We start from the raw sequence: 144,179 nt of genomic DNA on the forward strand, positions 1-144,179 counted from the left end.
GCTTGTCTGAGAAGGTTTTATGCCTCCTTCTAGTCTGAATGACAGAGTAGCAGGATATAATATTCTTGGTTGAAAGCCTTTCTCATTGAGCACTCGATAGATATCTTGCCATTATCTTCTGGCCTGTAGTGTTTGTGTGGAGGAGTCTGCTGCTAATCTTATGGGTTTTCCTCTGTAGGTGACTCTTTGTTTTTCTCTTGCAGCCTTCAGGATCCTTTCTTTATCCTTATTCCTTTCCATTCTAAATATGATGTGTCTTGGTGTCTTTAAGTCTGGGTTAATTCTGTTCGGGACCCTCTGGGCTTCTTGAATCTTTATGTCTTTGATGTTGTCTAGACTAGAGAAGTTTTAAGCTGTTATGGCCTGAAGAATGTTTTCTTCCCCCCCCCTCTTTCTTCCTCTGGTAAGCCAATAATGCATATATTATTTCTTTTGAAGTCATCCCATAGGTATCTGTTGTTGTTTTCAGTATATCTTAATCTGTTTTTGAGATCTCTTACTTCTTTTTTAGTTGTCTCTAATTCCTCCTCAATCTTGCTAATTCTGTCTTTAGCCTCATTGATTCTATTTTCTCTGCCCTCTACTCTTTTCTGGAGTTCATCTATTTTGTTACCTTGTTCTGATACTGTTTTAGCTTATTCAGCCAGTTGTGTTCTTAGCTCACCTATTTCAGCTTTCAGCTCTTTGATAACCTTGAGATAGTTAGTGTTTTCCTACAGAGTCTTATAGGTTGTTTTTGCATTTCTGATGACAATTCTTTCAAACTCTTTACTCATTCCTGTGATTATTTCCTTAGCTAATGTTTGGATGTTGAAATCATTATTTTGTGCTTCACCCTTTGGGGGGCTTTTAGCTGGACTGTTGTCCTGGCTCAGTTCTCCAATATCTCTTCTTGTTGCTTTACCCACTTTATATATTGTGTTATGTGTTTCCTCTCTTAGTACTTTTCAATTTGCTGTTCACTATTTCCTGGATTGACTTGTGTCTAAGTAACACAATTAAAGGGTTCGCAGTTGTGGAAATTAACAGTTATTTCAATAGTATTTTAATCCCTGAGTTGGAGCTCAGTTATTTAAAAGCCTCTTTTTTTTTCTTCTCTGTAGGCTATGGGAGCCTGAGGGCTTCTAAACTATAAGTAGGCTTCTTAGCTTAATCACTGACTCCTGACCAAGAGATAAGACAGGGTGTGGCTGAGATAGTCCAGTGGTTATGCAAAGAGACTTTCACAGCCCCACAGTTATGCCACCGAGGTATAGTTCTTCTCCTGAGTTTCCTGGTTAGATCTCTGTCTCCCGGTGTCCCTCCCTGCCGCTGCTCCAGATTCTGAGGGCAGTACCAATGGAGACTCAGAGTTGCACTTGGTGAGTCTCCAGGGAGTCCTCTCCTCCCTTCAGCTGTCCCCTTGTTGGTGGAACAGATGGAAGTGGTGTCTCAACTGATAAACCGCTGGACTGTTACCAGCCACTTAGTCTCTCCATAGGCTCCTCTCTGTCACCAGCAACATGTGTTTGCACTCACCGGTGTTTGCACTCATTCATGTGTTTGCACTCAACATGTGTTTGCACTCATTCTAGTCCTGTCTTGTTGTGGTCCCATGTGGTCCCCTTTGGTATTCTTAGTTGATACTGAAGAGAGGAGAAGAGAGGAGAAGAGAGGAGAGGAGAGGGGAGGAGAGGAGAGGAGAGGAGAAGAGAGAAACACATCTGCTGCTGCTCTCATAGCCCCACCTCCCTTCTCAGTACTTTTCAAATTACTGATCACTCTTGTCTAGATTGACTTGTGTTTAAGTAAGGTAATTAGTTCATAGTTGTGGAAATTGACACTTTTTTCAATATTATTTTAATCCTTGATTTGGAGCACAGTGGCTTAAAAGACTCTATTGTTCTTTTTCTTCCCTGTAGGCTATGGGAGCCTTCAGACTTTTAAACTCTAAGTAGGCTTCTTAGCTTAATCCCTCACTCCTGATCAAGAGATAAAGCAGGGTAGGGCAGAGATAATACAGTGGTTATGCAAAGAGACTCTCACAGCCCCACCACTAGACCACTGAGGTATAGATCTTCTCCTGAATTTCCTTGTTAGTTCTCTGTCCCCTGGTGTCAGCACAGGGCCTCCCCCCTGTTGCTCCAGATTCTGAGGGAAGTAGCAATGGAGACTCACAGTTGCATTTGGTGAGTCTTAGGGGAGTCCTCTCCTCCCTTCAGTGGTTTTTTTGTTGGTGAAACAGATTGGAGGTGGTGTCTCAACTGGTAAACTGCCAGACTGTTACCAGCCACTTAATCTCTCCCTAGGCTCCTCTCTCTGGAGCACAAGTATTTGTAATCATTGGTGATTTTGTTGGTTCCTGCAGTCATTCTAGTCCTGTCTTGTTGTGTTCTCAGATGATCTCCTTTGATATTCCTAGTTTACCAGGGAGAGGAGAGGAGAGAAACACTGCTGCTGCTTCTCCATAGCCCTGCCTCCGGAATTCCCCCAGCTTCCATTTTAAACAGATAAATAACTATCTTTAATGTCACTAGAGAATCAAAGCTGATCTAGATTCCAAGGAATTTCTTACCTAAAGTTTAGAAAATATTTCCTGAATTAGAACGACACAAACTGTATTCATTCAGACTACTTCTCTGGAATAATTTGTATCTGTAGCAAGACATTGAACAGTTATATGCTAAAAATAGTGCTCAAGTGGAAAACATTTGTAAAAGGAATACAAGCAAATAGTGTGTTTGGCAATGACATCTTGGAGAACCAGTGGGTATTAAAAGAAGGAAAACAAAGAGGCCTGATATTATAAAATGCCTTTCTTTCAAGCACACATATAACCAAAATGAGGAAAGCCCCCTTCAGGAGGAGTATTTCTCCCAGAAATAATTACTCTATACTTATTGCTGCTGGAATTGTGGTCCAACAGGGAAATATAAGCTACAAGGCAAAGAAGCAGAGCTGTGACAGAGGACCAACAACCATTCATCTATTTACAAAGGACTCAGTTTGCTCTACCTGGATAGAGGAGTGTATATTTTAAAATACCACATTTAATTAGCACTTGAAGAGAGGAACCCAATGGCTCACACCAGTGAGTCTAGGCAGCATTTGTATGTAACAGATGAAGAGAAAAAAGCCTGATTAAGCACTGGTCTTAAGCACAGTTTTTCTGGATCCCCTTTTTCCTCTTTACCAAAAACCAACATGACTGAAAATGAGTTCTGACAGCTAATCAGGGTGTGTGGCCTTTTCTTTTCTTGAAGTGGATAACAAGTCATATGCATTGTGCCAACATATCTGAATAGATGTAAGAAGGAGAAAATTGATTAGTTATTTTCAAAAGCCCTGTACCTCCTCTCAGCTGAATCAGTATGATCTCATGGTACTAGGCTGTGTTAAGTATTTGAGGACAGTCTGAGAATATCAGGATGTAACTCTTCCAGTATGATGGCTTATTTTCCTCTGTAGTGTTTCTTGTATGCCCCATCTCTACCCACTCCATATCATCTACTCTTCTATTGATAATGTGTTGGGAATCTGTACTATACAGATGAAATGTAGAACTAATTTTAAACTGTCAGATGATCAGGCAAAATGCAACTTAAGACCAAAGAACAAATTAAAATCAGGCTCTCTTTAAAACAAGTCTGTGAGAGCTAGGAGTTCAGCTTAGAGGAGCACAAGTATTTATGTACAAAGGGAAGGTATGAGGTAAGGACATCCAAATGTGAATAGGCATTTGCTTTTCTCTTCAAATATTGTCCTCTTCTTGTCAGAAGGGGATTTGTTTCATCATGAAACTTTTATTTATTTATTTATTTTGCCTCCAAGATTATTGCTGGGGCTCAGTGCCTGCACTATGAATTCACTGCTCCTGGGGACCATTTTTTTTCTATTTTTGTTGCACTTGTTATTATTGTCATTGTTGCTAATGCTGTTGTTGTTGTTGAATAGGGTTGAGAGAAATCGAGAGAGGATGAGAACATAAAGAGGGAGAGAGAAAAATAGACACTTGCAGACCGACTTCAATGCTTAGGAAGAGACACCCCCCCACACAGCAGGTGGGCACCCAGGGATTTGAACTGGGATTCTTTTTTTTTTAATTTATTTTTTATTTAAGAAAGGGTAAATTAACAAAACCATAGGGTAGGAGGGGTACAACTCCACACAATTCCCACCACCCAATCTCCATATCACACCCACACCCCTGATAGCTTTCCCATTCTCTATCCCTCTGGGAGCATGGACCAAGGGTCATTGTGCGTTGCAGAAGGTAGAAGGTCTCGCTTCTGTATTTGCTTCCCCACTGAACATGGGTGTTGACTGGTCAGTCCATATTTCCAGTCTGCCTCTCTCTTTCCCTAGTAGGGTGGTTCTTTGGGAAGTGGAGCTCCAGGACACATTGGTGGGGTCTTCAGTCCAGGGAAGCCTGGCCAGCATCCTGATGGCATCTGGAATCTGGTGGCTGAAAAGAGTTAACATACAAAGCCAAACAAATTGTTGAGCAATCATGGACCCAAAGCTTGGACTAGTGGAGAGGAAGTGTTAGGGGGGTACTCACTGCAAACTCTAGTGTACTTTTTCAGGTATATATTTTCCACTAGTTTATGGATACGTGTGAACATATGCTCTCTCTCACAGAACCTGGTCTATATCTAGGTTTTGGGACTTTGTTAGAAAGTGAACCACCTGGGATGGAATTAGAGAATGCTATGAAAGGAAAGGTCTCACCCGAGTAATGAAGCTGAAGGGTTGTCATTCCACACCTGAAGTCTCTGGACACAGTCTGAGCTGAAGCATGTTGAGGTGGCAATTGTTGCATTGATTAGGTTTTGATCGGCAGATGCAATATTATTTGATATGGATTGGGAGAGGCATACGGGAAAGTGGGCCCTATCCTAAGGTTCCAGGACTGGGGAAAATATAGGCTCTATAGTGGAGATGTGGGGTTCCTGCTGTCTTAGGGTTCAAAAGACAATGGATAGTTATTGTTATCATCACATTATTTGGTAATTGGGTTAACTTTGAAAAGTCCTTTTGTTAGTGTTTGCTGTATAGTACCCAGTATCTTGTATGTAGCTGTGCCATTAGTTGCTTCTATTTGGTCTAGGCTTTTGAGAGAGTCCGCATATCAAATACACAGCCTATAAATTAAAAAGACTCAGTCTGTGTTTTAAAAACTTCGAGACAATTAATTTTCACCCTCTCATATTAATTAACTAGTGATTTATATGATTACACTTTACTAGGAGTGTACACAGACACCATTCCCACCAACATAAGACTGTGTCCCATCCCACCCACCTACACCCAGCCCCCACTGGCCCAGGAAGCTACATGTCTACACCTCACCACAGGGTTTTTACTTTGGTGCCCTACTACAAATTTAGTCAGATCCTGCTTTGAGTTTCCCTTTCAGATCTTCTTTCTCAACTTCTGTTGATGAGTGGTATCATAACATACTCATCTTTATCTTTCTGACTTAGCTCACTTAACATAATTCCTTCTAGCTCTGTCCAAGATGGGTCAGGGAAGGTGGGTTCATTGCTCTTGATAGCTGCATAGTATCTCACTGTGTATATATACGACAGCTTCCTAAGCCACTCATCTGTTGTTGGACACCTGGGTTGCTTCCAGGTTTTAGCTATTATGAATTGTGCTGCTATGAACATAGGAGTCCACACCTCTTTTTGGTTGGGTGTTATGGAGTCCTTGGGGCACAACCCCTGGAGACAAATTACTGGATCATATGAAAGGTCCATGTCTAGCCTTGTGAGACTTTTCCAGACTGCTCTCCACAGAGGCTGTACCAATTTACATTCCCACCAGCAATGCAAAAGGGTTCCTCTGTCCCCACAGCCTCTCCAGAATTTGTTGCTGCTGTCCTTTTTGATGTATGCAATTCTTACAGGAGTGAGATGGTATCTTAGTGTTGTCTTAATTTGCATTTCTCTGACAATCACTGATCTAGAGCAGTTTTTCATATGTTTGTTAGCCTTTTGGATCTCCTCTGAGGTGAATGTTTTGTTCATATTCTCTGCCCATTTTTGAACGGGGTCATTTGCTTTTTCTGTTGCTAAGTTTGCTGAGCTCTTTATATATTTTGGTGATTAGTTTCTTGTCTGATGTCTGGCAGGTGAAGATATTCTCCCATTCTGTGAGGGGTCTCTTTGTTTGTTTAATAGTTTCTTTGGATGTGCAGAAGCTTTTCAATTTGATGTAGTCCCATTGGTTTGTTTCTGCTTTAGTCTTCCTTGCAATTGGGTTTATTTCGTCAAAGATGATGAAATAAGGTGTAGGTGGGAAAGTGTTTTACCAGTGTTTTCCTCTAAGTATTTGATTGTTTCTGGGCTAACATCCATGTCTTTGATCCATTTTGAGTTGATTTTTGTTTCTGGTGAGATAAAGTGGTTCAATTTCATTCTTCTGCATGTTACAACCCAGTTATCCCAGTACCATTTATTGAAGAGAGCCTCCATCTTCCATTTCATGCTTTGGGCCCCCTTATCAAAGATTAGATGTCCATAGGTGTGGGAATTTATTTCTGGGCTTTCAATTATGTTCCACTGGTCTCTGTGCCTATTTTTGTTCCAGTACCATGCTGTTTTGATGATGGTGGCTTTATAATATAGTTTGAGATCTGGGGGTGTGATGCCTCCATTTGTGTTTCTTTTCCTCAAGATGGTTTTGGCAATTATAACTGTTTTCAGGTTCCAGATAAATGATTGTAGTGTTTGTTCTATTTTCTTAAAGAAGCTTGGTGGAACTTTGATGGGTATTGCATTTAATTTGTATATGGCTCTGGGGAGAATATTCATTTTGATGATATTTATTCTTCCAATCCATGAGCATGGGATATCTTTCCATTTCTTGGTATCAGTTTCTATTTCCTTGAGTAGCGACTCATAGTTTTCAGTATACAAGTCTTTCACTTCTTTGGACAACTTTATTCCTAGGTATTTGATTGATTTTGCTGAAACAGTAAATGGGAGTGATTTCTGGATGTCTTCTTTTTCAGATTTAGTGTTTGCATAAAGAAACGCCACTGATTTTTGTACATTGATTTTGTAGCCTGACACCTTGCTATATTGCCTAATAACTTCCAGAAGTTTTCTGCTGGATTCTTTAGGTTTTTCTATGTATACTATCATTTCATCTGCAAATAGTGTGAGCTTGACTTCTTCTTTTCCAATCTGTATTCCTTTAATTTCTTTCTCTTGCCTGATTGCTATGGCAAGAACTTCTAGTACTATGTTGAAGAGTAATGGTGACGGTGGAGAGCCCTGTGTAGTCCCCGATCAGAGGGGGAATGGTTTCAGCTTCTGTCCATTGAGTATGATGTTGGCTGTAGGTTTGCTATCTATAGATTCCACTATCTTGAGGAATTTCCCATCTATTCCTATTTTTTGTAGAGTTTTGAGCATGAACGGGTGTTGGATTTTGTCAAAGGCTTTCTCTGCATCTATTGAGATAATCATGTGGTTTTTGGCTTTGCTTTTATTGATGTGGTGAATGACATTGATTGACTTATGGATGTTGAACCAGCCTTGCATTCCTGTGATGAATCCCACTTGGTCGTGATGAACAATCTTTTTGATATGTTGCTGTATCCGGTTGGCCAAGATCTTGTTTAATATTTTGGCATCTATGTTCATCAGAGATATTGGTCTGTAGTTTTCCTTTTTTGTTCTGTCCCTATCAGCTATTGGTATCAGGGTGACGTTGGCTTCATAGAAGGTGGAAGGGAGTATTCCTGTTTCTTCAATCTTATGGAAAAGCTTAAGGAGTATGGGTCCTAACTGTTTCCTGAAAGTTTTGTAGAATTCGATTGTGAAGCCATCTGGTCCAGGACTTTTGTTGTTGGGGAGATTCTTGATAATGGCTTCAATTTCTTTGTCCGTGATTGGTGCATTTAGGTTCTGAAGTTCTTCTTGGTTCAGTTTTGGAAGGACATATGTTTCTAGGAATTGTTCCATTTCTTCCAGATTCTCTAGCTTGGTGGCGTATAGTTCTTCATAGAAGTTTCGCAGGATTCTCTGGATTTTTGTGGTGTCAGTTGTGATATCTCCTCCATCGTTTACAATTCTATTAATTTGAGTCTTCTCTCTTTTTTGTTTGGTGGGTCTGGTTAGGGGGTTGTCAATTTTGTTTACTCTTTCAAAGAACCAACATTTGGCTTCATTGATCTTTGTATGGTTCTCTTATTTTCAATGTTGTTTATTTCTGCGCGAATTTTAGTGATTTCTGTTCTTCTGGTTGCCTTGGGGTTCCTTTGTTCCTCTTCCTCTAAGTGCTTGAGGTGTGCAGTAAGGTCGTTCATTTGAGCTTCTTCTTGGTGTTTAATATGTGATTGTATGGCTATAAGTTTCCCTCTCAGTACTGTTTTAGCTGTGTCCCAAATATTTTAATAGGTTGTGTCGTCATTTTCATTTGTTTCCAGGAATATTTGAATTTCCTGCTTGAGTGACTCTCTGACCCAGTGGTTCTTAAGGAGTATGTTGTTTAGTTTCCAAATTCTGTGACTTTTAATAATTATCTGTTTGTTGTTAAATGTTAGTTTTACTCTGCTGTGGTCTGAGAATATACTTGAGATGATTTCAATGCTCTTGAATTTATTGATGCTGTCTTTGTGGCCTAACATGTCGTCTATTCTTGAGTATGTGTTATGTGGATTTGAAAAGAAGGTGTATTCCAGCTTTTTTGGGGTGAAGGACTCTGAAAATGTCTAAGAGGTCTAGTCGGTCAGTCTCTTCATTTAATTCTCTTGCATCTTTGTTGATTCTCTGCTTTGTTGATCTGTCTAAGTGTGAGAGTGGGGTATTAAAGTCTCACACTATTATTGTGTTACTATTAATGTATTTTTGAAACTCTTTCAGTAGGTGCTTGATGTATTTAGATGGTCCCTGATTGGGTGCATAGATGTTAATAATTGTTAAGTCTTCTTGGCTGATTGATCCTCTAATCATTATGTAATGTCCTTGCCTATCTTTTATTACTTTATTTAATTTAAAATCTATTGTGTCTGAGATGAGAATGGCTGTTCCTGTTTTTTTTGTGGTCCGTTAGCTTGTATGATAGTTTTCCATCCTTTCACTTTAAGTCTGTGTTTATCTTGTTCTGACAGATGGGATTCTTGCAAGCAGCATATGGTTGGATTATGTTTTCTGATCCATCTCCCACTCTGTACCTTTTGATGGGTGAGTTTAAGCCATTGACATGTATTGATATTATAGATTTAATGTATTGTAGTGCAATTGTTCAACAAATTTTTGTTTGCTCTAATATATTGCAAGTATTACAGTGATGTTCTTGTTTATAGGAGGCCTTTTAGAGCCTCTTTCAGGGCTGGTTTGGTGATGGTTGCCTCCTTTAACTGTTGTTTGTCTAAGAAGGTTTTGATCCCTCCATCTAGTTTGAATGAAAGTGTAGCAGGATACATTATCCTTGGTTGCAACCCTTTTTCATTCAGGGCTCGACAGATATCTTGCCATTCTCTTCTTGCTTTTAGAGTTTGAGGGGAGAAATCTGCTGATAGTCTTATTTGTTTTCCCCTGTTTGTGACTTTTTGTTTCTCTCTTGCAGCCTTTAGGATCCTTTCTTTATCCTTACTTCTTCTCATTGTGACTATGATGTGTGTTGGTGTCTTCAGGTCTGGGTGGACTCTGTTTGGAAGTCTCTGGGCCTCTTGAATCTTGATTTCCTATCTGTTATTCATCATTTAGAAGTTTTCTTCTATTATTTCCTCTAGAATGTTTCCTTCCCTTTCCTTTTTTTCTTCCTCTGGCAAGCCAATTATATGAATGTTACTTCTTTTGAGATCATCCCATATGTCTCTGTTGTTGTTTTCAGTGTCTCTCAATCTCTTTTTGATCTCTTTCACCTCTTTCTTAGTTTTCTCTAATTCATCCTCTGACTAATTCTGTTTTCTGCTTCTGTTAGTCTGCTTTCTCTTCCCTCAGCTTCTTTCCTCAGTTCAGCTATTTCAGCTTTCAGTTCTCTAATTGCCTCGAGATAATCAGTATTTTCCTTGGTGGTCTCAACTGTTGTTTCCCTAATACTTCCATTCCTTTCCTCCAATGTTGTTTTCATTTCTGTGATTTATAAGTTTATTATTGCTTGCATACTTTTCTTATCTATGGTTACTTCTGACTGATTTGTAGTTTCTTCTGGGCTCTTGTCTTCATTCATTGGAGTAGTGGTTTTATTTGTTTTTGATCTACCCATTTTTTTGATTTATGTGTTTCTTATTTTTATGTTCTGTTGTTCCTCAGTTGTTGTGTTTTGAGTACAAGCAACACTGTACTAAATACTTTTATGACAAATGCACTCACCAACCTCAGGAATTACAATAGCAACTGAAGCAAGTATTGAAACAGTTTAATCACTACCAGTTAGCCAAACAATGTCTCCAGTCCATGGAAAAATAGCAACCAAGTCCAAGTGAAGAAGAAAGAGAAAGGAAAGAAGGGATAGCAAGAATAGACAATTATGCAAATCTACTATCCACTGTATTATTCTAGGGGTAGCAAGAGGAGAAAGGGAAGTAGAGCAGAGATACACACATAGAGGTACCACTCTGAGTCAGGAAGAAATGGAAGACAAGATAAAAAAAAAAGAGAGAAACAAGAGAGAGAAAAGAAAAAAGATAAGAAAAAGAGCTGTAATAAAAGAGCAGTGAAAGGAAAGTTTTTTAATTGATTAATTTATATTTTATTTTATTTTATTTTTTAAATTAGCTAGAAGGAGGGAGAAGGGGAGAGTCTGTAGAGGAGGTAGGAGTACTGAGACAAGTTACTCTCACAATGGATAAGATGCCAGTCCCCTAGCAATGAAAGATACCCTAAGAGTTAATTCTGGTCAACCTAAAGGAAGGGGGAAGATACACACCTTTATATAATATTAATAATAAAATAGAGCAGGGTAAAAAACCTGTCCCAGATTGCCTCAAGCCTCCTGAGCAGAGGTAGCTGACTGTTAATAAAGAAAAAAAAAAAAACCTCAGGACTAGACAAGAATAGCAGGAATAGACAGTTATGCAAATCTACTACCCACCTTATATTCTAGGGGTAGCTAAAGGAGAAAGGGAAGTAGAGCAGAGATACATGCAGAGAGAGTCCACTCTGAGTCACATTTCTTCCCCAAAATAATTCCCATATTTGTATCAGTGAATTCAGAAAGCTGAAGGAGGAAGGAAGAAAGGATGACAAGAATGAGAAAAAAAGAAAGAGAGAGAAAGAAAGAAAAAGATAAGAAAAAGAACAGTAGTAAAAGAGCAGTGAAATGAAAGAGTTATTTATTTATTTATTATTATTTAATTAGCTATGTGGGGGGTGGGAGAGAATGGGTAGGAAAAGTGAAGTAAGTTATTTTAGCAGTGAATAAGACACCCAGTCCCCTAGCAATGGAAAATACACTAAGAGTTAATTCTGGTCAACCTGAAGGAGAGGGGGAAAGGGGTATGTGTTTATCTTGTATTTATGATAAAATAGAACAGAGTAAAAAAATCTGTCCTGTCTTCAGCTTGTATGGCTCCAGATTGCCTCAGGCCCCCTGAGCAGAGGCAGCTGATTGGCTACTTAGAAAGAAAAAGGCCCAAGGTTCAGAAGGGAATAGAATTAGAAGGAATGACACCCCCTGGTGGGACAGGAATCTTAGTAAAGAAAGAAGCTCAGCAGAGGAGTCTTCTAGGAGCAGATCTCTGGTTCCCAGAGACAGGTTATGGGGGAGGGGTGCGCTTTGGGAAAAATATTTTAAAAGAAAAGATTTTTTTCCCTTTCTTTTTACTCTATTTTCTACCCCAAATTGAGTTACAGTCACCTCCTTGGTGTCACCGCTAGGACCCCTTGTTGACTGGCATACTAAAGGCAAAAAAATCCTACCATTTCCAGTAGATGTGGTCGGAGCTCAAGCCACTAGCAGCTTCTCATTCCGCCATCTTCAGGAATCCCATCGTTTACAATTCTATTAATTTGAGTCTTCTCTCTTTTTTGTTTGGTGAGTCTGGCTAGGGGTTTGTCAACTGTGTTTAATCTTTCAAAGAACCAACATTTGGCTTCATTGATCTTTTGTATTGTTCTCTTATTTTGATGTTGTCTATTTCTGCTCTAATTTTAGTGTTTTCTGCCCTAGCCACGAGCTCCCATCAACTGGGATTCTTATGCAGGTCTGTGGACTTAGCGCCATGTGCGCTTAACCCACTGTACTACCACCCAACCCTCAAACTTTTATTTTTATTTTTTTTATTTAGTCTCTCCTAAAGGTTATTATTGCACTGCCAATTTATAGCAACAGCAAAAGTGATCATTGGTATTGCTATCTAGGTCAAATGTATTCTGAGGATTCCAAGGTTTTATTTAAAATCCCAAGGAGCATCCCTGTAACTTCAGTTTCTGAGAAGTTCCCTTCTTATGGAAGAGCTATAGGCAAAGGGTTCTGGATTTAATAGGAAACTACGTAAAACTTAAACTTCAACCTCTCATTAAATTGGAAGTAGACATGTTCAGTTCAATGACTTGGGGTGATTATTCATGGTTCAATAGAATCCTGCATGGGATCCTGGAAAATATCCTTTTAATCTGTTTTTTGAAAGAGAGAGAGAGAGGCCAGCATTCATGTTCTCAAGAATAATTGGTTGACTGGGTTTTGGTGGCTTTTGTCTGTTTTTGCCTGAGAATAGAGATGAGTCCCTAACACAAGAATGAGAGTTTCCTGAGGTGTGAAGCTATACTCTTGAAAGTGTAACAATGGCATTTCAATCAAAATTAAATTTAAAAAAATGCAAAACTATTAAAAAATTAAAAAGATGCTTAGGCTATACTTTGACTAGATGAACACTCATTCTTTGTGTGTGTGTGTGTGTGTGTGTGTGTGTATGGTAAATAACAAAAACCTTCCATTTAATCATGTTAAAGTGCACAATTCAGTGACAGCAAGCACATTCCCAACATGCAATCATTGCTACTAATTAGTTTCAAAACTTTATTTCACTACCCTAAAAGGGAAACTGGGTGAGGGTAGATAGCATAATGGTTATGCAAACAGACTCTCATGCCTGAGGCTCCAAAGTCTCAGGTTCAGTCCCTCACAGCAACACCGTAAGCCAGAGCTGAGTAGTTCCCTGGTATTAAAAAATTAATAGTAATAAAATAAAAAAGGACTGGTACCCATTGGCAGTCACTTTCCTATCCCTTGGACTTCCTCAACACTTGGAAACTAGCAAACTAGCAAATTGCTTTTTTTTTTTTAATTTATTTTTTATTTAAGAAAGGATAAATTAACAAAACCATAGGACAGGAGGGGTACAACTCCACACAATTCTCACCACCCAATCTCCATATCCTATCCCCTCCCCTGATAGCTTTCCCATTCTCTATCCCTCTGGGAGCATGGACCCAGGGTCATTGTGGGTTGCAGAAGGTGGAAGGTCTGACTTCTGTAATTGCTTCCCCACTGAACATGGGTGTTGACTGGTTGGTCCATACTCCCAGTCTGCCTCTCTCTTTCCCTAGTAGGGTGGGTCTCTGGGGAAGCTGAGCTCCAGGACACATTGGTGGGGTCTTCAGTCCAGGGAAGCCTGGCCAGCATCCTGGTGGCATCTGGAACCTGGTGGCTGAAAAGAGAGTTAACATACAAAGCCAAACAAATTGTTGAGCAATCATGGACCCAAAGCTTGGAATAGTGGAGAGGAAGTGTTAGGGGGGTACTCACTGCAAATTCTAGTGTACTTCTGCTTTTAGGTATATATTTTCCACTAGTTTATGGATACGTGTGAACATATGCTCTCTCTCACAGAACCTGGTCTATATCTAGGTTTTGGGACTTTGTTAGAAAGTGAACCACCTGGGATGGAATTAGAGAATGCTAAGAAAGGAAAAGTCTCACCCGAGTAATGAAGCTGAAGGGTTGTCATTCCACACCTGAAGTCTCTGGACACAGTCTGAGCTGAAGCATGTTGAGGTGGCAATTGTTGCTTTGTTTAGGTTTTGATCGGCAGATGCAATATTATTTGATATGGATTGGGAGAGGCATGTGGGAAACTGGGCCCTATCCTAAGGTTCCAGGACTGGGGGAAATATAGGCTCTATAGTGGAGATGTGAGGTTCCTGCTGTCTTAGGGTTCAAAAAGACAGTGGATAGTTATTGTTATCATCACATTATTTGGTAATTGGGTTAACTTTGAAAAGTCCTTTTGTTAGGGTTTGCTATATAGTACCCAGTATCTTGTATGTAGCTGTGCCACCGGTTGCTTCTGATCTACTTGGTCTAGGATTTGACTGTATTTGATATGCAGACTCTCTCAAAAGCAAATCGCTTTCTTTATCTATGGATTTGCTTCTTATGGATGTTTCATGTAAATAGAACATACTGTATTGGATTTTTATATCTGAATAAACCTATTATAATATTTACAAGGCTCATGTATGTTATAACATGTATCATTACTTCATTGTTTCTACAGATACATCATAGTTTTCTCTCAGCAGCTGAAAAAGATTTAGATAGTTCTACCTCCTAGATGTGATTAGTTTTGCTCTTTGAATGTCCCCCCTCAAAATTTTTCTTTATATATATGTAGAATTAGAATTGTTGGGCAATATGGCAAAGCTATATGTAATGTATAAAAGACTGTTAACCTGTTTTACATAATAGAGGCATCAATTTATGTTGTCACCAGTACTGGTCAGAGTTTTGATTTTTCTTTTTCTTTTTTTTTAAAATTTCTTTATTGGAGAATTAATGTTTTACATTCAAGAGTAAATATAATAGTTTGTACATGCATAGCATTTCCCAGTTTTCCATACAACAATACAACCCCTACTAGGTCCTCTGGCATCATTTTTGGATCTGTATTCTCCCCCACTAACCCCAGTGTCTTTTACTTTGCTGTACTACGCCAACTCCAGTTCAGGTGCTACTTGTGTTTTCTCTTCTGATCTTGTTTTTCAATTTCTGCATGAGAGTGAGATCATCCCATATTCATCCTTCTGTTTCTGAATTATTTCACTTAATATGAATTCTTCAAGGTTCATCCAAGATTGGCCGAAAACGGTAAAGTCACCAGTTTTTATAGCTGAGTAGTATTCCATTGTATATATATATATACCACAACTGGCTCAGCCACTCATCTGTTGTTGGACACCTGAGTTGCTTCTAGGTTTTGGCTATTACAAATTTGCTGCTAAGAACATATGTGTACACAGATTTTTTTTTTTTTTGGATGGGTGTGTTAGTTTCCTCAGGATATATCCCCAGGAGAGGAATGCAGGATCATAGGGTAGGTCCATTTCTAGCCTTCTGAGAGTTCTCCAGACTGTTCTCCACAGGGGTTGGTCCAATTTACATTCCCACCAGCAGTATAGGAGGGTTCCTTTGACCCCACACCCTCTGCAGCATTTGCTGCTGTTACCTTTTCTGATGTATGACATTCTCACAGGAGTGAAGTGGTCTCTTGTTGTTGTCTTGATTTGTATTTCTCTGACAATCAAAAACTTGGAGCATTTTTCATGTGTTTATTGGCCGGAGAGTTTTGATTTTTCTACATACTCTTCAACATTTCTTATTTTCTCTATTATTATTGTCATTCTAGTGGATTTGAAATAAAACTTCTGTGGTGTTGTTTGGAATTCCCCTAGCGACTAGCAACATTGAGGTTTTTTTTTTTTTTTTTTTTTTTTAATGATTATTGTAGTTATTTACTTGGAGAAATAACTACACAAATCCCTTGCCTAATTTTAAATTGGCATGTTTTAGTATCTGTGCTGTTAGATTATGGGAATCATTTTTCCTTTCTTCTGACTTTATGAATCTGTTCACAATTCTTCTGTTTTGAGAAAATTCTCCCCCCCTTCTCTTTTCAATATCAGAGACAGAGAAAAAAAGGAGATACAACATAGCACCACTCCACAAGTTGTGAACTTTTTCTTGTGCTTAGTGCTCCTGTGTGGTGCTGTGGTCTCCAACCTCAGCCCTGGCATATGGTAGAAAGTGTTCTCCTGGGTGAAGTATATTCCAACTCAATTTGTGGCTATTTTTTATAGCCTGAATATTAGACTTTTATCAGATGTATGACTAACAAAGATTTTCTCATTCAGTGAGTTGTCAATTTATTCTTGATTGTACTTGTACTGTTCTAGGAATACTGATGAGGTTGTCTGCCCAGGGAAGTCAGGATGGAGTCATAGTAGCATTTACCACTTGGTAGCTGAAAGAAATTCAGACCTTTTACTACTCAGCCATGAATCTGTTAAATTTCATTCTGGAGACTGCACATGGGAACATCTGGGGTCTTTCTAGCCTTTTATAAATAGTCAGTGTCCCTCCAATCAGAACAGCACTGACTTTTCTTTCTTTATTCTTTTCTTCCTTCCTTTTTTCCTTCCTCTTTCTTTCTTTCTTTCTTTCTTTCTTTCTCCCTCTCTCTTTCTTTCTTTCTTTCTTTCTTTCTTTCTTTCTCCCTCTCTCTCTCTTTCTTTCTTTCTTTCTTTTGTTTTTGTTTTTGCCTCCAAGGTTATCACTAGGATTCTGTGCCAGCACTACGAATCCACTACTCCTGGAGGCTAGTTTTTCCATTTCGTTTTTTCTTTATAGGATAAGATAGAGAGAAATTGAGAGGGGAGGGGGAAGATAGATAGATAGATAGATAGATAGATAGATAGACAGATACCTGCAGACCTGTTTCCCTGCTTGAGAAGCGACACCCTGCAAGTGGGGAGCCATGCATTCCAACTGAGATTTGCATGAGTCCTTGCACTTATTATGTGCGCTTAACCCAGTGCACTACTGCCAACCCTCCTGACCTTTTATTTTTAATTACCTGGGCCTCAAGTGTAAGACTTTGGAAACAAAAGATACTTCCATTGTTTAAAGAAATGTTTTTTGATGACTGGTGCTAGGTCTACTATTTCTTGAAAGAAAATCCCGAAGATCTTGTAAAAGAGAGATTTAATTCAAGAAAATCAGTTATAAACAGTGAGTTGTTCAGGAGGCATGGAGGTTCAGTTTTGCTAAGTGATTACATTCTAGAGATCTGCTTTACAACACAGTGCCTGTAAGTCAACAATATGACATTATGCACTTATCAAGTTATAAGGAAATTAACTCTCAGGAGCTGGATTGGAGTATATGTCTGGTTGAGCACACATACTACTGTGTACAAGGATGCAGTATCAAACCCCTAGTCCCCATCTGCAGAGAGGAAACTTTATGAGTGGTAAGTGCTTGCAGGTCTCTTTCTCCCTCTCTGTCTCCCTCCTCTTCAAATTCTTTCTGTCCTATTAAATTAAAAAAGAACTTAACTCATGATAAGTGCTTGTACTACAAACAAGTGTAAACAATAGAAAAAGTCTAAGAAATACAAGGAAACTGTGAGGTGCTAGGTATGTCTGTTAATATGATGTGATTGCACATGTCCTACCTCATCAACTTCTATATATTCAATAAGTGCAGTTATGTGTTGCTTATATCTCAACAAAGCAATTTTTAAGGAAAATGCAGGCCTGGATTTTACTGTTGTGTTTTCACACACCCAACTGCACATCCTTACATCCTCTTCCTGAGCCTCCAATTCCTGCATATTTCTACTCCAGGTGGAGGATGCCAGTTCTGTAGGGAGTTGCCTCTAAACTCCCACTCACACACACAAAAAAAGGCCTTTTGCCAGAGACTGTTTCCACACCTGACATTTAGCATGTCACCACTTCTATGTCAGGTGTCTTAACACTATTTTAACAGACTCCTCATAGTCAGTGAGCCTAAGAGAACCTCCAGACCAGAACTGTGAGTTATCACCAACCTTCCATGGAAACCGTAACTCTTCTCAATTCCAGGTCACAGTGGTGATTGTTTTCAGGAAGAAAGCTTGTTTAGAATAAAGCTTACAAGACTTGTAGGTAAGTGTTCTCCCAGTCTGACATTTGGCTTGAATGCAAAAGTGACTGTGTTTTGGGAGGAGATAACAAGTCAACTTATTCCATTCCACATTTCTGGTCTTGTAGTTAGAGTGAGTCTCAGCAGGGATGCTCTGGGCCCAGAAATCCTCTATGAACAGAAAAGTGGACTTACTGTTGAGCTCTCTGCATTTCTCTTCTCAAAATATATATAGACAGTTGTGGGTTCCACCTGTGTTGAAGTCAGTATGTAAAGTTTAACACTTAGTGAAAATGAATGTTGCAGAGAGGATGAAGGGTCTTTTAGTGGGAAGAGCAGAGAATTGGATTTGTATAGATTTTTGTACTTTTTTTGTATTTTGCATTTATGAACATTTGTCCTGTCTGCCAATTTACTGTTGCCAGGTACTGTTGCTATAGTGTTAATGAAAAATCTCATGAAGAGGCTTAATGCAAGCTGTTGCTTTGGTCAGCAAAAGGAAAAGATGATTGGGGGGGGGTCTACTTGCCACCAGATAAGAGCAGAATGTCTTTGTATCTCCCACTTCTAGTGTTTTCTGATTTACACTTTATGGTGGTCACCCTATATCCCTTCAATCTTCACCTTGGATGGAGACTGAAGGAATCATGTTAAGTGCAATAAGTCAGAAAGAGAAGCATGAATATGGCATGATCACACTTACAGACAGAAATTGAAAAGTAAGAACAGAAGGAAAAACACAAAGCAAAATTTAGATTGGAGTTGGTATACTGTATTCATGTGAAAGACTCTGGGTCTGTTCCTGGAACATGATGGCAGAGGAGGACCTAGGGGAAGTTGAATTGTTATGTGGAATACTGAGAAATGTTACACATGTACAAACTACTGTATTTTACTGTCAACTGTAAAACATTAGTCCCCAAATCAAGAAAAATAAATAAATAAATAAGACAAGACTTGTATCATCCAAAAAATAAATAAATAAAAGCTACCTAACTAACCATAGTATATGTTATGAAACTCCTGTCCCCTTAGATACTGCCTGTGATAGCTTATGCCATCACAACCTGTTGGTATAAACTACAGAACAGGTTGTTGTCAGCAATGGGTTTTCCAGAGCCCTTAAAGGCCCTTCTCACTCCTAACCCTCCCCAAATTATTTGTGTAGGTTGATACTTTCTTCTCTAATCTGACCTGACTGTCCCAAACTTTTTATTTTTTAAAATATTTTATTTATTATTCTATTTTAATTTATTGCTTAATTTATTTATTTTTGGATAGGGACAAAGAGAAGTTGAGAGGAAAGGGGCAGTCAGAGAAGGAAAGAGAGAGAACGAGAGAGAGAGAGAGACTTTCTATACTGCTTTATGATTTGTGAAGATCTGCACTCTGTAGGTGATTTGTACCCTGGTCCTTGTACACTGTCATATGCATGTTCTACACGATATGCCACCACCTAGTACCTTTCCTCTAAACTAGTGATTTCATTAGTAGGTTAACCAGCCAAGTGGGCTGTTGCTGCCAGAAGGCCCCTGGTAAAATATGCAGGGTATTGCAGGCTTAGCTGCACAGATAAGGACAAGCTCAGACTTATGCCCTCACTTGCTGTTTGGGCTGTGCTATCCAGATTAGTAGCAAGAGAGCCTCAGGGGCTAGTCATTTGCATGCAGAGCAATATATACCCGGAATACTGAATGTCCTGATATAGAGAAAATGCTGCCCTTGTCCATATATTTTTTTCTTTCAAAACCTAGGAATCCAGCTGCAATGTTTTTTTTTTAATTATTTTAAAATTTATTTTATTTACTTATTTATTGGGTAGACACAGAGATAGGAGATAGGAGAGGGAAATAAAGAAGGAGGGAAATAGAGAGAGAGAAAGCCCTCCTTCACTGTTCACAAAACTTCTCCTAATCCCTCAGCTGCAAAATATTATCTTATTTGTAATCAAGAAGTTTCTTCTCTCTGCCCTCTAAGAAAAAAAAAGACTAGAACAGGCCATCCTGTATTGTTTCCCAGTATGCTAAAAAGCTACAGGTTGCAGTACTTAGTCTATTGGTTACAAAAGACCCACGTAGAAATGGCAGGGGAGCACTGTAATATACTACAAAAAGATTGGAACACTGCTAGCCACAATGCTGTGCCAAATCAAGGCTACCAGCTTACTGCTACACCCTAACACAGATCTTTTGACTGTCCATTTACCAGGGATAAAATTAGCTGATGAGTATTTGAGAAACACTGAAATCAATCCTGGCGCCACAGAAGAGAATGTAGATGAGTTTTGGACCACGGTAGTCCTAGAAAAAAAAGGAGTAGAATGTAAACGTCCGCTGCTATAGAGGATTTGATTGTTGTTAGGGCTTCACAAGGAACCAAACTATCCATAGAAAGGCTCATGGATCTTCAATCAGAAATTCTATGGATTTTATTTGAAATAATTTCCAGAATACTTTTCTCTCAGTCAGCTGGAAATATTTTAGTACATGCCAAACAATGTTTATGCTTGAGACTGTGCATTCTGTGAAATCAAGAGATAAGAAACCCTTCTTCTCATACCAAAAGAGTCACCCTAGACCCTCTGGTAACTGTAAAATATCATAATATAGACTATAGACAGTATTTATTTATTTATTTATTTATTTATTTATTTATTTATAAAATGGAAACACTGAAAAGACCATAGGATAAGAGGGGTATAATTCCCATCATCAGAGCTCCATATCCCATCCCTTCTCCTGATAGCTTTCCTATTCTTTTTTCTTTCCTCCAGGGTTATTGCTGGGCTCGGTGCCTGCACCATGAATCCACCGCTCCTGGAGGCCATTTTTCCCCCTTTTTGTTGCCCTAGTTGTTGCAGCCTCGTTGCGGTTATTATTGCCATTGTTGACGTTGCTTTGTTGTTGGATAGGACAGAGAGAAATGGAGAGAGGAGGGGAAGACAGAGAGAGAGGGGAGAGAAAGATAGACACCTGCAGACCTGCTTCACCACCCGTGAAGCGACTCCCCTGCAGGTGGGGAGCCGGGGGCTCGAATTGGGATCCTTACCGGTCCCTGCGCTTTGCGCCACGTGCAGCTTTCCTATTCTTTAACCCTCTGGGAGTATGGACCCAGGATCATTGTGGGGATGCAGAAGGTGGAAGGTCTGGCTTCTGTAATTGCTTCTCCAATGAACATGGGCACTGACAGGTTGATCCATACTCCCAGCCTATAGACAGCATTTTAAAGTGATCACAGGGCATGGCTATATGCAAACTGTTTGATATATAAAACATGGTTTAGTGAAAACACACTTACTAAACTAATGACTTGCCAAATTAATTCCTAAAAGAAAGAGAAGAGGATTCAATTTTATAACTGTATTAATTGGTTTTGCTTTCAGACAGAGGAAAGAAAAGTGTGAATGTTTAAAAATTGGGACTGGACTTTATATAGAATATGAATTTGAAATAATATTTTACTTCTCTTTCATCAGTCACTACCTTTTTCTTTATCAAGAGTTTATCTAGGGTTCTGCATTCAGAAATGTGTGCTTTGTTCATGCTGGAATTCAGATGGTTCTAGTATGTTTAGAATCTGGAGTACAGGCTAACCTATTTAGCGTCTCTGCTGGAGCTTAAGAGCTTTTTAGGGAATAAAAAATATGCCATTCCTTTCCCCAGTCTATAGCTCATCTGTAATGTAAAAATGTAAATTAAGTTAGATGATGATACTTATTATTTTTTTTTCTGATGCCCCATTAATATGTTTATCTTGGGATCAAGACTCACATTTAACATGAATCTCATTGTTAAACGTGAAAGGGTGGTGAGGAGCATGACACTGTTGTTAATGAGAAAAAATTTACAAACCATCTTTGGAAATACACAATTTAAAATGTATACATTATAAAGTTTTATTTAACTTTTTATGAACAAGAGTGCAAAAATGAAATCATTGGAGTCCTTGCTGTATCTATTTCATTTTTTCAGACCTCAGTTGTTGTAATCAGTTTGAAAAAAATAAGTTATGTAATGGCACTAGTATATGGCCATACCTGACCTCCTCAAAAGATATTTGAATTTTAATAGACTAGTGTTTAACCTAGAGTAATACATCCTTAGTTAAATTTCATACTCTTTTTGGCAGGTAAAGGGTATATTGGGTTAGAGAAGCCTTTGAATGGAGAAGCATACTTGATAAGTACCTTCTGTGTCCTTAGCATACCTTCTACTGGGAACAGGAATTCAAGGTAGTTACAACTTTTCAATGAAATCTTCAGTTACCTTTCGTTTACAATAACATAAAAAAATATAACCAAGTAGGTTACTGGTAGTCTATACAGGTAGTTTGAAAATTAAATCTTGCTTATGTTTTCTTTCTTTTTGAAAAATTTTAAGTCTTTATTTATTATTGGATAGAGAGAGAAGTTGAGAAGGAGAGAGAGGGGGAGAGAGGCAGATGGGGATCAGTGGCTTGAACTTAGGTCCTTGCACACTGTAATGTATGCAGTTAACCATGTGTGCCACCGTCTGGCCCCTTTGTTGTGTTTTTTAAATTGTTTTCTTCAAAGTTTTAGATAGACTAGTTCAGTTATAATGACCAAATTAGTTGACTCATAAATTAACTCATTTTAAAATTTAGTTTGTTTATTTATTTATTTATTTAAATTGGGAATAAAAACTCTTGTTATTCCCTCTGAATTTCTCGTCATTTTTACTATATACTATTTCTGGCACATGTAAAATCTCACATAAAAATACCACATATATTTAACAATGAGATCCACGTTAGAGTGATCAATGGTATTGTCAAGCTTTCATAATGAAAGTCCTGTATCCCTGGTTGGGGATGCAGAAGACTTTCATACCTGAGGCTCTGAGGTCCCAGGTTCAGTTCCCAGCACCACTACATATTCTGGTCTTTCTTAGTGTATGTATAGTAGTAGCACACTTGGGTGAATGTACACATAACCATGTACAAGGACCTGGGTCTGATCTCCAGATTTCTACCTGCAGGAGGAAGCTTCATGAGTGATGAAGCAGATCTTCAGGTGCCTATCTTTCTCTTTCCCTTTCAGTTTCCTCCCTCACTTCTCAATTTCTCTTTGTCCTATTAAAGAAAAATAAGGGTAGGAGGGTGCCCACTGGGAGAAGTGAATTCACAGTGCTGGTACTGAGCCCCAGTGATAAACCTTTTGGTAATTAGGAAGGAAGGAAGGAAGGAAGGAAGGAAGGAAGGAAGGAAGGAAGGAAGGAAGGTAGAAAGGAAGGAAGGAAAGAAGAAAGGAAGGAAGGGAAGAAGAAAGGAAGAGAGAGAGAGAGAGAAATATGAAGGGAAGGAGAGGAAAGAAAGAAAGAAACAAACAAAGAAAGAAAGGCAGGAGTGGGAGGGAAGGAGGAAGGAAAGAAAAAGGAAGAAAGAGAAAAAGAAAAAGGAAGGAAGGAAAAAAGGGGGTGGGAGGGAGGAAGGAAGGAAAGAAAAAAAGAAAGGAAGAAAGAGAGAAAGAAAAGGAAAGAAAAAGAAAGAAAGAAAGAAGGGAGGGAGGGAGGAAGGAAGGAAAGAAGGAAGGAAGGGAGGAAGGAAGGGAGGAAGGAAGAAAGAAATTCCTATATTCTAGAACACTATTTAGTACTGGACAAATCAGAAGGTTGGTTGGTTATCTAGGAACTATACTGCCCAACATAGTAGTCACTAGTTAACACTTTATAAATTAAAACAGATAAAAATAAAAATTCAGTTCTTCAATTGCAGTAGTTTTATGTTAGTAACTCTAAATATATATGGGTAGTGGATACCTTATTGGACAGTACAGGCACAAATAATCTCCATCAATGCAGAAAGCTTTGTTGTATGGTGCTATGCTAGAGAGTATTCTCTGCAATTACCTATAGCTAACAACTTTTAAAACCATACTCAAGTCAAGTGTCACTAGTTGGTTGAGCAAACTCATGTTTACTAGCTCAGCAAAGCTGCAGTGAAAACTTGTTTTTCAAAGTTCACATTTCCCAACGCATTAGGCTTCTGGAATTAAGCCCTCAATTTTTCTAGATTCCAGGAATTACAGATACCCACATTTGATGAAAATGGGAGCATGACATAAGAAATATTTAACAGGACAGAAAAAAAAAGAGACTTTGACCCCTTTTAAATTGTGTCTATAAAGCATATGGCTCAAACTAATTGTGTTGCTATTTGGAAGTTTTCCCTTGACCTGCAATGTGGCATAGATAGCTGCATCTAATTGAGTAAGACTAAAGGAAGACACAGGCAAAGAAAACTATCTTTGCAATGTGTTACTTTATATGGAATGCATCCCTACCAAGACAACAGCTAGACAGAATGGCAGTATTTCTCTTACAAGATGGCAACAATCATAGAAAGAATAGCACTTGTCAACATCCTCTTCTTCCAGGACAAAGGTGAATTAGAAACAAAAGCAAATTGTCTGTTTGAAGATGCATTATTGAAAGGTCTAATAGTGAGCTCAGTAGCTTAAGCTTTTTTTTTTTTAAGACTTATTTTGTTTGTTATATTTGAGAGGTTCTTCTGAGATAGAGATAAAGAGAACGAAACAACATTACTCTGGCACATATGGTGTTGGAGATTGAAAGTCTGATTCTTTATTCCCCCAGAGACAAAGTTTTTATGTTCTGTAAACTACCATGGAGCACATAGTACAGTCCCTACTTCTGATTGTTTGACAGTCCAGTAGAGGAGTCCAATATTATCTCTGAATTAATAAGTATAAAGCTAATGATTATTTGTGAAGACAGTGAAAACAAGTTGATGATGATTATCAATTACAGAGAATTTTCCAGGCGGCAACTCTTTTGTAAAAGTTTTATAAAAAGCACAAGGCAAGGGAGTCGAAAGGTAGTGCAGCGGGTTAAAGTGCAGGTGGCGCGAAGTGCAAGGACCTGTTTAAGGATCTTGGTTCGAGCCCCTGGCTCCTCACCTGCAGGGGAATCACTTCACAAGCGGTAAAGCAGGTCTGCAGGTGTCTGTGTTTCTCTCCCCCTCTCTGTCTGCCCTTCTTCTCTCCAATTCTCTCTGTCCTATCTAAAAAAAAAACACTAGACATTATTTTGAGAATGTGAGAATGTAATGTAGATTCTGGAAGATTCTTCTATATGTGAATAAAACTCAGGATTCATCAATGAGGAACATTTGTGTATGGCCAGTCTTTCAGGTCTGTGAAAAAAAAAAATTAACAATTGGCAAAGTGTGGAAAGGGGTAAAGGTAATGCACCAGCCAGAGAGGCACAATGGACACAAGGCAGAAAAAAGTCAAACTGTGAATGCACTGACTAGAGAGATGCAGCAGAGAGAAGGTAGAGAGTAGTTGGCTATAAAAAGGCAGAGAAGGGAGCCAGGTGGTGGCACAGCTGGTTAAGCACACATGGCTGAAAGCACATGGACTGGCATCAGGATCTCAGTTCGAGCCCCCAGCTCTTCACCTGCAGGGGAGTCACTTCACATGTGGTGAAGCAGGGCTGCAGGTGTTTATCTTTCTCTCGCTCTCTCTGTCTTCCCCTTCTCTCTCCATTTCTCTCTATCCTATCCAACAACATCAATAACAACAACAATAACTCCATGCTATGATATAGCTGCTGAAGACTCCCATCTCTAACATGTGTGCTCTTTTTTACTTAATTTTTTAAAAATTATCTTCATATATTAGATAAAAACAGCCAGAAATGGAGAGGAAAGGGTATAGTAGAGAGGGATAGAAACATAGAGACACCTGCAGCACTGCTTCACTACTTGAAAAGCTATACCCCTACAGGTGAGCCACCACCCGACCCCTAAGACTCCCATCTCTAAATGCTGTCAAACAAGGGAGTCAGGTTTCAATATGTGGGTTGTAGTTTTAGAAGGATAAAATTTTTTTGGTCTATAGTACCAACCAGGATGGAAAGTTGAGATTTTCTGCTCTGTTCAAGGTGGGCTCATGGAGATGTTTGATAAGAGTACCCCATTAGCAGAAATGGGTATAGATACAGGGACTCTCTTCTGTGAAGATGGTGAATGGCCCCCTGTCAACTTCCCATATCTCTGATGAACTGGGAATGGTGATGGAAGGGCAGAGAAACATATTCCCTTTTAATCTTTCTCTTTCTTCTTTGAAGTACTAAGATCTGACTCCATTTCTCAAGAATTATAACCCATGAATCCACACGCCTCTGTGTGGTTCATAAAGGTTATGCACATTTCCCTCCATTACTTATAGTCACTAAGCTGCTATCTAACTTATGTAAAAGAAAACACTTTCAACTATTTCATATTTGGGCTATGCTTTCAAAATATGCTTTTTGAGACTTAAAAATTCACTAAATGATATAGAACTATTTGATTTTTTTCCTGGTTCCTCTGCAACTTCAAAGATACTTCCAGTCATTCCACAGCATTCTGCTCGATAAAAAATATGACTCAAAATTAACAGTTTGGTTGTTTATTTTTCTTCCTATCCTTCCTTGCTCATGTGAACTTTCCCTTTTGTACTCACATAACACACACACACACGCTCTTTCAAAAGGTGTGACTACTTTTTTTTTTTTTACTTTTATGAAATGCTGCTCTATGCTTCTAGACAGAAAAACAAAATCTTTTAAAAGGTCATGTGATGACATTCAAAATAAGAAGAAAACCAACTAGTATCTGATAACAATCTTTGGCAACATGTCTTAAAGCAGAATACATAACTATGTATACTTATACACGTAATGCTAAGAGGATTTTATCTTGAAACTTGATATCTGTAATTCCTTTAAAAATACCCCTTTGTTTGTCAAAGACTTGATTACTTTCTAAACTGTACTTTACAGGAAATTAAAGCCAGTTCCATTATAGGAATTCTTGGGAGTTGGGCGGTAGCACAGCCTGTTAAGCGCATATGGCGCAAAGCGCAAGGACCAGCCTAAGAATCCCAGTTCGAGCGCCTGGCTCCCCACCTGCAAGGGAGTCGCTTCACAGGGGGTGAAGCAGGTCTGCAAGAGTCTATCTTTCTCTCCCCCTCTGTCTTCCCCTCCTCTCTCCATTTCTCTCTGTCCTATCCAAAGACAGCAACAACAACAGTAGTAATAATAACCATAACAATGATGAAACAACAAGGACAACAAAAGGGGAAAAAATGGTCTCCAGGAACAGTAGATTTGTGGTGCAGGCAACGAGCCCCAATGATAACCCTGGAGGCAAAATAAACAAATAAATAAAAATTTAAAAAATAAAGAAGAATTTCCATTGGAACTATAGACTACAAAAGTTAGGCCAGAACCTATGTGCCAAACATAAATGGAGTGGTTGATTGCTAAAGTAAAGCATTTAGATAGGACACAAAGACTCTCTTTTGTTTGCTTCCTAATTGCTGGGGCTTTACTGCTTAGAACTGACTTTTCTCCCCCAGGTATTTATAGAGAGATAGAGACAGAGGGAAAGAAAGAACACTGAAACTCCCTCTAATTTGATGGGAACCAGGGGCCAACCTGTATTGAGTGCATAGCAAAGCAGGCTCATTATCCAAGTGAGTTATTTTGCTGACCCAGGACATAAATATTCTTTTTAAAAAAATATATATATATATATTTTTAATCTTTATTTGTTGTATAGAGACAGTCAGAAATTGAGAGGGAAGGGAGGGATAGAGAGGGAGAGAGACAGAAAGACACCTGCAGCACTGCTTCACCACTTGTGAAGCTTTCCCCCTGCAGGTGGGGACCGGGGGCTCGAATATGGGTCCTTGCATACTATAACATGTGCCCTCAATCAGGTGCACCACCACCTAGCCCCCTAAAAAATTTTTTAAGATGGTAATAGGTATGTCTAGTAAGTAGCTGAAAGTTATATTAGGAAGCACACAACTTAAAACAACAACGACTGTGGTCTGGGAGGTGGCACAGTGGATAAAGCATTGGACTCTCAAGCATGAGGTCGTGAGTTCAATGCCTGGTGCACATATACCAGACTGATATCTGGTTCTTTCTCTCTCTCCTCCTATTTTTCTCATTAATAAATAAATAAAATCTTTAAAAAAAAAGACATGGAACTGAAACCAAAATAGAGATGAATCAGATATTATAGTTATTGAAAAATATTCTACATCAATTATAAAAATGCTCTGATGAACAACTCTAAATTTTCTTTAATCAGATAGAAAGTAGAAAATATCAATGAATAGAAATTGTCCTTGCACTTTGCACCATGTGCGCTTATCCTGCTGCACTACTGCCCAGCCCCCAGAAACTGTAAGAAGAGTGAAAGGACCAAAGGAAAGCATAGAACTGAAAGAATTTAAAAATTTTAAAAGCTTATTGGTTGGGATGTAGAATGTAGAAGACAGAGGGTAGAATTAATGAATGTTAAGATTAATCAGACGAATCACCTCAATTTGGAAAACAAAGAAATAAACTGAAAAATGAAGAAGGGGATGGATCTCATGGATCGTTAAAAGACCCAAAATTCACATCACTGAAATTTCAGAAAAGTAAAGAAAGCATTGTATTAAAAGGGTATTTTTAAATGACTGAAATATTCTCAAATTTAGTGGAGACAAACACCTACTTAGTTAAGAGGTTTAAAATTCTCCAAGGGAGTTGGGTGGTAGCGCAGCGGGTTAAGCCCACGTGGCAAAGCTCAAGGACCGGTAGGCTCCCAGTTCAAGCCCCCGGCTCCCCACCTGCAGCCCACCTGCAAGGGGAGTCACCTCACAGGCGGTGAAGCAGGTCTGCAGGTGTCTCTCTGTCTCTCTTCCTCTCTATCTCCCCCTTCTCTCTATCTCTATCCAATAACAAATAAATAAATTAAAAAATTAAAAATTACTTTATGATAAATAAACCTCTCCAAATATGACAAGCCAGGAGAAATTCTGTTCACATCATAATTTAACTGAAAACTAAAGAAAGACAAAATATTCCTTAAGTAACAGGAGAGAAATGACTTAGACACCATAGGGAAATGCAAATTAAAAAAAAAAGAGAGAGAGAGAGACACATTTCACTTCAGCAATTATGGAGACCGAAAGGAAATTGCACAACATTTTTTGATGTTTAAAGAAAAAAAATGCCAACAGTGAATTTTATAGTTTACAAAATTAATTTTTGTGTACAAAAGGGAAATAATGACATGCTCTGATAAAAAAATAATAAAGGATTTTTATTAACAACAGACTTGTCCTTAAAAAATGGCTAAATGACAGAGGACCTAGTGGGGGCTGTATTGTTATGAAGAAAACAGAAATGTTATGCATGTATAAACTATTGTATTTACTGTCAAATGTAAAATATTAATCCCTCAATGAAAATGATATTAAAAATGGCTAAAGGAAGTCATTCAAACTAAATGACAATGGTAAAAGAAAGACACATGAGGCAATAGAAAGGATGAAAGTTCAACATTAAGAGTAAAAAAGTTGGATACATATAATGGATTAACTGTTTACATGAAGATCATGAAAAAGTAAAATCTCATTGGACTGCTTTTTAAAAAAATATTTATTTATAAATGGAAATATTGACAAGACTATAGGATAGGAGGGGTACAGTTCCCACTCCCAGAACTCTGTATACAGTCCCCTCCTTTGATAGTTTTCCTATTCTTTATCCCTCTGGGAGTATGGGCCCAGAATCATGATGTGCAGAACGTGGAAGATCTGGCTTCTGTAATTGCTTTCTCACTGAACATGGGCATTGACTGGTTGATTCATACTCCCAGCCTATCTCGTCTCTCTCTCTTTCACTAGTAAGGTAGGTATCTGGGGAGGTAAGGTTCCAGGACACATGGTGTGGTTATCTGCCCAGGGAAGTCAGGTTGGCATCATGGTAGAATCTGAAACCTGATGGCTGAAAAAGAGTTAAGACATAAAATAAAAAAATTGTTGACTAATTATGAACCTAAAGGCAAGAATATTGCAGATAAAGATTTGGGGTCTCTGTTTTGGAAAAAGATAGTAGGTCTATTTTAGGTATATTCCAAGGGACCCATGACTTTACTAGTTTTTGCCTGAGCCTGACATCTAATATGGAGGTGGGCCCAGGTTATTCTCTGGGAAGGTGGTGTCACAGTTGGAAAAAGGACTAATAAGTTGTATCAGGGAAGAGAGTAGCTACCAAATTTGGAGAAAGTATATTAAATATTGTTAACTGTAAACCCCACCTATTTGATATGGGGCCCATATTCTGGACTGATTTTTAAGACTTGTATTCTGCTCATCATTCCATTATTAATAGTTGTCTGACCTTAGACAAGCCTCTAACTTCTCTGAAATTTAATTTTCTTGTCTGAAAGATGCAGAAATTGAACTGACTTCAAATGGTTCTTTACTGACCTAAATTTTAATTTAAATTGTGAATTAGTTTCAGGTTTATAAACAGGAAGAGTTTTTTGGTCTTCTAGCTGAAAATGCACTTTCAACACTACTAGAAAAGAACTCTGTTCCTGTCAATGAGTCTGAGATTACCACAGAACACTGAATTCCACTGTAAAAGCAAAGCTAAAGATCAAAGAAAATGGTAGATCTGAATCAGGTTTCCCAATGCAACAAGCTAAGTAGTGAGACACAAAAAGTTCTTATAGTCTAAAATAATAATTTCCAGTGTCTTCCAGAGTTGGTGTGGTTTGTTACCTGGACGCCCACACGTATTCTCACCAGACTTCAGTAGGGGCCTTTCTTAAGTGTTCTAATTTTTAGAAAGCAGTGCAGGAATAGTGACCTCTGAGAAAAACAAGTGCTCTTACAAATGACATAAATAGCACAATGGATGAGTCATGTTTTTCTTACTGAGTTCTCAGCTTAATGAACAACAAAAACAATAAATACACACACACACACACACACACACACACACACACACACACAATGGATAAAAGCTCTTAGGAATGATTTGTCTACTGAAAAAGAAGATCCCAATCTCCTTGCACATTGACTTCACCTAGTTGTCACACACATTTAATTTTTAGAATCATCTACCTTTCAATAGAGAAAGATTCTATGAAAGATAATGTAGGTCTGGGCTAGGAGATAGCATGATGGTTATGCAAAAAGGCTTTCATGCATGAGACTATGAGGTCCCAAGTTCAGTCCTCAGCACCACCATAAGCTAGAGCTGAGCAATGCTCTAGTCTCTCTCTCTCTCTCTCCCTCTCTCTCTCTCTCTCTCTCTCTCTCTGCCTCTCTCTCTCTTTAAATAAAATAGATAAAACAATTTTAAAAACACAGTGAAGCTGGTATTTGCTTAAAGGCAGCAGGAATTAATAAGCAAATACAAATGTTGCGAAATGAAGGTGGTAATAATTATGAAGTTCAGTTAGGTAGATATGAAGAATGTTTGTTCCACACAAACATGTATTAGAATCTGAATTATAATAATCATCATAATTACCATAATACTGCTCAGTTCTGGCTTATGGTGATGCTAGGGATTGAACCTGAGATCTTAGGTGTCTCAGCCACAAAAAAATTTTGTGTAAGCATTATGCTATTTCCCCAGTCCTAGCATCTGGAATTATACCTACCATTATGAACAGCACTAAGGAAGTGAAGATATATCAGACACTCCTGAAAGAACTTACATTCTGATTTTTGGCATTGGTCAGGGTTCCTGGAGGAAAAGGCAGATTACTTATTTGGGAATTTAATAACTGGATTATTCCCCAAAATGTGGACAAAGTTAAGGAGTCCTGTAAATACTTTGGAGGTATGTATGTATTTAAAAGGAATGAATCACTTCAAAAGAACTAAAGTTTAAAGTGATTGGGATTTATCAGTTATTTGTTTGGTTAGGATCAGCAGTTGGAAGACTCCCCCTCCCAATGTGTCAGAATTAAATCATATTACCACCTTTTTACCCTAACTCCAAGATTTCTGAGCTCTGCTATCCCAGTTTCCTCCTCACCACTATACTATCTACAACTATCAGCATGGAGGGACCTTCAACACCTTTCTTAGTAAAATGTCTGATATCTGTGGGAATGTGTACATACCTTTGAGAATACCTTTTGATGTTTTAAAAGCCCAGTCCTGGTCAACTGCTCCATAGTCCTGTAGGGGTTCCAGCTTTAGGAGATAAGAGATTCACCACTTCAGATCTCATGTGCTCCATCCACAATTGAGAAACTAATGTCCCAATGCGACTCATAGCTGACCAGTGCTGGTCACACCGTGGACTCTGGTTTGTGCCTGTGTACTTCATGACTCTGTGGCTAGGAATGGGTTAACCTGTCCTTAGGCCAGTCAGTCAACACCATTATCTACACTGGTGGCCATGCCGCCTTTGCTCAGTGTGATTACTTTAATACTTATCTTCTCTTACGTGTCACCTGGAGTTTCCATGATTCATTCAGTCACATTTAACTCAATCATCTGTATATTCTGAATGACAGAATAATTTTCAGGATAATTTAGACTCCATTAGTATGTTATGCATACTTCTATTATAGTACTTATCACATCGTGCTATACTTTCTTGTTTATATATCTGTCACAGTTACTTGGCTGAGTTCCTCTAGGGTTTAGGTTATACATGACTCATCTTAGTATTCTACCTTCTTCCCAGAACTGAGCAGCTACACACTTTGAAATTGGTAGGTGTTAAATGAATACGTTAGCTTTTTAGTAAGCCATGGTAGACAAGTATACCAGTTAAGCATACAGTAATTTATTTGACAGCTACTTATTATGTTATTAATGTGAGCCTAGCACTATACTGAGCTCTAGGAATCCATAGTCACTGTATCCTGGGAGAAAACAGAGCATAAAAATATAGATTTTAAGTGCCATAAATAAAATGCTTATATCTAGTCAGGATCTATATGTTGAAATCCTAACCCCAATGTCATGTTATTAGGAAGTAGGGTCCTTCTGAAATGATTATATCATGAGGGTGGAACACCTATGAGTGGGGTTATTGTTTTTAGAAAAGATCTCTTGTCCCTTCTAATATGTAAGGTTATACCATGAACATGAATATATATATATATATATATATATATATATATATATATATATATATATATACATATATGTGTGTGTGTGTGTGTGTGTGTCACCAAATACACAATCTGTCAATGCCTTGATCTTGAACTTCACAGTTTTCAGAATTGTAAGGAATAAGCTTCCACTATTTATTTATTTATTTATTTATTTATTTATTTAGACTATTCAGTATACAGTATCTTTTTGATCATTTATTGGGGGTTAATGAATTTTTGTTATGGTTCTGATTATAGGATAGCATGATTAGTGCCAAATCATGATGCAATTTGCAGAGGTGCACAGGATATTAATAAAGGCTAAAAGAGGGGTTTATTTAATATACCCTAGTTGAGGAAAGGTTAGGGAAGGGTTCCTAGAGAAGAAAGCTACTTATTTGTATTTTAGAAAGTTGTTACGAGATAACCCGTCAAAAATATATTGAGAAGATACCATCAAGGAGAGGAAATAGAAGTAAAGATACAGGAGCAAGTTATAGTGAGATATTGGTGAGGAGTTCTGCCAATTGAATGGTGTTGGAAGAATATCAAGTATAAGACTTGAGATGACGATAGAGAGAGAGTCCCTAAATCATATGGGTATGGGCATTTTATCAATAATAAGAAGTCTGAATGTTAATCTGTAGGTAATATTGACACAGTAAAAGACCTTAAAACTAGGAGGAATGTTGATCGGATTGGCATTTCACATTGAGTATTTGGTGAAAAACCCATCTGGAGGATAAGAGTAGATTAGGAAAACCGTAAGAGGCTGGTGCCTTGTAAGTGGAAAAAGGTATAGAAAACTTGAACTAGGCAATTTGTAGAAAGAATAAAGAATAGTGAATTGAGTTTGACTTAGATGCACTTAGAAGGATTTTGCAGTCAATTGGATTTTAAAAGTAATGGAGAGAGTAGAGAAAAACTCATAGGTACATGATGAGGCCATTCTAGCAAGACAGACAACATGGATAAAAGTTCAGGTGTGTTGGAGGTAGTTCATTTTAAACATATTAACTTTGAAATACACCTGACTCACTCAGAAGATTTCCAGCAAGTATTCGAAGACATGTTTGATGAGAAAGCTTGCTTGAAGTTTGATAGGGATTAAAGATGACTGAGATTAGAGGTTTAGGACTACCTGCTTTACATTTACACCCAAGATCCAAGTTTAAGCCTATGACCTTTTGCTCTAGAGTGACATAGTATTTCTATCTTTCTCTCTAACTCTATCTGAAAAAGTTGGCTTGAAGCAATGAAATCCTTCAACAATAGCAACAAAAAAACACACATTTAAAATTTGTGATTATAAATTGGAGATCAGTGTTTGAAACCATGATGATAGGGAAAAAACCATTAGGATGGTTACATGGTCAGGCAGTGACATAGTGTGATGTCCTGAAAAACTCCAACATATAAGGAGCTGGTGGAGGATAAGGAATTCATGATAAAGATCAAGAGGTGGGATCCAGACAGTAGCACACTGGGTTAAGCACACATAGTACCAAGCACAAGGACCCACCCAAGAATCCTGGCTTGAGCACTCTCACCGCCCACCTGCAAGAGTTTCATTTCACAAGTGATGAAGCAGGTCTGCAGCTGTCTATCCTTCTCTCTCCCTCTCTACCTTTCCCTCGCCTTTCAACTTCTCTTTGTCCTATAAAAAAAAAAAGGCAGCAGGAGCAGTGGATTCATAATACAGACAGAGTCTCAGCTATAACTCTGAAGGAAAACAAAACAAAAACAACCAAAAAAAAAAAAAAAAAGGAGAGTTGGAATAAGTTTCAAGAGCGAGGAGGACAAGTCCTGCTCTCAGGTGACTTCCTCAGCGTCAGTTTCTCTGAATGACTCCTTTAGAGCAGGAAGTTTCAAAAATGTGAAATCTGCTTATTTTGTACTTTCAATATACCCCTATGTTAAAAATAAGTTGTTATTTTATGTGTCTGTGTGTGTGAGGGGGGAATGCAGCTAAGTGGGTGATTCTCTCCAACTTCTCTTTGATATGATATGAGACCTTCCATACTTGTAGAGGGGAGTAAGTCAGGGTAACAGCAGAGGTAGTATGTGGTTATTTCCTATTCTGTGGGACAATGCTGTCATTTCCCCTTAAAGCTCCACCTGAATTTAGAGAACAGAAACAGGTAGCCAAAGTATAGCACAAAAATTCATATAGTAAGTCAACCAGGGATGCAGAGTAGATATAAATTTAATCATAATGTACACTTTTCCTAGGTTACACCTTTTTGTGGACATTTTTATAATAAAACAGATTAAGAAATGCATATTTCTATATATAAATTCTCAGATGTGTTTAAATATGTTATACTTTATTAAAATGATAACAATTATATTCCAAACTAAAAAGATGAAGCTCTTATCAATTTAAATAATTGCATCTGTCTAATATGAGGTCTCATTTCTGAGTCTAATGCGGGGGGGATTCAGGTGTTAAAATTGGACATATATATTTAAGAGATCAGAGTCTTTTTATATACTCTTCCTTTTTAATAGGGTTTTACTGGGGCTTCATACTTGCACATTACCCAATTTCACTACCCAAAGAGGAATTTTTTCTTTTATTTAAGATAAAGGCTAAAAGGCAGGGAGGAAGGAAGAAAAGTATATAGAAGGAGACACCACAGTGTAGCTTCACCTCTTATGAAGTTTCCCCTTTGTGTGGTACTCTCATATGATGGCTGGGAACTTGAACCTTGGTCCTCAGGTATGGTAAAGTGTATGCTACACTGGGTGAGTCATCTCCCAGCCTTGAGATTTGAGCCTTTGTCTTTCCCTGCCTTGCACTGTTATTTACCTGTAGAGACTTGTCCTGCATAATTTTGTAAAAAGAAATCAGCCCCTACATGTACAATGTTTATTATGAAAATGCCAAAGGAAACATAGCACAATAATTCAAGTATGCACCAAGTTTCAAAAACAGTTCTGATTCTTTCCAAAGACAACTTCTGATGGGAGAGATGAAGGCATAAAGAGGGGTCAGTAGAGAGCAGGGAAATATTGCAAAGGGAGTTTGAGGATTATGTAGAACAAGTGTTTCTTTCTGGTCAGATACACTGGTTAGAATGCAGACTGTAGCTGCACATCTTACTAGCTGTTGAATGAATCCATTTGCGTTGGGCTTTTATTATTCCTCTGAAAATGAGAATCATTATTTATCTTATACTGGTCTTTGGAATGTTAGATGAGATAATGTACTTAAAGCACTTGGAAAAAAATACCTGATATAGGAAATAGAATATTTTTTATACTTTATTGGTTTATAGTTTATAGTACAGTTGTTGACACATAGGTTCAATACCTCATCTCCTCAAGATAGCTGTCTAGGTGTCTGGAAGACACTATTCCCCCAGCCTTGATGCCCTGTCATACACCAATAGTACCCCAACGCCCCTTTACCCCATCACATCTCCTTTGCTTCAATGCAGTCTTAACTTAATCTGGGAAGTGATGAAGTGATTGTAATAACCATTATACTGCAAAAACAAAAAAACTAGACTAGGAAGTTATATACAGAGTTTCCTGTCATTCATTTTCCGGATTACCTTCTCCAGTAAAGTCATTGGGATCTGAGCTTTTGTTCTTGGAGAGGCTTTTGATTACTGTTTCAATGTTTGCTCTAGTGATTGGCCTGTTAAGCTGATTTACTTCCTTTTATGTCAAGGTTGGTAGTTAGCATGACTCTAAGAATGTGTCCATTTTTTCTAAGTAGTCAAATTTATTTCCATATAGATGTTCATAACAGTCTTGGATGATCCTTTGTATCTCTACCTTGTCTGTTGTAATATCTCCTCTCTTATTTGTGAGTGATTTTACCATAGTTTTATTTTTCTTTTAATGACTGTAGTTAGTGGTTTATCTATTTTATTTATCCTTTCAAAGAACTACGTCTTGGTTTCATTAATCTCCTGGTGATGTTTTTGTTTTCTATTTAATTGATTTCTGCTCAGATTTTTAACTATTTCCTGTCTCCTGCTGATTGTCAGGTCTCTTTGTTGCTCCCTTTCTAGTTGGTTCAGTTGGGAAGTTAGCTGGTTTACTAGTGATTTCTTCTCTTTATTAATGTGGGTCTGTATTGCTATGAATTTCCTTCTCAGGCCTGCTTTTGCTGCATCCCACAGGGTCTGATAGATGTTTTTTAATTTTCATGGATATCAAGAAAATTCTTAATTTCTTTTTTGATTTCTTCAATGACCCATGTATTATTCATAAGCATGTTTAGTCTTCAGACTTTGGGGCAGTTTCTTTTCTGTTTGTGCTTGATTTCTAGCTTCATAACATCACGATTTGAGAAGATTCATTTTATAATTTCAATATTTACATATTTGTTTAGGCTGTCTTTGTGGCTCAGCATATGGTCAATTCTTGTGAACGTTTTATGTGTACTTGAGAAGAATGCATATTCATTTCTTTTGAGATAGAAAGTTCTGCATATATCTGTTAAGACCATTTCATCTATGGTTTTATTTAGAACTGATATTTTCCTATTGATATCTTTGTCCAGATGATCTTTCTGTTGCTGTGAATGGTGTGTTAAGATCTACTATTGGGGAGTTGGGCAGTAGCACAGCGGGTTAAGTGCACATGGCGCAAAGTGCAAGGACTGGCGTTAAGAATCCTGGTTCGAGCCCTCGGCTCCCCACCTGCAGGGGAGTCTCTTCACAGGTGGTGAAGCAGGTCTGCAGGTGTCTATCTTTATCTCCATCTCTCTATCTTCCCCTCCTCTCTCCATTTCTCTCTGTCCCATCTAACAACAATGACATCAATAACAAAAACAATAATAACAACAATAAAACAAGTGCATCAAAAGGGAAAAATAAATAAATAAATCTCCTACTATTATTGTGTTGCTGTGAATTCTGTAAGTATTTGCTTTATATATTTGGATGCACCTGAGTTTGAGGCATATATATCTATAATGGTTTTGTCTTCTTATTTAATTAATCCTTTGACCATTATGTAGTGTCCCTCTCTGTCTCTTCTTACTTTCTTTACCTGAAATTGTGTTTTATCTGAGAAGAGAATAGCTGTCCCTTCCCTTTATTTCTGAATTATTGGCTTGGAACATCTTGCTCTAGCCTATTACATTAAACTTCCATTTGTCTTTTCTTTGTATGTGTGTTTCCTGAAGATATATAATAGGTCCTGTTCCTTAATCCATTTAGCTATTCTGAGTCTGCTGACAGGTGAATTTAGGCCAAACACATTTAAGGTGTTATTGATATATATTTGGTTTACTTACATCCATTTTGATTTTTGTTGTGTATTTGCTTTAAATTGTAGATTCTTTGTCCATTTTTTTCTGTCACTTTGTGTGTATGGGTTTCTGTGATGAGCTCCACGCTGATTTCTCTTCTTGTTTCTATAAATCTCTCTTTCTTGTTTTGTATTGTGGTTACCATAAGCATAATAACTTACATAGTGTATCTAAAAGAAGTCATTTTTACATTGGTCTTGATTAGCATTTGATAGAACTGCTTTGTCCACTAGTTCCCTACCTTTTCCTTTTCTATTGTTCTTTCCTATTTTTATTGTGTTCTTAGATCTAGTCTACTATTGTTCACCTCACTTAGAAAATTCATTCATTAATGAATGTTAGGTGAGATTGATGATGTCATTTCAGTAATTCATGTAAGGTAAGACTGATGATGGCAAATTTCTTTAGCTTTTGGATATTTGAGTATATCTTTCTCACTCATATTTTAAAGATAATTTTGCAGGATACAAGATCCATGGCTGGAATTCCCCTTCTTTTAGTACTTTGAATATATCCTTCCACTCTCTTCTTGCCTCTAGGTTTTGTGAAGGCGATTCTGATGAAAGCCTGATAACTCTACCTTTGTATGTAACTTCTCTCCTTTCCCTGACAGCCTGCAGTTCTTTTCCTTGTCAATGAGTTTTGACAGTTTTGCAGTGATGTGCCTTGGTGCTTGTTCTTTTGCATTCACATACCTGGGTGCATGCTTTGCCTGTTGAATGAATATGTCCTGAGGCTTGCCTAGGTGAGGAAAATTCTCAGCTAAAGTTTTTCTGAATAGGGTTTCAGCTCTTTCCACCTTGTGCTCTTCCTCAGGAATTCTTTTCACACATACATTCAACCTGTTGAGGGAGTCTTCAATTTCACAGAGTCAATTCATTCCTTCTGAGCCTTTCCTCTCTACCATCTTTAAATTGAAAGAGTGGGATAACTGTATCTTCTAGATTAGATACCCTTTCTTATGCATGGCTGAGTCTACATCCTAAGTTTTCTACCTGAGCTTGTACTGCACTCAAAGTGCCTTCTCATTCTCTGAAATTCTGCTTGAAGTTTTTTTTTCCATGCTTCCTAACTGCTTAGTGAACTCTGAATTTCTTCTTTCATGTTTTCTAGTTTCTTGGAGAACTTAGTTCAAAGCTCTTCTTTTGTGTTTCCTAACTCCTTAGAGAAATATTCTTTCAACTCTTGAATATGGTTTCTCCTTACTATACTAGATTCTTGGAGAGTCCTCATAAAGAGCTTTCTGTAGTCTTTCTCTGACAGTCCCTTTTGTTTCATTTCTACCTGTAGGATTTGGCATGTTGCTTAGAAGTTTGTTTCTCCAATATTTCTTTTTATTCATTATGCTGGCTATTGCTAGCCATCAGGTGGTGCTGTTGTTGTGGTCTCTGGGGTTTACTTTGTTTATGTGTTGCATGGAGAAGGGGTGGAGGCTGGAATTAGGATTATTTCCTTGAGCTGTTTTGTGCTCTGTGTGGTGCATTGTATATGGGTTCTATGTATAATTTCAACCTGAAATAGACTCAGGGATTTGCTGCTGGACTGCAGCTGTATTCATAGAAGCAGGATTACCTTTTCTGATTAGCCACCAGCAGCGGCTGCAAATTACCTTTATATTTTGGCAACAGACCATATTTCTTTTGTTCACAATTGCTTCCTGCTTTTTTTGGTATGTCCTTGCCTATAATTGAGTCATTAATTAAGACCTCATGAGTTCCCTTCTCTCACCACCCGTACTAGGTGTTGTCTTGAGTACTTGCTGCAGGTAGCGGGGGGGGGGGGGGGGGGGGGGCGGAAGGCACTGTTCTCTCCCTGAGTTCTAAATTCTTTGTAATTCGTTTCAGTCCCGTGCCCCTTTTCATCCCAACCATGTGTGCAAGCACTTACCTTAGGCTGTGGTGTTTCTACAGATGTCTCAGCTACAGTTGAAGAATTTTTTAAGTTTAATAGTTGTAGATATGTGTTGATTTGGGGAAGAGCTTGCTCTGCTTGCTCTTACTCCATGGCCACACCTCCACTTCTTTCCAGATTGCCTTCTCCTTTGAAGATGGTTATATTGGAAATCCTCTAATGATAGTGCACATTTGTCCTCCCCATTAGTTCCTAATATCTGAGATCTGAAAACACTTAGATGAGCAAAGATTTTTTTCCCTCTCCTTATACATCATGTAGTCCTTTCTTTCAATATTTGTAACCCCATTTAAATTGTCAAACAGCACCAACTAGACTTATGTAACTCTAAGGAAAGCATTTCCTTAAGGAATTTGCTCAGAACCTCTGAGTCTGTTGCCTAGGGAAACAAGCTAGTGATGTCAGAGTATCATACTCAAACTTCACCAAGGTGCCTTCTGTTGAGCTTTCACAAGGCCCAGTTCCACAAACCCTGCCTAGCCCAAGCAATTCTTTTCTCATTCTGTCTAAGGCAGAGCAAAGATCTTTACTTTCTCCTAACAATGTCTAAATTTAGGTTTGTTGTAATTGTGACCACACACCTTTTCCAATACTTTAGCCCTCCCAGGGCACAAGAATGTTTATACAAGTATTGGGTTGTCTGAAAAGTGATGATACAGTTTTACATAAAAACCGTAGAAAACTATCATGTATTTTTCTGGTAACCCAATAGAATGTCTGGGATTGCCTTTGGGCAACCTCTGGTGCTCCAAAGCTTAGGTGTAAAGCTAAGAGCAGAAAAAAAGACAAGTCTAGTCTGACCATCCTCAGTAGGCTCAAAGGTTGTTTCAGACTTTATGTGACATTAGAGATCTCAAGGGGTGCAATTAAAACACATTTTTTCACTTGTCCTGAAGGAAATGAAAAGTAGAAAACAGCCTTGATAGTATCAAATAAGTTTATTGACATTTCATAATAGTCATTTCACTATGCTCCCACTTTATCAAATAGCATAAAAAACACCTTTGCATTATTCCCAGTTTCCTTCAAAGCCTACAAGAATAATGTGACACAAATCTTCAGATGACTTTTTGTTATCTAAATGGAGACATTTAAATATTAGCAATAATCCTATCTCCTAAGTTTTACAGGAAAAAAGCCTGGAAAAATCAGACTTGCTGGAATTCCCAGTTCTCAAGGGGCGTGCTTAACAACATTTGACTTGCCACAAGACACCAGCTGTGACTAGCAAGAAGGAAACTATTTGAGTCTCTCATACTTCCCTGGTTCCAGCCAGCAATGATGAAGACTTCTACCTGTATATACCACTTCATTGTTATGAGCTGGTATATTTTCCTTAATTATTATGTTGTACAAGTAAAGAATGACCCAAAGACATGTATGCTCTTCAAAAACGGTGGACAATGGAAGTATTTGACCTTCCTTAATCTGGTAAGTCCATATGGTCATACCAGGTAGCATCTATTTGTCTATAAAATGGATGTTTTCTACATATATCACCTTTGGATTTTATTAAATGCAAAATTATCTGCCTTCTTTTCTCATTGCTTTTGAATTTTGACTTTCTCTTTCGTTTGACAATTTTCTCTGAGAATCCCAATTCAGAAGTCGTCCCTAGTTACATGTTATGGTGATGATGTGCTAAGTATTCTTTTTAAAAGGATATTGTCTTGAAGCCCTTATTAAATGAGTTCAAATGAGAGATAGAAGTAATATTTTTGCCATGGGACTGACTACAAGTGCAAATAAGATTTTGAACTTAGTTTGCAAAGTTCTGAGGTAAAACAGGGAAACGTATGCTGTGTAGGAAGTGTAATTTCCAATGGAAGAATAATGCCATTTTTATAGCACACAGAGACTAACAGATTGATCTAAGAAAAGCAAACACATTTTGCCATGTTCAGATTTCATTTCAATTTTTTTCTAGGCTTGAAGGACAAATCATCCAGCCAAATGGCAAATTCACATTTTTCCAACTATTTAAAAATCCATTCCTTCTGGTCTTCTTAACCCAGCTGACCATATTTTGATGAATGAAGTGTGAATGAATGAAAGAGAAACAAATTTTGGTAAAAATGTTTTGGGAACATGTAAAAATATTTTTAAATTAAAATATGAAGGCTGAGGAAGTGGTTCAAGACTAAAAGTGCATGCTCTGCACGTGTGAAGATCTGGGAATGCTTACAAGTGCTGAATATGACTGAGTGGTGTTCTGTTCTCACTTCTCAGAAAATAAATAAATACATTTAAAAATCAAAAGCTGAAAATGGCATAGCCCTTGTGAATGTTAATTAATGCTTGAGATGATTAAGTAAAATGTAGAATAACATAAAATCATCTGATTTCAGAAACTGAACTAAATAGTAAAATCCTTGGAAATCATAATTGCAAGCAAAGGTCATGTGCGGGCAGAAGTAACACTCTAAAATGAAAGAAGAAACTGAGGTGGTTCAAACATAGGAGACTGGAGGTTTTGCTTCCTCCTCTCCAGTCATTTCTGACCTTTGACTTTGGCTTAAAAAATCTGAGTTTTGAACTTAGATCTAGAATGCTTGAAAATGTCAAAGTAACTGCATGTTCCAATTATTAAATTTAACGAAAAATGAAACAAAATAAAACCAGAAATACATTAACAGCAATAAATTTTGGTAGAACTAGAGTAACACTTTAAAAAAAATATATCATCTTTGTATATGTACTTAAATATTTGTTTGTTTTACCAGAGCACTAGTCAGCCCTGGTTTATAGTAGTGCTGGAAATTGAACTTGAGACTTTTGTTGTCTCTGGCATAAAAGTCTCTCTGCATAACCATCATGCTATCTCCTCACACTCTACTTACTTTATATTAAAAAATGATTCACTAACAGAGGAATATTATAGACAGGATTGATTGTTCTAATAAAGTGCAAATTCCAATATGCATATCCCTAAGCGCAGCAGCAATAAACAGATGTATTACCTAGTCTCATAAACCAACTCCCTGATTTGCGCTAGCTTGGTTACATATCCTAGAGTTTCTTTTTTTTTTTTTTTTTCTGAGATTGGAAGAAGGCACTTATCTTGGTGAAGATACTATCATTTCCTACTGTTAACCCTCCTCTAGCTCTCCTGACTAGAAGTTAAATTTACTGTTTTACCTTTGGTCAAATTCATCTCTTCCTCCCTTATCACAAGATCAGGGTGGGGAGAGATTCTACTTAGAAAAAAAAATGTAACTGAAAGAAGAAATGCCTAAACTGACCCCAAGTAAGAGATAGCCAGGCCTCTGTTAGGAGGAAGAGGCAATGTAGGCTAGTAGTTACATGTTTGAACTCTGTGGCCAGACTTTTTGAAATGGTATCTACTGGCTCTGTAATTTAGAGTGGGTATTTCCTTTTACCATTGATATTTATATCTGTCAAGAAGATATAAAAAATAGTGCACCCATGACAGATTAATGACTAAGAATATGGGACACACTTGAAATGGTAAAAGCAGTAGATGATAGAAAGAGGTTGAAGTGGTGGTATTGAGTTTATGGTAAAGGAGCTCTGAGAGAAGACGGTACACAGAGGAGAGAGATTTAAAGAACACCAAGCCCTTCATTAAGCACTAAATGTTTATGATTGGTGGGTGGTGAATCTAGGCATAAGTCACCCACCACCTTCATGTATTTCCCACCACAAAGTATATGTTCCCACTTGCCAGCCAGAATAGGATCATTATTGTGGCATTGCTTTCCTTGCCAGAGATACCAAACATGTGTGTGTGTGTGTGTGTGTGTGTGTGTGTGTGTGTGTGTGTGTGTGTGTTGATGCTGAATGGGGAAGCACTTAGAAGCTGGCAGTGCTGAGGATAGAGTGCTTATGGCAGCTCAGACAATCTGTTGTCTGGGGGTTCTGAATATGTGTTCAGGAGCTAGGTCCCCTTCTTTTCTTTTTTCTTTTTTTATTAATTTATTTATTTGAGAAAGGAGACATTAACAAAATCATAAGATGGAGGGGTACAACTCTACACAATTCCCAACACCCAATCTCCATATCCCATCCCCTCCTCAATAGCTTTCCCATTCTCTATCCCTCTGGGAGCATGGACCCAGGGTCCTTGTGGGTTGCAGAAGGTGGAAGGTCTGGCTTCTGTAATTGCTTCCCTGCTGAACATGGGCGTTGACTGGTCGATCCATACTCCCAGTCTGCCTCTCTCTTTCCCTAGAAGAGTGGGTCTCTGGGGAAGTGGAGCTCCAGGACACATTGGTGGAGTCTTCAGTTCAGGGAAGCCTGTCTGGCATCCTGATGGCATCTGGAACCAGGTGGCTGTAAAGAGAGTTAACATACAAAGCCAAACAAATTGTTGAGTAATCATAGACCCAAAGGTTGGAATAGTAGAGAGGAAGTGTTGGGGGGTACTCACTGCAAACTCTAGTGTACTACTGCTTTCAGGTATATATTTGCCCTAGTTTATGGATACCTGTGAACATATGCTCTATCTCCTGGAATCTGGTGTATATCTAGGTTTTGGGACTTTGTTAGGAAGTGAACCACCTGGGATGGAATTAGAGAATACTATGAAAGGAAAAGTCTCACCCGAGTGATGAAGCTGAAGGGTTGTCGTTCTATACCTAAAGCCTCAGGACACAGTCTGAAGTACAGCAAGCTGGGGTGGCACTTGTTGTGATGATTAGGTTTCAATCAGCGGATGCAATATTATTTGATAAGAATTGAGAGAAGCGGGGATTACAGAAGATGATGGAATGAGAAGCTGCTAATGGCTTGAGCTCCGACCACATCTACTAGAAACGGCAGGATTTTTTGCCTTTAGTATGCCAGTCAACAAGGGGTCCTAACGGTGACACCAAGGAGGTGACTATAACTCAATTTGGCGTAGAAAATAGAGTAAAAAGAAAGGGAAAAAATTTTTTCTTTTAAATTATTATTCCCGAAACGCACCCCCCTCCTCCCTGCATAACCAATACCTGGGGACCAGAGATCTGCTCCTAGCAGACTCCCCTGCTGAGCTTCTTTCTTTACCAAGATTCCTGTCCCACCAGGGGGTGTCATTCATCCCAATTCTATTCCCTTCTGAAACCTTTGGTCTTTTTTCTTTCTAAGTAGCCAATCAGCTGCCTCTGCTCAGGGGGCCTGAGGCAATCTGGAGTCATACAAGCTGAAGACAGAACAGGGTTTTTTACTCTGTTCTATTTTATTATCAATACAAGGTAAACGCATACCCCTTACACCCTCTCCTCCAAGTTGACCAGAATTAACTCTTAGTGTATTTTCCATTGCTAGGGGACTGGGTGTCATATTCACTGCTAAAATAACTTACTTCACTTTTCCTACCCATTCTCTCCCACCCCCCACATAGCTAATTAAATAATAATAAATAAATAAATAACTCTTTCCTTTCACTGCTCTTTTACTACTATTCTTTTTCTTATCTTTTTCTATTTTTCTCTCTCTTTTTTTCTCATTCTTGTCATCCTTTCTTCCTTCCTCCTTCAGCTTTCTGAATTCACTGATACAAATTTGGGAATTATTTTGGGGAAGAAATGTGACTCAGAGTGGACTCTCTTTGCATGTATCTCTGCTCTACTTCCCTTTCTCCTTTAGCTACCCATAGAATATACAGTGGATAAGAGATTTGCATAACTGTCTATTCCTGCTATTCTTGTCTAGTCCTGAGGTGTTTTTTTTTTTCTTTGTTAACAATCAGCTGCCTCTGCTCAGGAGGCTTCAGGCAATCTGGGACAGGTTTTTTTACCCTGCTCTATTTTACTATTAATATTATATAAAGGTGTATATCTTCTCCCCCCCTCCTTTAGGTTGACCAAAATTAACTCTTAGGGTATCTTTCTTGCTAGGGGACTGGCATCTTATCCATTGTGAGAGTAACTTGTCTCAGTACTCCTACCTCCTCTATAGACTCTCCCCTTCTCCCTCCTTCTAGCTAATTAAAAAAATAAAATAAAATATAAATTAATCAATTAAAAAACTTTCCTTTCACTGCTCTTTTATTACAGCTCTTTTTTTATCTTTTTTCTTTTCTCTCTCTTGTTTCTCTTTTTTTTTTATCTTGTCTTCCATTTCTTCCTTCCTTCTACTTTGTCTTTCTGAATTCACTGATATTCATTTGTGAACTATTTTGGGGAAGAAATCTGACTCAGAGTGGACTCTCTATGAGTGTGTCTCCGCTCTACGTCCCTTTCTCCTCTTGCTACCCCTAGAATAATACAGTTAATAGTAGATTTGCATAATTGTCTATTCTTGCTATCCCTTCTTTCCTTTCTCTTTCTTCTTCACTTGGACTTGGTTGCTATTTATTCATGGACAGGAGACATTGTTTGGCTAACTGGTAGTGATTAAACTGTTTCAATACTTGCTTCAGTTGCTATTGTAATTCCTGAGGTTGGTGAGTGCATTTGTCATAAAAGTATTTAGTACAGTGTTGCTTGTACTCAAAACATAACAACTGAGGAAAAACAGAACATAAAAATAAGAAACACATAAATCAAAAAAATGGGTAGATCAAAAACAAATAAAACCACTACTCCAATGAATGAAGACAAGAGCCCAGAAGAAACTACAAATCAGCCAGAAGTAACCATAGATAAGAAAAGTATGCAAGCAATAATAAACTTATAAATCACAGAAATGAAAACAACATTGGAGGAAAGGAATGGAAGTATTAGGGAAACAACAGTTGAGACCACCAAGGAAAATACTGATTATCTCGAGGCAATTAGAGAACTGAAAACTGAAATAGCTGAACTGAGGAAAGAAGCTGAGGGAAGAGAAAGCAGACTAACAGAAGCAGAAAACAGAATTAGTCAGAGGATGAATTAGAGAAAACTAAGAAAGAGGTAAAAGAGATCAAAAAGAGATTGAGAGACACTGAAAACAACAACAGAGACATATGGGATGATCTCAAAAGAAGTAACATTCGTATAATTGGCTTGCCAGAGGAAGAAAGAAAGGAAGGGGAAGGAAACATTCTAGAGGAAATAATAGAAGAAAACTTCAAAACCAGAATAACAGATAGGACATCAAGATTCCAGAGGCCCAGAGACTTCCAAACAGAGTCAACCCAGACCTGAAGACACCAAGACACATCATAGTCACAATGAAAAGAAGTAAGGATAAAGAAAGGATCCTAAAGGCTGCAAGAGAGAAACAAAAAGTCACAAACAGGGGAAAACGAATAAGACTATCAGCAGATTTCTCCCCTCAAACTCTAAAAGCAAGAAGAGAATGGCAATATATCTGTCGAGCCCTGAATGAAAAAGGGTTGCAACCAAGGATAATGTATCCTGCTACACTTTCACTCAAACTAGATGGAGGGATCAAAACCTTCTTAGACAAACAACAGTTAAAAGAGGCAACCATCACCAAACCAGCCCTGAAAGAGGCTCTAAAAGGCCTCCTATAAACAAGAACATCACTGTAATACTTGCAATATATTAGAGCAAACAAAAATTTGTTGAACAATTGCACTACAATACATTAAATCTATAATATCAATACATGACAATGGCTTAAACTCACCCATCAAAAGGTACAGAGTGGGAGATGGATCAGAAAACATAACCCAACCATATGCTGCTTGCAAGAATCCCATCTGTCAGAACAAGATAAACACAGACTTAAAGTGAAAGGATGGAAAACTATCATACAAGCTAACGGACCACAAAATAAACCAGGAACAGCCATTCTCATCTCAGACACGATAGATTTTAAATTAAATAAAGTAATAAAATATAGGCAAGGACATTACATAATGATTAGAGGATCAATCAGCCAAGAAGACTTAACAATTATTAACATCTATGCACCCAATCAGGGACCATCTAAATACATCAAGCACCTACTGAAAGAGTTTCAAAAATACATTAATAGTAGTACAATAATAGTTGGAGACTTTAAAACCCCACTCTCACACTTAGACAGATCAACAAAGCAGAGAATCAACAAAGATACAAGAGAATTAAATGAAGAGACTGACAGACTAGACCTCTTGGACATTTTCAGAGTCCTTCACCCCAAAAAACTGGAATACACCTTCTTTTTAAATCCACATAACCCATACTCAAGGATAGACCACATGTTAGGCCACAAAGACAGCAACAATAAATTCACAAGCATTGAAATCATCTCAAGTATATTCTTAGACCACAGCCGAGTAAAACTAACATTTAACAACAAACAGAAAATTATTAAAAGTCACAGAATATGGAAACTAAACAACATACTGCTTAAGAACCACTGGGTCTGGAAAAAAAAAAAAAAGAACCACTGGGTCAGAGAGTCACTCAAGCAGGAAATTCAAATGTTCCTGGAAACAAATGAAAATGAAGACACAACCTATTAAAATATTTGGGACACAGCTAAAGCAGTACTGAGAGGGAAACTTATAGCCATACAATCACATATTAAACACCAAGAAGAAGCTCAAATGAATGACCTTACTTCACACCTCAAGGACTTAGAGGAAGAGGAACAAAGGAACCCTATGGCAACCAGAAGAACAGAAATCACTAAAATTAGAGCAGAAATAAACAACATTGAAAATAAGAGAACCATACAAAGATCAATGAAGCCAAATGTTGGTTCTTTGAAAGAGTAAACAAAATTGACAAACCCTTAGCCAGACTCACCAAACAAAAAAGAGAGAAGACTCAAATTAATAGAATTGTAAACGATGGAGAAGATATCACAACTGACACCACAGAAATCCAGAGAATCCTGCGAAACTTCTGTGAAGAACTATACGCCACCAAGCTAGAGAATCTGGAAGAAATGGAACAATTCCTAGAAACATATGTCCTTCCAAAACTGAACCAAGAAGAACTACAAAACCTAAATGCACCAATCATGGACAAAGAAATTGAAACCATTATTAAGAATCTCCCCAACAACAAAAGTCCTGGACCAGATGGCTTCACAAACGAATTCTACAAAACTTTAAGGAAACAGTTAGTACCCATACTTCTTAAGCTTTTCCATAAGATTGAAGAAACAGGAATACTCCCTTCCACCTTCTATGAAGCCAACATCACCCTGATACCAATAGCTGATAGGGACAGAACAAAAAAGGAAAACTACAGACCAATATCTCTGATGAACATAGATGCCAAAATGTTAAACAAGATCTTGGCCAACCGGATACATCAACATATCAAAAAGATTGTTCGTCATGACCAAGTGGGATTCATCCCAGGAATGCAAGGCTGGTTCAACATCTGTAAGTCAATCAGTGTCATTCACCACATCAATAAAAGCAAAGCCAAAAACCACATGATTATCTCAATAGATGCAGAGAAAGTCTTTGACAAAATCCAACACCCATTCATGCTCAAAACTCTACAAAAAATAGGAATAGATGGAAATTCCTCAAGATAGTGGACTCTATATATAGCAAACCTACAGCTAACATCATACTCAATGGACAGAAGCTGAAAGCATTCCCCCTCAGATCGGGGACTACACAGGGCTCTCCACTGTCACCATTACAATTCAACATAGTACTAGAAGTTCTTGCCATAGCAATCAGGCAAGAGAAAGAAATTAAAGGAATACAGATTGGAAGGGAAGACGTCAAGCTCTCACTATTTGCAGATGAAATGATAGTATACATAGAAAAACCTAAAGAATCCAGCAGAAAACTTCTGGAAGTTATTAGGCAATATAGCAAGGTGTCAGGCTACAAAATCAATGTACAAAAATCAGTGGCGTTTCTTTATGCAAACACTAAATCTGAAGAAGAATACATCCAGAAATCACTCCCATTTACTGTTTCAGCAAAATCAATCAAATACCTAGGAATAAAGTTGTCCAAAGAAGTGAAAGACTTGCATACTGAAAATTATGAGTCGCTACTCAAGGAAATAGAAACTGATACCAAGAAATGGAAAGATATCCCATGCTCATGGATTGGAAGAATAAATATCATCAAAATGAATATTCTCCCCAGAGCCATATACAAATTAAATGCAATACCCATCAAAGTTCCACCAAGCTTCTTTAAGAAAATAGAACAAATACTACAATCATTTATCTGGAACCTGAAAACACTTAGAATTGCTAAAACAATCTTGATGAAAAGAAACAGAAATGGAGGCATCACACCCCCAGATCTCAAACTATATTATAAAGCCACCATCATCAAAACAGCATGGTACTGGAACAAAAATAGGCAAAGAGACCAGTGGAACAGAATTGAAAGCCCAGAAATAAATCCCCACACCTATGGACATCTAATCTTTGATAAGGGGGCCCAAAGCATGAAATGGAAGACGGAGGCTCTCTTCAATAAATGGTGCTGGGAAAACTGGGTTGTAACATGCAGAAGAATGAAATTGAACCACTTTATCTCACCAGAAACAAAAATCAACTCAAAATGGATCAAAGACCTGGATGTTAGCCCAGAAACAATCAAATACTTAGAGGAAAACACTGGTAAAACACTTTCCCACCTACACCTTATTTCATCATCTTTGACGAAATAAACCCAATTGCAAGGAAGACTAAAGCAGAAACAAACCAATGGGACTACATCAAATTGAAAAGCTTCTGCATATCCAAAGAAACTATTAAACGAACAAAGAGACCCCTCACAGAATGGGAGAAGATCTTCACATGCCATACATCAGACAAGAAACTAATCACCAAAATATACAGAGCTCAGCAAACTTAGCAACAAAAAAAGCAAATGACCCCGTTCAAAAATGGGCAGAGAATATGAACAAAACATTCACCTCAGAGGAGATCCAAAAGGCTAACAAACGTATGAAAAACTGCTCTAGATCTCTGATTGTCAGAGAAATGCAAATTAAGACAACATTGAGATACCATCTCACCTCTGTAAGAATGGCATATATCAAAAAGGACACAGCAACAAATTCTGGAGAGGCTGTGGGGACAGAGGAACCCTTTTGCATTGCTGGTGGGAATGTAAATTGGTCCAGCCTCTGTGGAGAGCAGTCTGGAAAACTCTCAGAAGGCTAGACATGGACCTTCCATATGATCCAGTAATTCCTCTCCTGGGGTTGTACCCCAAGGACTCCATAACACCCAACCAAAAAGAGGTGTGGACTCCTATGTTCATAGCAGCACAATTCATAATAGCTAAAACCTGGAAGCAACCCAGGTGTCCAACAACAGATGAGTGGCTGAGAAAGCTGTGGTATATATACACAATGTAATACTATACAACTATCAAGAACAATGAACCCACCTTCTCTGACCCATCTTAGAGCTAGAAGGAATTATGTTTAGTGAGCTAAGTCAGAAAGATAAAGATGAGTATGGGATGATCCCACTCATCAACAGAAGTTGAGAAAGAAGATCTGAAAGGGAAACTAAAAGCAGTATCTGACTAAATTGAAAGTAGGGCACCAAACTAAAAACCCTGTGGTGAGGGGTAGACATGCAGCTTCTTGGGCCGGTGGGGGGTGGTGTTGGGTGGGTGGGATGGAACATAGTCTTTTGGTGGTGGGAATGGTGTTTATGTACACTTCTAGTAAAGTGTAGTCATATAAATCACTAGTTAACTAATATGAGAGGGGGAAAATTAATTGTATGTATGTCTCAAAGTTTTTAAAACACAAACTGAGTCTTTTTAATATATAGGCTGTGTATTTGATATGCGGACTCTCTCAAAAGCCTAGACCAAGTAGATCAGAAGCAACCAATGGCACAGCTACATACAGGATACTGGGTACTATACAGCAAACTCTAACAAAAGGACTTTTCAAAGTTAACCCAATTACCAAATAATGTGATGATAACATTAACTATCGATTGTCTTTTTGAACTCTAAGACAGAAGGAACCTCACATCTCCACTATAGAGCCTATATTTCCCCCAGTCCTGGAACCTTAGGACAGGGCCCAGTTTCCCGCATGCCTCTCCCAATCCATATCAAATAATATTGCATCTGCCGATCAAAACCTAATCAACACAACGATTGCCACCTCAACATGCTTCAGCTCAGACTGTGTCCAGAGACTTCACATGTGGAATGACAACCCTTTACCTTCATTACTCGGGTGAGACCTTTCCTTTCATAGCATTCTCTAATTCCATCCCAGGTGGTTCACTTTCTAACAAAGTCCCAAAACCTAGATATAGACCAGGTTCTGTGAGAGAGAGTATATGTTCACACTTACCCATAAACTATTGCAAAATATATACCTGAAAGCAGAAGTACACTAGAGTTTGCAGTGAGTACCCCCCTAACACTTCTTCTCCACTATTCCAAGCTTTGGGTCCATGATTGCTCAACAATTTGTTTGGCTTTGTATGTTAACTCTCTTTTCAGCCAACTGGTTCCAGATGCCATCAGGATGCCGGCCAGGCTTCCCTGGACTGAAGACCCCACCAATGTGCCCTGGAGCTCTTCTTCCCCAGAGACCCAACCTACTAGGGAAAGAGAGAGGCAGACTGGAAATATGGACTGACCAGTCAACACCCATGTTCAGCGGGGAAGCAATTACAGAAGCCAGACCTTCTACCTTCTGCAACGCACAATGACCCTGGGTCCATGCTCCCAGAGGGATAGAGAATGGGAAAGCTGTCAGGGGAGGGGATGGGATATGGAGATTGGGTGGTGGTAATTGTGTGGAGTTGTACCCCTCCTACCCTATGGTTTCATTAATTTATCCTTTCTTAAATAAAAAATAAATTTTAAAAAAAGAATTGGGAGAAGTATACGGGAAAGTGGGTCCCCTTCTTTTCACCGATGAACTGTCCCTGACTCAGGGGAAAGCAAGTTACAATTTGGCTTTCAGAGTTTAGGTGGTTGCTCCTTGTTGAACATAAACTTCCTTTGCAAACCTTGTTAGAGATAGTGCCACATCATTGGGAGATGCTGGGTGGGTCCTTTCCTTGTTCCATAGCTCCTTCAATAATAGAATCACGGCATTTCCCTTCCCTCTTTATACACTTTCTGGAGCTTCAGGTAACTTTAATCTCATTAACTTCAAGTTGTCATGATCGTAAAGTGGCCTCATCATATAAGTATTGCAGTGGCAAAACAGAGGCAGGGAAAGAGTCCCACAGGGCAGTCCATTGGCCTAATTGACCAGTGGTCTCAGGTTCAATCTCTAGTACCACCATAGCCAGAGCTAAGTATTGCTCTGTAAAACAAAACAAAACAAATACAATGAGATACTCTTTTTCATAGTCATCCTTCTGGCTATACCAAATCCGGTGTCATTAGCTCTACAACACGAAACAAGCATTCTCATTCTCCTTCTCCTTTCTCCCCTGGATTTCCTTCTCCACCTCACCCCCAACAGCTTTTTCTTTTAAACCATAGTACTATTCAGTTCTTGTTTGGGTAGTGTTGGAGATTAAACCTAGGACCAAGGAGTTTTAGGTATGGAAGACTTTTGCATAACTCTTTTATTCTAGAATAATCTCTCACTGGAAGATTTGCATCATTTGAAAGGCAAGACTTAAGATAATTCCAGCTTGTCCAAGTCAGACAAAGAATGATGAGCTGGCATTTGATTACTTAACTCATCCAATTAGAGTTCAAATGTCTTGCTCTGAAAACTTGTTGAATCCCTCTCTCCAAAATTAATTTCTAATGGAAAAAATTCTCATTTACTGGGATAGTTTAAGAGGACTATGGTTTATATGCAAGAAACACATTTTGATGATTTAGAAAGATTAAGTTGTGATTTCAACATGATTGTGAAGAGAAACAAATGTAAAAAATAAATATCCTTTAGTTATAGTTTCTTTTTAAAAATATATTTACTTATTTTTTATTTGATAGAGACAGAGAAATTGAGAGGGAAGGGGGAGATAGAGAAGGAGAGAGAGAGAGAGAGAGAGAGAGAGAGAGAGAGAGAGATCTGCAGCTCTGCTTCACCACTTGTAAAGCTTTTCCCCTGCAGATGGAGACCCGGCGTTTGAACCCAGGTCCCTGCATATTGTAACGTGTACATTTAGTGAGGTGTGCCACTTCCAGGTCCCTAGTTGTAGTTTCTTATATTGCACTAGTCATTATTTGTCATCTCACAAGAAAATAGAAGAGAACTAAAGTAGATAAACTACATTTCAGACAAAAACACAAAAGAGCAAACAATATTAGGGAGGAACTGATAGAGAAGATAAACCAGAAAGCAACTCTGAAGTAAAATTTGATCAAGAAGATGCTATTCACTTATTTTTTTATGAGCTGTTGAATGAACTAAGAAGTAATGTGACAGTAGTTCTGTTGTAAGATTCTTCAAAAGCCTAGTTGTGCTATATTATTTTAATGCTACCATACCACATGCCACAGACTGAGTGGTATAGATGACAGAGTCTACTTCTCATATTTATAGAAGTTATAAGTCCAAGATCAAGATGTTTCCAGGGATTCTTCTGAGGCTTCCTTGACTTATAGATGACTGTCCTCTCCCTATCATTCATACCTCGCATTGTGTGTTGCCCACACCCTCCTATTATAAGAAGAACAGCAGCCCTTTTGGGAGAGGGTTGACCCACATCACTTCAGATATCTCTTAAGGCCCTATTTCCAGAAATACTGTCAGTTTCTGAGGTACTTAGGGTTATCACTTCAACATAGAAATAGGGTGGACATTTTGATAAATAACAACCACCATTTTCTCCCTTGAATTTTCTCCTGTGCCCACAGTTTACAACTATTTCACTGTATTGTCCTTAGAGAAAGGACAGAACATTGTCAGGCTCATTGAGCTGATCCAAGCCTCTTGTCCCTGAGGTTCCTGGGAGGCCTCCAGATTGAATGAGTTCTCTTCAGAAACCTTCCTCTACATGTTTTCCAGCTCTGGTTTTTGGCTTCTTTCGGCTCTAGGTTTTGCCTGTTTATTTCTGTTGGCAACACTATAGTAATCCTTCTTAAAGTCCTATTTGGGGTCTCTATAAATAATCCTTCTTGACACAGATAATGGCATATCAATGCACATTAAGATTAATGAATACAAAACAAAGCAAACAGTTGGCATCTTTGCAATGTGGCATATGCTTGTGAAATAACGGGGGAGCTGGGGGTGGAGGGAAAGAAGCGATTGGCAAGTTTATAGTGTGGAGCAAATTTTTATTGATGAAGGAGAAGCCAGGAAGACTCTGAGTAATGTGTGATTTTCTCTAACCCAATTTCCATATTCTGTGATTGAGAAAGACAAGAGAAAGTCAGGGCAAACTTGACTCATGATGACTCTAGGAAGCTCTAGCTAAGGAAAGCAGTCACATGGATTTCACATGCTGGGTGGAGGCAGCTTCTCCCCCAAAATGGAAATTCCTGGAAGATGTTCAACACTCAGTAGCTGATTAATTGCTGTGATGATAGAACCACTCAGGCCTCCTTACCAGGGCCAAGGCATCATACCTGCTTCTGTAACTAAAATAGCTGACTACTGTAGCCTGAGCAGTTGGAAAGGAAACCAGGGGAGACGTGAGAGTTACAGGACTGGGGAAGAGGGTTGCAGCAATTGTTCTCTAAACTCTATAGCCCTTAAAGGCTGAATGTAAAAGGCAAATGACAAATATTGGGCTAATAATCTCTTTATAGCATTTAAAACTGTGTCTCCACCTTTCCCTGGAATGCCCTCTTGTACCCAGAAGCTTCCTTCTCTTTAAGGGGCTAGATATTTCTTTTAAATTAGCTAATTAATTGGGTAGGATAAACAGATATTGAAAGGGAAGTGGAGATAGAGAGGGAGAAAGAGAGACACCTGCAACAAAGCTTCACTATTTGTGAAAATTTGGGAGCTCCAAACTTGAACACAAATCCTTTTGCTTGGTAATATGTGAGCTCAACTAGCTGTTCTACTGCCCACCCCCAGGGCTTTCTTGTATGTTCCTGGTTCTCCACCACCTGATCATCCTTTGCTATATCTCTTCCCTCATATGTACCCCCTCCTTTCTTTGGGATGAGAACCTTTCTTTAGTATTTGCTTCTTGTTTCTCTCCTCTTCTCATTCTCTAGCAATCTCATTGCACTAGGAGGCTTCGTCTCTGGATCTTCATAGACCCTTCTCTCTTGAGAAAGCTAGGTCTGAATTTCCAAATGGCAATTTCTCTAGGCAAGTACCTTAGTTGCCCAGATAAGAACCATCTGGGAAAAAATTTTAAATTCCAGAAGCCTAGGCATCAGCTTTAAGACTGTATCACTCACTGTACTCATTCAATTAGACTCTCCAGGGGTAGGAATCAGGTACCAGTATTTCCTAATCTTTCACAATGCTCCATCTCAACTGGTCTTAGAAACTAGTTCTCCTTTTCCTCTTCCTCCTCCTCCTTCTCCTCCTCCTCCCCTTCCTCCTCCTCTTCCCCTTTCCTTACTCCTTCTCCTCCTTTCCTTCTTTCTCCTCCTTCTCCTCCTCCTCCTCCTCTTCCTCCTCTTCCTCCTCTTCTTCCTTATCTTCTTTTCCTCCTTCTTCTGTTCTACTGAAAAATCAGACTCTGGGTTTCAAGTCCTGGCTATGACATTCATTAATAGTGAAATTTCAAAGGCATTCGTTCAACTAGTCATATCTTACTTTCCTCATCTGTAAATGGGAATGCATGTGATAGGACTCAGGGTTTTATGAGACATTACAAGCTTGGGTCATTGCTTGACATACAACAACTGATAAATGAAAGTCAGATATTACAGCTTTGCGTAGTTGGTTGGGTTTATTTTTATTAGGTCTAATCTAGTGGTTCTACAACTCTTGCACACATAAGGATTACTGGATGAGTTTGTTGAGCAAACTAAATACACACACACACACACACACACACACACACACAAACACACACACACCTGCATCTCATTCTCACCTCGTTCCCAGAGATTCTGATTCCATAGAGTCAAGGAATGACACAGTGCTGCTGGTTGGAGGACACAGGTGGGAGTACTGCTACCTTTATCTACTTCTGTGTCCACTTTTGCCCACCCCTTTAACTAAGTGGGTGGCAGGAGGCCAGCTCTTCTGGAACTTTAATAGAGTTCAGACTGCAGATGTTTGACTGTTTTTTTTTTTTTTTCCAACAGCCGACTCTACACATCATTAGTTAGCTACTCAGAGTTTAGAATTTTCCTAATTCAGGCTCTGATTCAGTGAACCTCTATTGAGCCAATCCAGAGCTTTCAAGGAATGGGATGAATTCTGAAGAAAGCATAACTCAAAACCAACTCCAATCTGTATTGCTATCATACACAGGATCTTAAATTAGAAGTCACAGGGTTGTGTAAAACTGTAAAAATGGGCTACACTTGTGTTCATCTGGTCTTTTTTAATACTTATTTTATTTATTCCCTTTTCATTGCCCTTGTTTTATAGTTGTAGTTTTATTGATGCCATAGTTGTTGGATAGGACAGAGAGAAATGGAGAGAGGAGGGGAAGACAGAGAGGGGGAGAGAAAGATAGACACCTGCAAACCTGCTTCACCACCTGTGAAGGGACTCCCCTGCAGGTGGGGAGCCGGGAGTTTGAACCGGGGTCCTTAAGCCGGTCCTTGTGCTTTGTGCCATGTGCGCTTAACCCGCTGCGCTACTGCCTGACTCCCAATCTGGTCTTTTCTTGAACTAGGCCCCACTTCACTTTTTCCATGGCTCCGGGGATCTCACCATACTTAAAGATGCACCAGAACACATCCTTGTGGATTTAAACCATCGCTTCTTCTTTTTAAAGCTAGCTTATAATTTTCATTTGGGAAAAATATCACTTGGAAATGTAGCATGGCCTAGAAATTTTCTTAGCTTTAGTAATAAAGGAGAAAAAATATGATAAAATTGCCTGTTCTCATGAAGCTTACACCATAATAAGCAGCATAGAATTTTTAAAAATTTATACACAAAACTTAATCATATCTGTTTTTGAAAAGGAAAGTTATTAGAATACAATTACTTTTAAGTAAAAGCTCAAAAGTATATACATACATGATGCTTTACATTTCAAAAATAGTTTTATTGTTGACTTCTTCTTCTTCTTCTAGTGTTTGCCCTTCTTCCGTAGCCAGTCAACAGCATCAGGTTGAGCCTGATGTAAAGTTTCGAGACCTCCTTTGAATCTGGAAAGGTGGCAGTTGTTGACTATGTGGGTCATAGTCTGTCTGGAGCCGCAGGGGCAGTTCGGGTCGTCTCTGGCGACTTATTGTTGACTTATTAATTATCACTGATTAGGAACATAAAATAAGTACTAGACCAAGAGAATTATAGCCTCATAATTTTCACTGTTAGGAAGGTTACAATCTTCTCCATCAAATGATACAGCTGTGGCGCCAAAAAGTTCAACTATTTCCCAAACTCATGTAGCAAAATAGTAGTACAGCCAGAGTTAAAAGACAAGGTTAAATCTAGGATGAAAGAAGATGGGTATTCTACTACAACACTAGTAGTAAAAGCACATTTCATGTTTTAGCATTACTTTACTTTTCGGGGGCAGGGGGTGGGTTTTTATCACCAAGGTTTTAGTGGTCTGGGCCAACTCTTTCAGACAGAAAGAGAGAAAGGCAGGGAAAGAAATTAAAAAGACACCTTAACATTGAAATTACTTTCATTGTGGTGGGGTTGGAGAGTGGGGTCTCAGGCATGACAAAGCAGGCATCCTCACAGGTGAGCTGTCTTATCAGACCATGGCATTACTTGAGAAATTTCTGTATTTCCACATCATGCACATCACCACCACCATGTCCACCACCACTTTTACCACTTTCCATGATCATTCGTGAGTATATGGTATGTGTATGTGTGTGTGTATGTGTGTGTGTGTGTGTGTGTGTGTGTGTGTGTATGTGTACACCAACAAGTGGCAGGTCTCACCATTTGTGGTGCTATATTTGTTGTTTTTACTAAATGCATGGGAATCAAATGCAGGACCTCGACACATGCAAGGCATGTGCTCTACCACTGAGCCACCTCTCTGGCACTTTGCAAATATTATTAACCTTGATATTTCTGAATACAGTAAAAAATGCTTCTAAGATGAAGTAAACGGGGGGGGGGGAGGCATTACAGAATACTTGGATTATGATATATATGGTGAGGTTTTCAAATGAAGGTCTACATTCAAGAAATGGCATGGAACTTGCCTCTGGGAGATTTCCTTGCTCCTACAGATGAGAAGATGATTCCTGGCATGTAGAAATTCATTTATTTACTTTAACTCATTTCCTTAAAAAAAAAAACTCTGTAAGCCACCAGGAGTCCCTCCCTTTCCCTTTTAATGAGGGGAAAACACTGATTTCTCCTTTAGATAAGCAAGATGCTATTTTGTGCATCTTTCTCAGGAAAGCACAAAGCTCCTTCTTGGAGCTTTTGACCCTGCTCCTGACTTCTCTAATGAGATTATAGCACTGCCTATTCTTCTTCTTCTTATGAAGAGGCTAAAACATGTCTACTGTTGTGCCTGGCTTTTTGCCCTTGTGCTATTTATTTAGTTTTTCCTGCTCTGTACAGACAAGGTATCTATCTCACTACAGTCTCCTTTTAAGCTAATGATTTTGTTTCCATTTTAGCTCACGTTCATCGCACTAAATACTGTACACATTATTATCCTTTAAATGATGTTACTCAATCAGTTTAAGTGAACAAGTTTAGGGTCCAGTAAACTGGAGACCTGTCCTTGAATTGGCTTTCAACCAAGCCAGCAATAAAGCCCTTGTTCCCAAATCAACATTGCTCCCAGGGATATAGAGTATGTCAGTGAAGAATGTAATGAAGGAAACAAATGGAAATCTCCTCATTTGTTGTAATGAATTTAGCTCTTACAGGCCATTTTCTTTGGAGTAGTCTGCCTGGACGATGTGCTGAAGAGAATTAAAGGGAAAAAAGACATAAAATTCATAACTGCCTTTAGAGATCTGCTTTTCTCTTCACTGGTGTTTCCAGTATCCACAGTAAGTTACAAAGATGTTTTATTGAAGAAATCTAATCTAGGATATATGCATGTTTGGAACAAACACTTCTGGGTTCAAAGCTGTGTAGAAACCTATTATTATAAACAGGGTAACTACATTTGCATAAACATTTTAGCTGAGGACTTCACATCATTGCTCCTTGTCTTCATAAAATAAGGCACACTATTGACATGATATACCTTTAGGGTTTTTTTTTTTCTCATTTTCATAGATATTTGTTACAGCATTCTCATTTATGTTCAGTAGGGATGTTTAAAGGATCTTTATTTTTTACAACAATATTGTTTTATTTATTTGTGTGTAGAGATAGAGAGAAATTGGTGGGGGAGATACAGAAGGACAGAGACAGAGAGACACCTGCAGCACTACTTCACTGCTCATAAAGATTCCCCCCCATTAGGCTCTTGAACTCAGGTAATTGCACACTATAAATTGTGCGCTCTATCAGGTGTATCACTGCCTGGCCCCCACAGGATCTTTCTTAATCAAAGTGCAGCTAAATGACCACACTCCCAACAGAATTATGGGAACAAAGGGCAGTGAGAAGGGAGATGACTAATTTTTCATTTTATAAATCTTCCTCCATTTGCTACAATGAGCATATGTTACTTTTCAAAATGGAAACTGCAAAAAAAAATGATATAAGAACCTTCAAAGTTGGAACGTGGAAAAAAAATTGAGAAGTACTATCTGAAATAACTGATGTGAGGTACACAGTGTATAATTGATTCATTTTATTCAATAAATGTACATTGAGATATAGTTAGGCATTTACTAAGGGTCAATACATTTGCGGAACTATCCACATATCTATGGCGTTGTTCATATTTTCATTCATTTGTTAGATTAGGAATAAGATGAGAGCAAGCTCTATGGCTGCCCAGCAGGGTTTATAATTAGAAATGACTGCCTCCTTCTACCTGTTATTGTCCTTTTCCTTGGAATATTGAAACTTCAAACTTAAATGCAAAATGAAACTCTAAATTCAAATGTCTTCTCAGACTAAAGAACAATTCTAGTGCTCCAGTTTTATTGCATAAGCCACCTCCTCTATGACTCCTATATTTCTTTTAAAGGCCAATTTTTTAAAAACATAATAATTAGGTTAATTAATTTTTCTAAAGGCATAGGCATAAAGACTTTGCAATTTCACATCAGCAGGTTGATAGATGCTATGTTTTCCATAAGCACTTTGACTTTGTAACATGAAGACAGGCATTTGATAACAGTAGCAAGAGGTGTAAAAGGACAAGGATCAACCAACCCAAAACTTGGAAATATGGAGAGATCTAACTCTTAGTCAGCTTGTGAATTACCCTGACAGTTTATCATTTCTTCTAGCAATCCTACAGCTTCCACTTTCTCTGTCTATTTAGCAAATGGGCAAAGACAGTGTTAGACTCAAGTCACTCTGTGACTGTTTTCAGTACTCCTGATAAAATCTTAGAGAAGAGAGGATTATTGACTAAAATGAAATGACTTAATGGTCTATGAGTCCTGTTTATCCATGTTGCCCTTGCTAGAATGTCAAATAATAGATTCCTAGCTCTCTGAAAATCTCAGAGGGTGTGGCATTATTTTATGTCTCTAGAATACATTATTTTATGTCTTTATAATATAGGTATAATTTATTTTTGAAACTGATATCTGATTTTATTTTGCTATGTTTCTTTGGTTGTCTTAGGAAACTCTGGGAAAAACCTACTGATACTATTTTTGCATCTTATTTTTCAGTTTGTATTTCTTGCATTTTGGAGCCTCTTTCTGTATGATCGAGATTTCATTTACCCTAAGATCTTAGATACTTTCATTCCGATATGGTTTAATCATGCAATGGTGAGTAATGGGGAATTCTATTTATTTATTATTATTATTATTATAAATGTTATTAGTGATTTAATATTGATTTACAAAATTACATGTCAACAGGGATATAATCCCACACTGTTCCCAACACCAGGGTTCTGAATCTCTAGTTCCTCCATTGCAAACCACTGAGTTCTCCCAAGGTTGCAGATATGGTTTGACTATCAACTCTACAACTACCTGTCTACATTTGTTCATAATTGCCTCCTTTCTCTTCCAGGTCCAGTCCTCTCTTCCCCTCCAAGCCACACATAGCTCTATTACTACATCTAAATGTCACTCCCTTTTCTCACCTCTCACTCTGGGTCCTGATGGAGCTGGAGTTAAGAGCCCCCTTATCCTTTTCCTCCTATCATTTATTTTTCTAAATGTTTATAATTTTTATTTATAAAATGGAAATATTGACAAGACCAGAAGATAAGAGGGGTATAATTCCACACAGTCCCCATTACCAGAACTCTGTGTTTGGGGGCCAGTTCTCTGTGCTTTAGTCAGTGATCACAGAGGAGGGGAGACAGGCCACCCCAGGAGTCCTGGGGAGACTGCTAACAAGCATGCAGAGAAAACACACCTCTGGGAGAGCTTCAGGGAGACATCTCATTTATAGGGTGTACAAGCAAACAGATATACTCAAGGGTTAGGAAAAAGGTAAGGTAATCATTAAGGCACCCACAATGTAGGGTTAAATCTTGAACTACCAGGTGTTCATTACTAGGAAGTTACCATATAAGGTCTGGTCATGAGCTCACCACGCATAGGCAGGCTCCTCTTTAAAGGTGAATTACGAGCACCTCAGGGCAAGGGGAAGGGGGCAGTTAAGCAAAACCAGGGTATTTTCAGCGGGTTTCAATGGCCATATATGGTAGTCTATGGCCTTTGTTCGAAAGGAACGAGGAATTATGTGTAAGAAAGTTTCCAGTCTGGAAAACTCCATCCATCTTAGGGTCATGGGGCCGAGTGGGGACCTGCCTATCATCCCTCCTGTGAGGAGGGGGCTCAGGGTCAATCTTCTCAGACTCTCATGGAGATAATGGATTTTTCCAGACAGTGGGCCCTTACCCACACTATGTCCCATCACCTCCATTAATAGCTTTCCTATTCTTTATCCCTCTGGGAGTATGATATCTCCCCATTCTCTCTCTTTCTTTATCTCACCACCTACAGGAAAAAAAAAAAAAAAACACCAGGAATGGTGGAGTTCTGCAGGCACTGAGTCCCAGCAATAGCCATGATCAACAAAAAGAAACAAGTAAATACACTTAGGGTCAATGGAGTATCACATTAGTACGCCTCAAATTTGCTTACTTACTTCTATCCTCAACTTTTGAAATGTATTAAAACTTGAGATTTATAATTTTAAAATGTAACTCAACTGACTAAATCTACCCTTGTATGTGCCCCACGTCATAGAAAGACTATACTTTTCACTTTAAATATGTGCACAGTAAGATACTTATAATTGACCAAATGAAAGATACACATTCTGATCTAATCTAGAGTTAAAGACCAGATTTAAGTTAAATAAATTCTACCTCTTAGGCATCCTCCCTGCTACACACACAGCCTTATTTTTGCCAGATTGCTTCCTCGTTTCCCAATTTGTCACTAACGTTAATATGAGATTCCTATGTAAATAATATGCCTACTTTTAAATTAACTGTTTAAACCCTATAAAGTACTGACACACTTGAAAACTTATTTAGTTCATATTATAATCATTAAATAGCAAGTAGAATCCTCTTTTTTTACACATTAGAAAATTAAAAAGTTTAGAGAAGCCAGATATTTTTCTGGGGTCACCAAGATCGCGATTAGGGTAGCTAGGATATAGAACCAAGACTAATGTATTTTGCACTATCTTTTACTATACTAAATGCAGAACTTCTGGTTTGATCTGGTTTCAGAATTCATCAAGCAATTTAAAAAAAGGTGTCACTTCACTTTAATAACATAGTACAGGAAGAATTTTCACTTAAAAAATTAAAGTTCATAACCCCCACCTTTACACTAATAAACCAAAGCAGAACTGAAGAAAAATGTAGTAACTGGGGACAACTCACTGAGCTAGATGTTTCTATAAAATAAAAAGACAATTCTGAAAATGTCTTTTAGTCGGGGTCAAACACATACGCCAAAAATATTTTCCAGATTTTATAAGTTTGTATAGCAGTTTTCTTCCAACTAGTACAAGCTTTCCACCTCTCTCTATTTGCTATATGAAAGTAAGGTTGTATTTCTTCCAAATAATTATAATGGTGATGCTCAGCATTTATGACTTTGCTAAATAGTCATACAGAATTCTGGTAACTTTGGAATTAGGTTGTTGGATAATGTACATTGTATCCATGAACTAATTAGCAAGGCAGATACTGTTACAACAGAGATCTCAAAATATCTTTTTTAAAATTTTATTTATAAAATGGAAATATTTCCGCACAATTCCTATGAACAGAACCCTATATCCCATTTCCTCCCTTGAAAGCTTTCCTATTCTTTATCTCTCTGGGAGTATGGACCCAGGATCATTATGGGATGCAGAAGGTGGAAGAATGTCTGGTTTCTGTAATTGCTTCCCCACTGAACATGGGTATTGGCAGGTCAATCCATACTCCCAGTCTGTCTCTCTCTTTCTCTTGTGGGACAGGGGTCTGGGGAGGCAGGGCTCCAGGATACATTGGTGGAGTTGTCTGCCCAGGGAAGTCCGGTTGGCATCATGGTAGCATCTGGAATCTGGTGGCTGAAAAAGAGTTAAGATATAAAACATAACAAATTGTTGACTAATCATGAACCTAAAGGGTGGAATATTGTAGATGAATATTTGGGGTCTCTGTTTTGGAAAAAGTTAGTAGGTCTATTTTAGTTATATTCCAAGGGGCCCATGACTTTACTAGTTTTTGTTTGAGCCTGGCAGGTGGACCTAGGTTATTGTCTGGAGAGATAGTGTCATATTTGGAGAAAGGACTAGAAAGTTGGATCAGGGAAAAGTATGGGAAAAGTGTATAAATATTGTTAACTATAAACCCCATCAATTTGATCTGTGGCCTATATTCAGCACCGGACCCTATGTAACCTCTGCATCCCTGTAGGTCTGAGCTCACACTCTGTGTTCACAGGTAGGAACATTCCAGGCTGCACTAATTTCAGGACCCATCTTCTTCAGGTAGTGGGTAGAGTATGTTGTCCAACCTCCCTTTGGAGAATGGAACATTCCCTACCATTGTTGGTCCACATTGAGGGCAAGGTCCTATTGCAGCCCACAAAGGGTTCCATTATATTGTTCCTGATGGAGATGACCACTGACAGTGGAGAGAGGGATCTGTTAGCGGTCTAGGCACATCATGTCTGTATTGGAATCCCAGGACTCCCTGACTAGGGCCCCAGGTGTTGGGATGGCCAGTAGTGACCCAAAGAGCCATCACTAAACTATGCTAGTCTCTTGCCTTTATTCAGCTTTTATAGTCCTTACTTTGTCTGACAAGGTTAGCTTTGGAGTGATTGGGCAAGAGATAACATAGCATAGTAACATGATCCATGAAGTCCCCTTGGTGCTGTCCATGGTGCTTCCATGTAGACATCAAATCCCTGCCCTTTATCACCATTAAGTGTGATATTTACATGCTGAGCTATCCCCCAGCTCCAAACTTGCTTCTTGTCTTTTGATCAAGCAAGTGATTTGAATCTGTTACTGAAAGAGATTAAGGTCAAAGGATGTAAGACAATTGTGACACAGGGAAAAGTGGAAGCAGTCTAGTTTATACATAGATTCTTTGGATTTCTATTACTTTAACTGAAGACAATCACAACAGAATTATTGTGGGGAAAATATTGGCATTATCAAATCCAGCTTTGGTTGTCCATAATGTGGCTATCCCCAAACTTTCATGCTTTCTTAGGGTGTCTGCTGCAAATTATCCTTATCTCATTCCTCTCTTACAGACTGTTCCCTACTCAGGATATTTTCTGTCCTCATCAAGGAATAAACTCTTCTGGTCTGTTCCTTGAGCACCTATCATTGTTAACTTTTAAATACCAGCATGTATGTATATGGTAATGGTTATTACTAAGTCATTTTGTTAACACTTTCTACATCCTATTTATGTCCTTCCATGTAGGGTTCAGGCAGTGATGTACCTGGCTGAATATATGTGAGAATATCTAGTTCAAATCTTCCCCCTTCCCCAACTCCCACCCTAACCCTGAGTCCCCACTTGCAACAGGAAAACTTCATGAAGAATGAAGCAGTAATTCAATCATCTTTCTCTTTCCCTTTCTATTTACCCCTTCCATGAGCTTCCTTTTGCCTCTATCCAAAAAATTGAATTAAAAAAAGGAAAAGAAACTATTCCTGTGACTTCCAGAGTGATGATGGGTAGACAGATTAAATATTTGGCACTTGCTTGTTAGAGTGGCCTTAGTATGAAGGACTTGCTCCTTGTATTGTTTTTTTTTCTTTTTCTGGTTCACAAATAAGAATTACCGGTGTGTATAGCCAGTTAATGCTTCCCTGAGTCTTTCATTTCATTTACGTACTTATGTTTTTCCATCTTAGTCTTAGCTATAGATATTTTTCAAGTTATTTGTTATGCTGTCCTAAATTTTATTATCAATATTTTTCCAAATTAAGAAGTACTTCTCTCCCTTTTGATACAGTCTGATTGTAAACCACTCATGATTCCACTGAATGATCAGCAGTAGTGTACAGTCTTTGTGATCATAACATTTCAAGTTTTATCCTTGATACATCATATACCAGGGCTGAGTGACATTCTGACATCTCCCATTACTCAATTAAGAACTATTAAATAAATAAAAAATTAAAACATTCATATCTCATCATGTGTTTAGAATTTTTCCAGTCCTACCTTTCTAATTCTTTAGACATTGTGACTGCATTCTGACTGTTCAAAGTTGACTGCCACATCTTACACCTATTTTTCTCCCATGATTTATATTTAAAAAATAGCAATGCCAGTAAGATATTTATATAAATGATGGACAGACTGCCATTTAATCATGCTCTATGAACTCCCACAGGGGCCAAATTTAAATTTAAATAATTGCCTTATTTAAATTAGATCAACATGATTATTTTATTGCTTAGTAATTCTCCAGTCCTTATGAAAGAAGGGTAAGAACAGCAAAGTATTCCTCTAGGTTTTGCCAGGAAAACAAAAACTCCTCAGGTCTTACTTAATGACTACTAAAGATAGAACCAAAGGAGACAGATTTAAATAGAAGGAAGGGATCTTAGTAACTGGGGAAATTATTTTATCCTAATCTGAAGGAAGCTGGGAAACTTAATTCTCTGGTAATCAACCTAAATTGTTCAGATCACTCCAAAAGAGAGGTAAAAATAAATCATATAACATATATATATATATATATATATATATATATATATATATCTTCTAATATTCAAAAATAATTCAAAATTATGGAGAAATATGTCCAAATACTTTATCTAGGACTTTGTAAAATATAAATCATTGCCATGTTAAACTATCAATCCATGACCACAGAGTTTTAGAATGGAAACAGGATCACTGATACTAATAAAGGCTTCAAAACAATCTGCTCTTAAGAGATGGACCTTACTTTAGTCCTTTAAATAGGAGTAAGTGCCAAATTTAGCTACTTAGTTATTTAATGTGATATCATTTATTCACCTGAAAAAATTATACAGTACTTATTACATATATAACACACAGTGATAAATGTTTGACATTTGTCAATGGCTTTTATATCTAGCACCCTTAAGTCTGGTTTGCGTCTACTTTTATACATACACAAGTTGAAATACCATCACATTCATTGTGTAGAAAATGAACTCCAAAGGCAGGTTCAGAGGGAGAATGACAGGGGAAGAGAGTATTGAAGATGAGTTAGAAGTTATGTGTGTAGTATTGCTGGAGAGGATGGACATTTGAACTATGAGTGTGACAATGGAATCAATGTAGTTTTGTTCACAAACAGATGTTATAGAATTAACTGAATTCACAGCATGGGAAGAAGGTATAGGATATTGATGATGATGCTGGTGGAGGTACCAGGATTGTGGAGGGGGAAAATAATGGCTCTGTTTTGACATGCTTGAGATCCCTACTAGAGACAGGTTTAGATGCATAATAGGCATTTGGACATAAGAGCCTCATAGAGATTTCTGGTTGGTGGCACACATTTAATTATCTTCATCAGAAAGATTGATTTTATTTAATATTATTCATTCTTAATATTTATTTATTTATTTATTGGATAGAGACAGAGAGAAAGCAAGAAGGAAGAAGGGAAGGTAGAGACCAGGGGCTTAAACTTGGGTCCTTCTGATTTGTAGCATATGTGATTTACTAGATACACCACCACAAGGCCCCAGATTGCTTCTATAAAACAAGATCACCAGGAAGATTAATAAATAAATTGCAAATATATCTCAGGTCTAAGCTCTACAACATCTCAACTTAAAATGTTTGAGAAGAAAAGAAGCAAGATCTGACCCAGAGGTTGAGATGGATGTGCCATTGAGTTAGGGGGCCACACAGTGCAGTTTAGTCTCTTAGAAGCCAAATATAAAATGGTTCAAGAAAGAGAAAATATTTGTCAAGAAATTGATGAGAAGTCCAGTAAAATTACATGAAATAGAATTTTCCATTGGACCTGGCAATACTGGACTCTCTGGCGACTTGTATAGAAATTTGATAAAGGCATAGATAGGGCCTGTCTCTGATGATTTGTGTGAGACATTTGTATGAACTTTCTTTATATGAGACCAGACTGGCAAAATAGCTCACTTGGATAGTGTGCTGCTTTGTCTCATTAGTGATCTAAGTTCAAAATGTGATCCCCACCACACTGAGGGAGGTTTTGGTGCTGTGGTTTCCACCCCCCAACCCCCACCCTTCTCTCTGCTTTAACTTTTCTTTCTGAAAAGGAGGGAGCAAAAAGAGTGACATAAGTCACCACTTCCTGATATTTACTTGGATAGTTTTTCAGGTTTAATCACTAGTTATTTATCGGTCACCCCCTTGTTATAAAAACCCTCTAGCTATTTACTCATTTCACTCACTTCCCAATCTAAGGTAAATTATATTCCATTGTGGTATTCACCTGAGGAACACTGAGTAGTTAGTTAATGAGTTTGAAAAACTCTGATATGAAATCAGAAGCTAAACTGGAATTAAGAAGCAGACCTGAGTAAGGACAAAGAAGCCATCTTGCTCTTCAGGAAGTCTTAAGGTACTCAGGAGATTCTGATAATGAGCAGCCAAAGGATTACTTAAGGTTTTATGTAACTAACACCAAGCAATAACAATACCTGCTTTTTTACCTCTTGAGAGAAGCAATCAGAATGAGAAAAATACATCCTTTCATTAAAAAAAATTCCAGTTCAGAAGCTTTCCAATGTGTGAATAACTTAAAAATAATTCCACTATTCAGTAATTATCAACAGACTGTTTTATAATAAAATATAGAAAATATACCTCATATTTCAAAGTCAGGATATAAGTATTTAATAATCAAAAACTTATACATAGAACTGCAGAGATATAGTGTAATGGTTATCTAAGATGTTTTCCATGACTTAAGTCCCATGTTCAGTTTGCATTACCACCATAATCCAAGTTTGTTCAGACCAAAATATACACACACATGCATGCACATGCACACACACATTTTTACAAATTTAAATATATATAGTCTTATCAGGATAAATCTTAGTATATACCTATATATGTGCATATATATTATATAGGACATAATTAACCCTCATCTCATGGTGGCTTCATATAATATGACCAACGGAGGAAATATGTTTATGCTGGTGGTTAACTAGTATGGAGAAACTCATAAAAGAATATCCTAAATCATTCTCATGTGTTAAGAGAACGACAAAAAAATCTAAGTGCACAGGAAATCAAAGTCTTACGATCTCAGGACAGAAGTGAAAATGTCCAAGAGCTGCCTAGTGGTGGGAAAGATTTCTTTGCTACACTTGTATCAACAGTCAATTTCTGATTAAATATCTTTTGTAGAAAAGTATAAAGTTTCTATCATGCTTCTATTACTTTATAGACTGAGAAGCAGACACTCTGATCAGTGCAGAGTCTCAGTTTTCTCCTGTACATGGAACTGCTACTAGTAAACAAAAAGTCTCCATACCCCAGGTCTCTTTATTGTCCCTGCCTACAGAGAATTCATATGAATCTAGTTGGGGATTTTTTTTTTAATTTTTAAAAAAGAATACATATTTATTGTGTTTTCAGAAAAGCACATGTAGTTTAGCAAAATCTTGATAGCAATTATTTCTAACATATGAGACTATGGTTTCATCTCAAAGTGTTTTCTTAGTAGCTCTTCTGTATTTTTCAAAAATTTTATAATGAAACCACAGTTTATATGCAATCTTAAAGTTTATTATTGGGGCTGGTTAGTGGTGCAACTGGTTGAGCTCACAGGTTATCATGTGCAAGGACCCAGATTTGAATCCCTAGTCTCCATCTGAAGGGGGGAAGCTTTGCGAGTGGTGAAGCTGTGTTGCAGGTGTCTGACTCTCTCCCTATCTTCCCCTACCCTCTCGATTTCTGGCTGTCTCTATCCAATAAATAGAGATAATAAAAATTTAAGTTTAGTACTATCTTTGGTTGATCCCTACATTAAAATGTATATTTCTCAGGGTGATCTATTCAGAGCTCTGTCATTTTTTTCTTTTTTAAAATTTTTATGTGATTTAATATTGATTTACAAAATTACAAGATAACAGGGGTACAACTCTGCACCATTCCCACCACCAGAGTTCTGGATCCCCAGTCCTTCCATTAAGAAATTACAGAAGTTGGAGAGTCTGGCACTACAAAGCAGGAGGACCGGTGTAAGGATCCTGGTTCGAGCCCCTGGCTCCCCACCTGCAGGGGAGTCGCTTCACAGGTGGTGAAGCAGGTCTGCAGGTGTCTATCTTTCTCTCCCCCTCTCTGTCTTCCTCTCCTCTCTCCATTTCTCTCTGTCTTGTCTAGTAATGACAACATCAACAACAACAATAACTATAACAACAATGAAAAACAAGGCACCTGACCCCCTGCTTAGAATACTCTTAAGGTCCATCCATCCATATTCCCACAAATGACAAGATTTCATTCTTATATATAAATAATGTATATGTATATATGCATCTATATAATGTATATAGATATGTATAAATCAAATTTTTTATTTACCCATAAATAAATATTAGAGGTTTTCCATATCTTCGGTATAGTAAATAATGCTATGATGAACATGAGTGTACATCACACTAGTCTTCTTAATGGTAATTACAACATACATATTACACATCCAATGCATGAATTCTTGACTCACAGATACCTTATGCCTTGAGTTTCTGGAATCTTTTTATTATTCCATTCACTATGCTCTCTTAATCCAAGGGAGATGTTCATTTACATATCAGTACATGCTTTGCCAACTTTCTCCTAAGTCTCCCCGACTCTGTTAGTATGCCACCAGCCTTATTAGCCAGAATCATCACCATTCTATCATCTTCATGTATTCATTGAACACACTTATTTCTCTAAATTATAATCTAGGACAAAGCTAAAGATGATTGAATTGATTAGGGTGACAATAAGAGAGGGGTTCATCTAGGGAACTCATGAATGTTAAGCTCTGTGAGATAGGTTGTGAGAGTGTAGGTAAAAAGTTTGATCAGATTGAGTTTCCTGATTTTACATTCAATGATCATACACTGAATGTTGAGTACATACTTGCAATCTTTTTACAGTGGACTGACAACTAAAATTGTCCCAGATGTTCTTCTAGTGCTTTTCCACAAACACAAAAATCTATAGGCATGTTGGTGTACACTCTTAACTCTGCAATCAAAAATCAGCTTTATAAATGTGAATATTTAGAAAGAGAAAGGAAACCTGATTTTAGAAATCAGGAGCAAAAAAAACTAAGCCATTGCTTGAAAATGTTGCTATTATCTTAGGAAATGTGATTCTCACAGACTATATGCAATAGTATTTCCCTCATCACCATTTCATTCTTGACAGTAAATATTCCTTTGTAGTAGTGATTGGCAAAGATACTGAAATACTTAACCTGTCAAACAGTATTTAATAAAAGTCTTTTGTCTCCAATCAACCCAAAGAGTTGAGTTTAAGGCTTATATGTGGGAACATCTTAATTAATATGCATAATTTTACTGACATATTTTAAAATAATTTGCTAACCTAATAATGTCAGAGTCTGTAGAATTAAAATATGAAGATCATAGAAGTTGTAAGCCTTAGGAGTTGGGCGGTTAGTGCAGTGGGTTAAGCGCATGTGGCACAAAGCGCAAGGACTGGCATAAGGATCCCAGTTCGAGCCCCTGGCTCCCCACCTATAGGAGACTCACTTCACAGGCAGTGAAGCAGGTCTACAGGTGTCTATCTTTCTCTCCTCCTCTCAGGCTTCTCCTCCTCTCTACATTTCTTTCTGTCCTATACAACAACAATGACATCAATAACAACAACAATAATAACTACAACAAGAGCAACAAAAGGGAAAATAAAGAAAGAAGTTGTAAGCCTGGAAAAAGTGGTATACAAGAAATATTTGTTGAATGATATTTAACAGCTGTAACATTAAGTTGTAAATCCAGTGGGAATGACACTTAATCTTAGTGGTCTTTTTGGAGGTGGTAACTTTTAGAGTAGAAGACAGATTATTCAAGACATCTCCAGGTACCACTCATGAGAAAATGGGTTATCTGGTTAATTATAGCCTAATATCACAAGTGCCCTTTCATATATTAAGTGTTTACTTGGACTAAATTAAGAAAATAACTTATTAGAAAGAAAGGTATTAGAGTTTGATCCCTAAAAGACTGGAGTAAATGAAAGCTGAATTTCATAGCTCAGGATTTCAAGTTACAAAAATGAATAAACTCAGATGTTTTCAAAAAGTTGAGGTGATTTTTGGGGGGGTTGGGGAGAGGAGTGCAGGCACTCCAAGTCTCTTCTACATGTGAAATTTCACTGCTATAGGCCCAACCTTTCCAGGTAGGTAGATAGAGAGGAAGAAATGCCATAATTCTGAAGCTTCCCCAAGTGCTATAGTACTCCCACGTTGTGTACCAGGGCTTAAGACTGAGTTAAGGACATGGCAAGATAAGTACTCAACAGTGAACTATGAATAGAAGAAGAATAGGCTAAGAGAATGAAATACAGGCAGTATTTCAGAAATACAGTACTTGGACAGACAGTTGCTGCTTAATCCTCAGACTTTATTTTAAGAAAAATAATTGAATAAGTACAACAAAAATAAAAAAGTATGTAGAACAAAGGGGAGATATCTAGTCACTTACAGGACACCACATACACCATAGATAAAAAGAAGTTCTCAGAAACAACCAGGTTAATAAAGTAAATTTCTTTTTTTACATTTATTTATTATTTATTTATTTATTCCCTTTTGTTGCCTTTTTTGTACTTATTACTGTTGTTGTTACTGATATCTTTGTTGTTGGATAGGACAGAGTGAAATGGAGAGAGGAGAGGGAAGACAGAGAGACACCTGCAGACCTGCCTCACCGCTTGTGAAGTGACTCCTCTGTAGGTGGGGAGCCAGGGACTCGAACCAGGATCCTTACACTGGTCCTTGCACTTTGCGCCACCTGCGCTTAACCTGCTGCATTACTGCCCGACTCCCATAAAATGAATTTCTTATAAAGAAACTACTGTTAAATGTATCACTGATTCCTCAGTAACACAAAGTAGTTAGGTGACAATGAAATCAGGACTTCAGAGTATTCAGGAAAAACATGTCAGCATATTTACTCATTGGAATTGTGTTCTGAAACAGAGGCAAAATAAAAACATTTCAATCATGCTAAAATAGACTTTACCATCCTCAGTAAAGGAAGCACTTCAGGGGATAGAACAGAAAGAAGAAAGATTCTAGAAGCGAGGTTTGAAACACCAATAGCAACAGCAAACAATTTATCCAACTTAAAGGGATACAGAATGTAGAATGATTTTGTAAATGAGCTAAAATACTGAAATATAATATAAGAGGTACTTGGAATCAAGGAATTATAAAATCCCTTGGATTGCTAGTGAGAAAGGGCAGGAGATGACTAATACCAGTCATAATTAAATTAAGTGAAATATGAGGGCATGGCTTCCATGTGAGTAGGAAAGAAAAAACTAAATAGGAAAGCAAAGATCTGATAAGCATTCAAATTCATGATCAAAAACCACTCTAAGATGTAGAGAAAAACATGAGATTAGTGTAGTCTGTGGGTAGATTCAAACCCACAAATAAGGGAATGATAAGAAAATCTTGTATGAGGTGTGGGAATAGATAGCATAATGGTTTTGTAAACAGACTCTTATGCCTGAGGCTCCAAAGTCCCAGGTTCTATCCACTGCAAAACAGAGCTGAACAGTGCTCTGGTAAAAACAAACTTCTTCTTCTTCTTCTAGCGTTTGCCTTTCTTCTGTATCCAGTCAACAGCATCAGGTTGAGCCTGATGTAAAGTTTCAAGACCTCCTTTGAATCTGGAGAGGTGGCAGTCGTTGACTATGTGGGTCATAGTCTGTCTGTAGCCGCAAGGGCAGTTGGGGTCGTCTCTGGCTCCCCAGCGATGGAACATAGCGGCGCACTGGCCATGGCCTGTTCGATAGCGATTGAGGAGGGCCCAATCATAACGTGCTAGGTCAAAGCCGGGTTGATGCTTGCAGGGGTCTGTGATGAGGTGTTTGTTCTTTACCTCAGCTGACTGCCAACTCTTTCCAAGAGACTGGAACAGAGAAGTTCAGTGTAGGCGTAGGGGACCAGATTGGGTGACGAGACGTCAAGCGTTGGACAGGGTGGGCGAAGATATCCGCGTATATTGGCAGGTCTGGTCGAGCGTAGACGTGGGAAATGAACTTAGATGATGCCGCATCCTGACGAATATCTGGCAGGGAGATGTTGCTAAGAACTGGCAGCCATGGAACCAGGGTGGAACGGATGGTTCCAGAAATTATCCTCATGGAGGAATATAATTGGGAATCGACCAAGTGGACATGGGGGCTACGGAACCATACTGGGGCACAGTATTCTGCAGTGGAATAGCATAATGCCAAAGATGATGATCGTAGTGTGGAAGTGCTCGCGCCCCATGAGGAGCTGGCCAGTCTTGCAATGATGTTATTCCTCGCGCCCACCTTTGCTGCAGTTTTTATGAGATGTTTGTGAAATGACAGAGTGCGATCGAGAGTAACACCAAGATAGACTGGCTGGGCTTCATGCTGGATTCTTGTATCGCCAAGCTGCACATTAAGCTCACGCGAGGCCTAGGCATGGTGTAGATGGAAAACAGATGATACCGTTTTTGCAGTGCTAGGAATTAGTCGCCATTTTTTACAGTAATCAGATATCAGAGACATGTCTTTCGTGAGTGTTTCCTCGAGGATGTCGAACTTGGATGCCTGAGTTGCACAGCAGATGTCATCGGCGTAGATGAACTTCCTTGAAGAAGTTTCTGGGAGATGATTGATATAAATATTAAATAGCGTAGGAGCCAGAACAGAGCCCTGGGGGAGGCCACTTGAGACAAGTCTCCATCTGCTAGACTTGTCACCCAGATGTACCCGGAATCTTCTGTTTTGGAGAAGAAACGATATAGTGTTGGCCACCCATGGAGGCAGGCATCTTGAGATCTTGACCAGGAGACCACGGTGCCAGACCGTGTCATAGGCTGCTGTGAGATCAATAAAGACAGCACCCGTCTTTAAATTCTTCTGGAATCCATTTTCAATGTAAGTTGAGAGGGCCAGGGCTTGTTTGCAGGTAGATCTTCCTGGGCGGAAACCAGCCTGGGCGGGTGATAGGAATTTCTCTGTAAGATGAGAAATACATGACAGAAGCAGCCTCTCAAGGAGTTTGTAACACACGGAGAGGAGAGAAATTGGTCTATAGCTGGCGGCCAGTGTTGGGTCTTTCTTTGGTTTCAAAACCGCTATAATCTTCGCATGACGCCAAACTTTGGGCATAGACTCAGATTCCAAGATGTGGGACAAGAATGAAGCGAACCACTTCTTTGCCGCAGGGCCCAAGTTAATAATGAGTTCTGGGGTGATGTTATCATAGCCAGCAGCTGTTCCTGGTTTAACCCTCTTCAAAGCGTCTTCCAGTTCAGACAGTGTAAAGGGAGAGATTTTTGGAGATGGACAAGATAACCGGAAGTGGGATGACCACTCATGGGAAATTTCTCTTTTCCAGACTGGGTCGATCTTAGCATGTCCAACTTGAGTTAGGTGACTGGCCACTGAGTTTGGAGATAGGGGAGGATGGGAGACGGGAGGGGGTTGGCTACCGGCACCCAGTCTGTGAAGAAGCTTCCAGGCCTTCCTACTTGAGTGGGTGAAGTTCAGACTTTCCGTGAGTTGTTGCCAGCGGGCTTGGCGTGCTGCATCCAGGGAGGCAATGAGATGGTCGGCCACATCTGGGTCGCCCGACTCATCATACTGCTTTAGTAGTTGCTCTCATTCAGCATCAAGACAAGGCGTATAGTTAGCATGTCTCCCACGAGGAATGGCTTGGGAAGCTGCTTTGAAGATGGCTTGGCGGAAGCGCCTGTAAGAATCTTCAGAGCGGATAGAGTTAATTGGAATTGCAGGAATAGATTTGTTGGTAAGATCACTGAACAGATGCCAGTTTGCTTTCCGAAAGTTCCATCTTAGTTTCTCTGAGCACAGAATCAGTGGGAGCTGGAGACCAATGTGGATGATAGCTGGGTGGTGATGACTGTGCGGGAAGTTCTTGAGAACTTGTCTCGTAGTGGGAAAGGCTTGGCCGTTGACTGTGCTAATCCAGCACAGGTTGGGTGACAAGTCTTTATTCCATCTAGCACTGTGAAAAGAGCCTGGCTGTTTGGGATCGTATAATAGGGAGAGGTCATTTGCTGAAGCCCAGTCGGTTAAGATAGAGCCGTCAGCACGAGTGGAGAATATCCCCAGTCTTGGTGATGACTATTAAAGTCTCCAATGTAAACGGCTGGGTGATTCGGGCTAGGCAGGACCTCGTTATCCCATGAGGCACTTGGAGGCTTATATACGTTGACGAGCTGAATAGTTCCAATAGTAATGGAGTCGTAGAAGGTCGAAGAGGCCGTATGGTAAACGTCCGCAAGACACGATTTGGCGTAGATGGCTCGGCCGTGTTTAGGATGGAGATTATAGCATATTAAATAGAATCCACTGATGGTGAATCGAGCAGCTTCATCGACTGCTATATGTGTTTCTTGTAGGCAGATAACATCTGCCTGATGCTGAATCGCCAATTGACCAATAAGAACGCGTTTGGCAAAGGACAGCCCCTCAACATTAAGTTGGAGGACTCAAAGAGCAGGACCAACAGCTTGAAAGCTGGCAGGAGCTGCTTGTTGCTGGCTTTGAAAGTGACTGGGATCCATGTGGATTCAGTCGGCTAGGAAGGATCGTCAGTTTCCCCAATGAATGGGGAAGGTCGATCCAATGCATCCCATAAAAACAAACAAACAAATAAACAAAAGCTACCAGCTTTCCATTTTGTCCAGCCTTTTCTTAGAACTAGAAGCTCTAGTCCCCAAGGCTTATTCCACAGGTTGTCATTTAATAATACTAAATTGTGATTGTAGATGAGGTTGGTAGAGTACTCTCCTTTCTAATCTTGGCAGCTGTCCCTAGAGGGGATGCCCTCAGAGTTTTCTAGCAATTAAGAAAATGCTCTTGATAATAAAGTAATCTATCAAGGTGATCAAATTGCCTCTCTTCCATCCTAAGCAACATAGCAATTGAGCAAAAATTTATATTCAAATATTTTCATTCCTTCTTCTTCTATTTTTTTGTTTGTTTTACTTAGGAGTATACTTTATTTTTCTCAGTCATTTATTTTATTTCATTGAAGGATTAATGGTTTATAGTAAGTGTATTTGTTGATACATTGGCAAAATTTCTCAATTTTCTACAAAACACTCTTACCTTCAGCCTATATCCTCCTCCACCATCATGCACCAGGATCTGAAAGCTGCTCCCTGCCACCCTCAGTCCTTTGCTTTAGTGCAATACACAAAACCAAGTCCAAGTTCTATTTTGTATTTCCCCTTTCTGTACTTATTTTTCAACTTCTGTCCATGAGTGTTGTTTTCTAGTGCATGCTATATAATTTAAGTTTCAACGCTGGGCTTAAATGCCTTCAGGATTGATTGATTGACTGACTGACTGACTGGTTTTTACCAGGCCACTTCTGAACTATAACTTATGGTAGTGCTAACATCACCATAAGAGCTCTACACACAAACCTACAGAACAGCCTGGGCCTACAACAGAGGAAAAAGCAAGTTCTAGTTTTTAATTTCTCAGCAGCATTTGAAACAGTAGACTTTTCCCTCCTTGAAACTGCTTTTTGTTGTTCTGTTACCACCACACTGACATTTTTCCTTCTACCTCATTTTCTATTTGTATTCTTTTTTAAGTATTTTTATTTATTATTGGATAGAGACAGATAAATTGAAAGGAGAGGGGGATATAGAGAAGGAGAGAGAGAGAGAGACACCCGCAGCACCATTTCGCCACCCCTGAAGCTTTCCCCCCTGCAGGTGAGGACCAGGGGCTTGAACCTGCATCCTTGGACACTCTATTTGTGTTGTTCATCTTATCTATTCCTCTTCTCCTTCACCTTCCTCATCCTTCTTCACCTTCCTCCTCCACCTTCACCTTCCTCTTCTTCCTTCACCCTCCTCTTCTTCTCCTCCTTCTCCTCCTCATCTCTTCTCTTCCTACTTCTTTTTTTTTGCCTCCAGGGTTATCACAGGAGCTTGGTGCCAGCATTAAAAATCCACTGCTCCTGGCAACTATTTTTCCATTTTATTGGATAGGACAGACAGAAACTGAGAGGTGAGAGAGAGAGAAAGGCAGAGAGACACCTGCAGATCTGCTTCACCACTTGTGAATGGGACACCTGCAGGTGGGGGAGCAAGGGGCTCAAACCCAGATCCTTGAGCAGGTCCTTGCACTTTGTACTCTATGCACTTAACCAGGTGCACCACCACCTGACCCGCCATCTTCTTTATTTTTCCAGAGCACTGCTCAGTTCTGGGTTATTTATTTATTTTACCAGAGCACTTCTCAGCTCTGGTTTATGGTGGTGCAGGGGATTGAACCTAGGACTTCGGAGCCTCAGGCATGAGAGTCTATTTGCATAACCATTGTGCTATCTATCCCTGCCCTCAGTTCTGGTTTATGGTCATTCTGTGGATTGAACCTAAGACTGTAGACTCTCAAACATGAAAGTCTTTTATATAACCATTATGCTATTGACACCACGAATCTCTCTTCTAATTGATGCATTCCTCCAGGCTTTCCCTGGATACTCCTTTTTAAGAACACTCTCCCTAGTAACTACATCCCTTCCCATGACTTTTATATTTTTATACTAACTATATGCTGAATCTCTAGCTCAGATCTTCCTTAAGTTCCAAATTTGCGCTTTGAACTGCCTACCTGGCATTTGCTTTTACAGATGCATCTGTGTGTCATAGACATATCTAAATCAACATTTCCATAAATGGACAAATTACGCTCTCACTCTCCAACCTGTCTTCTCATATCAGGAAACAGAGCCAGCATCTTCCTATTTGCTAAAGACAGAAGACATAACTGACCTTGCCACCTCCCTCTATCTTACTATGCTCACATCCAGTCTATTAGCTAATCCTGTCAATTCCCTACAGAATATGTGGTAAGTCTCTTCACAATCAAGCTCTACTAACCAACCTCTTGGTGTCTACTTTTCTTTTTTATCTAAGTTATACAAAACTTTCAAATGGATTTCATGCTTCTAATCTCAACCTTCCCACATATGGCAGCTGTGAAGTCAGTTTACACCCCCCCATTTTTTTTTTTTTTTTTTTTCAGAGCACTATTCAGCTCCAGCTTATAGTAGTGCTGTGGGTTGAACCTAAGACCTTAAGCCTAAGGCATGAAAGTTATTTTGCAAAAGTCATTATGCTATCTCTTTACCATGGCCCCACCTTCTTTACTACAAAACTAACATTAACCTTGAGAGACATGTCTGTATTTATCCCAGCAAAAGTTCACATTGAAGCACAAAGAGGCTAAAGATTAAGTGTATTGCTGTACATAACTGTAAGGTGAATCCATGAATAGGCAACTCCACCAATAGAATCTGCACAGAGACTTTGAAGTCATGAAGCCTACGGTTTAAACACTTCAATGTTATACTTTTCTTATATTAAAAGCAGCATTAAAAATGTCTCATAAAGGCAGGGGAGAGTTCAGCATTTCCTGGTATAGATTGACTGGGAACAAAAGATGATGTGTTTTTCGTTTATATCTCCAAACATGTCTAGGAATTCATAAAAGACACATTTTACTGTAGTGTGGTAAGAAGGAATTCTGTAAATTTTGTGAAATTTGATATTGATTTTCCTAAGAAGACTACAATAAGAAAATGAGGTGTGTGTGTGTGTGTGTGTGTGAGTGTGTGTGTTCAAAACATTGTCTCAATGCCCCAGGCCTGCTTTCCCAAAAGTGTAGAAGGATTTCTGACTACGAAGGCTTGTTATTAACTTATTCAACATGTAGGTTCCCAAATTTTACACTTATAAATACGTACAGATTTCTTTTTTAAAAAGTTCATTTATTTATAAAATGGAAACAATGACAAGACCATAGGATAAGAGGGGTATAATTCCACACAGTTCCCACCACCGGAACTCCATATCCCATCCCCTCCCTTGATAGTTTGCCTATTCTTTATTCTTCTGGGAGTATGGAACCAGGGTCTTTATAGGGTGCAGAAAGTGGAAGGTCTGGCTTCTGTAATAGCTTCCCTGCTGTACATGGGTGTTGGCTGGTTGATCCATACTCCCAGCCTGTCTCTCTCTTTCTTTAGTGGGGCAGGGCTCTGAGGAAGCAGGGCTCTAGAACATATTGGTGGGGTCTTCTGCCCAAGGAAGGCTGTTTGACATCATGGCAAAATCTGGAACCTGGTGGCTGAAAAAGAGTTAACATATAAAGCCATGCAAATTGTTGATTAATCATGAACCTAAAGGCTAGAATATTGCAAGTGAAAATTTGGGGTCTCCATTTTGGAAATAGCTAATAGATCTATTTTAGGTATATTACAAAGGGCCCATGACTTTACTAGTGTCTTCCTGAACCTGACCTCTGATATGCAGGTGGACCCAAGTTATTGTCTGGGGAGATAATGTCATGGCTCAAAAAAAGGTTAGAAAGCTGGATCAGGGAAGAGAGTAGCTCCCAAATATGGGAAAAGTATATAAATATTGTTGACTGTAAACCCCATCAATGTGATCTGGGACCCCTATTCAGCACAGGAGCTTATGTAAGCTCTATATCCCTGTAGGTCTGAACTTATATTCTGTGATCATCAGTAGGAACACACATACAGATTTCTACCCACCCTTAGGGTTTATGGAATAGATGGCAATGGCATCCATCCAGACATCTGTGTTAACCTTCCCCCAACTCCAACATACAAGTCTAAGAATACTTTGAACAAGAGGATGAAACCCAAAGATACTGGGGGAATGAAGTAGGAATTTCAGACTCAGTCTGGAAGGAATTTGGGAATAGAAGAGGCAAGCTCCTTTGCACTCATAGCAGCCAGAGTATCTAATGCTCATGTCTTAATACCTTCCCTTGACATTTAATACACCTGGCCATACCTTTTTGAACTTCTCTCTCTCTCTCTCTCTCTCTCTCTCTCTCTCTATCACTGAGGCTTGGTACCTGTATGAGGACTTTGTCACTCATAGTGGCCCTTTCTTTCTTTCCTTTTCTTATAGACAAGAAAGAGAAGAGTAGAAGAAGGGGAGGCAGATGAGAGAGACCTTAACTACTGATATACTGCTCCAGCTCAGGAAGCTTTCTACTGTTGAGACTGGGAACTTAAAGCTGGGTCTTTATGCATGGTGATATCAGCTCTACCAGGTGAACCACCACTCAGCCCCTTCTTTGCTTCCAGACTTTCTGACCATTTCTTGTCAGCTGCCTTGCCAGGTGACTTTCCTGTGTCTGTGATGTAAATTAGGGGTTCCTGAGATTTATTTGGCTTTTCTAGAAGTTTGTCAATGTCTGAAGACAGTTTGGGTTGTCAAAATTGGGTGAAAGAAAGAGTTCCTTTGAAGAACTCCACATATGCCCCTGCCCTCCCCCACATAGACTCTCAATCAATCCATTACTTGAATTTGGGAAATCACCGGCGAGTAATTAACATTCTTTCAGAGTGTCTGGTGAGTCCCTATAGGAGTACCCTGATGGATCAGCAAGGAGAAGCTAGAGGCAAGAAAGAGAAAATGTGGAAACCGGCCCATCATGGGATCCGTCATGCAGGGAGTTTGGAACCTTGCCCTAGAGCTTGTACTTATAGGGTGGTTTCCCAAATCAGTGTCATCTCCCAGGAAACCCACTTGCCTATGTGTTATATGCCTTTTACTGATACCATGATGAGATATCTGAGAGGAAGAGATGTTGCCCTGCAAACTAGTGACTCAAAAGCAAGGCAGCTCTGTGTCCTCCAGAAACTTTCTCTTTCTTGAAAAGAACAATCTCCCTCCTCTAACTTGGAGCAGCTTTCTAGAGAGCTGCCCATCTGTCTATGTCTTAAAAACAAGTCTCCATGTGTGCCATGTGGAACCAGGCATAGAAGCATGGAGGATAGGAGGATTACAGACAAAGAGGGGGTATATAAAAGATATTGAAAAAATACTTTGGAGAAGGGTTTCTACTAGGTCTAGTCTCAGAATAGGTGGGTACAAGCTGAGGTATCCCAAGATGAATAAAGAGTAGCCTCTGCCAGCTACATATCACTTAACTTCCTGTAGGGCTGCCAACTTCTAGGCTGTGGCACTGAATAATGAGTGCAAAATTTCATTATCATTTTGTGAGCACCTAGAACTTCGTCCCAGGACTCACATTTTCTCACAGGCTTCCCTGTCATACACAACACTCACTTTCAGGATTTGGAATACCACTTAGATCCATGATAAAGCAAAGGCAAGCAACCCTAAGTAGGGTTGACTCTATGACTCTGCTACCACACACTTAATCTGCTATGTGACTACTCACGTCAGTTAAATGTGTCCTCTAGCTGTTGTCTTTTCACACTGGGTTACCAGTTGGATATGTATAGGTCAGACAACTTCTTCCTTTCTATGACCCTTTCCACTGTTTCATTGATTCAGTCATTAATACCACAGTTACTCAGTGACCAAGGTAGGTTAAAGCCCTTGGTAGTCACTGGAAAGAAAATGATAGTATAGCCCTAAACTTCAAGTTATTTCCTTATCTTGCAAGTCTGAGTAATAATGGGATAGATCCATTAATGTGATGCAGTGCTAGGGATGGGCACAGGAGGTTTAGCCATGCCAGTCAAGGTCATGTGCTAGAAGTTTCAGGATGCTGTATAGACTCACTAGAGGCAGCAATATTTATTCTGAATCTAGTACAGTGAGAACAAGTGTAGAGAAGACTGAGAAAGGGAATGAATAAGTCTGTAGTTTATTAATAGTGAGGTGGGGAACTGTATTTGGAGTACAGAGTAAGTGGAGGTGAGAGTAGGGTAGAGGTCAGAGATGGGATGTAAGACATGGGTATAAATGGGACAGGTAACCAGATCACAAGGAACTCCAGAACCATATAAAGGGTTGACTTCTACTTTGCAATAAATAGTTTTACATAAAAATACTAAGTCAAAAGACATTTAGGGTGAAGGTAAGTCCCCAAAGAGTGAGAAAGGAGAGTTTGACTATTTTTTAATTTTTTAATTTTATCTGATAGGGCAGAGAGAAATTGAGAGGGGAAGGGGAGATAAAGAAAGAGAAAGAACAACACCTGCAGCATGGTCACCACTAGTGAAGCATCCCCTCCACCACCACCCCCCATGTGCGGGAACTGAGGGCTTAAACTTGGTTCCTCATGCATTGTAACATGTGCACTTAGCCCAGATACACCACTACCAGCCTTGAGAGTTTTATTCTTAAATATTCTATAATCTAATTAAGAAGAGGAAAAAATACATGAAATTGATGGTATAAAGATAAAACTGAAAATAACTAGTTGTCACTGAAGTTTCTAGTTGACACTAGGATTTCTGTAGATAGGACAGAACAGTGAGCATCTTATTCAGAAGTAGGGTGTGCTATGAATGTGACCTGGTACCCTGGTGGTTACAGAAAGAGTTGAGGTCTTAACTCAAAGAAGCAAAATAATTTTTGTGGTGAGGCTTCTTATTTGTAATAATAGGATGTCGATATTACCAGTGACTCTGAATTTCACTCATTTAAATCTGTGTCATCAATAGTGTGTAATACAGATACTCTAGACTCTAAACAGGGACTAAAACATCGGCTGTTGTCTGAATCACAATTGGAACAAAAACATTGTGGGAAATGGTATTTCTGGAGTCCATCTACTGCTCTGATCCTCAGAGGATTACATAACTACAAATAATAGTTCCTTACTGGCAGAAATCTCATCAGTAGATTAATTGTTGTACCTTCGTATTTTATCAGTTTATGGAAATTATAACTGTTTTACTATAAGGACACTGTTGAGATCACTTCCTCATTTGGGGAATTCTGTGTCCCTTAACTGACATGTAATGTTAGACATTTCTTTGCAGACTAATTACTAGACAAAAACTTTACTTTCCCTTGAAAAAAAGAAAATAATCTGTGTATACCCTATTTCTCCTCTTCCTTTGAAACATATTGCTAGATAGGAATATCAGTAATAGCAGTTCAGCAAACCTTGAGTTGGTCTATTTGTGTTTTAGTGTTCTCCCTGAGTTCTGATTCTCTCTCTTTCTCTCTCTCTCTCTTTCTTTTTTTTCCATTTTCTCTCTAAATCTTTTTATTTTATTGATTTATTCATTTTTTACCAGAGCACTGTTCAGTGCTGGCTTATGGTGATGTGGGGGCTTGAACCTGGGACTTTGGAGCCTCAGGCATGAGAGTCTGATTTGCATAACCATTATGCTATTTACCCTCTGCCCTTTCTTTCTCTTTCTCTTTCTTTCTTTTCATTGCTACCAAAGTTATTGTTGGGGCTCAGTGTGGCACTATGAATCCTCTGCTTCTGGTGGCAATTTATTTTTCTATTTTATTGGATAGGATAGAGGAAAATGGAGAGAAGAAGGGTGATAGAGAGGAAGAGAGAAAGACACCTGTAGACCTGCTTCATGGCTCATGAAGCATTCCCCCTGTAGGTGGGGAGCTGAGGATTGAACCTGGGTCATTGAGCATGGTGATATGCATGCTTAACTGGGAATGCCACCACCCAGCCCCCTCCTGAGTTCTGATTTTCTTTAAATATTTTCTTCTCTTAATGTGTGTGCTTTTGAATGGAAGGCATTTCAAAGCTGTGTGTGGTCAATTGGGAGAGAATTAAAAAACTAAATAATCCCAGGTTCAATCCCCAAACTATAATAAGTAAAAGCTGAGCAGTGATCTGGTAAATGAATAAATAAACCAGCAAAATCTGCTCAGGTTGGGAGGCAGCATAGTGGGTAAAGTACAAGCTTTGCAAACCTGAGGTCCCAGATTTGACCCTTAGCATTGACTATGGCGAGAAGAACACTCTAGTCTCTCTCATTCTCATTAGATAAACAAGTATATCATTAAAAGTAACTATTAGCAGGGCAAGGTGGTGGTGCACATGGTTGAGCACACATGTTACAGTGTACAAGGACCCAGGTTCGAGCCCCGGTCCCCACCTGCAAGGGGAAAGCTTCACAAGTGGTGAAGCAGTGTTGCAGGTGTCTCTCTGTCTCTCTCCCTCTCTATTACCCCCTTCCCTCTCAATTTCTGACTGTTTCTATCCAACAAATAAAAAAAAAGATAATTTTTTTAAAGTAGCTATAAGCATAATAAAAATCTGACCCTGACTTTAAAGATTTGATTTTTGATTCAAGTGTCCCCTAAATGGCAAAAAGGAAATGAGGGAAAACATCAAGAGGACAATATTAAGTTCATCATTAGAAATAGCATCTGAAGGGGGCCAGGTGGTGGTGCATTGGGTTAAGTGCACATAGTATGAAACACAGAGACGGGCACAAGGATTCCGGTTTGAGCTCCCTACTCCCCACCTGCATGAGACCGCTTCAGAAGTGGTGGAGGAGGTCTCTCTCACTCTCTATCTTTGCCTCCTCTTTCAATTTCTCTCCGTCCTATCCAACAACAGCAACAACAAAAAATGGAAAAAATGGCCCCAGGAGCAGTGGATAAATAGTGCAGGTATTGAGCCCTAGAGATAACCCTGGAAAAAAAAAAAAGAAAAAGAAAAGAGAGAAAGAAAGAAAATGGAGAAAGAATAATATGAAGAAAAAGGAAAAAGAAAAGGAAGAGAAAGTATCTGAGATTTATTATGGGCTTTACTCCCTCTCTAACCCCCCCCACCTTACCCCCAAAATTAGTGATAAAAGCTTGACCATTCTAACCTCTCCATTCACCTTTGAAGATTATATGACAATGATATAGAACTGTTGACTCCTTGGATTATCTCAGTAATTAAAGTTTGTCTCTTTAGAAAGGATCACACAAATGCATTCTATTGAAAATTATATTTAGTGGCACACCTGCTTAAGTGCCTACATTACAGTGTGTAAGGACCCAGGTTCAAGCCCCTGATCCCTACCTGAAAGGGGCAAGAAAGCTTCACAAGTGGTGAAGTAAGGCTTCCTTCAGGCGTCTCTCTGCCTCTTTCCCTCCCCTCTCAGGTTCTCTCTGTCTCTATTCAATAATAAATAAAAAACCAAATAAACAAAAGGGAAAATTTAAAAAAGAAAATTAGCCTTATAACTAAGGAAGCTGTTTGTAACAACTACTTTTTTTTTTTTTTTTTGCCTCCAGGGTTATTGATGGGGCTGAGTGCCTGCACTATAAATCCACTATTCCTGGAGGCCATTTTCCCCATTTTGTTGCCCTTGTTTCCCTTGTTGTTGTTATTGTTTTTGTTGCTGTTGTTGTTGGATAGGACAGAGAAAAATTGAGAGAGGAGGGGAGACAGAGAGGGGGAGAGAGAAAGATGCCTGAAGACCTGCTTCATCGCTAGTGAAGCAGCCCTCCCTTGCAGGTGGGGAACTGGAACTCGAACTGGGATCCTTACTCTGATCCTAGCACTTTGCGCCATGTGTGCTTAACTCGCTGGGCTGCCACCCAGCCCCCAATAACTACTTTTTTATTAGTAATTTAATAATGATTGACAGGATTGTATGATAAGAGGAGTACAATTCCACACAATTCCCACCACCAGATTTTCATGTCTCATTCCCTCTATTGGAAGGTTTCCTATTCTTTATCCCACTGGGAGTATGGACCAAAAATCTTTATGGGGTACAGAAGGTGGGAGGTCTGGCTTCTATAATTGCTTCTCTGCTGAATATGGATGATGGTATGTTGATCTATACCCCCAGCATGTTTCTCTTTCCATAGTGGAATAGGGCTCTGGGGAGGTGACATTCCTGGGCATATTGGTGAGGTCCACTGCCCAGGGAAGTCATGTTGGCATCACAGTAGCATCTGCAAGTTAGTAGCTATAAGGCTTTAAGATATAAAGCAGAACAAATTGTTTAATAATCAGGAACCTAAAGGTAAGAATAGAGCAGATGGAACTAAAGGTCTTCATGTGGAAAGAAGCAAAAAAAATCTATTTTAGGTATATTTCAAGGGACCCATGACTTTACTAATTTTTGCCTGAGCCCAAAAGCTAACATGTAGGTGGGGTAAAAGCATTATCTGGGGAGTTGATGTCAGAGTTGTAAATAGGACTAGAAAGCTGAATCTGGGAAAAGAGTAGCCCCCAAATATGTGAAAACTATGTAAATATTTTTAGCTGTAAATCTCATCGATTTTATCTGTGGCCCATATTCAGCATAGGAGCCTGTGTAACCTCTGCATCCCCTTCAGTCTAAGCTTGCATTCTATTGTCATAGCTAGGAAGATTCTAGGTTGCACTCATTGCAGGACCCATCTTCCTCAGGTGATAGTACATGCCAACTCAACCTCCCTTCGGAGGATGGGGCAGTCCCTACTAATATTGACCCACATTGAGGGCAAGATCCTGTTGTTGTTCCTGACGGAGAGAGATGACCAGTGACAGTGGAGAGAGGGATCTGTTAGAGGTCTAGGCCCATCATGTGTATGTTGGAATCCCAGGATTCCCTGACTAAGGACCCAGATGATGGGTGAGTTGATAGTGGCCTAAAGAGCCATCATTAAAGTATACAGGTCTCTTGCCCTTATCCAGCTTTTGTATTTCTTACCTTGTCTGACAAGGTTAGCCTTGGAGTGATTGAGGGAAGTGAAATAAAGTCGGTGAGGAGGGTATCTAGGTCTAATTAGACACTATTTGATTACGTACTTAATCAAGCAACTACTTTTCAAATAGTATGAGGCGAGTGAAAAATGAGTACTCATTATTTTCCATGTTACTACTCATATAGCCTTGCAAGAGTCCTCTATGGGCTGGTAAATTTTAATATTTGCCTACAAGCTCGTTGTGCAACCAAGGCATCTGAAGTGCAATACTGATAATTAATTCAGCATTCCAGTTTTACAGTTTTTTTTTTTCCCTCTAAGACTTTCAGATAGAAGTTGGTACCAACTTCTTCCAGTAGGAACAAAAGATACAATTTATTAGAAGTGGATGGGATGTGAACTATCCTATAGACTAATGCTTTGGGGATGAAATATTTAAAGGAACTTCTAACAAATAACGACTTAAATGACAAGCAAAGAATTTCCTTCCACCCATCCCCTCAACTTACACATATTATTGTTTTAGTCCATGATGTTTTGTTTACTTTGGAAGGAAATATTTTACTCTGAGATAATTAATTTTTGTCAGCTTCACTGTTTATAAGGGAAACTGAGAAACTGTTAATTGAAATACAGAATGACTCACTGTTTTCAGTAATTTTTGGCAGCATTCTAATTTGTGTCAATCCCAGACTAATTATTAGATTTTTTGGAAGCAAAAAGCGTATTTGATTTTTTCTCTTACTGAATTTTTTCTGCTTTTAAAAAATATGTGCTGCTTGACAAAGGTTATATAATTTATATCAACATGAGGTGAAATGCCAGTATATGTATCATGCTTGGCTCTTCACAGTAAGTCAATATTTAAAAAACTCACAAAATATAGTCTTTCTTATTCCCTCAGTCCTACCCCTAGCCAAGATCAGAAGAAAAAAATGTAATTCTATTTAAGACCCTTTCACTGATATTAAGACACAGTATATGGTCCATCACTAATGACATCACTGAAGTAAACTTCCCAGAAACCATCAGGGAGAACTCATTTGGAAATCCAATTGAATGTCACTTGCAAAGGGCAGCCTCCTAGAAGAGAGGACTAGTCATGCATTCCTGAATTATTTGTTGTAAAAGCATTAATCACTGTGAACTCATTTGCTTCTAATACAAAAACACTACATTATTCCACAGGAATTCTGTTCCAAATGATCATTAGTGTGAGAATGGAAGTGGCTGACTGTGGGCAGGGTTAATAAAATCTGTCAGATCAATGGCCAGTGTAATGGGACTGTTAATGGTTTCTACTAGGAGTTGGATCTTCTTGACTGGCAGAATGAAGGCAGATAGAGAGACAGGTGGCTTTGCTGGGCAGACAACCTCATCTCTTGCTTTTCCTCCAGAGGTGGCATCTGGGTGATAAAGCATTGGTGGCAGTGGCAGTTTTGCCCAGGCTCTGAGGCGGCCATGCTAGGAGTGGAGGCAGCAGCTGTGGACAAGGAAGGAAGCCAAAGGCAACAGCAGGAATGGCTCTGCTACTAACAGTCACTCATCTACATACCACAACCTCTTGCATGTGACCATCCCATAACCTTGTCTCCCCCATTTCCACAGTGGGCCCTCCATTGAAATCAAGGGCAACTATCAGACAGATTCAGTAACAAGTGTAAGGTTAGAATTAAAAGTCATGTGCACTTGACACCTTCCCAGGACACCTTCTTTCCTTCCTTTCTTCTTCTAGCGTTTGCCCTTCTTCCATAGCCAGTCAGCAGCGTCAGGTTGAGCCTGATGTAAAGTTTCGAGACCTCCTTTGAATCTGGAGAGGTGGCAGTCGTTGACTGTGTGGGTCATAGTCTGTCTGTAGCCGCAGGGGCAGTTCGGGTCGTCTCTGGCTCCCCAGCGATGGAACATAGCGGCGCACCGGCCATGGCCTGTTCGATAGCGATTGAGGAGGGCCCAATCATAACGTGCTAGGTCAAAGCCGGGTTGACGCTTGCTTTCTTCATCTTTCTCCCTCCTTTGTCCTTGCCTCCCTCCCATTCTCCCATCCTCCTTTTATTCCTATCTAGCTCTTCCTCACCCATCCTCTCTCCTTTACCCCTGATAGGACAGATTAAAATTAAGAGGAGAGGGGAAGATAGAGAGACACCTGTAGCACTTGCTTCACTGCTAGTGAAATTTCTCTCCCCCTTCCACCTCTTCCACCACCCCACACCCCACAGGTGGAGACTGGAGGCTTGAACCCAGGTTCTTGTGCTTTTAACCAAGTGCACTGCCACTGGGCCCTCTTTTTTCTTTTTCTTTTTTTTTTCTTTCTGATTCTTTTTTTCTCTTTGTAGGTTTTTTCCAAACCAATCACAATATTCTTAACCAACCTTGGGTGAAATGTGTAAAAGCCATCGTTCTCCTCAGATGTGTTTCTTTTGGGTTTAATTACTAAGATGGGGCTGTGCAGAGCCTTTAGGAAGACTTGTTGCCTTGTGCCACCCAACTGCAGCTTTAATAGGGTACCGACCATAGCAGGTTCTCCTGTCTAGCATTTTCTTTTTACTCTCACTTATACCACATCAAAACTTGTCATATCTCTTGTTATCTTAGAACTGTGGGTTCTTGACTATAACCTAATTAATCAGATGGAGTGGGATGAAGCCCCTGGGGAATGCCTCTGAACATAAGACAGATCTCAAACTACCCAGACTTAGAGGAAGGTTCCAGCAACATAGACAGGCATGGGATATGGTCACTGTGACATTCCTAAATCAAGGTGATTATTGTAACTGAGGTGGTGAAGGAACTGAAGTAACACAGTTGCCTTGCTGGAGAATGGAAGTAGGAGTGACAAGTATGAAAGATACTGCCAAGAACTAAGGGAATTGGGGAGCGAGGATGAAAAAGCAGTGAGAGTAGGGGCCAAGCGGTGGCACACAGTACAGTGCGCAAGGACCCAGGTTTGAAACCCCAGTCCCCACCTGCAGGGGGAAAGCTTTGTAAGTAGTGAGTAAATCCTGCATGTGTCTCTCTCTCCCTCTCTATCTTGCCCTTCCATCTCAATTTCTGCCTGTCTCTATCTAATAAATAAGTAAAGATAATTGGCAACTATCTTTAAAAAAAAGTAGTGAGAGCTATAAATATAAAAAAATTTAAAATGCTCACACTGTCAGATGTTACCCATAAACACAGAGGACTGCAGAGATGCTTAATATGTTTAATTAATGAAAGGCATTGCATTTAGACATAAATCACCTTTCCAGGTCAGTTCCCTTAATTCAGAGGTGAACAGGCCTCGGTAGTTTTCACACCTGAAATCACCATTTTACTTCCTTAATTATATCACTTAATATATATATATATATATATATATATGTATGTAATATATATATAAAACACATATAATATATATGTGTTATATATATATGTATATATACACATACAGTTATGGATTTGAAAGATGTGAGAAAACAGATGGCTGTGGAGGAGGGGTTGAAACAGTGAAAGAGAAACAAGAGTTTCTAAGGAAAACTATATACTTCACTGTTTTCTGCTCCTCCCACCTGTCAACAGGACAGTTAGTTAACTGGTACCAAGTTCAGTGTGTATTCAGGGTTATAATAACATGTTTCCTCTATCTTCCACTTTCCCATTTCCCTCCCCCCCTACACCACTTAAGAATGTATGGCGTATGTGTTAGACTATATGCCACAGGATATAAATGTAGAGGTGAGTAAGAGAGACTAGCAAAGAGCTAAATTCAGACACAAAATCATAGAAGATTGTATTGGACACACATAACAAGGAGGATCTGAACATAAGCAGAGAAGATGTGCTCCACATAGAGAGCTGAAGCATGACCAAAAGCATGAGGGTGGAAGCAAGCACACTGGATGCAGAAGAGAATAAAAAGCGCAGACTTTTTCTAGTGGAGGAGTATGTGCCTGTAGGTGAATGTGGATGTGGATGTGTGTGTGTGTGTGTGTGTGTGTGTGCATATGCATTGGGAAAAGGAGCAGCAGGCAATGATTAGGGCCAAAGAGACTGGGCTAGGGGGCAGTAGGGAACCACTGTAAGGCCGTGGGAATCCAAGGAGCATAGTTTTGTTTAAGTCAAATTTGGGAGATATTGGTTTGATAATTGTGTAAGAAGGTAGATTTGATGGGGGAAGGGGGAATTAGAAGTAATATGACAGCCAGGGCATCCTAACATTATGTATGATTTGTCTCTCCTTCTACAGCATACTTTCATACTTTCCTTCTCACTGATTGAAATTGCCATTAAGCCACATCACTATCCATCAAAGAAGATAGGATTCATAGTGACTTTCATTAGTAGCTTCTTTTACACCACAAGGTAAGAATTGTGTAGAGAAAAATCCACTTATACTTGCCATTCAAGACCCAAAAGGATATTCTGAAAGAAGTATATTCTTCTTAAGAGTTTCATTATCTTGGGTTAATGGAGATTTAGCCATCTTTAAATTTTCTGGTAAGAAGGATTCTTATTGTTTGATTTTTGATGCTCAGAAAGAAATAATATCATAATTGGATAAAAATTGCACAGGTATACGTGCACACAAGTATCAAGTCTTGAGTTTCTCCCTTTCATGAAGAATTAACTGTTAAAAACTACACATGATTTTCTCTTAAGCAAATAGTGATCTTTTGTTCCATTTTAAATGTATTTGAATGTCTGAGTAACCCACGACATCAAATGGTATTCCAGGGTAAGCATGTTAGGTTTGGTCTATTCCTATTGCCTGTGTCTTTGTGGGTTTCATAGGCATGAACATACAGTGGTAGAGAGCATTTGGGCTATTGCTTTGGAATCAGAAGAAAATCATAACTGGGTATATGGGTGACCATTCAAGCAGCTAGCATAGATTTCATCATCCAAACATCTGACATCACTGATTCTCAGAAATGCTTCTCAGTAATCTATAATCAAGAGAAAATATTTGGCCTTCTACTAAATGACTGGAAAATTCATTTTTTTCTTGTATAGCTTTCTGATTCATGACCATAATTTTGCTTTACTGAAAGTGCCATTTCAAGCACACTACCCACAGGATGGAAGTTCATCGTGATGTTCCTTCTCCAGTATAGATTCACGTAAACTGTTCAGACATGACTATTTGCCACCCAAATTGTCTGCTTTCTGACAAAGCACTTTGCTGAATTAACCCTCCACTCCCACTTGGGCAGCAGTAATGTCTGTTTCACATATCAAAAGATGATGTCTGGAGTACTGTGTTGAAAAGAGTTCTAAATCTCTACTATTTTTTTTTAAAGAGCTGTGTTGCTATTTAGCAAGATCTGCCAAAATTGTGAAAATAGATAGTGCAGCATTATCTTCCATGTATTTCCCATGTACAGCATGACTAAAGGGAGTAAATCTCTATAGATAGAATGTCTTGGGTCTAGGTATAAGCTAGGGCTGTGTAAACTTATACACACATACACACATACATATACTCAGAACTTAGATTAGATATTAAAAGGGTGAAAATGGAGTGACTGAAATAAAGTAATGAAGACCATTTTCCAGCAGGAATGTGACTGAGTACTAAGTCAGTACTAAATAATTTTGTCCATCAGGCCCCATTTTCACTTTAACAAATTATAAATGATCTCTATCTCTATCTGCCTATCTATGTGTTAGGGTGAATTGCAGTGGTAGCTGACTAATTTTGCACATAAAGTTCTATACTCTGCTTTTAGGGTGGGCTTTATTTGCTGTATTCTTTCTTGCTGAGCATCAATTTTCAACTCATATATAGTACTTTTGATCTAATAACATTCTACCTTACTTGTAAGTTAATCCTCAGTCTTCATATTTTACCTGTTATCTTTTATCTTCAAAGATAAGAGCAAGAAAGAGAGCACCTGATGTCACCAGGAGTTTTTCTTTCTTTTTTATTGGGATGGGGGGCATTTGTTGACCATAAAGATGAGACACACTGGTCAAGAGGAGTGTGCTGATTTGCCATGTGCATGACCCAAGTTCAAGCCTGGATGCTACTGCATTGAAGGAAGGTTTGGTCTTAATAGTCTCTCTCTCTCTCTCTCTCTCTCTCTCTCTCTCTCTATATATATATATATATATATATATATATATATATATATTTTTTTTTTTTTTTTTTTTTAAAGGAGTACTTGGTCTGTAGGTGTGTGGGCATGTGTTCTGGTAATGCAGGGAATGAGGAGATTGGGGGAAGGAGATACACCATGAGGATTAGGCACAAGCATATCCTATGTCCATTCAATTATTCATCAGTGCCAGGCATTATACTAAGATACTCAGGACACAATGGTGTATAAGAAACTATGATGCCTCTATGGACTCTCTGAGACAGAGGAAAGTGCATAAACTGTGGGAAGAAGGTGGAGAGTCATGAAGAAAGCATGAGGCTGAGGACTTTTTTTAGGAAAGTAATATCTAAGCTGAGACACAGACAGTGAGTATGAATAAGGCAAAAGAGAAGAAAGAACTTCAGGCAGAGGAAATGTCATCTTCAAAGGAAGAAGGGGCTAAGGGAATGACTGAAATGGAAGACAGAGAGAAAACTAGCTCATGAATTCACATCAATGAATTTGAACTTTTAAAATGAAGCCCCCCCCCCCATCTGACCCTTCCCCTCCCGTGGAAAAAACTTTAGAGGGTTGAAATGATGTGTCTTATATAAGAAAGATAATTAGAAAGGTGATTCTAGCCAAATTTGTAAATACAAAGGAAGAAGACAGAAAGACCAGTTGGTTGGTGACATTTGTGGCGAGCAGAATTGATAATGACAATATCAGTCAACTCAGAATAGAAACAGGGAGGCATACGGTGGGAGACAATACTGATATCATCTAGTGGAGGAAAACTGAAAGCTCAGTGCCTCAGATGACTTGCCCAAGGTCAAATGAACAAATCCAAGCTAAAATTTAAACTGAAGCCAGGTCTCCTATTTTCAAACACATTTCTCTTCACACTCTATTCACATGCGTAGATATTTGTTAAGTGACCCACTATGCAGAACACATCATGCTAAGTGCTAGAAGGGTGAGCCTGCAAAGACTCTCAGCCTTCTCTTTATAGTCTGAAATCTCAGCACTTGAATTAGACATTAAAGGGATGACAGGGGGACAAGTGGGGGAAAGGGATGAAGACCTGTTCTCAACAAAAATGTGACTGGGCAGTCCCCTTTGAAAAGATGAAGTGGCTTGAGACTTAGATTTCTCTAGCAGTAATGAAGTGCTCAATTAGCATTTAGTCCCTCAGTGCCCACTTTTTTGTTAGAATGAGAACAAAACCATCTCTATATCTGCAGTCTATGCTGCACCACTGATGGAAATTCCTGACCTCTGTCCATTTCACGGTAATGGGAACTCAGAATCTTCACAGCCTGCCATCCCCAGCCTTATGCAACACTCTGAGACATCCTTACAACCACAGATAGCCATCAGCAAGTTCCATCAACTGTGGATTTCTTGGAGATGTTTTATTGAAATGGCTATGGGTCAGCTGCTAGGTGTGTCAATTTGGATGGTCAAATAGGGAAATGGCAGAGCAAGAATGATGGAAAGAATATGATTCTGGGGCAGAAAGAGCATGAGAAATAAACATGAGTCAGAAAAACAGCAATAACTTAGAGCCCAGAGAAGCATTTTACTGTTGAAACCACATTACGATGACCTAAAAATAGCTGCTGAGACCAGAGGAACTGCTGTACAAGTAGGCACTTGCTTTTTGTTATTTTTCAGATTGCAAAATTGGAGGGCTGGCTCCTAAGTGGGAAAGTAATGCTTTGGAAAGTAGTAATAGCTGCAAATCTTTCATTTCCTTTGGAAAGCATTAGTCACCTATAAGTATGGTGGCCCACTCACTCCTCCCTTCTTGCTCACTACAAAACACTCCACCTCCCTCTCTCTGAGGGAGTGGTGAGAGCAAGAAAACAGAAATGTCCCTACTACCAGCTTTATTCATCCTTTTATTGAACAAATATTTTCCCTAACACAATTCTGCTGTAAAAAGCAAGCTCTTTTCTCATTAGGCTTTATATAAAGTACACTCTACCCTGTCATAGTTCTGCATTTATTAAATCGAAATGAACCATGCCTATATATTTTAAGAACATAGGCTGGAAGTACTAAAATGTCATAACATATACAAAAAGCCACAGGAATGTAGAGGAGGAAGCAGTCACTTGGGAAGGGTGTCACAAAAGGTATGTACTGAGTCCTGAAGAACTAGCTATATGCAGCACCAAATAAATGACAGGAAGTGAACAAAAAGCATAGTCACAAGGCCAAGAGAACACGATATATTAGAGAACACATATATTAGAGTCATGGTTGTCAGTTTGCTTTAGATGGACTATTACTAGAAGAGACTAACAGGAAATAACCCTGGGCCTACTGTCTCACAAAGATTTGTATATGCATGTTAGAGATTAGACACAGTACAGTAAAGTGAGGTTTAGTGGGGATTCTATGGTATGAAAGTAGACATACCATCAATTTGGTCAGAGAACTATGTCTTCAAAAGGCAGTCTTGAAATTAGTGCTTAAAATGGATTGGAGTGGGGCCAAGTGGTGGCACACCTGGTTGTGCACACATGTTACAGTGTGCAAGGACCTGGATTCGAGCCCTTGGCCCCCCACCTGCAGGGGGAAAGTTTCACAAGTGGTGAAGCAAGGCTGCAGGTATCTTTCTGTCTCTCTCCCTTTCTATCACCCCCTTCCCTCTCAATTTCTGTCTGTCTCTATCCAAATAAATGAATAAATATAATTTTTTTAAAAAGTGGACTGGAGTGACAAGGCCTGGCAAATAAAACAGAAAAAAAAAAAAACCAGTACCAAATTAAAGTTGGTCAGATGTTTTTCTTTTTCTTTTAACCACAACATGACCCCACAAGTTACTACACAGCCATCACAAGTGTCCCATGGATATGCAGCATGAGGAAATATTTGTAAAGTCACTTCTCAATAGTAGTTCCTATGAGACAAGAAAGATGACTCACTCAGATGTAGTCCAGAAGCAACGCTGTGTAGTGAAACAACCCTCTAAATTCATGCAGACACTAACATGTGTAGACAGATATCTTACCCTGAGAATACATCAAAAAATGCCTGAGGGTTGGATTAAACTGAGTCCTAGAATCAGCCATTTAATCGTATCCACCTTCAACAACAGCTTCTTCCTCCTACTGGTACATTATAGTGAATTTACTCCTTGAGAAATCATTACCCTTTCCTGACATGGATTCCGTCTGACACTATTTACAAGCACCATAGCTTTATAATATTAGATTTAATGGGCATCAGAGTCCCAGCCCCACTGTATATTAGAATTTCTTAGCCCTCATGTAAACTAATATATAAAAATAAATTAAAAGATGCCATATCACTTGATTTATCACCAACACTGGGGCCCCAAGTCAGGCAGTTGAAAAGAGTTGGCAGTGGAGGGCTATGAGAAGAATTACTTATCTACACTTAGCATCCTTCCTGTCTAAACCTCAGCTCCCAACCAACCAAAAGTGCCTGTTAAAGAAATTAGAGAGAGCAGTCTAAGAAAGGATATGGCAATATAATCAGGAATAAGGACTATATCTGAAACACACTATTGAAGTAACAGAATAGGTTTTGTAGGTGAAGTGGTATGTTGGTGGCAAATTAAAGTGAAAATGGATAATTCTAAGAATTTTCATTTGGCTTATGGGGGAGATGGTGACTCCATTAATAGGTGTAGAAAAATTAGGAAATACTTTAGGGCATAAGTAAAAAAAAAAAAGTCAGTTTAAAAACTCACATCTGGACCTCATTCCAAAGGATTTGGGCTTAATTGCTTAAGGATATGTCCTAGGCATTGGAATTTTAAAGACTTTTAACACAATCCTAATCTTCAACCAAGGTTAAGAATTCCTTGCCTAGAGGAACTTTCATTTAGAAATTCAAGCCTAGCTATTTCAAAAGAGATGAGGTTGTGGAGGTCTAAGAATAAACCTTTCTAATGGGATAATATCACAGTAGGGAGGAGATAAGTGGGAAATGTTGGGAAAATGTTCTTATCCAAAGGACATTAGAAATAAGGGGACATTGAAGTTAAAAGAAATAGCCAGATGGCAGAAAACCACAAATGCACAAGAGGAAGAAATGTATCTGAGGAAGAAAGGAGTTTCCAGTCAATTCCAGGGAGAGGAGGGCCACAGTTTCAAATGTCATGAAGATGTTGTCACCCCAACTGTGGTGGTTGCTGTTAATTTTAATAACTAGGTAACTCTAATTTCACAGTCTTTTTCCACTTTATTTCATTAAAACTTAAAATGTTTTCAAAAATAAATCATGATAGGGTTTTTTTTTTAAGATAAGACATACTCGATTTATTTCTTAATACCATCTGAACTAGAAAGATACGATAAGAGCACTAACATTTTAAGAATTAGTTTGAGTCCCAATACCACATGGGAGGTAGCTGTTGCACTAAAAGAAGCTCCATACAATGGCACCACCACCCCCACCCTTGACTCTCTCTGTTAGAAGTAGCCTGATATTTTGGATGAGGAGACTATAAAAGATGAACTTTAGGGGGTTGGGCAGTAGCGCAGCGGGTTAAGTGCACATGGCACAAAGCCAAATACGGGCTCAAGGATCCCGGTTTGAGCCCCTGGCTCCCCACCTGCAGGGGGGTTGCTTCATAGGTGGTGAAGCAGGTCTGCTGGTGTCTGCCTTTCTCTCTCCTTCTCTGTCTTCCCCTCTTTGGATTTCTCTCTGTCCTGTCCAATAACAGTGACAGCAATAGCCACAATGATGATAGCAACGGCAATGATAAACAACAAGGGCAATAAGGGGGGAAAAGGTGGCCTTCCGGAGCTGTGAATTCATACTGCAGGCACCAAGCCCCAGTGATAGCGTTGGAGGCAAAAAAAAAAAAAAGATGAACTTTCAATTTGTATTTGCCCACTCTGACTCATCGATTTTTCATAACAGACATCTCCAGAAGGACAAGTAATATTGATCTCTGAACCAAGTGCAAGGATCATATTAGCCTCTTCAAAATATTAATAAAGTGAACATCCCATTTACTAAATATTATAAGACTACTTAGGTACACAGTTTTCTGTTTGCAGAGATTGTGGCGTTCTTGGTGAGTTGAACAGTTGAGATCTGTTTACTGTAGCCTCAGTAAACAGCAGGTAAAGGAAACCACAATTCTGATAGAGTCTCCCTAAATAGACATTTATTAAACAGATATGAAGAGCTTTCTGTGTTCTGGTACTTGAGAAATGGATTTACATGGTAGCCATGATCTCTGTCCTTGTAGAACTTCCAGAGAGAAAAGACAGTGCACTAAGCAATAAGGGGAAGCTCATGATATGGTATGAACACAGCATGAGAACCCAACTGAGTAGAAGTTGGAGAGGGAAGGATATTTAGAGAATCTTTTCTAGAGAAATTGAAATTTTTTAAAATTAATTTTTTAATGAGAGAGAGCATATAAGGTTCTGAGAATTGAACCTATAGCTTCAGGCATCCGAGTCCTGTTCTCTACCTGCTGAGTCATTCCCCATGTCACTAGAGAAACTGACTTTAAAGTGAGGCTTGCAGCATTAGTATGATTCATTCAAACACAGGACAAAGACATGTGCATCTCAAGAAGTAAAATGTTAGGCATAAAGACATCAGTATGGGTGAAAGTCTAGAGGCTACCAAGCTTGGTTCATTAAAAAAATAAGAAAGTGAAACAATATGGATAGGTCTGAGAGTAGATGGGTGGACAGGCGGCAGGTTAAGGCCAGTCTTGTAAAGGAGTTTGAGTATTTCCCTAAAAGAGTGGGGATGAGGGGAAGCAAGGAGCACAATGAACACATTTCCTTTTCAGAAAGGTCACTGGCAGCCTACAGTATAAAAAGTAGTTAAGGCAGTCCAGAACGGAGACAGTTACAATAGCCCAAAGACCAAAAAAAAAAAAAAAAAAGCCTGAACTGAGACCCTAAAATGAATGCACTCAGGGAATACTTAGATTTTTATAAGATTTTATGGAATCATAATCATGAGGACTAGAATGCTACAGAACTGGCATTTCCCTCTGACAATGAAGAATTCAGTTTCAGCCATGCTCAGGTTTTTTGTTTTTGTTTTTTTGTCTGTCAGTCTTTAAGATCTAGTTTATTGGTGCAGGGGATTAAATCTGGGACTTTTGATACTTCAGATGTGAAGGACATTTTGCATAACTACTACACTATCTCTCCTCAGCCCTCAGCCATGCCTAGTGCAAAACACTCTCCTCTTCCACATTCCCTTCCTCCTTTCTTTCATTCCTCATGCCCTCCCATCCTCGTCACCTCACTCCCTCATCCCTTAAAATATATATCTTTGCAATCCATAAAGAAATGATACTGAGTATGACTTGCTCCCTTACTAAGGACTTTCTGCTGACCACATTTTATTTAATTTTTTATTTATAAAAAGGAAACATTGACTAAACCATAGGATAGGAGGGGTACAACTTCACACAATTCCCACCACCAGATCTCCCTTTTGTTGCCCTTTTTTTATTATTATTGTTGTAGTTATTATTGTTGTTATTGATGTCATCATTGTAAGATAGGATAGAGAGAAATGGAAAGAGGAAGGAAAGACTGAGAGGAGGAGAGAAAGTTAGACAGCTGCAGACCTGCTTCACTGCCTGTGAAGCGACTCCCCTGCAGGTGGGGAGCCAAGGGCTCAGACCAGGATCCTTATGTAGGTCCTTGCACTTCCTGCCCTGTGTGCTTAACCTGCTGCTCTGCCACCCGACTCCCACTTCACTTCATTTCTAAGCCATGCCCACAACTATTACAACTTCCAGGTGCCCTTCCGTCCTCCACTTCCTCAGTGCTGCCTTTTAAGCTCTTCCCCACTCTTATGGAAAAACATGTGATAACACAAACCAAATTGACCATAGACTCACAATCCTGGCTAACTGAGGTACTAGGCTTCCCTTCCACCCCTCACAACTGTTCTTAAAATCACCAGGGTTTCTGAAAATTTAATTGAACACAGAATTCTAGTTTTTCATCTCAACTTTTTTTTTTGCAAGTGTCTCTTTTTATTTATTTATTTATAAAAATGGAACACTGACAAAACCATAGGATAAGAGGGGTACAACGCCACACAATTCCCACCACCAGAACTCTATATCCCATACCCTCCCTTGATAGCTTTCCTATTTTTAACCTTCTGGAAGTATTGACCCAAGGTGTCTCTTTTTCTCTCTTCCTATCTCCCCTTTTCTTTCCATTGTGTCCCTGTCTGCTTTAGGTATCAAAGTGATGTTGGCTTCATAGAAGCTGGAAGGGAGTATTCCAGTATCTTCAATATTCTGGAAGACTTTTAAAAGTAGAGGTATTAACTCTTCCTTGAAGGTTTTGTAGAGTAAAACCATCTGGTCCAGGACTTTTATTTTTGAGAAGGTTTTTGATAAATGTTTCAATTTAATTAGCTGTGATGGGCCTGTTCATGTTATCTATTTCCTCTTTACTTACTTTTGGAAGTTCATAGCTATCAAGGAAATCGTCCATTTCTTCCAGGTTCTCTAGCTTGGCAGCATAGAGTTGTTCATAGAAGTCTTGCATGATATGCTGAATTTCTGTAGTGTCTGTTTTGATATCTCTTTCTTTCATTTACAACCTGATTTATTTGGTTCTTCTCCATTTTTTGTTTTGTGAGTTTAGCTAAAGGTTTGTTGATTATTTTCACTCTTTTGAAGAAACAACATTTACTTTCATTGATCTTCTGTATGGTTTCCTTATTTTCAATGTTATTTATTTCTGCCCTAACTTTAGTGATTTCTGTCTTCTGGCTGCTTTAGGGTTCCTTTGTTGTTCTTCTTCTAGGTCTTTAAGATGTGCAATCAGGTTGTTTATTTGTGCTTTTTACCTGTTTCTTAGTGTGTGCTTGTATGGCTATGAACTTCCCTCTCAGTACAGCCTTAGCTGTGTCCCAAATATTTTGATAGCTTGTGTCTTCATTTTCATTGATCTCTTGAAGCATTTTGATTTCTTCCTTTATTTCCTCTTTGACCCAGTAGTTGTTAGGTAGTGTACTATTGAGGTTCCACATTTTGGGGCTATTACTAATCTTTTGTTGATTGTTAAGTGTTAGTTTAGTTCCATTGTGGTCTGAGAAGATGCTTTGGATGATTTCAATGCTCTTGAATTGGCTGATGCTCTCTTTGTGGCCTCACATATGGTCTATCCTTGAGAATGACCCATGTGGACTTGAGTAGAATGTGTACTCTAGTTTCTTGGGATGAATGATTCTGAAAATGTCCAATAGTTCTAGTTTATCTATCTCCTCATTTAGTTTCCTCATGTCTTTATTAATTTTCTGCCTAGGTGATCTGTCAAGATGAGAGAGTGGGGTGTTGAAGTCCCCTACTATGACTGTGTTGCTGTTAATATATTGCTGTAGCTCTTTCAGTAGATGTTTGACGTATTTAGATGGCTTCTCATTGGGTGCATAGATGTTAATAATTTTTAAGTCCTCTTAGTTGACTGACCCTCTGAGCACTTAGTAGTGTCCATACCTGTCTTTTTTAAAAAAATATTTATTTATTTATTTTCCCTTTTGTTGCCCTTTTTTATTGTTGTGGTAGTTATTGTTGTTGTTATTGATGTTGTTGTTGTTGTTAGATAGGACAGAGATAATGGAGAAAGGAGGGGAAGACAGAGGGGGGAGAGAAAGAGAGACACCTGCAGACCTGCTTCACCATCTATGAAGCGACTCCCTTGCAGGTGGGGAGCCGGGGGCTCGAACTGGGATCCTTCAGCCAGTTCTTGTGCTTTGCACCACTTGCACTTAACCCGCTTTGCTACACCCAACTCCCCCATCCCTATCTTTTTTAATTTTATTTATTTCAAAGTCTATCATGTCAGATATGAGAATAGCTGTTCCTGGCCCTTTTGTGGGCCATTGGCTTGCATGATAGTTTTCCATCCTTTCACTTTGAGTATGTTTTTGTCTTGTTGAGTTAGGTGGGTTTCCTGTAGACAGCATATTGTTGGGTTGTATTTTCTGGTCCATCTTTCTACTCTGTGTCTTTTAATAGGTGAATTCAGTCTATTGACATTTATTGATATCAAAGATTGAAGATATTTTAATGCCATTCTTGTAGAGTTTTAGAGTGTTCTGATATATGGTATATTTACGGTGTTCTGAATGTTTAGAGGAAAACTTCCAGAACTTCTTTCTGGGTAGGCTTGGTGATAGTTGATTCCTTCAACTGTTGCTTGTCTGAGAAGGTTTTGATGCCTCCATCTAGTCTGAATGACAGTCTAGTAGGATACAATATTCTTGGTTGAAAGCCTTTCTTATTGAGCACTCGATAGGTATCTTGCCATTCTCTTCTGGCCTACAGTGTCTGTGTGGAGAAGTCTACTGCTAATCTTATGGGTTTTCCTCTGTAGGTGACTCCGTTTTTTTCTTGCAGCCTTTAGGATCCTTTCTTTATCCTTATTCTTTTCCATTCTAAATATGATGTTTCTTGTTGTCTTTAAGTCTGGGTTGATTCTATTTGGGACCCTCTGGGCTTCTTGAACTTTTATGTCTTTGATGTTGTCTAGACTAGAGAAGTTTTCAGCTATTATGTCCTGAAGAATGCTTTCTTCCCCTCCCTCTTTCTTCCTCTAGTAAGCCAATAATGTGTATATTATTTCTTTTGAAGTCATCCCATAGTACTCTCTTGTTGTTTTCAGTTTCTCTTAATCTCTTTTTGAGCTTTCTTACTTCTTTTTTAGTTGTCTCTGATTCATCCTTGGTCTTGCTAATTCTGTCTTCAGCCTCATTTCTTCTATTCTCTCTCTCCTCTACTGTTTTCTGGAGTTCATCTATTTTGTTACCCTGTTCTGACACTGTTTTAGCTTGTTAAACTAGTTGTGTTCTTAGCTCAACTATTTCAGCTTTCAGCTCTCTAATAACCTTGAGATAATTAGTGTTTTCTTCCAGAGTCTCATTGGCTGTTTCTGCCTTTCTGATGACAATTCTTTCAAACTCTTTACTCACTCCTGTGACTATTTCCTTAACTAGTGTTTGGATGTTGACTTCATTATTTTGTGCTTCACCCTTTGGGGGGCTTTTAACTGGACTGTTGTCCTGGTTCATTTCTCCAATATTTCTTCTTGGTGGTTTAGCCATTTTATATAATATGTTATGAGGTCCCTCTCTCAGTACTTTTCAAATTACTGATTACTCTTGCCTGGATTGCCTTGTGTCTAAGTAAGTTACTTAAAGTGTTCACAGTTGTGGAAATTGACAGTTGTTTCAATATTATTTTAATCACTGAGTTGGAGTACAGTGGTTTATAACCTCTTTTGTTCTTTTACTTCCCTGTAGGCTATGGGAGCTTGAGGGCTTTTAAACTATAAGTAGGCTTCTTAGCTTAATCCCTCACTCCTGATCAAGAGATAAATCAGGGTGGGACAGAGATAATACAGTGGTTATGCAAAGAGACTCTCACAGCCCCACCACTAGGCCAAGGAGATACAGATTTCCTGAGTTTCCTTGTTAATTCTTTGTCCTCTAGTGTCAGCACAGGACCTCCCTGCCACTGCTCCAGATTCTGAGGGCAATAGCAATGGAGATAGTTGCATTTGGTGAGTCTTAGGGGAGTCCTCTCCTCCCTTCAGTGGTCTTTTTGTTGGTGAAACAGACTGGAGGTGGTGTCTCAATTGGTAAACTGCCAAACTGTTACCAGCCACTTAATCTCTCCCTAGGCTCCTCTCTGTACATGAGCCACACATGTTTGCACTCACCAGTGATTCGGTAGGTTCCTGAAGTCATTCTAATCCTGTCTTATTGTGGTCCCAGGTGGTCTCCTTTGGTGTTCCTAGTTGACCCACTAGAGGAGAGGAGAGAAACACAGCTGCTGCTGCTTTGTAGCCCCACCTCCAGAAATCTCTCATTTCAACTCTATTGGATAACTCTTTTTGAATCATCACCCAGCCTATGCTGTTCCAAAGATAAATAGCTCCAAATAGTGGTAACTAAAACTCACTGTTCAATCCTTCAGAGGACAATTTGAAACTAATTAGACTGTTAGAAGGTGTAGGCACTGTTCTATGTAATTTATATCTATTAATTTCTTTAATCTTTCCAACATTTTTGTGCAATGCATGCTGTTTGCACCCTCACTTTATAAGTGGAAGACAGGGACACAGAACAGTTGAATAAATTGCTGAAATTAGTATAGCTAATAAGTGGTAGAATTAATATTTAAATAACAGAAGTTTGGTTTAAGATTTTGTACTCTTAACCAATTATAAACTGTAACTGATACGTCATTATCCCTATGTTTAATTTGAAAAGTCATTTCAGATTTTGGCTTCTGCCAGTGCAATTGGCTTCCAGCAACTCCATTTTTAGGCTTCACTAAGATATCATTGCTCCTCTCCTAAATTTTCATTTTCTTCTCTTGGCTTACAAAAATTACTTACATTTTATCCTCACATAAGCAAGATCTGAGCTTCTTATAAAGCTCAACCACTCCTACTTAACACTATATCCATGGATATACCCATGAGTCGAATTCCAGAGACAACAATTAAATTCTAGACACATTATATTAGAGCCATATTGCTTAATCTCTTCCTCCCCTACCCCAATAGACATGGGGAACTTGTAAGAAAGCTTAAGTCTTAAGCAGAGAGAAATTAATCCCACTTGTCTATTGTCTACAGCAAATAGACACCCCCTGAGTAGGTTCAATGTATCAGAAGTTCACATCTTTCAGGTAATAGAAAAATTATTGTTCTTACATAGTATCTAGGATAATGACGTATTCCATGTTGTTGTATATTCTTTTACAAATACTAGAATTTGTTTTATTTTCCAACATTGAATTTCAATGATTTAGGCAAAATGGTGATATCTGGTTCAAAGCCTAGTGCATGAAACAAAATGACTCACTGAATAAAGTACATTCATATGTATAAGACTGACTTCTATAGGATTGGGGATACACCTCAGCTGTTGGTGTATCTTCTGTGGCTTCATTTCATCTGTCTGGATTTCAGAACCTCATTGATCTTGAGTTGAAAATGACCCTACACTCACCTTGATTCTTGCTATTCTAACCTTTATGATGATTTGTCATTTTTTGCAGGGTACTGTGGATCTACTTTGAATCAGGCACGTGGGTGTATCCTCTATTTGCCAAACTCAGCCCAGTGAATCAAGCACTCTTCTTCTTTGTCAGCTACATCTTTGTCTTCAGCTTCTATCTACTTGGAGAAAAGCTCAACCACTGGAAATGGGGTCAGTTCCTTTTACCTGCTGAGTAACTCAAGGTCCCAATTCACACTTTTTCAAAAGACTCCACCAACTCCCCTACCACCACCACCACCACTGCCAAACAGCACATCTTTTAACTTTAAGGCTGAAAATAACCTTGCTTATGAAATTTAGCACCCTTATAGCAAGGTGTCACAATCCTAGCATGAAAAAAAATGATCTTAGGGTCTTTTTTACTTAAATGAGAGTTGGAGGGATACCACACCACTAAACTGACTAGATTTCTTTTTTTGAAGAATATGGATTCTGATGACCTTCTTAACTCTTCTAACATCCAGATGGGTATCTCTCTCTCTCTCTTTCTCTCTCTCTCCCTCTTCCTCTCTCCCTCTCTCCCTCTCTCCCATTATGCTGCCTCTCAACTTTAAGTAAGTTAGTTACCAGATAAAATCACATTCAGTAGTTGAGACTGGAATTTGTTAGAATTTACATAGAGTCTTGGACAATGTGAATATGTCAGTAAACTGTGCTTGTTTAATATAGGTGAGTAGAGTCATATTGCTTCTTCATAAGATAAAAAGTAATTGTGGGCCAGGTGGTGGCATACCTAGTTGAGCACACACACTACAATGTACAAGGACACAAGTTCAAGCACCTGGTTATCACCTGCAGGGGGAAAGCTTCTCAAGTGGTGAAGTAGAACTGCAAATATCTCTGTCTCTCTCACTCTCTATCTCTCCCTCCCCTCACAATTCCTTTCTGTCATTTAACATAGCGATTATATAATCTCCTGGCCCTTAACTCTGCTGATATACCTCTTTCCTTCCTTCCTTCCTTCCTTCCTTCCTTCCTTCCTTCCTTCCTTCCTTTCTTCCTTCTTTCCTTTCTTTTTTTCTTTATTTATTTCTCTTATTTGATAAGACAAAGAGAAATTGAGAGGGGAAGGGGAGATTGAGAGGGAGAGAAAAAGATAAACATTTGTAGACCTGCTTCACTGCTTCTGAAGCTTCTCCCCTACAGGAGGAAACCTGAAGCTTGAACCCTGGTCCTTGCACATGGTAGCAATGGTAGCATGTATGCTCAACTGTGTATGCCACCACTCAGCCCCTTGATTGATTTTTTAGTGGGAAACTATTCTTATTTCTGCTTCCTCTACTAACCCTAACACTCATACCAAATTCTTGTAAATTTTTGAAAAAGTAACCACAAAAAATGTTACGATGTGAAATACTCATCATTTGCTCCCAATCAAAAGGAGAAGTGTAGGAACTCTGCTCTGACTTTGTATATAAGAAAGGCAAGAGTCATAGTCATTCCCCACATCACACACCCCCAGGCCATTCTGTTCTATCAAAATAGAAATGGCAGAAGTGGTAACTTCTACCCAATCTATGAACTAGTGTGAAAACACAACCTTTGTGTAAAAATTTAAAAATAAAAGTTACAGAAAGTTCTGTGTAAGGCTGTATATTCCTTAGAGGTAGCTGAAGCCCTGGATAACATTCCACAGGTTCCAATTCTTAGGAATTTATCTACTTTTTAAATGTCTCAAAGACAATATTCTCCTGGAAAGCAAGCACTCAGAAAAAAATCATATGCTAAAAATCACTCCCCAAGTAGGGATCCTAAATCATTCAGAAAATAAAATTTAAAAAAAAAGCATGTTGACATTTCGTAAGTGTTGAGATCTAATTCTAACTAGTTTAAGCTCCTCAGAGTTCTGGATAAAAAAATTATGCTTCCCTCAAATCTATATTTAACAATGAGAAAAAGCAAGAAACTAATCTGGCAGATATGAAACATGTAGAGAAAAACTTGATTACTCAGAATTTAGAGAATAGTAATATCTTAAATCACTTTTATTGAGTTCAATAATGATTAATTTTAAATTGTCAATCTTTAGTGAATTTTAAATATTCACTGGATTAAGTTATTTTCATGATCTTTAACAATACTGCAATCATGATTTTTTTTTATTTAAGAAAGGAGACATTAACAAAACCATAGGATAAGAGGGGTACAGTTCCACACAATTCCCACTACCCAATCTCCATATCTCATCCCCTCCCCTGATGTCTTCCCATTCTCTATCCCTCTGGGAATATGGAACCAGAGTCATTGTGGGTTGCAGAAGGTGGAAGGTCTGGCTTCTTTAATTGCTTCCCCGCTGAACATGGGTGTTGACTGGTCGATCCATACTCCCAGTCTGCCTCTCTCTTTCCCTAGTAGGGTAGGATTTTAACACAGTGTCCTTTTTAAAATTTTGTATTATCGTTATTTTTTATTGGGTAGAGGTAGCCAGAAATTGAAAGGGAAGGCAAGTGGAGGAGGGAGAGAGAGATGGGGGGGGGGGAGTAGAGAAGAGAAGGTAAGAGAAAGAGAAAGAGATAGAAAGAGAGAGAGAAACATGCAACACTACCCTGCTCACAAAGCTTTCCCCCTGCAGATGGGCTTGAACCCCAGTCTTTGCACACTGTAAAATGTACACTCAACTGTGTTCAACTCCACCCGACTCCCACAATGTTCTTTTTATTAGGTCTGCTGTTTAAGTACTATGTCCAAATTTTCAGTTAGATCTCAATAAGCAAGTAGGTCAGTATCAACACATGGATTCTCATTTACATCATGAATCTGTGAATGTTCTAGATACTGTAAGAGTTTACATATCTTTCTACCTCTCTCTACATTTTTAACTCCTTAAGAATAGAAAGGCAAAAAAAAAAAAAAAAAAGAAAACCAAAATGTCTTATAACAGCCTAAGAAAAATAATATAAATATTTTGTTTTGAGCAGTTCTTAACTAGAAGTGACTGAATAAAATTAAAAGGGTAATTAGATCAGTTAAAATTCCAAGTTGAAAAAGAGAAAACACAAGTAGAACCTGAACTGGAGTAGGTGTATTACACCAAAATAAAAGACTCTGGGGTAGTGGTGGGGGGAGAGTACAGGTCCTGGAACAGGATGACAGAGGACCTAGTGAGGGTTGTGTTGTTATATGGAAAACTGAAAAATGTTATGCATGTACAAACTATTGTAGTTACTGTCAATTGTAAAACATTAATCCCCCAGTAAAGAAATTTTTAAAAAAGGAAAGGAAGAGAAGGCAGGGCCATAAAAAATGGACATATATATATTAGTCATACCATCTCTATTACCTTGGTGGAACCACTGCAGTTTCCAGTGGAGGGAATGGGGACCCAGAACTCTGGTGGTGGGAACAGTGTGGGATTATTCCCCTGCTATCCTATAATTTTAGAAATCAGTATTAAATCACCAATAAAAAAATTTAAAAAAGAGTAGTGAAATCATGCATGTACACAGTCCCAGCCCCAGCCAAAAAAAAAAAAAAAAAAAAAATCCAATCACAGAGAATAGTTTTTAATTGCTTTCAACTTAATGGAACTATTTCTACAAATAGATTTTTCAGTTTGCCATTCTTCTTAAAATACTGTGAGATGGGTCAGTGAACTAGCTCGTTTGCACAGTGGGCAGCTTTGCTATGCAAAGCCAGGTTCCAGCCTGGCCTCCATCAGAATGAAGGAATCTTTGGTATTATGATCTCTTTCACCCTCCCTTTGTCTCTCTAACTTTCTACCTCTAAAACAAATAAAACCAAAAACCACTGTAAGACCTTACTTAGTTTTTGGTTTAATATCTAAGCCTGAGGAATGACACAAGGGACTCTGTGACCCAGTACTTGCTTTAATTCTTGATTTCCTTCTAATGTGTGTCTCAGCAGTTTGGCTATTGCTTGCTTTCCCATCTACACTGATATTTCACATCTTCGTGGGCATCTGTCTCTCACATTCCCCACTCTTTGCCTTCACACCCACTCATACATTTCAACTTACCTCTTCCAAGAAATATTTCCTGATCTTCCCTGAGATTATGCTTTTTTTTTTTTAGACCCTGAGTTTCTTAAGCATTAGTAGTGAATAATTTTATTCGTTTTTGAGTCCTCCATTTCCATTAACTTACCCAAATGTTCAACTGACTCAGACAGAAGGATATTCTAAGTACTCATTTTCTAGGCTTTAGATGTTCCTTTATACAGTGGCTCAAAGTGTGAATTTAATGGTTGGATAATAAAGTATTTAGTAGGGAGTTCAGGACACACTGCAGTGTGATGCTATGATATACGAATTAGAGTGAATGACAGAGAGATGGATATTACAGGCAGTAGAAAACAGTGAGCAAAGTAGTAGGATATGAGTTAAAGACTACATACTGGCCACAAACTAACCAGTGAAACTTGGGACTATGTACTTTCGCTTAACAAATAACCCTTAAGTTTGGCCATCACTTAGTTTGCCCAGGCTAGTTATAGTTATGTCAGTGTGCATTGATTTAGCATCATCTTGATTTGGACAATCAATTATATGGTTCCAATATGCTTTAATCTCTCTCCCTGGTTCTGGATATATGGAAATATAAATATATAAGAAATATAAGGTCTGTTAAATTATGGGACTAGCCCCACTTTAAAATATATATATATATATATATATATATATATATATTTCTTTATTTATTTTACAACAAAGTATCCTGTTCCTCACCTCAAAAGGACTGAGTTTATAAAACATGGTATATATCCTTCTACAGCTAGGTCAAATGAACTCCCCGGTAATATTTTTTGATGTGAATCCCCTCAATAAAGAAATATGAATATATATACGTATATATAAATATAAATATATATATTGCTTGATGTGAGACTGTCTCCTATCAGAATCTCACTCTTTTTTTTGTTTGTTTGTTTGTTTTTGGTTAAACCATAGTTCAGTTCTGTCTTATTAGATGGTGCCAGGGATTGAGTCTGGGGCATCTGAGCCTCAGGCATGAAAAAATATTGCAAGAGATGCTGTTCTTTCTCCTGGGCCTTTGCCCAACATCCTTACTGCTTTCTACAACCCAAGTTTTTTTTTGAGTGAACACCCAAATTCATAGGAGCAATTTGGTGAGACAGTAGTTGGAGAATGTTTCCATGCTAGATTGTTTGGGTTTCTACCTTGGCAGCTACCTGTAGATCTTTGGCACTAGGCAAGGCACTCAATATCTTTGTCTTCTGGTTTTCTACTCTTTCCTTTCTTTCTTTCTTTTCTTCTTTCTATCTGTCTTTCTTTCCACCAGGGGCTCGATGCTATCACAACAAATCCACTTTTCCCAGTGGCTATTTCTTCCTTATTTTCCTTTCAATTTTTTGTTTTGATGGGACAGAGAGAAATTGAGTGGGGAGGGGACAAAGAAGATAGACAGACACCTTCCAATCTACTTAATTACTGATGAAGCATCCACCCTGTACATGAGACTGGGGGCTCAAACTGGGTGTGTGCTTAACTGGGTGCACCACCACCAGGCCCTCTTCTAGTTTTCTCTTGTGCATCATAAAGACAATACCAATAATGTTCTTCTAGGCTACTGGAGGACATAAATAACTTGGGAAGTGTCAAGCTCCTAGGCTATGGCCTTGTATATACGATTAACTATTCACTTTTCTTATTCTCTGGATAAGGGAAGGGGTATCTTTTTTGAAGATATTCCAACCCTACACTTGATTTTTATTCAGGATCTACTGGTTTCCCTAGTTGAAAGTGGTTAAAGGTAGCAACCACCTAATTGAAGCAAAATGAAATAAAGCTGTTTCTGGGGCTGGCACTCACTTGGACAATGTGTTGTTTTGACATGTGCACAGCCCAGATTCAAGCCTGACCTCCACCACATTGAAAGAAGCTTCAGTGCTGTGTTCTCTTTTCACTCTCTCTGCCTCTAAAAGGAAAAAAAATCTGTTTCTGAAGAATTTACAGCATGAAATAGGAAATCAGACTAATTAAGTCTAGGATCACTTCAGAAGCTTTGAGCCTGGTTAGTAGTCACATACTACATCCTGAGAAGTTAAGATATACAAGTGAAGACCCATCCAATGTACAGGTATCTCTTGAGCAATAGTTCTTGGTCTTTAATTCCACATCATAAAGTCACTGACTTTAAAAGTACTAATTCCCAGGTCTGCTCCAGACCTAATAAATTCTTGTCTCTCTGGTTGAGACTCAGTGTAGGTGTTTTTAAATCTCTACCAGTCAGGGAGTCAGGATCAAGAACTACTATTATAGGGAAGGCCTTCTTAAATTTGCATGCATCTCCAAATTTCATTAAAATGTATATCTGGGGTATAACTTGTGAATCGACTTATAACATGTATTCTAAAAACACTGAGAATGCTGGTTGAAGGATAAGGTTCTAGATATTGCAGTACTTGGGATTCCTCCCAATTTAGATAATGTCTACAGGCATCCCTGACCAATGCAGTGTTCTCCCAAGTCAGTTACTGAGAGGATGCTGGTAGTGATGCCCACAGATGCCAAATGTAGACACACTTTTTATATCCTCATGAGTCATATCAGTGAATGAAAATGAAGAGGTGAGAACAGTGATAATAAGCAATGCCAGGAATCAAATGTGAACTTGAGAAGTGTGTGACACTGAAATGTCCCACTGGTCTCTAAGAAGGAACTGTGCCTCAAAAGACTCTCAAGGGGAGTCTGGGCCTGGGTGGGTAGGAGGGGGGTTACGTGGCAGGTTAAGCGAACATGGCGCAAAGCGCAAGGACCAGCATAAGGATCTGGGTTCAAGCCCCTGGCTCCCCACCTGCAGGGGAGTCGCTTTCACAAGTGGTGAAGCAGGTCTGCAGGTGTCTGTCTTTCTCTCCCCCTCTTCGTCTCCCCCCCCCCATCCATTTCTCTCTGACCTATCTAACAAGATGACAACCTTCTCTCTCCATCTCCTACTCCCCTCTCAATTTTTCCCTTTCGTATCAAATATAAGGAAGATAAAATAAAAAGTGAGACTCTTGAGAGACTCCAAAGGGTTCTGCTACTTGCACTATCATCTCCTATCCTGTGCTAGGTCCTAGGTTTTATGTGCCAGGAGACAGAGAGCTGTATAAGCAGCTGATACACACCAGGAAAGATTCCTTTTCTACCTCGGGGTTAGAATTAGATGGAATTTTTTTGTTTTCAGTGATAGAATCAAACAAGGAAAGCAGTCTCTAACAAATCATTTTAAAGGGGCCCAACCTACCTTAGCATCCAGGGAAGTGTAAGATAGATTATTTTCCACCCTGCTTGGAAGAAAAAGACTTCCAGGGAGTCCCACCACAGGCTTCTTTCTCTGCTATTCATGTGCTTAGTTTTCTTGATCATAGAACACAAAGATGCCAATAATAGGATCCAAGTCCCTCATGAAGAGAAAACCCATTGACAAATGATATGAACTCAGAAATGAAACTAAACATGCCCCTAAGACAAAACAGTACTTATATGTTGGTATGGTCAGTGGCTCATGGCCCCTTTCCTTATATTTCTCAGAGTCCACCTATTCTTTTTCTCCTAAGGATAGTTTTTATGCTGAAAATTCCATTTTGAACAAGTAGCCATGTGATCGTGCATTGGACAAAATTACACTAAAACCTCCCTTTAATACTATTTGCTGCAGAAACATTTTTTTTCCCTAGAGCACAGCTCATTTCTGGCTTGTGGTGGTGCTGGGGATTGAACCTGGGGCCTTTAGTGCTTCAGGCATGAAACTCTTTTTGTATAAGCACTATGCTTTCTTCTCAACCCTGTACAAATATATTTAAAGGATATCTTATTGTTGGAAACTGTTTATAATCCATCTATTCTTTGTCAGTGGTTTTAACCATAAAGAAATTTTTACAATGTCTGTCTTGCATGCTGTCTCTGACCATTTATGAACTAGATAGTTCTGTCATGAAATAGTTCTGGGTTAGGGAGGATATAGCAAAATTATCATGCAGAAAGATTTTATGCCTAAGACTTCTAAGTTCCAGGCTCAATCCTTTGAATACCATATACCAAAGGTGAACAGTGTTCTGCTCTCTCTCTCTCTTTCTCTCTCTCTCTCTCTCTCCTTAAAGTAAAATAAATAAAATTTAAAAAAAGAAATAGTTCCATATATTTCTAAAGTGCCTTAGAGCAACAGTTAAGATTAGAAATGTGGCTACATTTTTGCTTTCCCTGCCCTAACTCTGCCCCTCTAAGATCATAGTGTCCTCTTGGGTTATTATTATTATTTTTATCCCTGTTCCTCAGCCTATTTCCCCACAGCACATTTCCTCAGTCAACCTTCAGCAATGTTTACTTCAGCTACTTTTACACTATGACTTGATCTTATCACTCAATATTCTCACCCTTTTCTAAGCCAATATACTGACTCTAGGCATATCTTCAATTTTTCAACTCAAAGCCTAGCAGTATTTTTGTCCAGCAAAAATCTTGTCTATTTGTTTTTATTAACCTTTTCCTAACTATTGGAATAGTAAGGTATCTAATTATATATGGCATCCTGAATGATGCTGATTAAAAGAACTGTTCCTTTACCATGACGGTAATAAATGTTTAGATCTTACATAAAACAGTTATGAAGTATCTGACCTAAAATATCTCAGCTTCTTGGTAATATCTAACAGTGGATAAGAAAGGACTAAAATAAGTCAGGGGTGAACCTTACTACCTAACCACCAACTAGAAGGCATACCACAGGAAAAATTCCCCTCAGTGAAGGGAAGAGTTATAAAGGACATTGTTTCCTACAGTATAAAAACCATCTTTGTGAATTTTGTTTGGAGAAGTTAACATGATAAATCAAAAGTCACCCTTAACTCTAGTCAAACCTTATATTATAGGAACATGATCTGAGATAAATTTTGAAGACTTGAACAAATGCAGAGACTGTACAGTTCCATGAGATTTTGGACAAGGGGCCCATCTCACCTGCTAGAAACAAATAGAAAACTATGATTTCTGTGATAATTACACCATCCAAATCTCTGTAGCATAAAATGACAGTTGAGCTCTACACAGAGACATTTTTACTCTAGTGCACTGTAGTTATTTTCTCAGTACTCTGTGCAATGCAAGGAATCACCTGCTTTTCCTCCCCAAAGCAATTTTTCACCACCACTTTTTCTGGGCTGCTTCTGTCTAAGCTTTCATAACCTGTTGCAGTTTGTTTTTTTTTAATGGGAGAGTTACTATGCTTGGCACTTGAGAAATGATGCTGTGAATATAGTGAGATTTCAGGGGTTGTGGTTGGTTAATAGCATAGAAAAAGAGTCTGAGAGTCAGTAAAATAGCTCTCTTGGACAGTGTGCTGATATGTCATGTGTACCACTCAGGTTTCTTTTTTTTTTTTTTAGTTATAAAATTAAATTTTAATTAGAACCATTTGGAGTACATATAGACAACAGTAGATTTTCTTTCTTTCTTTCTTTCTTTCTTTCTTTCTTTCTTTCTTTCTTTCTTTTTTTCTTTCTAAAAAGGAAGCATCAACAAAACCATAGGATAAGAGGGGCACAACTCCACACTATTCCCACCACCAGATCTCTGCATCCCACCCCCTTCCCTGATAGCCTTCCCACTCTTTAACCCTCTGAGAGTACGGACCCAAGGCCACTGTGGGATGCAGAAGGTGAAAGGTCTGGCTTCTGTAATTGCTTCCCCACTGAACATGGGTATTGACAGGTCAATCCATATTCCCAGCGTACCTCTCTCTTTCCCTAGTAGGGTGAAGCTCTGGGGAAGTGGAGCTCCAGGACAGTTTGGTGGGGTCTTCTGTCCAGGGAAATCTGGTCAGCATCTTGCTAGCATCTGGAACCTGGTGGCTGAAAAGAGAGTTAACATACAAAGCCAAACAAATTGTTGAGCATTCATGAACCTAAAGGAATAGTACAGATGAAGAGTTGGGGGGCCCTCCATTTTGTAGATAGCTAGTAGGCATATTTTAGTCATATTCCAAAGGGCCTGTGGCTATACTAGTGTTTTTTGTTTGTTTGTGGAAGAATATATATAAAACACATGAAGTCTATAAAGCTGGAAACATTAGTAAAGGGGTAATCAGAATTGATGAGGAATATATGAAAAAGGGAGAAGATGCTCCTTAAAAATGTTGAGAGAAAGGCAGGGGAGATAACATAATGGTTAGGCAAAGAGACTCTCATACCTGAGGCTCTGAAGTCCCAGGTTCAATCCCCTGCATCACCATAAGCCAGAGTTGAGTGATGCTTATATATTGAGAGACATGATTTCAAGAATGGCTGTGATAGTTGTGTATTCAGAAGCTCGCTATTTCAGAAAATCATTGGAACCACAGGCCAGCAGTCACTAAAGCCTCTGAGGAGATTTCAACAAGATAAATTAGTAGAAGGCATTTAACATTTTTTGTTATATATAATTAATGGTAGAGACAAATTTTGAAGGGGAATATGTGAAGTTGGGAGTATAATATTATCTGGTAATACCAAGTCACGTATAACAATGTTCTAACTTTTAGAACACATGAGAAGACACTGACTTGAGAAAACTTTACAGAATAAGTTTATAGTACTGTTTAGTAATAAACAGGAAGGGTAATGAGTTAATAAAGTGTTAGAAATTTCAAAATGTATGAGTAAAGATTTATACTAATTAAATGTGTGGGACACCAACTTGTTGGTTGAATAGAGGTCATTTTAAAAATCTGATGCTAGGGAGTCGGGTGGTGGCGCAGTGGGTTAAGCGCACGTGGTGCAAAGCGCAGGGACCGGTGTAAGGATCCCGGTTGGAGCCCCCGGCTCCCCACCTGCAGGGGAGTCGCTTCACGGGCGGTGAAGCAGGTCTGCAGGTGTCTATCTTTCTCTCCCCTCTCTCTCTGTCTTCCCCTCCTCTCTCCATTTCTCTCTGTCCGATCCAACAACAAAGCAACGTCAACAATGGCAATAATAACCGCAACGAGGCTGCAACAACTAGGGCAACAAAAAGGGAAAAAAATGGCCTCCAGGAGCGGTAGATTCATGGTGCAGGCACCGAGTCCAGCAATAACCCTGGAGGGAAAAAAAAAAAAAATCTGATGCTATATTATCATCAGCAGAAAGACCCTTTAATGAGATAATTAAAAACTAACTGCTAACCCAGTACTTTTCCACCCAGGCCATAAACTGATCTGAGGACAGGTTATGGATATTCATGGAATAACTCTGAACTGGATTTATTTCTATCCTTCTATTTCTTCTCTAATTTTCTATTGTCTCTTCATTTATATCTGCAAAGTTTCAGCTTTTGCCAATGGACTGTGTGTAACCTGAAAATACATGGCAAACAGAAATTAGTGGTTCATATTAGACACACAGAGTCACATGAAGGAAAATGTTTGGCAAACCAAGCACCAAGAGTGGACAGCAGTGCAGCTTGACACTCTTGGATAGTGGTTGAGGTTTTTTCCCAGAGTCCTTAAATTACATCTTGCCTTGGGTAAAAGAGTTCTTGGCTTCCTATTGTCTCAAGTCAGGATGAATGTCTATTCATAGCAGAATACCTTTTAGGGAAACCCTAAAATCTGAAGTTTCTCTCTTCTTGTTTGTACAGGTGACGTAATGCAAGCAAAGAAGGGGGAGTAACTACATACTGTTTTCCAAGAACCTGAAGAAAGCATATCTGGTCTTTTTACTTATTCTTTTCTCTTGTAGGGAAAGGTAGTGGGGCAGTATAGGAAATTTAAATTATATTAAATATTTAGATTTAATTTGAATGTAGCTTAATTTAGATGTTCTTAGCTGCTTGAAAGGTTTAATAACTAGCCATGCCAAAATCAACTAATGTCTCAGATATGTTACATATGTTTAGCCTCTGCTCAGAATCATAATCTGTGGTCAAATTCTTGCCAAAGAAACGAATATAAACTGTGTTAGAAAATACTTAGAAAGAAAGAACTTAAGATAATCTACTTTAAAGATGAAGATGTTGAGGTCTTATATGAGAAGTTATCTGCTGCTGGTATTCTTCCTGTTGGTTTGGCCCCTTCCCCCACCTCTGAGAGAAATGGTTTGGTCCTTGCTAGTTTCGCCCCCTCTTCCTCCCTGCCCCTTATGCTAAGGACGTCCAGAGGCCCAGCAGCAGCAGCAGAAGGAAAAACATGGGGAAGCACATGGTGTGGTGATTTGCCCGTTCATGAATAAAGATTAAACTGCAGCTTCTCAGCCCAGCCGTGTATCCTCGAGTCTCTGTCTCTGTCTACCACCGTCGTGCTAGCCCGGCCTGCTGTAGCCCCTGAAACTTTTTTTTTAAATTTTATTTATTTATTTATTTATTTTTAAGAAAGGATTAATTAACAAAACCATAGGGTAGGAGGGGTACAACTCCACACAATTCCCACCACCCAGTCTCCATTTCCCACCCCCTCCCCTGATAGCTTTCCCATTCTCTATCCCTCTGGGAGCATGGACCCAGGGTCATTGAGGGTTGCAGAAGGTAGAAGGTCTGGCTTCTGTAGTTGCTTCCCCGCTGAACATGGGCGTTGACTGGTCGGTCCATACTCCCAGTCTGCTTCTCTCTTTCCCTAGTAGGGTGTGTCTCTGGGGAAGCTGGGCTCCAGGACACATTGGTGGGGTCTTCAATCCAGGGAAGCCTGGCCAGCATCCTGGTGGCATCTGGAACCTGGTGACTGAAAAGAGAGTTAACCTACGAAGCCAAACAAATTGTTGAGCAATCATGGACCCAAAGCTTGGAATAGTGGAGAGGAAGTGTTAGGGGGGTACTCACTGCAAACTCTAGTGTACTTCTGCTTTCAGGTATATATTTTGCCCCCGAAACTTTAACAACAATCTGCATGAAGCCAGAGAGTTGATATCAGAGTCAAGACAATAGATTTTGTATCCCAGGTCTTCTAATTCCCAATCCATGGCATCTTTTGAATAATTTCTACTTTTTTAAAACAAAACAAAACATGAAAAGTATTTTTATGAGCAAATTACTTTCATGGATTACTCATCTTGTCTATGTCTTACTTTTCCTAGATAGGAAATAGCTTCTACTGAAGTTTCTATCTACGCGGTATGATTACAAATTATTTGGAGACAGAACATATTAAAAAATCTTGGGAAATTTGCCCTTCTTGTGAGCAAGCGCTTAGGGAAGATGCAAATATTGACCATTGTTGTGTGGCATTGTCAAAATACCTTCTTTTCAATTAGTTATTTATCAAATAAATGTGTATTTTACTCGGGGGATAATCTTGTTAGAAAGCGATGTGACAGCTCTGGGGCAGAGTGAAGGAAAGGGTGGCACAGTTATTAATGCACTGGACTCTTAAGCATGAGTCCCCAAATTCAATCCCTGGCTTGCATGTGCTGGAGTGATGGTTTGGTTCTCTCTCTCTTTTTCTCTAACAAATAAATGAATAAATCTTTAAAAGGAAAGTTATGTGACTATGAATAATGTTCAAATTACTCAGATTCAATCAAAACACTTTAATGCATGAATTCATGGTTTAAATAAACTGATTGTCAGGTGACTTGCCAGGCAAATTCATGGATCTTACTTGATTTTCCTATTGAATTTTTCTAGGTCTTTATTTACAAACATAAGCACATACTATAAAAAATTCAAATGAAAATTGTTTTCATGGTGAGTAAATATATTCAAGTCTACTGTTACTAAACCACATAGGTTTCAGTGTGGGCTCTAATGCTGGACTTCCCAACATAACAGATTCTGAAAGAATCTGATAACAATGATATTGTGTCCTTTAGGACAAAATGGATGGAACTGGAGGTGATCATGCTTATTAAAGTAAGTAAAGAGATGAAAGACAGCTATCAGTTGGTTTCACACATATGTGGCATCTAGAGAACCAAAATACATGAACTTGAAAATAAAAAAATAAGAAGAAAAAAGAGAAGAAAAGGAACTGTTGTAAGACTTTGGAAGAACTACTACTGTTATCTTTGGGAGGTGGGAGGGTGGAGACACAGAACTATGGTGGTGGGTGTAGTGTGACTGTATCCTATAATCTTACAATCATGTAATCCACTATTAATCATAAATAGTAAATAAAAAAAAGAAAGAAAAAGACATCAAGAGAAATATTGCGTGCTGGGGGATAATTGTCTTGGTAGAGTTTGAGCCTTTCTGACCTTGCACACGGTCCTGATTTTGAGCCATAGTGTCACCTGGGAGCATTATGGGGCAGGGAAGGAAGTTCCATGAATGGTAGAGTAGTGCTATAGTGTCTCTTCTTTCTCATCTCTTCTCTATCTTGCTCTTTCTTTTCCTGCAATTGCTAAACAATGAAAAGGACACTACTGAGGGGTTCAGGAAGAAGAATATCTCAGCAAGTCAGACAGAGTAAGAATAAGACACAGCAAAAAACTGCTGACTCCCTATTTCTTTTCTACTATTTTTTTTTTTGCCTCCAGGGTTATTGCTAGGGCTCGATGCCTGCACTACAAATCCACTGCTCCTGGAGGCCATTTTTTCCCCATTTTGTTGACTTTGTTGCCATCGATGTTGTTGTTGGATAGGACAGAGAGAAATGGAGAGAGGAGAGAAAGACAAGAGGGGGAGAGAAAGATAGACACCTGCAGACCTGCTTCACTACCTGTGAAGTGACCCCCCCTGCAGGTGGGGAGCTGGGGGCTGGAACCAGGATCCCTATGCTGGTCCTTGCACTTTGCGCCATGTGCGCTTAACCCACTGAGCTACTGCCCAACCCCTTATGTTCTACTATTATTTAAATACAAGCACCAAGTCTTTTTGGGTTGAACTAGAACCACCTCCCATACTTGCTGCTCTTGACTACTCTGAACATCTGGTTTCAGCAGGAACCTAGAAATAGTGTAGCAGTGGAAATTCTTCACATCCCAAAGATAACTCCAGTTGCACACTTCTCAGAGTCATCATAAGCTTTGACTAAGACAAACCTGCAGATTTTCCCCTTAGGAACAAATTATAGCTTGATTTATACATGACTGGCCTCTGTGTAATATCTACTTTAGAAATATTTCATAACTGTTTACTGTTGGACATATATCTAAGCAGACAACTGTTTCCTTGGTGCTGTTATAGCTTAAGAAGGAAGAAACATCAAAGGGGCTATAGTTTATCCCAACTAAAAAAAAAATCAGTGAAAGGTATATGATATGTTGCTTATGTAAGATTGTGCTAGACTTGTAGCAGTTAGGAAATAATACAATACAGACCAAGTGATGAGAAGACAGGCAATAATATTTGTATAGTGTTGGCAGAGGGTAGATAGCATAATGGCATAATGGTTATACAAAGAAACTCTCATGCCCTAGGCTCCAAAGTCCCAGATTCAGTCCCCTGAGCTGAGTAATGCTCTAGCAAAAAAAAAAAAAAAAAAAAAAAAAAGCTCAAAGTCCATAGGACCCATGTAAGGATCCCCAGTTCAAGCCCCCAGATCCCCACATGCTGGGGCATCATTTCATGGGTGGTGAAGCAGATCTACAGGTGTCTATCTTCCTCTCCTCTCTCAATTTCTCTCTGTCATATCCAACAACAACAACAGCTATAACAATAACAACAACAAGGGCAACAAAAATGAGAAAAAATGGCCTCCAGGAGCAGTGGATTCATAGTGCAGGCACTGAGCCCCAGTGATAACCCTGGAGGCAAAAATTAATTAATTAATAATTAATTGAATGAAAATTAAAATAGAAAAATAACTATATATAAATATTAGTATGGTATCAATTTATAACTACACTGACCTCCTTGATCTCATTGTATCCTCACAAAACCTAACAAGTAAAAAATGCATTATGTCATCATTTTATTTTGAGCAATTGAGTTTCTGTGTGCTGGGAAACCTATAAAAACCAACTTTCCAGAGAGAAACATCTTTTTTATTGGTTTAATAATTATTAACAAGACTGTAGGATAAGAGGGATACAATTTCACACAATTCCCACCACCAGAGTTTTGTATCCCATCCCCTTCTTTGAAAGCTCTGCTGTTCTTAACCCTGGGAGTATGGACCCAGGATCATTATGGGTTGCAGAAGTGAGAGGTCTGGCTTCTGTAATTGTTTTTCTAGACATGGGTGTTGGCAGGTCAACCCATACTCCCAGCCTGAGATATAAATGTTTTAAAATTCTTGTTGGTAGTTTCTCCCCACTTCTGTATCAAAAGCATCTCACCTTTACCTTTTCTAGCCTATCATGGACACAGAATTGGGAAGAGATACACAATAGCCTCTTGGTTCTCTTGAGCTGGCTGTGAGTTAAGTCAGCACCAGTCTGGGGTCAGAGGAAGGAACTGACTGATCTAAGGCCACACAGATGATCGATTATCAAGTCAGTTTCTTTTCTTTTTTGATTATAGAGCAAAAACAATAACTAACTGATCATCCAAATACTTTCATTGTAAAAACTAAAACTAGATGACATCTGCAAGGTAAGATGATAGAAGGTAGTCAGGGAATTGCAACTGGGTGAAAACCTCAGTCAGGAAAAAGAATAATACCATTGCCTCAAGAACTAATTCATGGGAGTCAGGCGGTAGCGCAGCGGGTTAAGCGCAGGTGTAAGGATCCGGGTTCAAGCCCCCGGCTCCCCACCTGCAAGGAGTTGCTTCACAAGCGGTGAAGCAGGTCTGCAGGTGTCTTTCTCTCCCCCTCTGTCTTTCCCTTCTCTCTCCATTTCTCTCTGTCCTATCCAACAACAATGACATCAGTAACTACAACAACAATGAAAAACAACAAGGGCAGTAAAAGGGAAAATAAATAAATATAAAAAAAATTTTTTAAAGAAATAATTCATGCCTGTACTCATGTTCTGGAAGTGCAGCATGCTTGTTCCAGCAATTATGAATATGAGGAGAAAATGAAACTTGTTTACCTAAATAATGTATTATCCCCATCTTCCTTGGGAAAAAAAGGGGGGTTAATATGTTTCTCAAGCTATTTTCAGCTCCTCTGCACCTACACTCTTGCAATACTTGTCATAACAGGAAGTCAGTTGCATACACTGTAATCCCCAAATGCATTGCTTTTACACGTGGGATGCATGAGGGGGCTGAGGGAGGAGAGACTGGCCTCCAAGAAGGCTTTCTGGCAGGGCACTGAATACATCCCAAGTCTGGGAACCTCCCCCTTGATCTCAGGCCCACATGTCAGAAACCAAAATCTGCATCCAGATGTTGTTTTCCTGTGTCATGCAGCTGGTGATGCCTTTTTCCTATTCCATTTTTTTTTTTTAAAGAAAGCATTTGAGTAGGCAGCAAAGCCAGTCAGAACTGTTTATTTATAGCTGTAGGTTTTCAATGCTGTATAAATTAGAAATCATTGCTGAATGAGGTCCGTGCCCACTCACACACGCAGGGCCACTATCTGTGAGTCCTTTCACACAGTTTGACTGTATACAGTCTAAAATGGGAGAAAATGACATGCTCCGAGTCAAATGACAGAGTCACAGCTAAACTGCAAAGCAGAAAACCAGCAATTATTTTTCCTCAGCACAATATGGGGAGTACGACAGGTGCAATTATCCAATATTATTTAACTGCACCAGTTTGTGGTGTAGAGAGAAAATAAAGGTCTCCGTATCTTGGATAGGGGAAAAAAAAAAAGAAAAAAAAGAAAAAGACCTGCCTCCAGGCTCCTGTTTCTGTAGATTAAGCTGTATTATGTAAATTGAAACTGGCCAGGATTCCAAAAAAAAAAAAAAAAAAAAAACCAAGAGGGAGAAACCATCTGGCTTGTTCACCCTTCCTACCCCAGGGGCTGGCAGTTTGCATCATCAGGGATTTCTGAGAAGAAGCCCCTAACCTGGGGACCTGATATCCTCCTCCAGGTGAAGACTGGGGGGTGGGGGGAGGCTTGCTCTGCTGAGCTCTCCTTAGAGAGTGACCCTTCCTGCATTTGTTCTCCCACTCTCGGTAAAATTTTAATAAGCTAAAAGAGGAGGAAGGAATTCTACAAGGAATAAAGTGGTATTCCCCAAATCAGATAGATCTCTCCTGTTTTGGCCTCCAGCACATTTCTCCGATCCAATTATTAACCAAGTCCAACTGTACTCAGCTTCCAAGATCAGAGGAAATCAGTGTGTTCAGGGTGATAGAGCTATAGACTCCAGGACATTTCTACTCCTACCACACCACAAGATTTTCCTTGAAGTGGTCACTCTACTTAGACCTTTTTCTTTCAGTTCTTACACAATAAGTAATTTATCATTATTTACTCAGACCTTAATGGAGTGTCACTTCCTCCTATCCTGAAAACGCCTTCCTTTAACCTTTTGAGCTTGGACCCCTTTCTCTAACTCCTGCAGCAGCCACAGACATTCCATACAACATTCTCTTGTTCTCTCCTTCATCTATTCTTTTGACTTCTGTTTTCATAGCACTATGGAATGCTAGGAAGAACATAAGCTTCAGAGCCATATCAGATCACAATCCAAATCTTCATTCTACTACTCAAGATTTATAAAGAACCTGGGGGAAATAGTTTACTTTTCAGAGACTTGCTTTCTTAAATCTGCTATAATTGAATAAAATTGCCATTTAATGGCCTAGATCCTCTGCACCAAAATTCCTCATCCCACTCTGATTATACACTTTTTGGAACCATAAGAGCACTGATCTCTCTCTCTCTCTTTCTCTCTCCCCCTCTCTCTCTCTCATCTCTTTTTCTTTCTCTCTCTCTCAGGTGTTTTTTTTTTTTTTTTTTAAATCAAATCAGAATGCTAAGAGTAGTTTCACATGTCCTAGCAGTGAAAAGCTCCTTGACTGAATGGGACATAGGGCAAATTTTGATAAAGAGAAAAAGAAGATGAGAGATTACTTGGAAAATAAAGATTGCACTAAGTAGGGCTACAGTTAGACAGTCACATGACTGCTTACCCCATAGAAAGCGTATGAGGCACTACATTCCAAGTCAGAAAGAGTGATCTTCAAAAAAAAGAAGTGGGAGGGGGTGGCCAGATGGTGACATACCTGGCTAAGTGCACATAATACATAGTGTAAGGACCTGTGCAAAGTTACGGTTTCGAGCCCCCCCATCCCTGTTCCCCACCTGCAAGAGGTCCCGCCTCACAAGCAGTGAACCAGGTCTGCAGGTGTCTATCTTTCTTCCAGTCTCTCTCTGTCTCCTCCACCTCTCTCAATTTCTCTCTGTCCCAACCAATAAAATTAAAAAAAAAAAAATGGCCACCAGGAGCAGTGGTTTCATAGTGCTGGCATGGAGCCCCAGCTATAAACGTAGAAGCAAATAAGTAGGAGATGGGGGAGGGAGAGGAGGAGGAGGAGGAACACAGGAGAGCACCAAAGACAAATTTTATTTGGTGCTGTTCTTTCCTCCTAGGTGACACCTGCTATCAATAAGGCCTGGCCTAATCAGTCTTTTATTTCATCACAACCAACACTTCAGTCACACTAATGGTGTAATTCTTCAAGAACCATGGAAAGGGACTCTTCTCTTATTACCACTCTAAACTGGCTAATTTACCAGGAAATCTTTCACCAGGATACCCTTTTACAAGGAGAGAAAGATTTTAAATGTAAATATTTATATGGTGACCTATTGATTCATACTCATGTTCAACTATCTGAGAAAGATCATTGATCACATAGAAGCAATTTTTAATATGGAAGTAGATGTGCTTGATGGAGTGACAATGAGAACCATATGAGAAAAGGAAAAATTACAGAAAAAGTCAACTTCAGACTCTTGATAAACTTCACCTGTCCCAGAATGCTTTACCATGTGAACTTCCAAGAGATATGTAGGTATGTGTCTTTGCTTTCCACTTCTTCCTGAGAGAGCTTCTCTATGGTTCGAGTATCCTAACATAGAGCCCCAATAATCATCTTGGCCACCGAAGGGCCAAAGACTTTCCACACACCTTTGGAAAAATGAGAAGAAGAGGCACAAATATGATTCAACACTCTTTATAACTAGAGTTTTGACTTTTCTGGGGCTGGATCAGTAGTATTTTAAACTTGCTTTGTGACCAAGGAGAGAAGTTAGGAGTGGGTTATCACCATTACTAAGATGAAAAGAGACAGAACACAGGGGAAGAAAAAAAAAAAAAAAAAAAAGATTCCACTGACTCCTGAAGAGTGTCAGCCAAAGTTGAATTTCCCCAAGATTTCTTCTTAAACAAATATCTTATCATTTAATCCCATATATCTTTAAACAATGAAGAGTGTCTGACTCTTACTCAGGAGCATACTGTGTGCTTTTGTGAAGGTAATGAGGATATCTTACTAACCAATGAATCCACCACATAAAGCATAGTGCATAATATGCAATAGGCTTTAAATTTGAACTTGGCAGATTTCCTTAAATAGTGGTGTCTCATGGTAGCATTGGAAATCAAACCCAGATGTATGTACCTGATTCAAATGTTTCAGCAATTTTCATTCCACCAGTACTTTCAATCTTTTTTTTTTTTCAGAAATTACATGGTGGCCCAGTAGAAGCAAACACACACACACACACACACACACACACACACACACACACACACACACACACACACATTTTTAATATGTATGAATATAAAGTGATTTCTTAATCTGATTTCTTATATGACTTTGCACTTCACTGTAAGATTCATTCATTCATTGAACAAGTAACTCTAAAGTGCCCACTGACCCGCTGCATGTGTGGCTTAAACCACATGTATACCATGACCTGAGGCCGGAACATGGTTGTCATCGCCTGAGTCATTCACATTAGGGTTAGGAGTCTGAATAGTTTTATCCTGCAGCACCTTTGGGAACACAGAACCAAACCTTGTTTTTCCAGTTCATTCTGATAGCAGCTGCTCTGTTAGTCCCAGCTCCTCTGAGATGTTAACAGGAAGGGAAAAAAATGCTCCTGCTCCAAGAGCTTACAAAACCTTCCGCTGAGGCTTAAATCTGGCCTGAGAAGATATATTGGGTTACACTTTAGAGATTTGTTTTCACTCAGCACTTAATTTTATTAAGATTCAAATTATGGAGCTAAATCATGTGGCGTTAAGAAAATAAATACAGCATGACTTACCTTGCCAGAAACATGGTTCATGATTTTAAGAACTGTTAATCTAAACAGCTTTTATTCCATTTGAAAGTATTTCAACCTGGAATCTAAAATGCACCCAGATTGTCATATTATTTACTTGCATTAACTCAGCCTTACCATTTTTTAAAGTCATGTGGTTAAATAAAATTCTTTTTATTGCAAAATAGATTTTATTGGCACTTCTTGTGTGAAACTCTTCTGACCATGCTCACCTTTCTGTGCTCTGACCTATCACCAATCTATGAAAAGCTGTCTGCAGTCAATTCAGTCACATTCTTTCCACTTAGCAATTATAAACTCAAAACAGGGGGAAGAAAAGGTCTGTTGCAAAATGCCCTTCCCATTCTGTTGGTATGCTTCTAAATTCTGCTTCAAAGACCCCTTCTGTTGCATTACTTACGATGAGGTCTATTTACATAATCATTGTTTTACCTGGGTCCCACCCACCCTGCCTGCAGGGTATTTGTTTAATCTCCACTGGTTAGATGGAAGCTTTCTATGTTCTGTTCTAGCTCTTTTTTTTTTGCTCTGCCCCCCTCCTAGTCATTTCCTTTCCCTTGTCACTTCCAGTGAAAAGATGCATAAAAGGAGATGTGTCATAAAAGGCGATGTATCTGATTGATAAACGAGATACTGCTTCCCAGCTCAGCCATGAGTCCCTGGTCGTCTCTCTACCGCCCGTGAAGCTAGCCCAGCCTGGCACCATTCACCAGTGAACTTCCTTCAGGCCAATCTGGAAGTCATCTTACATCCTAGACATGCCATATAAGAATTATTCATATGAACGTATTAACAATGACAAAGGGAACATTCCCATAGTTGTCTAGAAGGCTCAGTTCAAATGCTATGTGCCCATGAATTTTGATGGTTGTGGTCAATTATTGGGGAAAAGAGACTGAAATGATAATTTCAGGGGGCAAAGTCCAAGGACTCAGTCAATAAAACTCAAAGCTATTTGTGTGTGAATATGTTTTTTGTACTTTACAAGGAATGTGTTGTCCTTGTGAGTGAATGGAGGTGCTTAGGGAAGGTGGTTCTTTTAATTTGGATGTGTTGCCTTACTTCCTCTTGCCTAGTCCTCTCCTGAATTCAACACTTGGCATTTCACTTCATCTCTAAACAGTCATCCTTGATACTACCAGTGGCTTTGTCTTCTTGAACAGCAATTCATCAGTCAAGACTATATCTTCAATATCTAACCCCAATTTAACTAAAATTTTAACATTAATAAATTTAATTATATTTATTTATAATATAAATCCACTTGTAGTGGCAACAAGCTAGAGAGAGTACAAATATTATTACCTGTACTGATTTCCCAGGGCTGCCATAACAAAGGACTAGAAACTAGGTGACCTAAAGACAGAAAAACTGCATCTTTTTATTCTCTCCAAATTCAAGAGGCTAACTGTCTGAAATCAGGGTCCCTCTGAAACCTTTGAAGAAAATACTCCTTTTTTAAAAAAAAAAAATTGACTTTTATTTTTTTGTTGCTACCAGGGTTACTACTGAGGCTCAATGCCTGCAGAACAAATCTGTCACTCCCTGCAACCATTTTAAACTTTTCCCCACTTTCCTTGATAAGACAGAGAGAAATTAAAAGATAGAAGGGGAAGAAAAAGGGGGAGAGTGAAAGAGAGACACTTGAAGCATTGTTTCACTGCCTATGAAGCATCCCTTCTGTAGGTGCAGACCAGGGGTTAGAACCCGGGTCCTTGACCATGGTAATGTATATGCTCCTTTGAGTGTGCCACTGTTCATCCCTCCATCCCTATTCCCTAGCCCTGCCAAATTCTACCCTTTTATAGCTCCTGGTAATAGTTGGCTTGTGACTGTACAACTTCATCCTTTGCTTCTATTTATCTAATCATACTCTGTGTGTCTGTATGGAGACTGGAATCTGGAATCTGCGTCTAAATTCCTCTCTCTTTTCTCTGACAAAAACATCAGTTATTGGTTTTAGGACCCACTCTAAATCCAGGATTATTCAGCTTTTATATTCTTAACTAATCACATCTGCAAAGATCCTATTTTCAAAGGAGGTCACATTTAGAGGTGAGAGGTAGGTATAAAGATTGCAGATACTACTCAAGCCAGTACTTTTGTAGCTCTTCTCATTCACCTGTGTTAATTCAAGAAGTCTCCAGTAATTTACATCTATTGAACATCAATTGTAAGGTAGCTATTTGCTTTTCATTGTTTCTAGTCTTTCCTATAACCCTGACATGTAGACAGAATGATTCCAATGTTGAAGATAGAGAAACTGAGGTTTAGTGAGGTTGATGGATTTCCCTACAGAATAACCCAAGAAGAATGGAGGCCAAGCCCAGTCTTGTCAGCTCACACACCTGTTGCTTATATCACACAATTTTGACCAAATCCTGACTTTGCTCCCTAGTGATGCATAGAAAATTACTCTTTCAACCATTCTGCTCAAAGTAAAAAAAAAAAAAAAAAAGCATTTTCATTAGAACCTTTCTGAAGCAATGTGGCATGAGAGCAGGTCATAAGAAGATCACATTATTATGGAAAATCTTCTTTCCTGTACTCCAGTAGCTTAAATATCCATCAGAAATGTGTTTACCTGCTGTGGGAGGGTGGTGAAGTAGGGAGGAGAAATATGAAGGGCCACTGGAGGGGTACATAGAAGAGCTTAATCAACCATGTCTGCATGTTTCTAGTCACCTAGAGAGCTTATAAGAATCCTTAAACCCAAGCCCTTTATCCAAAGATTCTGAGCTGTTCTAAGCTATGGATTAGACATTAGGAGTTTTAAAAGTACACCTATATCATTTCAATATGCAACCAGAATTGACTGATATATGGAAATTCTTGAAATTTCTATGGATGTGATAGCAATTGAGGTCTGACTGAATAGTAGGATTCAGTTTGCTTTAAACAACAACCAGGAAAACTAGCAACTTTCTTAGCTACCATCAAAAGTCTTGTCATCCTAGTACTTGGAAAATTTTGTCCCTTTGTTTTATTGTTGTTGTTTATTTATTTTAATTATTTACTATTTGTTTACATGTTTTAGGAATATATCTTTATACCTCAGTACGAGTATATAGCATACCACACCCATCACCAAGACTCCAGTATCATTCATCATTATTAAACAGATTCCCTTTATAACTTTGGCATTTCCAATACTAGAGTGAATTTGAGGCAGAATACAGGGTCTGTGAACGGTTTAGAGGTCTCTGTATAGTTTCCTGAGGAGGCTTTCTATGTCTACCTGCAAACCTCAATGCATTTCTAAGAGTGAAGGAGCCCAGCATGGTCTCCCTGACTGGTGAAGTCTTCTTGCAAAAATTTTTCCAGTAGTCAACCAAAGCTGCAGTTGAACTGTAGCTATTTCCCAGGTCTTTAGATAGATAGATAGATAGATCTTGAACCATGGCATTTATTTTCTTTTTTTTTTAATATTTATTTTATTTATTTATTCCCTTTTGTTGCCCTTGTTGTTTTATTGTTGTAGTTATTATTGTTGTTGTCGTTGTTGGATAGGACAGAGAGAAATGGAGAGAGGAGGGGAAGACAGAGAGGAGGAGAGAAAGATAGACACCTGCAGACCTGCTTCACCGCTTGTGAAATGACTCCCCTGCAGGTGGGGAGCCGGGGTTTGAACTGGGATCCTTATGCCGGTCCCTGTGCTTTGCGCCACCTGCGCTTAACCCGCTGCGCTACAGCCCGACTCCCGGCATTTATTTTCTTGACTCTCCAGTCTGATGGCCAATCCTATAGATTTCAGAGTTGTTAGCCTCCATAGTAGCATAGATTAATACCTTAAAATTTCTCATATATATAGATATGTGTGCACATATATGATGTATATATACATGTATACACATATATTGTGTTACATATATACAGATATTTATATTTGTGCATAAATATACACACATATGTATGTATATACATTGTGTGTAGCAATCTCAGAAGTCAACTTTCAAAACAACATTCATAAATAGATACATATATATATCCTATTGATTCTTTATTTTTAACTTTTATTTATAAAAAGGAAACACTGAAAAAACTATAGGATAAGAGGGGTACAACTGCACACAATTTCCCACCACCAGAACTCTCTGTCCCATTCTTTCCCTTCCCCTAATAGCTTTCCTATTCTTTTTTAAAAATCTTTATTTATTTATTGGATAGAGACAACCATGAATCAAGAAGGAAGGAGGAGATAGAGAGGGAGAGAGATAGATAGATACCTGCAGCTCTGCTTCACCACTCCAAAAGCTTTCCTCCTGCAGGTGGGGACGGGGGCTTGAACCCAGGTCCTTGCACAGTGTAACATGTGCGCTTAACCAGGTGCGCCACCACCCAACCCCAGCTTTCCTAGTCTTTATCCCTCTGGGAGTATGGACCCAGGGTCATTATGGGGTGCAGAAGGTGGAAAGTCTGGCTTCTGTAATTGCTTCCCCACTGAACATGGGTATTGGCAGGTCAATCCATGCCCCCAACCTGTCTCTCTCCCTAGTGGGGTGGGGCTCTGGGGAAGCAGGGCTCCAGGACACATTGGTGGGATCATCTGCCCAGAGAAAGCAGTTTGGCATAATGGTAGCATCTAGAACCTGGTGGCTGAAGAAAGAGTTAACATACAAAGCCAAACAAATTGATGACTAATCATGAACTTAAAGGCTGGAATAGTTAAGATAAACAGTTGGGGGTCTCTGTGTTGTAGATAATTAGTAGGCCTATTTTAGTTATATTCCAAAGGGCCCATACTAGTTTGTTTTTTTTTCTCTGAGCCTGACATCTGATATGCAGGTGGATCCAAGTTATTGTCTGGGGAGATGGTGTCATGGTGGGAAAAGGGACCAGAAAGCTGGGTCAGAGAAGAGAATAGCTCCCAAATATGAGAAAGGAATATAAATATTGTTGATTGACTGTAAACCCCATTGATTTGATCTGATCTGGGGCCCACATTCAGCTTAGGAGCCTATGTGACCTCTGCATCCCTGTAGATCTGAGCTCACATTCTGTGGTCATGAGTAGGAACATTCCAAGCTGCCCCAATTTCGGAACCATCTTCCTCAGGTGGAACATAAGGTATTTTGTCCAGCCTCCCTTCGGAGGTTGAAACATCCTCTACTGTTTTTAATCCACACTGAAGGCAAGGTCCAATGGGGGCCCACAAAGGGGTCTATTGTGTTGTTCCTGATAGAGATGACCAGTAACGATGGAGAGAGGGATTTATTTGAGGTCTAGGTCCATCATGTATGTTTGGGAATCTCAGATCTCCCCAACTAGGGCTTGTGGGTCTTGTGCAAGGCTGAGCATGGACAATTGACCTCCCTGAAGTCTGTCTGTCAGTCTCCCACTGGCATGTCAGCCGTTGTGGTTGAGCAATATTAGTTGGAGTATCAGTCTCATTGCAACACTTCTCCTATCCTCCCTCTAGTGGATTTCACCTTCGTTAAGTTTCTATTTCCTCGTTCCAGCATCACCCTCTATACCTTCCCCTTGCCTTTCTCTCTCTTTCCTTATAAGGAGATAATGATCTCATTGGTTGGCTTGGCTACTTCCCCTGCACAGCTACCCCCCTTTATAAACTTGTAACTGAAATAATAAAAGGTTTTGTCCACTGCCACAGTGCCCTGTATGGTTTGTTGTACCATCTGCTGCCATGGTGTGCTGAAAGACCACTCAGCAAGCTCACCCCTGGTGTTGCTGGCCTGAGATTCCTCGCTGTCTGTCTCCCATGGCCAACAGACTGGGTGGTGATGTGGGAGCCAGGCTAGCCTAGCCCATTCCCCCGAGGAAGCGGACAAGGGCTCCAGCTGATTGGGTGGCCTGATAGTGACTAAAGAATCATTGTTAAAGTATGGCAGTCTCTTGCCCTTATTCAGCTTTGATAAAGTTAACTTTGGAGTGAGCAAGGGAAGTGTAATAGGAAGTAGGCGAGGGGGCTATCTAAGTCTAAGTAGACACTATTTCATTAGGAACTTTATGGTGTCTTTTTAGGTCTTTCAACTTGCTTGCTGCATATACTAACTCACTGCAACTATTGTGTGCTTTTGCTTTCAAGTACATATTTTGCTCTAATTTATGGATTCATGTGAATATATGCTCTATCTCATGGGACCTGCTCTATATCTAGGTTTTGGGACTTTGTTAAGAATTGAACCACCCAGGGAGTCAGGCAGTAGCACAGTGGGTTAAGCGCATGTGGCACAAAGCACAAGGACAGGCTTAAGGATTCCCGTTTGAGCCCCTGGCTTCCCACCTGCAGGGGAGTCGCTTCACAAGCTGTGAAGCAGGTCTGCAGGTGTCTATCTTTCTCTCCCCCTCTGTCTCCTCCTCTTCTCTCCATTTCTCTCTGTCCTGTCCTACAATGATGACATCAGTAATGACAACAATAACAACTACAACAATAAAACAACAAGGGCAACAAAAGGGAATAAATAAATAAGAATAAAAACTTTAAATTTTTTTTTAAAAAAGTGAACCACCCATAATGGAATTTCTGGTGTGTGTGTGTGTGTGTGTGTGTGTGTGTGTGTGTGTGTAACCTATTCTCTCCTTTCTTTCCCCAAATATTGTTTCCTTTCTCTTCTGCCCTCCAGCTCTGTTCTGTGCCTACCTTCACTCACTGGCCTTCTTCAGATTGTTTGTCTGCAGTCCCTATGACTCATAGGCCTATAATAAGCTCTAAGCTTCCTTCATCAAATTAAAATCTCTCCTCTCTTCATTCAAGAATCTTTTGAAATCCTACACCACCCAGCAAGAAACAGCAATCTGTCTTCCCCTGGGTAAGCCCATTCAGTGGAACAGATTTCAGAAAGAAGATCCAAAATGTATGCATGTTGCTTTGAGAAATTAACTTCTGAGACTATTCCACCTGTGACTATAAACTGATTTGGTATTTCCAACTGCTCAGCCTTATAGGCTGTACTAAACTGAGCCTGTACTGCCTGGATCTTTATCTAGAGCATCATCATATGTACTTACGTTGCTCAAAAAAAAAATGGCCTCTGGAATGGGGACAAAAATTCTGGTGGTGGTAAGGTGCAAAATTATAAACCTGTTGTCTCATAATTTTTTAACCAACATTAAATCACTAATCAGAAAGGGGGAAATATTTTTATACACTTAAATGTATATAAATAGAATCAGCCTACTAGTGCAGTTTCCAATAGAGGGGATGCAGCCAAACTACCACAATTTCCAGTGGAGGGGATGGGGACACAGACTCTGATGGTGGAAACCTTATGGAATTATACCTCTATTATCTTCCAATTTTGTAAATAAATATTAAATCACAAATAAAAAGAACACATAAAAATATGGCCTCTTGACTAAGTTTCTCAAAATCACTGCATAGCAAGAGATTCTCCAACCAACTTCATGCTAGTGTTCTGCTCCTATGATGTGCTTGCCAGGTAAACTGAGTAAGAAAGTATGAAGGATGAGGGAAAATCCATATGCACATGTCCACTTGATCGTGGGTTTTTGTGCTTTCCTTCTGAGAGCAAGGCATGTTATTATACAAGTTCAACAGCAATGACAAATGCACAAAGTTCAAGAAAAGGAGCACAGTCTTTGATCTGGTGGCCCATTAACCCCATCTATGCTTACTTACAGGTAGTCACAGTGTCAGGGACTGTTCATACGTGGAATAAGCAGAGTAGGCATTGTATGTTCTGCAGAACATAACAATTACTGCAAAATACCTACAAGAGTTTCTTAACTGACCCCTGTGTTATAGATGACAGGGTACTGGGAGGGGTGTACTACCCTCCCCTTCCTACTGCACATAGTGAAGGGACTTGTGAGGTTGCAGCAACCAATATCAAACTACACTTGCAGTAGATGTTGCAGAGGGATAGAGAATACAGTGCCCCAAAGTTCTACTAGTGAGCTACAGTTGCAAAGATCGTTGAAAAGCCAGAGGAAAATAAAGTATTGAAAAAATAAAGAAAACCCAATAGGCAATCTCATAATTTGGTGGCTACTATGTTAGAAAAAATCATGAATTTTACAAGCAGACAGAATTTGGTCACCACCATTTATACAGCATTCACTGTCTTGGATGACTCATTCAACTTGTTAGAGCTGGGTTTCCACATATAAACACTGAAAATAAAAAACACTTAACCTCATGTTAAGGTTACTGCAGATGAAATGTAATAATGACCCTAGAACTTAGTCCGATATCAGATGCTTAATAAACAACAATTTCCTTCTCTTTTCCCTTTAATCTTTTAAGCCACGAAGAATATTTATAGATTGTCTTTTGTGACCCTTGCAGATTTAGTATTGAACAATACTAAATACAATACACAAAGGTTATTGTGGGAGCATGAGTGATTGGAAGATTTTCTTTTTTGCCAGAGAACTGCTCAGTTCTGACTGGTGCTGGCCCTATGGAGTGAACCTCAGAGTTTCAGACATGAAACTCTTTTTTGCATATTGATTATGCTATCTTCCCCGAGTGAAGATTTTAATGGAAAGGAAAGTAACATATTGTCTTTATGACTCTTCAGAGTCAACCAGAGGATCCAATCACATGTTCCCAGATCAGTTCCCTTCCTTGAATTACAAATAAGAGACTACCATATATGGTCCAACAGAATAAAAATAGAAGGAAATACACAATTATAAATGTAATAGACTCTAGTAATCCTAGATTATCAAACTATCTATATCTTCATATAGAACTGATTTTTTTTCTGTTGCCACCGGTGTTATATCTGGGGTTTAGTACCGGCACTATGAATTCACTTCTCACTGAAGTGTTTTTTTTTTTTTCTGTATAGGACCCAAAAGGAACTGAGAGGGAAAAAGAGAGAGAAATGGAGAGACACACACACACACCTACAACACCGTTTTAGCTATCCTAATATTTTCTACTACAGATAGGGACTTGAAGATTGAACCTGGGTCGTTATGTATGGTAACATGTGAATTCTACTAAATATACCACCATCTGGCTCCAGTACTGAAATGTTAGCAAATACTATTGAGGTAGATAGACTTGAATTAAAGGTTAACAGTCCTTTTGCAAGCCCCTTTTTCTTGCCATCCAACACATGGGAATACCTCTCAAGTATATCGTATATTAAAACGTATTATAGACAAATAATTTTTCAATTAATAAAAAACAAGAAGATGAAACTTGACATTTGAAAATTGAGTATATAAAGCACATTTGATGCATTTCAATTCTCTCATCTTATAACAAAATGGCAAGATGCCCTTACATCAAATGATAGTATAAAGTAAATGTGTTAGGGGACAGTATATATAATCTTATGGTCTTTAACTGTATTTTTCTTTATCTTTTGAATACTTTTAGGCCTACAATTAAGTAAAATTATGAGAGCATTCTGGTGGTTAAATTTTCTGATGAAAGCCCTCTGGTTGATTATTTTCTTTGCTTAGAGATATTAAAACAAATTATGTTGTGATTTGAAAGTCCTCTGACTTGTTCTAGTTAGAAAATTCTTCATGAACCTCATATTTCCTTTAGTCATGTTCCCTCACTCAAAAAGATAAGATATTTTATTTTTTATTTTAATGCTCACACTGTACAAAAATCTACAAAAATATGTAACTTACTTTCTGAAAAGGTAAAGCATACTTTAAAAATTCTTTTCTCTTTTTAAAACATACTTTTTATAAATTTAATCTTTATAAATATGACAAAGTCAATCAGAAATCAATAACAAGTAAAACAGTATACTAGCAAGAGTAGTAAGATATTCATGAAAACTATTTTATTTTTTTTAATTTTTACTTGTGATTACTAGTAGGTTAACTGATATTTAAAATTAGAATGTATAGTTCTATACCATATCTACCACCAGAGTTATATATCCCTATCATTCCTCCTCCCAAAGATAACCACTATAGTTCTCACAAGTCTCAGAAAGTTTTCTCCTTCTTCTTCTTCTTCTTCTTCTTCTTCTTCTTCTTCTTCTTCTTCTTCTTCTTCTTCTTCTTCTTCTTCTTCTTCTTCTTCTTCTTCTTCTTCTTCTTCTTTTTTGCCTCCAGGGTTATCTCTGGGTCTTGGTGCTTGCACTACAAATCCATTGCTCCTGGAGGCCATGTTTATTCCATTGTTATTGTCATTGTTATTGTTGTTGTTGGATAGGACAGAAAGAAACTGAGAGAGGAGGGGAAGACAGGGGGAGAGGAAGTTATAAACCTGCAGACCTGCTTGGTCGCTTGAGAAGTGACCCCTTCCATGTAGGTGGAGAGCTGGGGCTTGAACTGGGATCTTTGTGCGGTCCTTGTGCTTTGCACTATGAGTGTGCCACTAGCCTGTGTGCCACCACCCAACCCCCTCTATTTTTTTTCAAGATCATGTGTATTAGTTCTCTAGATTCCACATATGAGTGAAGCCACCTGGTGAATGTCTTTCATCTATTTATTTATTTACTTTTATTGGCTGCACCATTTTCTTCTTCTTTTTCTACTTATTTTTTTATTTATAAAAAGGAAACATTGACTAAACTATAGGATAAGAGGGGTACAACTTCACACAGTTCCCACCACCAGAACTCTGTATCCCATCCCCTCCCCTGATAGCTTTCCTATTCTTTAACCCTCTGGGAGTATGGACCCAAGGTTATTGTTGCATGCTGAAAGTGGAAGGTCTGGCTTCTGTAATTGATTCCCTGCTGAACATGGGCATTGACAGGTTGATCCATACTCCCAGCCTGACTCTCTCTTTCCCTAATGGGGAAGGGCTCTGAGGAAGTGGAGCTCCAGGTCACATTGGTGGGGTCATCTGTCCAGGGAAGTCTGGTCAGCATCATGCTAGCATCTGGAACCTGGTGGTTGAAAATAGAGTTAACATACAAAGCCAAACAAATTGTTGACTAATCATGAACCTAAAGGCTGGAATAGTGCAGATGAAGAGTTGGGGCGGGGGGGGCCTTCCATTGGAGATAGCTAGTAGGCATATTTTCGTTATATTCCAAAGGGCCTGTGGCTATACTAGATTTTTTGTTTGTTTGTTTGTTTTCCTGAGCCTGAAATCTTATATGCAGGTGGGTCCAAGTTATTGTCTGGGAAGGTGGTGTCATGGCTGGCAGAAGGACCAGAGAGCTGGATCAGGGAAGAGAATAACTCCCCAATATGGGAAAGGTGTATAAATATTGTTGACTGTAAACCCAGCGATTTGATGTGATCTGGGGCCCATACTCAGCTTAGGAGCCTATGTGACCTCTGCATCCCTGTAGATCTGAGCTCACATTCTGTGGTCATGAGTAGGAACGTTCCCAGCTGCCCCAGTATCAAAACCCATCTTCCTCAGGTGCAGCATAGAGTACATTGTCCAGCCTCCCTTCAGAAGATGCATCTCTTTATTTATTTTGCTAAGCATAATCACTTCCAGTTCCACCCATTTTGTCCCAGAGAATGCAATATCATTCTTTTTGATTACAGAGTAGTATTCTATGAAATATGTATCCCATAACTTCTTAAGTCAGTCATCTGTTGATGAACATTTAGGCTGCTTCTACTCAGTGGCTATTGTGGATAATCCAGCTACAAACATAGGGGTGCATCTTCTTCTTCTAGCGTTTGCCCTTCTTCCGTAGCCAGTCAACAGCGTCAGGTTGAGCCTGATGTAAAGTTTCTCCTTTGAATCCGGAGAGGTGGCAGTCGTTGAATCAGTCTTCGAGTATCCTTTAGATAAATGTCCAAAAATGGTATAGCTGCATAATGTACTTTCATTTTGTTTATTTGTTTGTTTATTTAAGGACTCTCCATACAGTCTTCCAAAGGGGCTGCCCCAGTTTACATTACCACCAGCAGTTGAGCAGTTTCCTTTTCTCCAGTTTCCCCAACACCTGTCATTTCCTGATTTGTTGATGGAAGCCATTCTTTTAGGTGTGAGATGAAATCTCAATGAAATTTTAATTTTTATTTCTCTAATGAGAAGTAGAATTGAGCACTTCTTCATGTATCTGTGGGCCATGTATATCTTTTGTTTTGAAAACTGTCAGTTTAGTTCTTTGACCCACTTTTTTATTGGGCTATTTTTGTTTCGTTTGTAAATCTGTCCCAATTCTGTATAGATGTTGGATATCAGTCACTTGTTAGATGTATATGTGCAGATATTTTCTCCCCTGTACCAGATTGCCTGATTATCCTTGTGTAGTTTTTAGTTTCACATATTACATTTTATTTACTCTTTATTTCCCATGCCTGAGTTTCCCAATACATCTTTGACATGTAGATCCTGAAAAATTTCATCAATGTCTTATATAAATTTTAAATTTCTTAGTCTAATATCCAGATCTTTAATCTATTTTGATTTGACCTTGTTGGGTTTGATTTGACTGTGTTGTGGTCTAGCTTCACTTATCTACATGTGGCCATCCAATTTTCTCAGCACCACTTGTTCAACAGCCCTTATTTATCACATTGGATGCTTTTGATCCATTAGATATATACTGGGTGGGAGTAGATGCATATATGTAAGCTCATTTCTGGGCTCTCAGTTCTGCTTCATTGATCCAAGTGTCCACTTTTATTCCAGTGTCATGCTGTTTTAATTAATTTTTTTTTGTAGGATAAACTAAAGTTGGAGCACATACCTCCATATTTTTCCCTTTTCCTAAGAAGTTCTTTGGCTGTTCATGGTGTTATGTGGTTCAACACAAATCTTTGGATGAGCTGTTCAATTTGCTTGAAAAATTCCACTGGGATCTTCATAGGGATTGCATTGAAATTGTAGATTGCCTTTGTTAGAATGGCAATTTTAATAATGCTTATTCTTCTAATCCAGGAACAAGGAGTGTTCTTCAAGTTCTGCATGTCCTCTATTTCTTTTAGCAATGTCTTACAGTTTTCACTGTAAAGGTCCTTCACCTGCAAATTATTGTGCACTTTTGTTTCAAGGTATATATTTTGTCCTAATTTATGGATACATGGGAACATATGCCCTGTCTCATGGGACCTGGTCTATATCTAGATTTGGGGATTTATTAGGAAGTGAATGAACCAAAATGGAATTAGAGAAAACTACGAAAGGAAAGGTCTCACCCAAGTAATTAGGGTGAAGGGTTGACATTCCATGCTTGATGTCTCTGGACACAGTCTGAGGTTCCAGGACTAGGGGAAATATAGGTTCTATAGAGGAAGCGGGAGGTTCCTGCTATCTTAGGTTTAAAAGGCAATAGATAGTTATTGCTATAGTCACATTATTTGGCAATTGGTTTAATTTTGAAATATCCCTTTGTTAGGATTTGCAGTATCATACACAACATCACCATAATTTATGTTCTTTGACATTATTTGTATATAGCTGTGCCATCAGTTGCTTCTGTTCTCTCTGGTCTAAGCATTTAAGAGAGTCAACATATCAAAGACTCAACCTATATTCTGTGCATTACAATGTTTCCCCTCTCATATTAATTAAGTAGTGATGTATATGATTACAAGTTAATAGGAGCGTACATAAACACCTAGTAAGTAATCAGTAATGAATTGAAGTTTCGTGCCTAAAGAATATAAATGACCTTAGGTCTGTGTTCTCCAAATCCAGTTGAGCATTCAGATAAGACTGCAACCTCAGGTGTCAGTTTTAGTATAATCTCTCAAGAAATTCTAAGCCAGAACTTTCTGGATAGGTTGCTTCCTCCCAGATTTCTGAACCATAAAAAGATGTGAGATAATAAATGTATGTTCTTGAATTGCTTTTAATGTGAATGAATTTCACAATATGTTTACTAATTTTCCTCATGTTAAAAACAGTTGAATCTTATTCCCAGTTTGAGCCCCTGGCTCCCCACCTACAGAGGAGTCACTTCACAGGTGGTGAAGCAGGTCTGCAGGTGTCTCTCTTTCTCTCCCTCTCTCTGTCTTCCCCTCCTTTCTTCATTTCTCTCTGTCCTTTCTAACAACGACGACATTAATAACAACAACAATAATAAAAAACCAACAAGGACAACAAAAGGGAAAATAAATATAAAAAATTAAAAAGAAACAGTTGAAACAATTTCAGTTTGAACTGTTATGAATAAATTTGCTATGCACAATTCTTTGCAAGTACTTTTATAGACATGTCTATTCTTTCACATGTGGAAGGAATAGAACTGCTGAGTCAAAACACAGTCACTATGTTGTATTGAATTATTCATGCAAAATAGCTACCCTAATTTTAGTGATTTCTGTCCTTCTGGATGCTTTAGGGTTCCTTTGTTCCTCTTCCTCTAAGTCCTTGAGGTATGCAGTAAGGCCATTCATTTGAGCTTTTTCTTGTTGTTTAATATGTAATTGTATAGCTATAAGTTTCCCTCTCAATACTGCTTTAGCTGTGTCCCAAATATTTTGATAGGTTGTGTCTTCATTTTCATTTGTTTCTGAGATATTGGTACAAGCAATGGAGGCTAATAGAAATTAAGTTGCTTATTGTTAAAATTTGGGGGACTTTCAATGAAGGAATCTATCTACTGATATATCTATCCATCTATCTATTTTTGAAGATTCCAGGCTGCATACATGCCCAAATTCACCACTTCTGGATATCTGATTACCTAGACAGGGACACAGAAACTCAGGGACTATTACACTTTAAGCCCAGAAGACAGCAACAGTATTAGTAAATGTCCATGATGACAGAACCTGGGTCAGCTTTCAGAACAGATGTGACTGTGGCATATCTTTGGTTGGGTCCCACAGAACTAGGCTCCCTTAGCTCTGACTATTCTCTGTGTTTTTGGTTCTTGTGTAAATTTCATTAACTATCCATTATCCTTTCAATATATTTGTTTCTGCTCTAATTAGCCAGAAATAGCTACTGTTATTTGCCACCAAGAACTTGATTATAGATCATGCACATAAAAGTGCTTTGTAAGCTGAAAAATAATACCAGTGTAATGTATTGTTTTAATAGTCCCTCTGCTTTCACTATCCTTAAGGTTCACGGATATGAGTTAGATCTTCTTGAGTTATAATTCTTGGTATCATTCTGTATGTTGAAATTTTTATTTTTTTTTAAATTTTTTATTTATAAGAAGGAAACATTGACTAAACTGTAGGATAAGAGGGGTAGAGCTTCACACAGTTCCCACCACCAGATCTCCGTATCCCATCCCCTCCCCTGATAGCTTTCCTATTCTTTAACCCTCTGGGAGTATAGGCCCAAGAACATTGTAGGATGCAGAAGGTTGAAGGTCTGGCTTCTGTAATTCCTTCCCCGCTGAACATGGGCATTGACAGGTCGATCCATACTCCCAGCCTGTCTCTCTCTTTCCCTAGTGGGGAAGGGCTCTGGGGAAGCAGAGCTCCAAGGCACATTGGTGGGGTTGTACTTTATTTTAATAAAAACATTAAAATAATATCTTAGTCTTCATGAAAATAAAAAGACTAGTAGCGAAGTGAAAAATTAAGACAGCATATTTAGACACCCAAAAAAGGGAGTTTTTTTTTTTTTTTTTTTGGACGACTTGCTTAGGCTCAGAGGAATTGCCTTCTGTTGCCTTCAAATGTCATATACAGTAATCTCTGTATTAAACCAGTTAGAAATTAACTTCTGGGATGCCAAGTGGTGGCATACTAGGTTAAGTGCACATTGTATGAAGCTCAAGCACCCATATAAGGATCCAGGTTTAAGCCTCCAGCTCCCCACTTGCAGAGGAGTAATTTCTCAGGTAGTGAAGCAGGTCTGCAGGTGTCTATCTTTCTCTCCCCTTCTCTGGCTTCTCCTCCTCTCTCAACTTCTCTCTGTCCTGTCCAAAATAAAATGGTCATATGAGCAGTGGATTCATTTTATAGTGCAGACACTTAGCCCCAGAAAAAACCCTGGAGGCAAAAAAAATGAGGTATTTTTCTAGTTGTACAGATTTGCATCTTCAATTGCACTGAACTAAGATTACACACATCTACACAGACTTACTGGATTCTTATCACTGAAAGGTGTAAAATGTGGAATAAATGCAACAAGAGGTTGATTTATTCTTTGAGAATAAATGGTGACAAATTATAACTGATTATTTGTGTTCCCTTATTTATTGAAGAAAACAGAATATCACTCCATCGTTTATGTTAGTCTTTTCATTTTTGCCTTTTTGTTGTTGTTGTTGTTTTACATTGTACCAGGGATCAAACTCAGGACCTCACAATGCAAAGCATGTGCTCTGTGTTAAACTATCTTCTCAGCCTGCAAAGTACAATTTAAACACACACACACACACACACACACACACACACACACACACACACACACACACCACTCAATTCACCAGAGCTCTCACAGGGTACCTTGGGATTAGGATGGAAAAGAGAGCAAAGTTAGGTAATTAACTATACTAACTCCATGCTGTTTGTACTTAAATTACATACTAGGGTTCAGAGGTTATAAAAATTTTTAGAATATCTGATAGCAGATCTATTTGTTTTGGATGCCTAATTCCAGAAACATTGGGTCAACTTATATGTGGTAAACAGAAGTCTAGAGACCTTAATCAGAAAGGCCTCTACATTTTAAGGGAAAAGACTATAACTAAACATTTCTCTACTTAGCACATTTGCATTTAGTTTTTAACAAGGGAAAATGAAGTTTTTAGTCTGATTTCTGGCCAAAAACCTAGTGAAGCAGAAGGCCTACTAACAGCTGTATATAGAGAACAAATATACTTTGTAGGCATAAAAAAAAAAAAGGAGTAGGAGGAAGAGACATGGAATTGCTCTTCATTTTTTCTGAGTAATTTCCTTAGCATAACAACTTGAGGACTTCGCTAATTGTAATTGAGAAGTTCCTAGTTAGAAAAAGAAAAGAAGCCAATATGACTCGAGTAGAGAAAATGTGAAAGTAAATAATTACAGCAGACTTGAATAAAAGTTTAACTGTAGCACTTGGGACATAAAAGGTAAATGAAGCAGGAAGCCAGAGATCCAGCTGTGAGATTAGGGCATTGGACCAGGCTGGGCTATGGGCAGGACTGTATCTGTTTTGGAGGCTCCTTATGTTGACGTAGCAGTTACAGTTTATTTCTGAGTGTAGGAAAAAGAAGAGTATGAACGTAGGAAAAAGAAGAGTATGCCCAGAAGACCTGGCAGTATTTGGAGTCCCAAGGAGTCTATGTATTTGCTTTATTTCACAATG

The 144,179-nt window shown here is 38.9% G+C and overlaps 1 protein-coding gene across 3 annotated transcripts; it reads left to right on the top strand.

Annotated features, from left to right (window-relative positions):
- The first annotated feature begins 17,706 nt into the window (after positions 1 to 17,706).
- On the top strand, positions 17,707 to 118,276 carry ADTRP (androgen dependent TFPI regulating protein). 3 transcript variants are annotated; one of them, XM_060190890.1, is made up of 8 exons: positions 17,707 to 17,867; positions 35,373 to 35,509; positions 41,093 to 41,401; positions 59,673 to 59,807; positions 61,563 to 61,664; positions 92,222 to 92,337; positions 106,114 to 106,265; positions 117,661 to 118,276. In XM_060190890.1, the coding sequence occupies exons 3-8, from the start codon at positions 41,249 to 41,251 to the stop codon at positions 117,690 to 117,692; spliced, it is 690 nt and encodes a 229-aa protein (XP_060046873.1). In that variant the 5' UTR covers positions 17,707 to 17,867; positions 35,373 to 35,509; positions 41,093 to 41,248; the 3' UTR covers positions 117,693 to 118,276. The 3 variants fall into 3 exon arrangements, with proteins under 3 accessions (XP_060046873.1, XP_007539345.2, XP_060046874.1); XM_007539283.2 differs by lacking the exon at positions 35,373 to 35,509; XM_060190891.1 differs by lacking the exons at positions 35,373 to 35,509; positions 61,563 to 61,664.
- Positions 118,277 to 144,179: the final 25,903 nt, after the last annotated feature.

This window comes from Erinaceus europaeus, chromosome 4 (assembly GCF_950295315.1).
Source record: "Erinaceus europaeus chromosome 4, mEriEur2.1, whole genome shotgun sequence".
Classification (NCBI taxonomy): domain Eukaryota; kingdom Metazoa; phylum Chordata; class Mammalia; order Eulipotyphla; family Erinaceidae; genus Erinaceus; species Erinaceus europaeus.

Bases quoted from the DNA above. Each gene is read 5' to 3' on its own strand.
- ADTRP (XM_060190890.1), top strand. From the start codon at position 41,249: ATGATGAAGACTTCTACCTGTATATACCACTTCATTGTTATGAGCTGG. The intron at 59,808-61,562 runs GTAAGTTACAAA...CTTATTTTTCAG, and splicing joins TGGTGTTTCCAGTATCCACA to TTTGTATTTCTTGCATTTTG. The intron at 106,266-117,660 runs GTCAGTTCCTTT...TTGTTTGTACAG, and splicing joins GCTCAACCACTGGAAATGGG to GTGACGTAATGCAAGCAAAG.